The sequence below is a fragment of the Mya arenaria genome, chromosome 5 (assembly GCF_026914265.1).
Source record: "Mya arenaria isolate MELC-2E11 chromosome 5, ASM2691426v1".
Lineage (NCBI taxonomy): Eukaryota > Metazoa > Mollusca > Bivalvia > Myida > Myidae > Mya > Mya arenaria.
Genome location: NC_069126.1, coordinates 29,730,813 through 29,874,991, shown reverse-complemented (window position 1 = coordinate 29,874,991; position 144,179 = coordinate 29,730,813). Strand labels below are relative to the sequence as shown.

The 144,179-nt window shown below is 37.0% G+C and overlaps 5 protein-coding genes across 12 annotated transcripts in view; 4 read left to right on the top strand and 1 right to left on the bottom strand.

Annotated features, from left to right (window-relative positions):
* Positions 1-13,152, bottom strand: part of LOC128236149 (GTP-binding protein 4-like) — a 19,668-nt gene extending 6,516 nt beyond the window's left edge. Inside the window, exons 1-10 of the mRNA XM_052951019.1 lie at positions 12,988-13,152; positions 11,345-11,515; positions 9,444-9,547; positions 8,599-8,682; positions 7,873-8,026; positions 7,187-7,279; positions 6,502-6,651; positions 2,997-3,104; positions 2,259-2,348; positions 987-1,097 (exon numbers count right to left, since the gene is read on the bottom strand). Coding sequence (XP_052806979.1) covers positions 987-1,097; positions 2,259-2,348; positions 2,997-3,104; positions 6,502-6,651; positions 7,187-7,279; positions 7,873-8,026; positions 8,599-8,682; positions 9,444-9,547; positions 11,345-11,515; positions 12,988-13,035 — 1,113 coding nt within the window. The 5' untranslated portion in view covers positions 13,036-13,152. The remainder of the gene's footprint in view (positions 1-986; positions 1,098-2,258; positions 2,349-2,996; positions 3,105-6,501; positions 6,652-7,186; positions 7,280-7,872; positions 8,027-8,598; positions 8,683-9,443; positions 9,548-11,344; positions 11,516-12,987) is intronic.
* Positions 13,153-13,335: 183 nt separating this feature from the next.
* On the top strand, positions 13,336-22,368 carry LOC128235031 (glucose-6-phosphatase 3-like). 2 transcript variants are annotated; one of them, XM_052949720.1, is made up of 8 exons: positions 13,336-13,419; positions 14,721-14,815; positions 15,731-15,888; positions 16,689-16,795; positions 18,403-18,484; positions 19,843-19,961; positions 21,036-21,278; positions 21,908-22,368. In XM_052949720.1, the coding sequence occupies exons 2-8, from the start codon at positions 14,756-14,758 to the stop codon at positions 22,222-22,224; spliced, it is 1,086 nt and encodes a 361-aa protein (XP_052805680.1). In that variant the 5' UTR covers positions 13,336-13,419; positions 14,721-14,755; the 3' UTR covers positions 22,225-22,368. The 2 variants fall into 2 exon arrangements, with proteins under 2 accessions (XP_052805680.1, XP_052805681.1); XM_052949721.1 differs by lacking the exon at positions 13,336-13,419 and adding an exon at positions 13,597-13,615.
* Positions 22,369-28,392: 6,024 nt separating this feature from the next.
* Positions 28,393-51,817, top strand: LOC128234317 (neural cell adhesion molecule 1-like). Of its 3 annotated transcripts, none has more exons than XM_052948492.1 (15): positions 28,393-28,479; positions 31,049-31,402; positions 39,098-39,430; positions 41,379-41,669; positions 42,376-42,675; positions 42,870-43,148; positions 46,156-46,446; positions 46,683-47,000; positions 47,194-47,412; positions 47,523-47,669; positions 47,876-47,897; positions 48,292-48,380; positions 48,751-48,766; positions 49,134-49,213; positions 50,707-51,817. In XM_052948492.1, exons 1-15 carry the CDS (start codon positions 28,404-28,406, stop codon positions 50,760-50,762), a joined length of 2,871 nt encoding a protein of 956 aa, XP_052804452.1. In that variant the 5' UTR covers positions 28,393-28,403; the 3' UTR covers positions 50,763-51,817. The 3 variants fall into 3 exon arrangements, with proteins under 3 accessions (XP_052804452.1, XP_052804451.1, XP_052804453.1); XM_052948491.1 differs by having other exon boundaries at positions 47,113-47,412; XM_052948493.1 differs by lacking the exon at positions 47,523-47,669 and having other exon boundaries at positions 47,113-47,412.
* A 5,366-nt stretch (positions 51,818-57,183) lies between these two features.
* On the top strand, positions 57,184-83,086 carry LOC128234316 (hemicentin-1-like). 4 transcript variants are annotated; one of them, XM_052948487.1, is made up of 15 exons: positions 57,208-57,316; positions 68,926-69,279; positions 70,525-70,857; positions 72,721-73,017; positions 74,396-74,695; positions 75,644-75,922; positions 76,437-76,727; positions 76,953-77,270; positions 77,401-77,700; positions 77,811-77,951; positions 78,295-78,316; positions 78,718-78,806; positions 79,170-79,185; positions 79,513-79,592; positions 81,699-83,086. In XM_052948487.1, the coding sequence occupies exons 1-15, from the start codon at positions 57,274-57,276 to the stop codon at positions 81,752-81,754; spliced, it is 2,919 nt and encodes a 972-aa protein (XP_052804447.1). In that variant the 5' UTR covers positions 57,208-57,273; the 3' UTR covers positions 81,755-83,086. The 4 variants fall into 4 exon arrangements, with proteins under 4 accessions (XP_052804450.1, XP_052804447.1, XP_052804448.1 ...); XM_052948488.1 differs by lacking the exon at positions 81,699-83,086 and having other exon boundaries at positions 76,953-77,198; positions 79,513-79,692; XM_052948486.1 differs by lacking the exon at positions 81,699-83,086 and having other exon boundaries at positions 79,513-79,692.
* A 23,842-nt stretch (positions 83,087-106,928) lies between these two features.
* On the top strand, positions 106,929-138,606 carry LOC128234314 (uncharacterized). Of its 2 annotated transcripts, XM_052948484.1 has the most exons (14): positions 106,929-107,138; positions 111,100-111,239; positions 112,531-112,732; positions 115,563-115,642; positions 116,836-117,046; positions 118,035-118,212; positions 123,347-123,492; positions 125,053-125,178; positions 127,818-127,943; positions 130,827-130,841; positions 134,680-134,820; positions 135,218-135,239; positions 135,631-135,704; positions 137,611-138,606. In XM_052948484.1, exons 1-14 carry the CDS (start codon positions 107,108-107,110, stop codon positions 137,640-137,642), a joined length of 1,524 nt encoding a protein of 507 aa, XP_052804444.1. In that variant the 5' UTR covers positions 106,929-107,107; the 3' UTR covers positions 137,643-138,606. The 2 variants fall into 2 exon arrangements, with proteins under 2 accessions (XP_052804444.1, XP_052804445.1); XM_052948485.1 differs by lacking the exon at positions 130,827-130,841.
* The last annotated feature ends 5,573 nt before the right edge of the window (positions 138,607-144,179 follow it).

Sequence of the window (144,179 nt, the reverse complement as noted above, 5' to 3'; positions counted from 1 at the left end):
AGATGTTCTTAAGCATTACATTGATAGTTTTGGGTCACAGAAAAACCCAAAGAAACAATTAGCCAAATAAAAATGGAAGACAAACCTATTAACCCTACTTTGGGTGGCATGAAACCGGAAACAAACATGACTTTTTTATGCCTGATGTCTTACATACAGCATAAAAGAAATAAACTGCTGTCAAAACTCCATTTGTCTTTACTTTAACAACAAGAGAGCTTCAGGGTTTTGGTATTAAAAAAGGTATGACTTGATATTTATCAAAGCCAGAGTTATATGTTTTCCTAAACATGTGCACATTGTATCCGGTAATACATACATTTAATATGAATACCTTAACTGTTTTTGAGTTAAGGCAATGATTAAAGATTTTGCACAAGTAGCACAACGCTGTCACTAGACGTGATTGAACAAAGTAATATTTCAGCTGTTTGAACAGTGTGAGCATACATTTAACCACAATAAAACATTTCACCAATCTAAAGCATCGTTTTGGTAGGATCTGAGACATTACAAAGATGCTGCTTTTATTGAACTATGAATGCAGTTGAAAAAATACGTGTTCATCTGAGGAAGTGCAATAGAAACAATATGATATTTATCTAGGGTTTTTGCTTAAGAGTTATGGAAGGTAGCTGCACCCTGTACTTTTTTGGTAGCACCCTTCTGGCCTCTTAGAATTAAATGCTTAAGATAATCCAAAATTTCTTTTGTTTTAATTAAAACTTTAAATATTAATATTACAAATTCATACAAACATGGACCTATTTGGCAGTTGAAACCTACTATTACTTCAATTAAGCACAATTCCTACTATTTTGGGGGAAATTCACAATTTTCAAATTCTTCACTGCCAGACCTAATGTGCCTGCCCTTTCTTTACTTAGCAAACGGTCCTTACATAGCACCCGGTCCTTGTTTTATAACTCCCCTGTCCATCTGAAAACCTGGCTAAAACCTTATTATAAATCAAACCCTTTTCTAACCTTCTGATCTCGTTTCTGAGGCATGGCAACGTGAAGTCTATTGCTGATGTCTTGAACCTTTCTATTTTTAATTTTCGCCTCCACTCTGTGGGCTAACAACCGGTCACACGCCTGTAAATGGAGAGGAAAAATATTTACGGTTCAATTTTTACAGTATATTTTTAGCTAATCTTTCTGCTGATCACTAGTAGAAATCACTCTTGAGTAAGTTTCCTTGGTAGAAACCAGTACAGCAGACATCATGACAACTGTCTGGCACCGCTGTTTTTTTTTATTCAGTCTGCATAAATCTGAGAAGGGTCCAAGAACTTTAGACAGACATAAAATGCTTATCATAGATGTAATGTTTTTCAGACTTTTTTGTCAGGGTAATTCTATAGATCTATGCACCTTTTTGTGTGTGACTAATTGTACTAGGATTTGTTATTTCCAGTTCTATTGTTTTCCGAAAAAAGAAAATTGTGCATGTTAAAATAAGCAACAAAAGCAATGGTATATATCATCAGAAACAAACAGTTCACAATCAATTTTGTCACTTATTCCTACATACACTATTTTTCTTTTTTTGAAATTCAATAAAAAAAAAATTTGGTCCAATATTTTTTTTTTTGGTCCAACAGAATAAACCCTATTGAATGTGAAATTAAAATGGGTTGATATGACATGTGTCAGCATCTTTTGCACTAAAAAAATAATATTCTTAACTTTTTTCATATCAAACTTTGCTTGCATAACAAAATACACAGAAGTATTTCAAACATCATTTTGTCAGTCAGTTACTATTTATTCTAACTCAAACATAATAATCAGTACTAGTATTAATTTGAATGTATACCTATTCTAGATTGTACCCTTTGGAAATCGTGAAATTAATTTTTGATCCTGAATGTCCTGCACATTTTTATTTAATATTTCGCAAAGACTCCAGCATGGGTCTAATACCTTTACATTCACATAAGCTATCTATCAGGGCTTCTAAAAACCAGCAATTTGCCAGTCTGGACTTTTGACTTTGCCAGACCGATTGCAGTTACAGAAAATGGCGAAAAAAAAAGTCCGAAAATTTTGTTTTTTCAATTTTGGTCAATGTCGCCGGGTGCAGACCGGTTGAGGTTCCAAACTTTAAGAAGCCCTGCAACCTATACACCAAGTTTCATCACTTTTCATTAATGCTAACTGAATTTTTTTGGTGGAAACCAATGTTTGATGGCCGTCAACTAACAGCATCCTGATTCTTTCAAAACCTGGTTGAAAAACCGTCATGCTAAGTACCTCATTCCGTAGCTCAATAACACCAACATCTGTCAGGGTGCTCATGTTCATGACAGGGATATCATCTTCCTCAAATCCCTTGAACAAATCCTGCAATGATAAAAACACAATGGTATAGATACATTTGTAAACATGAAGGTAGCCATGCATAATTACAGAATGAGCAATCAATTTAAAGTTCATATCAAGACATACTGTTAAATAATTAAACTTTCGACAATATTTTTCAAGATTGATTATTTACGAATGAATAATTTCACAAATTTATTGTTGCTTTCAATAGTTACATTGTGAAATTGCCAATATTAAACAGGCATCCAAATTACACATTTCCATTGACATGCTCGAATCCTTATACTGGTGCTTGGCATCAACATTGTTCAACAAGCCCTTCTATATAAAGTTAAGAATTCAAGTGAGCCGCGAAAGCTTTTTACCAGTGCATGGCTTGCGGGCTTTTACTTATTTTGAACACTGTATTAAACCCACCAGATTATTAGATTTTATCACTTTTGACATGAAATAAAGGACAGAATTTGCCTTTTGGATCTTTACTTTTCAGCTTGATTAATTAAGTCTTGTAATAATTGTGCATACTGGTAACATTTTCGGTATATTTTACGCACTGCAACTATAAGCATCAAGATTTAAGTAGATAATGAACATTTTTGGCCGATAGCCTTTTTTAACTTAAGGGAGTAACGAGTATTTAAGAGAAGCGCTGAAACACCTGCCCACCTGTTTATCTTGTGGAAGGTCCTCTATTTTCAGCACGTCTATTTTGTTGACTGCCACCATCAGCGGCTTGTTGGCAAACAGAGGCTTAATGTTGTTGAATAACGACACCTAAAATAAACAAGAAAAATGTTAATGACATCGTACATGAAAAGTCATAACCCTTTACAGGCATCTTAAATGGACAAAACTTGGAAAAGTATATGAAATGAATTGAAATGTTTTATGAATACGGGGCCAGGATGGCAGCTCCACAAACCACCTCTAGTTCTGTAATTGTCCAGATAGACATAGAGTTTCCTTTGCGCAGACCATGAACGGATCCATCACATACAGAAAAGTAGCTTTAATATACCCCTAGGGGACGATTTTTTTTATTAAAATATAAATGTACTTGAACCTTCCTCCAAAAAATACGCTATTTACCAAAAAAATGTGCCTTTAATGCAGAAAATGCACTTAAAATGCAGAAATATTGCACTTAAGTGAATTAATGTGCTTTTTACGCAGATGAAAAGGCTAACGAGAAGAAAAATTGGGCTTCAGTGCATTAATGCATGGTCATTCCATAATTACTGTGAAATCATTAATGTTCGTGGGCATGAAATTTCGTGGTTTGCCGAAAAAAAACAATTTCGTGGGTACTTAAATTCGTGGATTTTCATTTTTGAAAAAAAAAACAAAACGAAGATGCGATCGTCCTAGATCGTCTGCATAATATCCACGCGCTGGCCCGTGATTTCCGTCTTCTACGTCACTCGATTTATGACACTCGCTAATGTGGTACGACATGCAAATTAGTGCATATACCCATGTCACTTATCGATTTAATTGGGAATAAAGGTAATAAAAGAAGATGTACCCTGATCATAAGTACAGATAGGGGAAGCCATTTAATGCCAATTAAGAATTTTGCAAACTGTGAAAACACCGAAAAGGTGCGTATATTGTCACGTTCGGTGCTTAGTAACCTTCAATGTACTAGTAATCGATTAATTATTTCATTAAATAAAAAAATCGGGTACAGACACTCATCACGCACATCTTGTAAACTTGGAGATTTTCATTAACAGCACAGGTTTAAACATGTGCTTATAACTGTCATTTGCTGCATAAAACACATTTAATTGATTTGGTTCATTATTTGTTAAAAGCAGTTATAATATGTTAACAGAATAATGATCGTAAGTTATACAGTGAGACAGGTTTTAACACTGTATACTGCGACCTCTGTAAATAATATACTAGAGTATGTACGTAACAAGGCAATTGAAAAAGTGAATAAAGGGTTTATATTTCGTGGGATCTTGAATTCGTGGATCACCCAACCCACGAAAACCACGAACATTAATGCCCCACGAACATTAATGATTTCACAGTAATACGTTTTTAGTGCAGAATAAATGCGCTTCAGGGAAAAAAAGTGCACTTTTTCTTGTATTTAATTCACTCGGTAAAAACAATATGCTTAAAATACAGTGCCAATACAGCTACATTTAATGCAGAATAAATACCCATTAAACACACAACTTACTACATTACCACTGTTGTTCTATAGAGTGGCCACATTGTTCAGAAACATCCATCACATACAGAATGGCAGCCCGGAGATGGGCCAGGGCTGTTATTGCCTGCATTCGTATTTACACGTACCTACTTATGACATAACCATACCAACCTGTTGTTCTATAGAGTGGCCACATTGTTCAGAAACATCCATCACATACAGTCAATGCGAATGTCCATCGGACAGTCGGTCATGTCCGGTAATTTGCGGTGATGACCGGCTGAAATTTCTGTTTTTGTCGGACAAAATGTCCGATGAAAATATTTCCAGTGAAAAAAAAATCAAAATCGGACATTTATTATCAGGAAATTTTATAAGTCCTGATGAAAAAAGCCACTTTTATTTCAGTGAGATTTGCATTTTACCTATTTTTATTCACTCTGACACATGTTTACGTTTGCAATAAGGCTAGCTCTGTTTGAATTACGCTCACATTCGGTTACGACTAGCTCAGCATGAAAGCGAGAGCGTCCCTGTATTTCATTGGTTTACGGACATTTTCTTAGTCAATCTTTATTTTTATTACATATGCGTTCCGCTCTGTTTGTCCTTGTCAAAAACATCGAGGTCACGTCAATCGAAGTAAAAGGTTGTATTTTTCGAGCTATTATTAGTCACTTTAGTGTGTTTGTTTTGATTTGTATTAATAAGCAAGTATTTTTTGTCATTAGCTTGTGTTATTTATTAAATTAAAAGGATCTTAATAGAAACAATCACGTTTTAGACGCAAATGACAATTTCTCCAGACAAACTTTTTGACAGTTCTGAAATAAATATATTTTAGTATTTTCTCAAACTACAATTAAGAATTCCAGATGATTTTTTTTAAATACTCTAAAGATGTTCAGCCAGGGCGTAAATTGCAAATTTCATCTGCAGAGCAAAAGAAAAGACCCTCTCTAGTTATATTTTTCAGTACAAATAAAAAGAATTGCTTTATATAATAAGTCCTAATGTTTTGTATGCGATGACCATGATAAAATAATTGTGTTTTTACATTCGACGGACATCTTCAGTAGGAGGCAGACAGCTGACCTACAAGAGGCAGAAGAAGGCTAATGCTGTCAAGGTAGTTGAGATTGATGAAGAAGAAGAATAGGAGGAAGAAGAAGAAGGAAAAGAGGAAGAAACAGATCTGTTGAAGTATGAAATCAGGGTCATGTTTGGGGAAACAGACTCAGAGGATAAGATTGTGGACTATCAAAGTGTTGAAGAAAATCTTAGGAACATTGAGTTTCTTTGTCGGGACATTTGAAATTATGTGTATATGAAATAAATGAAATAATTTAGAATAGTCTATTAGTCTTTGTCACTGTAACTGCTATAAGCAATGCATTCAGTATTGTAAGAATTATTTGTATTGGGTTGAAGTTGTCGGACCGGGTAAAAAATGTTACGATATCATAGGTTAAAAATGTTGCGACATGTAAAAAGTTGTTGCGACAGGTAAAAATTTGGTCCTTGTCTGTCGCAATGTCCTATGAGCTAGTAAAAGTTTTCGCATTGACTGCATATACAGAACAGAAGCCCTGAGATGGACCAGAGCTGTTATTGCCTGCATTCGTATTTACACGTACCTATATATAACATAACCATACCAACCTGTTGTTCTATAGAGTGGCCACATTGTTCAGAAACATTCATCACATACAGAATGGCAGCCCGGAGATGGGCCAGGGCTGTGACTGCCTGCATTTGTATTTACACGTACCTACTTATGTATAGAGCGGCCACATTGTTTAGACACATCCATCACATACAAAGCAGCAGCCCTTAGATGGGCCAGAGCTGTTATTGCCAGCATTCGTATTTACACGTACTTACTTATATATAGAGCGGCCACATTGTTTAGACACATCCATCACATACAAAACAGCTGCCCTGAGATTGGCTGCCAGCATTCTGTTTACACATGCCTACTTATGACATAACCATACCAACCTGTTGTTCTATAGAGTGGCCACATTGTTCAGAAACATCCATCACATACAGTACAGCAGCCCTCAGATGGGCCAATGCTGTGATTGCCTGCATCTCAATTGTGTTTCTGTCTTCCAACGAGTGGTCGAGGATTCCCGGTGTGTCTACTACCTGATCAAAGAGACAAAATAAAATGTGTATCAACAATGCTTGTCTGTGGTTTACATTACAACGAAAAAGGGCAAAAAAAGTCAACATTTATTGAAGCCAGATATATTGGCCTTGCAGTATATGTTCATTTTGTTGCTGGCAACATGTGTACAGTGATTGAGTTCTGTTCAAGTTTGAAGTTCTTGTATGATGCAGCCACTGACGATTCTATGGCTATTTCAATATCTTATCTGACCAATTCATACAACTATTTCTTTAAAAATAGATATTGTATTTACATATGTTATAACCACAAGCCCTGCACTGGTAAAAAGGTCACTGGATTGCTCAAACTCAAAAGATTTTATATTGCAGGACTTATTGAAATATTTTGATGCTTTGCACAAGTGTTAGACTTTGGCCTTTTTCATCTAAAATTCTTCATTCAATGACTGTAAATACACAGAAATATTAATTTGAATAAGCAATCATACAATACGCTTGTTGGTCAGATAAGGCTAAACCTCTTATATACTTGACATTTAAGAATTCTTACCTGCCAGCGTAAGTACTTGTAGTCAGTGTGTCCAACAAACAGTGATTTGGTGGTAAAGGCATAAGGCTGAACTTCTACATCTGCTCTTGTTATCTGAAATGAGAAAACATTAGAAATCCCTGCATTGAGGAAAAAAAAGCAGTAATCAGAAATGTATCTTTTGCAAATAAAACTTGAATCATTCAAGGCATAAATTCTGAGCTTTTAGCAACAATTCAACGGTGGCATGGACCACAGTTGTTACATCTGTGATACTCATGTACAGCCACCAGAAACCAGAAAAAGACATTATCTTTCTGTGATAACAGGTAAAATATAGTTCTGCGGCAGTCATTAGCAAGTACACTATCACAACAACACACATTAACCTTTTGGTTCAGAATTTGTTTATGCTTAGAAATGAGCAATTACCACTTCCCAGGTTGTTTTTTCCATAAAACATCCAAGTGAAAAATTCATAGTGATTTGACAAAAATTACTTTAAAACCTTTTTATCATACATTTAACGATATTCCTTTATAATGACTTAGTAAGACCATTTTTTTTTGCTTATTTTCATATTCTTGGTGTACAAACAAGATTTTTTATAATCAACTTAGAAAAAAGACAAACTCAATAATTTAAGTTAAGCTTTGTCACTAAGTTGCATTGTGAATACTGACCTAGAACTAGATGCTAGTTCCTACCTTGTTGATAAAGCTTGATTTGCCGACATTTGGGAACCCACAGATGAGGAGAGTACGGGTGTTGGGGTCGATGGTCGGGAGTCGGGAAAGATGCTGTCTGACCTGCTCCAGGTATTCAAGACTCTGTTTCTGGCGCTTCATAATAGTACACATTCTGCAGAGGATAAAAATACTTTTCAGGAAGAATAACAAATAAACACGCATGAAAAATTCAATATGCTGCCACCCCTCCTGGTATGATTTTTAATTCCGAGCTCTGGATGTGCCATATGGTGAAGAAATATGCCAAGCCAACAACAGGCTCACCATGGTTCCGTTGCAGTCACCAGTCCAAAAAACAACAACATTTATTTCGGGTTAACCAACCCTACCAACGAAATAGGCGCTGTTTTTATAGTCAGTTGGTTAAAAATAAAATAAATTAAAAACACAACAACTTTTTTTCAAGTTTGTGTTTTTTAATATTTAGTTTACAACCTTTAAAGCTTTATACAGAAGATAACGTTAGCACCATTCTCCAATGACGCCAATTACTTTCTTATATAAAGCCAAATATTTTTTTCTAAAGGCCTACCTACCCTGCCTGTTTTTAAAAATCATGTAACACTAACCAAACCATTTTTGTTGGCCCAATGGAAATTTGCAATGAGAAATTGGGCCTTATCACTGGATATGTTACTGTGGTTTAACATGTGAAAGTTTTTCTATGTTTGTAAACATTCATACCTTCCAAGAGAGGCTTTCTTCAGCTGTTTACATCTGTACAGGCTGTCGGCATACTTCATGAGACGGACATAATCTTTAGAAACACTGAAATAAAATACTTCCCAATTAACAGATGCTGTTACATGCAAATTTTATACAATAAAGGCTTACTCAAAACAAACTGTAGAGCATGATGCCAGAACCTTCAACCTCCCTTTATTTCTTAGTCTTTATAGTGGCTTTAGTGGTTGGACATAATCATATTTACAGTCAGTTGTCAGGGTAAACTATGAACTGCCATACAATAAAAGGAGGAAGTTTTCATAGTTAAATATTGTCGTTTGAACAGTTATGTACACCTTGATAATACAGAATCTTGAACACCAACTAAAGTGCTTCGCAGTGAATGATACTGTTTGTCAGTTTTTTAAAAAAAAGTTCAGGCTCAAAAGATGCATAACTCAGCAATTTCACAGTTATTTAAGGCAGAGTTATGGTTCATACTTTATATGTGAATGTGTATTGATTATGGCAAAACAATATCAAGTTTCATCTAAGGTCAATAACCATTTTCGAATAATGGCCAATGTTAAAAGTGTTTGCATGCATACAACACCGGAAAAGACACCAAGGCTATGACAATACATTAACCTTTTCTTTGAAAAACGGATAAGCTAAAAAGATGGCATTGATGTGCAAGTATACTAATTATGATATTCAATTCTAAATTGCAGTTTCTAATCTATTTTTACTTTTAAATGAACAAGAAATTTATTAATAATGCTAACAGATACTGTTTTTATTTTGTTTTTAAGAACCTTAGATTTGATATGACATGTAAATTGCAGCTCTTCAAAGTTACTCACTTGTCTATCAGATGTCTCGCCGTGTTGATCTGTCCAAGGGCCAGCTTGAAATGATCCTTATCATACAGCACATTCATTAAGTCAGCGTAGAATGGATGGACATCCTAGAAATAAAAGTTTACTTCAGATTTAATTACATTCTAATCATTTCATAAAGGCCATTTAAAAGGTATATGACCTAAACTCGATGTAAGTCTAAATAGTGCTTCATTTAATTGATTGTAAGGTTAATTATTACCGTAAATGACTGGGTATTAGACGCACTTTTTTCCCTCAGATTTTGATGCAAAAAATGCCTGCGTATAATACCCAGTAACAATTTTTTGAACTTTTTTTCTGAGGTCAATTTCAAGCCGAGAGTTTGTTTAGATTTATGTAGAAAGGGATGTTACTCGCGTCATATTGATCGAGTATATACGGGTTAAAACGGCAGTTGAAGATCGGGATACGGTATATCGTAAGACGTTTATAATTTCAACAAAAATATTTTTCGATTAAAGTTACCGTAATTCACCTAAGAGTTCGGACACTCTAAATATTTAGACACTCATAATTATTTCCCAAAATAATTTATTTTGCGTACCTAATTTTCGGACACCCAAAGGACATCAATCATAACTTTTACAGTTACCAAGTTTCACAGACGAAGATTATTGATTTTTATCTTTACAATGCCTGGCTAGATTACCTAACCGTATACACCACTGTGACAATTTAATTAGTTACTACCCATCCTAAACGATTTATTGCCTGTTGAAAAGGAAGTGTGATATATTTATTGGAGGATTAAAGAAACAACAAGGGCAATCAAGGGATTAAGAAAACATTGACATGGAATGTTTGTAAAACGATCTGCCAATAAGCTTTCAAACTTGTACCACACTTATAGACTATATGAAGCAATAATCGTACAGTTATACATTAATCCTGCATAGCAATCTCCATGCTCTCCACGTGATCCTCGTGGGTATAACTGTAAGTTATGTGACGTCACACAGTGTGACTCTTTGATCTGAAGCCGATAGAACGTGTTTATTCAGTTCAATGCATGTATAAAATGGTGTTTTAATTAACTTCATGAAGGATTTACACTTATAGGCGTAATAAATAAGTTTATGACCATTGATTACTACGGATAAATTAATAAGTGGTAAAAAGCAAACATGAAGAAAAAAGGCAGGTTAAACAAACATGTAAATAAAATGTAAAAATGATAATTTTCTATGTATTCGGAGAGCGAAAAAAATAAATAATTTATGGTGTCCAAACTCTTGTGAATTACGGTATTCAATATTATTTTAAATAATAAATTGAATTAAACAATAATCAAACTTACATATAAAAAAGCAAAGTTGGGCACTGTCAAAATATTTTTTGCATAACATAACTTTTCATTCTCGACAGTATGGTTGTATGGTTTTAAAGATAACCATCGCCATTTTCACGAAAAACTTTTTTTTGTCACTATCAACAAACATGGTGGCTGAAAATGCCGGACGATTTTGACATTTTTTCTATGCGTCTTTTAACCAAAAACATAGATTAAAAGTTTTTTTCTCGTTTTTTTCACAGATTTTTTTCTGTGTCTAATACCCCCTATCGTCTTATACCCAGTCATTTACGGTAGTGAATTTGCCAAGCTGATGCTAAATCAAGAAGTTTATTGTTTGAATCAAATTTTGGGTCAAAAAATTTTCCTCATCCTGTTGTGATTTTGGCTAGGGCACTTTGCATTGGAAAAAACAACAACATGAATTTCATGGTATTAAAACTGATTTGATTTTTAAGTTTTAAGTGCTCAATTTATAATGTATCATATGTCACAATCTGACATCATGAATGAAATGTTATATTTATTATATAGCCTAAAGTTCTTAACTCTTAATCATATTATAACATACCTCAAGTTTCGGGAAGTCTGTAATGATCATTGTAAGTTTGTCATGAAATGACTGTTGTGCAAACTTGATTTTCCTGGTGTAAAACTGGCGGATTCTTGATATCTTGTAGTGCCGATGGATGACAGTTGGTGTTTTCCTTTGTGTTTTTGACAAAACAATGTCCACAAAGTCCTAAAAATAAGAGTTTTTGTTAACATCGTGTACAAGTCTTTACAATATAAATTTACTAATGCACCAGTCAATTGTAACCACAGCCCCCAATCCGCCCTGCGGGGATAAAATTCTGGTATAATCCCCACAAAAGTTTTGGCCCCGCTATTTCCGGCGTGACAACAAAACAACCACATTCATTTAGCACTGTGGGGCCACCTGGAAGGTAAAAACACAGCCAGTTTCCCCCGCTAAACCCTGGATCTGGAGCAGTCATGTGGGGTTTTTCAATCCAGACAGGAACTCTTAATTCATAATTTTTCTTACATACAATTTTTTTAGTTGATTAAATATTAAAGTAGAAATTGTAGAATTTGTACATTTCATCAAAAAGCGCATTTGACGTTGATTATTGAAATAATGCTGTGCAGTTGATTTGGATGTCGGCATGAAATTTTTGTATCGCTACAGTATATCATGATGATTTAATTACATTTTTTGCAATACATGTGTATTAAGTAGCACTAGAGTGAATGCAATAATTCAAGATTCATAACTATATATATATATATAAAGAAAAAAGAAGTGGCACATTGTTGCGCTTGGAATGGTTGTAACACGATATTTTCCTAATAATGTACTCTATGGGATATTATTATATATTCATCATAAATAAAATTAATTTTTATCATAACTTAACAAAAATAATAAATATCTGCAGTTTTCTAGATATCTTACACACGAAATCGACTATGATTTACCAAAAAGTGCTAAAAAAACCATCGTGACAAAAATGAGAATGAAAAGTAAGGAGACATGATTAAGTTTGAATGTAGGACGAAGTGAACCACTTCCCAAGTGAACCAGGACTAAGTGAACCACTCGGTGAGACGAAGTGAACCATCTATATGTTATATAGGGAATATTCTCTTAATGTAATATTATGTTTCAGAGTTTATTTTCCTGAGTATAAATGATTTAATAGATTATATGAATAAATTGTTAATCATATCAAAGTGTTTATTTATTAGAATTATGTATTTTGATATAACAATGTTTTGAAAAAAGGAAAAGAAAAATGAAAAACAAAATACCTTTTTATTTAATCCTTATAATGAATATATTATCAATACATCCTACTTTGTTGAATTTTATTTCATATATGTTCAAAACATTATCTATGTTTGTTATTTACACCTCAATCATATCCCAAAAACAAATAAGTGTGTGTAATCAATGGATAATTGTACTTTAATTTTAATTGACCTTATTAATTGGTAATTACTCTTGAGTCTTGCATTCAAATGGCGATAATTACTAGTTATTATCACCTTTCAGACAGTGTGCCATCACACAATAGCCACTATATAATACATATGTGGTTCACTTGGTCCTGAAATGGTACACTTAGGAACTGGTTCACTTCGTCTTGCACCCATTAAGTTTCATTTGACACATCGCGAACATATATGACAAAATAAGAAGAATCTTACCTTTGCCGTTGGAACGACCGTGATCTTTTTAAAGTTATAGTGGGACATACTTATTTTTTATGTCGACAGTAAGTTCTAGAAAATATATAAAATTAAGTTACTGAAACATTGTAATCTTAAATATAAGTTACGAGAAATCGACGGTCTGTTTTTCCCGGAAGTAGAAATACACGTGTGTTCTGTATCGGAGCAAATATTGATATCATTAATGAAAAAAATCCGTTGAGCAAATTATCGGTGTATTAGTTATGAAAATCTCTTTAAGACATTATTAATTTAATTGATTTTTATTATACTTTATATATTTATATTTAAATTTTCTGCATGAGCCCAAAGTGAAAGTGAAAGCGAAAACGGAAGTCTGTGTACGGTCGTCTGTAGCTGTATTTTATGTTTGTGGTTTATCGTAATTTTAAGGGCATCATTTCAACGGTAAAGGGATTTCTTAATCACAATGACCACCTTGTGTTTAAATGTCATATAAGCGACATGAGAAAGAATTTCCCAGGAAACTCGAGTTTATAGAGAACTTTGAAGCAACGTACATAAATTATGTATACATGTCATAAAATATACATGTAGTGGGATACAAGGAAGTCCTGCCTCGACGCTAGCTCTTTGCAAACTAGTTATGAGAACACCATTTTGCAATAAATGTCGACTTATTTAGACAATCATCAAGCCATTTTCAGCCAACATTATGTGTATTATATATATGCATTAGTCTAAAATAATAGACGTTCAATATTGGATTCTTAAATGCATGTGCACGTGGTTGATCGTTGCATGAAGTTTAAGTTACAGAAACAGTTTGGAATTTAATTGATTGGGATTGACCGAAATGTTTCGCATAAGTATACATAATAAATTTAGATGAGAGTGGTCAATCTGTAGTGTGTGCCTCTCCTAATTAAGGGGTTGTGGTTTTAATCCCAGCCACACAAGGGCGATTCAGTCCATCTGGGCTCTAAAAAACGACTCCGATACTGGTTTTTACTCAAGTAAACACAAGAGTAATTCAATATCAACCTAATGCTTTCTTTGATCCAGCTTAAATGCACATGTACATGTATAATAATAGAAAAACATCAGTGTTAAGTACCAAGAGATAATTGTTGTGTAACAGACTGAACAAATTGCTATATGTGCTCCTGTCGGGGTTCAAACCCACGACCTCTCGCTATGCAGGTGGACACTACGGTGTGGCTATAAAAGCTAGCTCTATAGCAAGACAGTATAAGTGCTGCTATATGCATATCGTTTACCCGGTTAGACATTCCCCCTCCATTTTGAAATTTGTCCTCGAATTTTGCAGACAAGGGTCAATTTGCAATGACCTTGCGGCTTATTGTGCAACACTGATCCCTCGTTGGGTGCCAAATGTAGCAAACTGCACTTATTGCTATATGCACCTGTCGGGGTTTGAACCCACGACCTCTGGCTATGCAGGCGGACACTCTATGGCGTCGCTATAAAAGCTAGCTCTATAGCAAGACAGTATAAGTGACGCTATATACATATCAGGTTACCGGTTACAGTTGTTTTTACAAAATGGGGTTAGCCTTGGGCATTCAATAATGTTGGTTTCTATGGAAATGAAAAGAGATAGTCTCGATATAGTTCAAACTCCTTTTATTACAAGCTTGTAACGATTTTGTAAAATATAAACTATATGGGCATTTATCAATATTATTACATACATGTTTGGAAACTAGTATTTATATGTATTACAGAACATCACTTGTGGACAGTTATATCTGATACAGCGATGGATTTCATTCACAAACATGGAATTGAGGTCATCCAGTTTCTTCAAAATGAGTTTCCGGTCAGTAGTTTAACTTTGAATTTCTGCAGCTTTATAAGAATGTCTCTTTAAAGACATTGAAGTGTAAAACTCGTCCATATACTGTACACTTTATCACAACTTCAGCGTTACAAATAAGTTGTTTTTGATAACGTGTTAATATTCAAATCCATTTTAATACATGTAATCGTCTACTGTACGGTATTGACAAGTTTTGTTTTATTTTAGCTGTTCTGTTTTTCAAAGAACATTAAAAATATCTAGGTCATTGGCTTTGTCAGCATTTAAAAACAAATATTGGCCATATCTAATACAAGATAAATATATATTATATATATTTAATGCAATTACCAGGGTAAGTTAACGTGTTGCCAAAGAGAATATGCTGATTTGTACCAAAAATATCAATTTTCATGACTCAGACAATAATAATTGTTGAGTTAACATCAAGTTATCTCACACAATTAATTTTTTATTTTTGCCTTTCAATGAGCCAATTTTCGTGTCAATGTCTGGAAATTAGTGAAACAAGAATGGTGACAAAGGATCAGTTCACATTTAATTAATGTTGGAAGATTGATGTTTTAAGTCAGAGCGTTTCTAACGCTTTGATAAAATGATATTTTTGGCAGTTTTACAAACAAATGTTCTATTTTGAGTTAGCTTATATTACTGAATTAAAGGCTTTGATGCCGAAAACAGCTGATTGGCATTTAGGCCTAAAATTTATTTTGGTTTGTGTTACCAGACCCTTCCTATGAAATAAGTGCCAATCGTATTGTTTTCATAGTCAGTTGGTAAAAAAATAATGCCCACCCTATTTTTGAAAAGGATGTAATCTAAACCAAACAATTTTTTTGGCCTGGTTGGCATTTACCATTCAAGTTTGCATTGTTGAGCCATTCTTCATCAAGTTTGTTTATTAATACATTGTAGGAACACAGTGGCCTGATGCAGACCATGTCCCGCATGGGGGATCCCCGGGCCGCCTTCCTGATTTACTTCCCTGTGGCATACTGTCTACACAAGCGTACTGGCATACAAGTCCTCTGGTTGGCGTGCCTATCGGAATGGATGAATAACCTACTGAAATGGTACTCTGTTTCTTGCAAAATTAAGTGTAGGGGGTGGGGTCTAAGCTTTACTTGTACTCGGGCAAGGACCCTCATTTAACGTCCCTCCCGGAAGACGATTGGTATTTCTAAGGTGGTGCGGCGGGGAATCAAACCTGCGATTCCTGGGTTGACAGTCAAGTGTGGTACAACTGGATCGCGTATCAACCACTTAACACTTATCATTTCCTTTATAGGTACTTGTACATGTTTGAGAGGGCCAAAAAAATGGTTTCGTTATGTAACCTCCTTTCCAAAAACATGTATGGTAGGTAGGCTTTTTTATTTGATTTTTTTTATATAAGAACATTATTGAAATCATTGGTGAATTGTATAAAGTAAACTTCTGTATAAAGCTTTAAAGGTTGTAAACTTCATATATTAAGACACACTTAATAAAATAATATTTTTTTTACCATCTGACTATTAAAATGGTAGGGGCAGTGCCTATTTCGTTGGGTGGGTCGGGTTTATTTTTTATTAGGTATAGTTTTGTAGGCCTAGGGTCAGACATCGAAAAATAAATAGTTTTATGAGAAATGTGACCCAAACGCTTGTAACATCCAAAGGGTAATAGATGAGGACTAAACCATGATGGGAAGAGAGTACGGCTACTCCACCGACATGCAGCGCTCCCTCCACCCTCACACACACACAAACACACACACACACACACACGCACGCACGCACACACACATACCTAGGCTATTTGTATATGCACATGATTGTTATCCATTGTACATTTGAATAACAGTTCTGTTATTTGTTCTCTAATACACCAGGGTGATGCATGGAGAGCGGCCATATTGGTGGGTGAGGGAGTGCGGTCATTATCCTTCCAACTCTACAATCGTACAACAGTTTCCCTTAACTTGTGAAACTGGACCTGGTAATTTACTTACTAAGCAGCTTCGTTTCTTCAAAGAAAAAGAGTCAAGGGTTTGCCATAGTTTTTGTGTTGTTGGCTTTGCCAAAAGCATGGTCACTATTAAAGGGACTAGATACCATATGATACTATTGCAAGAAAAATGGTCGAAAAAACTGACATAAAATTGATTTGGTTGTGTACAATGAAATGAATATTACTGTATACAACGATATCAATTTTATGTAAGTTTTTGACTTTTTATGCCCCCCTTCGAAGAAGAGAGGGTATATTGCCTTGCACATCTTGGTTGGTCGGTCAGTCGGTCGGTTGGTCTGTAGGTTGGTCAGTCAGTCAGTTGGTTGGTTCTTCTGTAGACCAAAGCTTGTCCGAGTGATAACTCGACACTTCCTGGAGGTATGGTCATCAAACTTAACATGAAGGTTGGGCCTGACCAGTACATGACCTCTATTGATTTTAGGGGTCATCGGATTAAAGGTCAAGCTTGTCCGAGTGATAACTCGACAATGCTTAACCCATGGCCCTCAAACTTAACTTGGAGGTCGGGCCTGACCAGTAGATGACCCATATTGATTTATGAGGTCATCAGGTCAAGGTCACAGTGACCTTGAATGCAAACTTGACAATTTCTTGACTTCTGGTCATCAAACTTGACATAAAGGTTGGGCCTTACCAGTAGATGACCCATAATGATTTTAGGGGTTATCGGGTCAAAGGTCAAGGTCACAGTGACCTTTAACGCAAAAAGGTTAACAAAGCTTCTCCGAGTGATATCTCAACAATGCCAAAAATTTTGATCATCAAACTTGACATGGAGGCTAGGCATGACCAGTAGATGACCCCTTTTGATTAAAAAGGTCATCGGGCCAAGGTAAGAGTGACCTTGAATGCGAAAAGATTGTTGAGTGATAACTCGACAATGCCTGCACCCATGGCCCTCAATCTTGACTTGCGGGTTGGGCCTGACCTTTATCTGACCTCTTTTGATTTTAGGGGTCATTGGGTCAAAGGTCAAGGTCACAGTGACACAGTGTGATAACTGACAATGCCTGCACCCATGGCCCTCATACTTGACTTTGGGTTTGGGCCTGACCAGTAGATGACCCCTTTAGATTTTAGGGGTCATCGGGTTAAAGGTCAAGGTCACAGTGATCTTGAACGCAAAAAGCTTGTCTGTGTGATTAAAAACTGTACCTACTTTCCTCACACTTTGAATGGTCATAATCTTAAAACTGCCGCAAAGGCATCCAATGTCAATGGCAAATCAGCTGTCATTTCGGTCCATGCACATTTCATTCAATTGTCCAAATAATCCTGACAACATGGCACTCCGGAGGGCATAATGTTTGACAAACATCGCTTGTTCTTGTTTTCTTACAATGGTATCACCTGGTGTCTAGTCCCTTTAATACATCTTAAATTCGCCTTAAGATTACATCAGTTACAGTGCTGTGATGCAACCTAACCTTTATTTTAATCAAATGGTTAAACTTTGAACATTTTCATGAGACTTTAAAGACATGAAAGATCACTACATTTAATGAGACCATTAAGACCCTTCTACCTATAAAAACGATGTGTTAATTTAACAAATAAGTATCTTTGTTCAGGTAGTCCATCCGGCCATGGCATGGTGACTGCCTCTGTTGTGTACTACATTGTCTTGGCTGTTATACGGATCCACAAACCAAGGTTGGTAGATAATCTGATTAATATAGTCTGCATACATAATATATGTTATATATGTTATATTCTCATAAGGTAGAAATACCGTGTTTTCTGCACCTTTCTTTCAAATTAGACATGGTATCCTTCATAAGAACCATTGTTTTTGATATTTATTTCAACCTTTTTGGTAAATTAAAGATCCACTCTTACTCCCAAATAAGATTTACCACAATTGATAATATTGTTTTAATATTCCGAACAGGATGAATAAATGTTGATAACAATGGTTCTTATAAAGTTTATTGAGTTTAATTTGAAAGAAAATGAGCATAAAACAAGGAATTTTTACCTTATAAGACTATAGTAGACCACAGTAAATCTTTTAGCATTCACCAATCATTTAACATTTTTGCGCTCTCTGCTATTAAATACACGGTTACAATCTTGTTATCAGTAATAAATATTTTCCATAAATGCATTATTTAGTAAGTAGTTAAAAGGTTTATCAGTCAAAAGCTATGTTTGATATACATGTGTATGTAATGATTTTGAATAAGAGTGTCATTTTAACACAATTGTATTAATTGTGTTACTGCTTATTTGGGAGTAAGATTGCATCTTTAAACCTTTTATTCAACAGTCCTATCCAAATATTTATGATTGTTACTATATAGCTACATTTGCTAATAATTTAGTGGTCAATGCATGTAAAACATATCTTTTTAGCTGGGAAGGAGGATATATTTTTCCGGATTGAAATAGAGCCAAATTTAAAAAAAAAGAATTTAAAAAAACACACTGAAATTGTATTTGCTTGGCGCAGTGGTTTACGAAGTCTCTATTTCATGCTGATGTTGGAATGATACACATTGAAGAGATAACATGTAGAAGCAAGTTGACATACTTTGAAGAAAGGATAGCACTGTCACTGTATGTCTGTTGTTATCAGATTTCAGCCGCAACTTACTCAATACCGTTTATATGTTTATCAAACATCACAGAAATGTACATAAATGTAGCATTGTTCAAAGTTTGATATAACTTTACAGAAATGTACATAGCATTATTATTTTTTTATCAAACTTCACAGAAATGTATTTAGCGCTATTCAAAGTTTAATCGAACATCACAGAAGTGTACATAGCGTTATTCAAAATTTGATCGAACTTCACAGAAATGCACATAGCATTATTCAAAGTTTGATCAAGTTTCACATAAATGCAAATTGCATTATTTAAAGTTTGATCAAACTTCACAACAGTATACATACCACGGGAAGGTGTGTCGCGCATATCATTCATGCTCTTGCCTCAAAGTCAAGGTCACACTTCAAGTTGAGGGACATATGTCACTTTCATTAAACAGCTCTTTTTATTTTTCAGGTTGTGGGTACAAGCCATTATTTGGTCCGTTTTTGTCTGGTTCCTAATTGCAGTGAATGTTTCGCGGCTTTATATCGCCACCCATTTCCCACATCAGGTTATTTTCGGAACCTTCATAGGTAAACACTTGTTCTACACTTCTCGATCTTATCAGGAGACGAAATTTTATATATGATACAAATATGTTGTAGTAATGTTTATCTTATTTAGCATATTATAACTAATTTATCATTGCATTTTTACATTGTAAATTACATGGACAAGCATAGTACTTAGCCAGAAATATTCGAGAATTTAACATATGCATGTATTAATCAAACTTCATCTTCTGATTTCAATAAGTATCTCTTTCATATATAGCGATGGCCTCATCACTTTAAAATGCTGAAGTTGCATTTTTTTGGCATCGGAATGTTAACATCACTAAAATCATAAAGGCGAACCGAACTGCAAAATGCCGTATATAGTCCAATGAGAAAATTGTGTTGTATCATGTGATCAAAATGTCAATCAATGATTGGACCTCTCACAGAGAAACAGAAATGCAAAACCATCACAAATTGTTTTTTTGGTAAAAGTAAAACTTAAAATCGCATTATATATCTAGGATAATTGTTTGTTTCAGTTTATTAAGATCGTTACATATTCGGTGAGAACCCAAATGCTATATGGAGTAGCAACGAGTGAAATATTTACTTTTGGTGCTTACGAGATGATATACAGTCGAACCTCGTTGGGTCGAACTCGCTTGGCTCGAATTCCTCGTTGGCTCGATCTGGATTTTAAGGACCAATTTCTAGATACTGAATGTATGCAGTTCCGAGGCTCTTAGTATTTTCGCCTGTCCCTGGGAGTTCGAGCCAACGAGTTTCGACTGTATATTGTAATCTTACATTTTCTTTTTATTATATATGCCAAAAAAATAAAGATGTAAAATGACAGTAAATTGTTGTTAAAAAGCGAGCCAAAATGAATGCGAACGTAACGTCATTTCGGAAATGACGTCGTTGAATTTGTGTCCAAACCCTCACGTTTGATTTAGAATTGAGAGCGGGCTAAACTTCAAAACAATGAGAAATATCAGACAATATGTTATTTCGCTGTTTGAAACAGTGAAATAGCATTTTTATTTTACTAAAAGTCTTTATATAAACTGGCATCGTAAAGCATATGATAAATATTTGTCTTTACAGGAATTGCTATAACAGTGTTCACGGAACAGTTCAAACTTCCAGACGCTCGTTATAACATTCCCATAGCGACCTCGGTAATAATACCGTTGTCTTGTATTTTGACCTTCTACGTCTTCAAGATGATCGGCCTTGACCCTCAGTGGTCTATCACCTTGGCAACCAAACACTGCGCCGACCCAAGCTGGATTCACCTTGACACGACTCTTTTCAACGCCGTGTATAGAGACGCAGGCGGTATTTTAGGTATTTATTGTGCTCAATTAGTTCTTGTGAAAGAAAACATATACAAGGTGCATTCACTTCGTAACCATTGTATTTAAACTCAAACTTGTTGAATGAACGGGTAATTCAATTAATTTCCGACGCGCATGCAATGTGATATAGCAGTATTGGAATATAAGTAATATGATTAAATAAGGTATGGATGGACAGAAATGACTATTAACTTCTAGTTAGATCTACATTCAACGTTGTTCGACGTAAACACAAAGCTTCTTTAACGCATACTTTTATACTGTTATTTTTACTGTTTACTGTTATATATATGTCTATTTTTAAGTGCAGCAAGTCTATGAACTCGAACACAGACCGATGCTTAAACTAATGTCATTTATTCTATTTACTTTGAATTATATTAAAACAAAATCAAACATATATAGAATAGAATTCATCATTGATCTCTTTTGGATTACAAGATAATTACATTTATTATCAAAAAGGAGATTTCTCCTGGTTCAAACCATTTACAACAAGTTTACTTGTGTCGTGCGTTGACTTGCGTGGAAATGTATATAAATGTCGTACCGTCATTTTGTTTGTGAACCCTAAGCATTTCATTGGGGTATTTGAGTACATCTATAACATTATTTCAGGACTTGGACTGTTCCACTACGTCATCTCCGAAATGAGCATACCCAGATTTCACGCGTCAGAGAATATGACGTCACTTCCGTATTTCAACAGACTCATTCACGTTGGGCTGACATTATTTCTTTGTCAAATGGCAGAAAATGTGAAACCGGGCCAATATAGTGCGATCTTTTACTATTTTTTCACGTGTCTCAAGTTTGCAGTTCTTACGTTTACGACGATGAGCGTTACAAATGTGTTTTCTACGGGGAAAATACCACCTGGAAGTGAAACCATCATAGCTGAGGAGCGCGATGATGATTGTGATAAACCAAATTAAACAAAAAATGTGATTTTGAGTGACAGAATCTGATCTGGTCAAAACTGTATTATTTTCAATTTGATTGAAAACTGTATGTAGTTATGTTTTATCATGTTTTTATGCTAATGAAGGTTGGAATATTAAAATCGCATTTTCTCTCTAGAGGTTCGTCCTGTCTGGTTTTTTTTTGTGTCCGAGCTCTACCTTTGTCATGCCGGTTGGGATTCTTAAGTTAATTTGCTCCGTTGTTAAGTATATAATGGGGATGTGTTGCGTGCAGGACCCATGACCCTTCCTCATAGCTCTAGGACACACTTGGAGTTTTATCATTATGGAATGCTGAAAATATTTGCATAAATAAAGTTGGTCGTGTCCGTGCTGTAAATTTTTTATACACGAAGGGATTTTCAAAGTACTTAGCACATGTCTTAGGTACACAAAGACGACGTGTCGCGGGCAAAACCCATGTCCCTACCTCAAAAACTCAAGGTCACACTTACAGATGTATCATTATTGAAAGCTGCATAATTGCAGATATATTTTGTATAGTTGGTCGTGTCCAGGCTGTAACTTTGTCATGAGTGGAGGGATTTTAAAATAAATTTGCTTATGTGTTTGATAAATAATCGAGCAAGGCCCACAGCCCTACTTCAAAGTTCAAGGTCACACTTGGAGTTTAATCATTATGGAATGCTGCATATATTCACATAAATACAGTTGTTCGTGTCCGGGCTTTACCGTTGTCATACACGGAGGTATTTTGAAATTACTTAGCACATGTGTTCGGTAAATAAGGACATGTCATGTGAAAGACCCACGACCCTACCTCAAAGGTCAAGGTCACACAAGTGTATCATAATGGAATGCTGCATATATACAGATCGAGTATAGTTGATCATGTCTGGGCTGTAACTTTATCATGCACGGACGGATTTTAAAATGTGTTCGATAAATAAGGGCGAGGTGTCTTGTGCAATGTCCACGACCTTACTTCAAAGATTAAGACTACACTAAGAGTTTAATCATTATGGCATAATTTATATATGCATATAAACAGAGTACAGTTGGTCGTATCGGGCTGCAACTTTGACATACTTGAAAGGATTTTAAAACTACTTGGCACATTTGATCACTTCATAAGGGCAATGCATGTCAACCAATATCCCTTCCAAGGTCAAGGTTACACAAAAGGCTAATCGTTATGGCTTGATGCATATATGCACATAGAGGGAAAGGCGTTCGTTTAATTTTGTCATGCATAGGTAAATGTAATGCCTCTGAGTGCGATGAGAGGGCCCCTTGGTATCAGACAACAATGGCGAGGTTCGCATAAAACTTCGGTCGACTGTGTTGTCTGGTGTCAACAGGATGCACTCTTCTACTCAAGGGAAGCAATAATTCTAAATTATTTCTCCATGATCAACTTCATAGTAGTTTGACCCTTGATTGATGATATTTAACTGAGGAGGAAACTTTCCCAGATACAGACAATGCAACAATTGATGGAATATTTATATAAGACTGCGCGCATGATGATACTTGTCCATCAGCGGCCTATCAGAAATCCGGCGCTGTAAATGTTCATGTTACCGCTCAGCCCTGAATATCCCCGACAAGTGAAGTACAAGGCCTTTCACTAACATCATGCTTCAACCAATGCCGTTAGTCCTCTGTAAAAGAAATTAAAGCTTACCTAAATGAATGTTAATTTTAATCAAGAAATAGCGAATCGACAAAGATGCATGAAGCAATTCTAAAAATACTTAAATTATAATGAAAGTTGTTTGAATAACACACAATCATCTTTATCAGCGACTGAAACGCAGTTTTCTCCTTGCACGTATGATAGTGATAACCATGGTGAAAATAATAACACAGCGTTCATTTTGCTGTCATATTGCCGACTGTCTACTGTCACTGCAAACAACAAATTCACAATAACACAATGCTATAACTGAACAATTCGTTATAGAATCAGATCCAGTGATAAACTTGACTTGACAGAAAAATGACTTAAGATGTTTATGAACACCACCGACTCTGATTTCAATAGCTTAACACGGTATTAGGCACGCAAGCATGTTAATATATATATAGCCCGGAATTCGCGTAACTGGGTTTTCCCATGCCGGTACAAATAAAAAGTATATTTCGAGCTATTGAAATTCTTGTAACAGCCCAATGACACTATCGTTTCCGAAGTAACGTGTGTATATTAAAACGGTATAATTTATTCTTTGTACCGGAGGATTAGCTTTGGAAAACCAGAATATTTATAATTCCGGTCTTAAATTATTTACTTCGTATAGATTATTATTCGATTATTTATACAATGAAAACCGCCTTGGAACCTTTAGCGAAACGCGAGTTCAAGTTTATATGGTTTAACCCTCAGACTTGTCCCAACATTTATCAAATGATTAGAAATATGAGCCTCATAGTTAACCATTCAAATGTAAGCAAGGAACAAAGCAAACACACATATACAAACACCACATACTCATCCAAATATGATAAATGGTGGAAATACCGCATTGGAACGGTCATCAGAAATCTAGTTCACTGAAACACGAGTCTGCTGGAGGCTTGAATAAGTTTATATGGTTATAATCTCACACATGTCCCAACATTTATCAATGATAATAATTAAAAAGCTTCATCAAAGCCAGCATCAACTTCAAATCAATGAAGAATAAAGTAAACAATAAAATATAAACTAATAAAGTTATTTGAATTTCTCAACGACCGGGTACAGATATCAACTATAAACGAAGGAATCAAGCCGGAGCAAAAGTGCTAGCTCTTAAAAGGTACGATAAAGTCATTCAAAGACAATTTTCAGACATGGCTCGCCTTAATAAGGTTCAAAAGCTAGGAGGAAGAACACAATGAACATATAATAAAACAACAAACATATTGATGAATAAAATTCAAGTTCTCAACGACCGGATACCAACATCACCTGTAGACGAAGGAATCGAGCCGGAGCAAAATGCTGGCTCTTAAAAGTACGATTAAGATATTTCAAAGACAGCAATCATATATAGCTCGCCTAAATAAGGTTTAAAACTATCTTTTCATATAGTCTAATATTGAAAGTGTCCTGACCAAACCAGGTGGAAAGGCACAATGAAAATACAATAAAACTATAGAAAATATAGAAATGATGTCGAATATCCTTCGAGACATAAACACAGATTGAACATTTTACGATTACTCTCTTATTAAGGAGGCAATTCAGCTAGCAGAAAACTTATTTAAAGATAAAAAAATCAACCGCGGACCGATACAATTTGGGTCAAAAGGTTTAAAATTTAAACCTTCGGAACGACTTAAGGATTAAAGTATTCAATTAAGAAGATATTTGTATGATTTTCTAAATAAACATTTATAAAGTGGCTGTTCAATGATTGTAGTTTGTTTCGTTACAAACAAAGACGACACTCTGTTTTTCTTTTGCATTTTTACGGCAAATGATAAATGCATACAACAGTATCCAAATGTTTTGGATACCTAAACGTATGGAATTATGCATGGACCATTTTATGCTAAAAAATGGATTGCCAAAATCATCAGAGACGAGGGGCTTATGTTTCAGATATGTTTATTATACATAGTATCGTATACATGTAGTTCATCAAATAAACAGAAACAGGTATAATGTTCTTTCAATATACTTTTTGCTTTTATATTAAAGTGTTTCATTTCTAAAATGGTTTTTGGTGTATTTTTTATTGAAAAAGAATCGAAAATAACAACACTTAAATTTATATTAATGGTATATTTTAGATTTTCTAAAACAACAGTAGTTTGTTCAAAACATTTTACCAAAGATGATTCTAACGGTTGGACTCCAAACATAAGACGTTTAAAGACAGATACTGTTCCCAGTATTTTTGACTTGCAGAATAAGACACCAAAGAGGAGAGAGCTTAAGAGGAAGATACTAGCAACACATGAGACAACATCAACACAGTAAGAACTTCACTAACGTATTCTAAAAATATATTTAATAGTTTTCATTAAACCTTAAAATGAAAGTTTTACCTTAAGAATAGTGCAGTATTAAACATATGCCTTTTTCTTTGCAGATAAAAGAGCAGCAGCAATGACGTATTTGAAGAACAACCATCAAACAGTGAAATGTTAATAGCTGTTCCATTGCATGTCGCCTACGAAGGGGAAATTGAAAAGAGCAATAACAAAACAAAAAACAAGAGTGTGTCCATTTAAAAATTCAAAACAAATATGAACGATTTCTTGTTTAGTTAAGATGACAGCTTGATTAAATTCTACACAGGTTTTGTACGTATAGTTTATTCCTTTCTTTTTCAAATATATTGAACCTTCTGCTAGCAACATGTTGGGTAAATATCACGAAGGATCTGAAACAATAAGTCTCTTGGTAGAAAAAGAAGTATGTTCTTTATTAATGAACTGTTCTTGTTTCTCTGTAGTTTAAAGGTAGGTTTGCTAGAGCAAGTTTTGGCAGAACAGTTCCATTGCCCAATAGCCACAGTCAGCAGAAAAATTGTCACATGGGCAAAGTTTTTATATTTAACATTAGGTAGAATTTCAATCTGGCTGCCAAAAGACATACTACAAGAAAATATGTCCGACTGTTTCAAATATCTGTATCCTAAAACAAGAGTATTCATTGACTGCACAGAAGTAAAAACGCAACAACCATTTTCACTTTTTCTAAATGCACAGGTTTATTCAAATCAGTTAAGTTACTGCACATTTAAATGTCTCATAGATATTGCACTAAACGGAATGACGACATTTTTTCACCTTTGTATACAGGTTGTATGTCAGATGTAGAAATTACAAAGCTATCAGGACTCTTGGACGATGTTATGTCTGACAAAGGTTTCACAATAAAGAAAATATTAAGTGAGAAACATATTACCCTAAATACTTCACCATTTTCAAGTTGTAAACAAAAAAATACAAAATCTGAAATTAAAGAAAAGAAACAAATTGCAAAATTACGAATCCATATTGAAAGTGTAAAGAGAAGACTAAAAGAATATCATCTATTTGATGTGCCAATGCCGTTGTCTTAAGCAGGCTCAGTAAACCAGTTGTGGGAAAAAAAAGTAATTGATAGTTTATTTTAGCAATTATGAAACCAAACAATTTTGCTGTAAAATATTGTTTGTATAGATAATATATCATATCATGCAACTACATACAATTTGTTCCGTATACTTAACGCAGTCAGTTTTAAATTATTAACGTTCACACGTATTTAAATCAAAGAATGTGTCCTCTTTGTCTTTCACAGTATCCCAAATATCTCGGCTAAGGTATATGATTTACTTATCATTCTCATTCTCACACCATAAAAACATTCACCAAGTCCTGTCACTGCCAACTGAGAAAGGACTTGATAGAAGTAATTATGTGTTTTTTTTCAGTTTTAAGCTTCCTGTGGCATCTTTCTTGAGGCAAGATGCCTCAAGTACACTACTCACATAAGGACGTTTTATTTCTAACAGACCAAAAGGGGTATATCTTGTCGGAGTATATACCTTTCGACTTGGGCTTGCGACTAGCCATGGTGCCCATGGGTTGATAACAACACCACAAGGGTACACATATTTACTTGTTCGCCAAAGGCAATGGCTGTTGTACGTTGGTTAATTCCTCTTATAATGGCTTCAGTTTCAACTCAGCTGTTTTAATTAGTTTTCATTATCTTTCGTCGCTTAAAAATTCAGCCTATTTTTGAGGCAGTTAACTATGTTCTCGTATAGCGGTAATTTATACATTTCATGTGGTATACGAGCATTACTGTAGCACATTGAAATTAAAAAGCAGCCATCAAACCCCAATCAAAGTTTCAGTTTTTAAGTTAAAGTTTAAATACACAAAATGCAGAATTTCAAAACAATACCTCCATTATGAACATATGAATATAATTATAAAAGAAAAGTTGAATATATACCAATTATTATCAAAGAAGTAATTCATTATGTTTAAGCAAACCTGTCAACATTCTAGGAAGTACAAACGGTCCATAATGGCCAATCTGGTCCAGCCAATTTCAGTTCATTTTTATCATTTAACTTAAAACCAAGTATTGTGTGATAAATATAAGCGCTGTAGCAAAAACATAAATGTTAAAAAGCACTTAACCTCCGTTTTTACTTCCTTAAAGGAATACAACTTTGTTTTAGTTTCCTTATTTAATGTGTGTGGAGAATTATACATGTGGTTACAATATGGAGCTATTTCTATTATTTGGAACTATTCTTTGCAGCCAAGGTATCGGCTATCTTTTATAAATTATATATATATTAGTTGAATTAATGATGCGTTTTAGTGACATTGATGCAATGATTATATGCTTTATTTGCGCAATGCTAATCAGACAATAGTGTAGTTATAAGAGATTATGCATTTTTAAACATGATTTTGATTTAATAAAACTTTGTTTATTTTTATGATGAATTATGTGGATTTCTCCTTATGTGGACCTAAATAATATGGTTATAAAACCTAATAAAACAAAAATAACACTTACAGTGGATGAATGCATGTAAACTCCATTATTATGCTAAAGCGACATTCTTATTCAAAATCAATACATACACATGTACAACAAACATCAATGTTAGCTGATAAACCTTTAACTACTTCTCAAATAATGCATTTATTGACAATATTACTTACTGATAAAAAGATTGTAACCGTGTATTAAATAGCAGAAAGCGGATTGGTGAATGCTAAAATATTTACTATGGTCTACTATTGTCTCTTAAGGTAGAAACACCGTGTTTTATGCTTATTTCTTTCAAATTAAATTCGGTATCCTTTATAAGAACCATTGTTTTCGACATGTATTCATCCTTTTTGGAATATCAAAACAATATGATTAATTGTGGTAAATCTTATTTGAAAGTAATAGTGCATCTTTAATCTTTTGCTCTGCGTGAGCCATCTTGTTGTTTACATATATGCACTTCCTTTTTACTCAAGGTCACAAAAGTACATTCACGCATAATTTCACAGTTAGTGATTTGTAGCTAGCACTGTATAATTGTATAAAGCTGGCTCATTCATGCTACATTCCAGTCTTGTATATCGGCTAAAAGCCATTTGAGAATTAACACCGTAGAGAGTGTCAAAAACGATCGCATTTTCGATCGATCGAGTTGATCGAAAATGTTCGATCCACTTTTCGATTCATTTCGAACAAGTATTTGATGGACACATTTTTCTCAGTATAAAGAAGCTGGGATTTTTCAGGCCAGGGTTAAGACATTGTTTGGCATTATTATGTGCAGTCGCATTACTGATATTTTTTATTTCAAAGTTTGACGCAAACAAACGTACGATAACGCAGCATTATTTGAATAAGTTAAACGGCTAGAAATTGTTTTACACAATTTTATACGAACTTATATTAAATTTATTGAAATAAGACATTTACTCGAACTAACATAGTCTGTATTAACTTTCGTTTATGGTATTGTTGAATGCGAAAGTGAAGACTGACCATAATTTATTTCTACTGTATAATATATACTAGACGCAGCGACACATACTATGGGCGTTTTTGTTGATACCAAACCAGTTTCAGTTTTAGTTTCAATGGTTTCAGCAGTTTCGAAACCGGTTTTGATAGTGTTGCTTGAGGTTACAAATGCATGGTTTTGTGTACAGTTTCAACAATATGGCGGAGATACTGCGTAGCCATTATTTCTAATTGTTAATATTACCTTTTGCATTTGCAGGTCATTATGTTGTGTTCGCTATATGCATATACAGTATAGTTGGTCGTGTCTAGGCTGTGAATTTGCCATGCGGGGAGGGAATTAAAACAGATTGGCACATACGTTCGATATACAAAGACAATGTTTCTCGTGCAAGACACATGGCCCTTCCTAAAAGTCCAAGGTCACATTTAGAGTCGAATCATTGTGAAATACTGTATATATGCAAATATAGTATAAATGGTCGAGTCCGGGCTGCAACATTATTATGCATGAAGTCATTTTGAAATTATTCGGTAAAAAAGGCGACGATTTGCCTGCAATAACGACCCACCTACCTTAAAGGTCAAATGTCATTCATGTTTGTCATCATGGAATGCTGCATTTATGCATATACAGTATAGTTGTTCGTGTCCAGTGCACGGTGGAATTTTGAAAAATAATTGGCACACGTATTTGGTACATAAAGGACATGGATCGGGTGCAAGACCCACAATCCTACCATAAAATGCAAGGTCACACTTAAAGTTAAAACATTTTGAAATTCTACATGTATGCACTTAGAGCATCTGTCTACGTTCTGCAACTTTGTCATGCACATAGGGATTCTAAAATAAATCATCGTGTGTGTCAAACATTCAGGCAATGTTTCTTTTCATACCCTACCTAAAAGTTCAAGATCCAACTTAGAGTTTAACAATTATGGAATGCTGCATATACCCATATAAATAGGAAATAGTTGGTAATGTCCGGGTGTGAACGGGAATGGTCTAGCATTACTATGCACATGATATATAACAATACGGATGCAAGACCCACGTCCAAACCTCTTACTGCATCCCTTCTCCACACTTTAAATCAACCTCATATTGTCCTGCAAGTAACATTCTCTCTCCATTTGCGTCTTGTACGTTAAATGGATATTTACCTACACATTGCAGCATCCTTCAAAATAAGGCCTAAATCCCTGCATTCAGTATATCACTTATTTCAGTACCTTTATTTATTAGATCATCAGGAGTGTTGCGGAAAGTTCTTTTAAATAAAATTGCCTTTGCTTTGATTTGCAGGTTGATGAACAAACGAATATTAAGTAACGTTTCTATACTATTTTACAGTTCTCAGCATAAACTTGTCGGGGAATGGCACGTTTGGAGGTTTTACAGTCCAAGAAAACGCAACTCTTGAATTGACGTGTTCCACCTCTACCGATGTCCACTATGTTACCTATTATAAAAGATATTCGGACAAAAGTCCTTATACAATAACTGCAGTTGGCTACGGCTCATCGACAAAATGTGGCACGGATCCCGCACCACCGTCCTACCTCAGCTGCTTATGTGTCAGTAGAAGGGAATACGTCTGTGTAATCGGAACCGTCACCAGAGCCATGAACGGGGACGTTTGGTTTTGTCTAGCCGAAGGAGGAGATATTAGAAACGGAAATGGGGATAGAACAATCGTCGTTACAAGTATGTATTATCGTCGTAGAAAGAGTGTATTATAGTCTTACAAAGTATGTATTATAGTCGTAACAAGTATGTACATGTGTCTAGGGAGGGAAGGATCTCAAACTAATCTGTCTCTGGAGTATGTCCCATGTATGCTCTATGTGGTATTGGTCGGGCGATGACTGGCCAGTTTTTACGCTCAATACCCTCTCTTTCAGTGTAAGTGTTGACAAGCAGAGCTTAGTGTTGGCGAGCTTTATCGAGTTATAGAGTAGAATCGACGGCGAATATAAACATTTATTTTGTAGAGAATATTTTGTCGGTCTTTATGATTGTACAGTCGTCTAGTTTTCATAGATCGCTCTGCCCTCTTCACATACGCGAAGTGACTATGATTGACAGTTAAGGTGCCGTTGTATGAAGCAGTCGAAGCTAACTTCATGAACCCGAATTGATGATCGCACATATATGTGGGCCAATGACAATCGAGGATATATCCTATTTACTGCAGCCCCATATCATGTAGAGCCGATTTGACGTTGAATATAAACATGTATTGTCATAGAAGGCATTTTGTGTCGACCTATTTGGTAAAGTCGTCTCTTTTCATAGATCGCTCTGCCCTCTGCGCATGCGTGAATAAACTATGATTGACAGTTTAGGGTGCCGTTTTCTAGAGACATTTGAAGCTTACGAAGTCATCGCCAATTACTCATTTAATGAAACTAACGCGTGGTTTAACTTTCACGCCCAAATACCACGTGTCTACGAAAAGGTCGGAATTAGTGGGTCAAATAAGTGCAAACACCAAATAAGTTTGAGTTCATTTTCAAAAATTACATTAACAAAGTTGTTGCCTATAGCACCAGCATATGGCCTCACATATTCATCGTATATTTCGTCGCGATAACGAACACCATTTAAAGAACCGTTACGGATTACATACAAGTATACGAGTCTGTAGATCCATCATAGGACACCTCATCCCAGACCACCACAGATGGACCACCGTACATATCATGTTCAATGACACAAAACTCCTTTAACTGATCATTTACTGCCTTCATACACGTCTAAGACTGTCATTGAAATCAACTCAAAATTAGATCGATCTGTTAAAAGGTTCTGGAAAGCGTAAATGTTTTGTAATCCTTGTAAAATTCTAACCTCAGTCTTCGGTGATTGGAGTCTAAGGTGGACGAACAGCAGGCCTGCGGGCTTGAAAATAAGCCGCATGAAGTCTATGCCTAAGGGTTTGCTTACAAATGCAACCCAAGACACTTCTCAAAAGTGTTCGTTCACATCTGATGTGGATTTGAACCTGCTTCTTTGTATGATAGTACACATGTATTCACAATATAAACGGCCAGTCTCTGTATGGATAACGTTATGTTGATGTGCGAAATGACGTTGGATCAGTCCAGCCAAAAGCCTTCTAATCATTTGTTCCATTCAACCCACTGTTAAATGTCTTCGTACAGGAATTATTAGTCTAGAGCTCTTGTAAATGTAAGATGTACATTTCGTTCAAATGTTCGCGCTAACATAAATGAACATGTAATAATTTACAAAAGTCCGAAACAAAAATGACGCTGTTAATCCTGGGTTATTTTTCTTGACATTACAGGTGTGTGTTCGCACACCGCTAAAACCAACATAAGGTTTCATACTATAATTGTTTTTTCCCTACAATTTTGATATCATAGAGTAAAATAATGATAAATAAGTTTTTACAGATGCATTATTGGGAAAACGATTTAAACGAAACACATTTTTGTATAGCAACATAAAGTTTTAAGTGTTCAGAAAGTCACGTAATGTGCAAATTTCGTAATGACGTTGTGCGCGCTAAATTCAGATTATACTTTTGGTTTTGTTGAATTTTGAAATAGCGAGAAATGTATTTTTTTTTTATCATTCTGGTGGTTAAAAATGTCTCAAAGGTTAAAAGATGTCACTTGGATACACAAACAAAAATTAAGCTTACATCACTAAAAACATAATGGGTCTTCAATACTTATACTTACATTTCTTTTAATGTTAAGTGCTGCTGAATGTTTTTTTTATTTAAGATATTTTTTTCTCTTGTTGTTCTCAACTGTGGGTAAATTCGAGTAGCTACGGTAACCTAAATCTTTTAAACAATGAATGCGCAGAAAGCAATAGTTGCTTATTCATATGTTTAATTTCTTTAATTTCCAGGACACGTATATTCAAATAATGAATTAAAACTGCATAACAGCTAGAAAAATGCAACTGGAGCTATAAAAAATAACTATTACCAAAAACATAAAAATAGTGACACCTGCAAAGTTCTCATTATATCTCGCGACAATACGCGATACTAGCATTTGTTAATCACGAGTTGTCAAATTGGAGTGAAATTCCAGCCAAATTACTTGTTGGGCGTTACGTTGAAGGAGCAGTTCGTGTATGAACAATGTTGGAATACTGGGTTGGACAAAACAACAAGTACATTGTCATTTCTTTTGCACCAGGATATTGACTACCTCGGCCAACTCTACACTTCACTTACGTCATGTATCACTACGCTCTGCAGTTTGATTGCTTTTTGATTGTATGTTCGTTTGCGAATTTGATTATCAAACTGGTACCAGGACTGATAATCATGTACAACATGAAATAAAAATAGTTTCCTTGGCCAGGTATTCTGAAAATGATAACAGGCATATTGTCGTTGGATGATACGAAAACAACAAAATAAAAATGCCAACAAGCCTATCAGAATGTATGACATACTCAAGTAATATTTATTAAAAAAATGAATTTAATCGATGAAATGCTAGAACAACGGTCAATCGATTCTGCAACAAATTGATAAAGTCGATACTACTTCTGGATTACGTGAATTTTATACAAGTTCGAGTGAAATTAATACACAGTAACTGTAAGGCCGCCCATGCAATGCTTTCCATAATCATACGGATTTGTTTACAACTTACCGTAATTAGCCTGGAAAATATGACACAAAAAATACGTGCATTGCAACTTCGTTGTATCCCGGTCAAAAACGGGGTCAACAACAGGTCAAATCAAAGTCGTTGCATTTATTTTTGCAAACGGAATGAGATTAGAAACTAAACTTCAAACTAGGGATGCAAACGAATGGCAAAATTGATATTCGAATATTCGGTAATTCTTTCGATCGAATATTCGAATATTCGATAACCAAAATACATCTTTTCGAAGTTGTATTAAACTATTATTATCATTCGCTTAAGTAATAGCCAATTCATTTTGATCCTTCTTTGTCGTAGCAACTACGCGCGGCGGACCCTGATTTCCCCATATGAGCCTCTGAAATTCCCCATTTTTATATAGAAAACGGTAATTCATTATGAACAATCAAAAATCAAAATCGAATAATTCCGCTGCCTTCATATTGTGAAACAATGTGAAATTAGATGGATTCCTAATCATATGGCGTAATGAGCCAATGGAGGGTCTTTCCGTAGGACGAGCAGTCTCGTTCTGGGATAGACCTCTACCTTATATACCAAACCAACTCGGGAACTAGTAAAATGATAAAACGAAACAATAATGAATTTGATTCTTCTACATCAATAGAGGCAATATATCCTAAAACGCTATACTATACAGTAACATTTCAAAGCAAGAACAGTGCATCGATACATGGAAAACAGTTAACAGCACATACATCTGCATTATTGTAGCAAATGCCATACATAGTATCACGGCAATTTGAGCAATGTTGCATAGCTTAATCTGCAACCAAGACAGCACATTAGTGTGAAGGCCGTTTCCTTAAATCCTTAATTGGCAAAGGCATTGGTGTCACTTGTCCAATAGCAAGTTGTAAAATTACGGGGACTTTTTATAGTACCCGGCGATATGTCCCTAAATGACATATGACGCGTGTTTAGTGTATTGTCATCACATTCACACCTCTGGCATTAGGGGCCAATCATTGTAAAAACATGACAAAAGAACTTAATACACAATTGCAGCCTTGTAGGTCAAAGGTTTTTTTATTTTATTTATTCAACTTTTTTTTTCGAATTTTCGAATACCGATTTTGCCATTCGAATACCAAACGTTTGATCGAATATTCGAATATTCGAATATTCGTTTGCATCCCTACTTCAAACATATTTAAAATGTGCGCATAAATTTTCAGAGTGTATCTTTCTCAATGAAGCCAAATTGTGAATATGTGCAAAACACATAGATCATGCAAATGATTGCAGTTTCCTGCACCTTGGTGAAAGTCTTTGGAAATATTTTCAGGGGAAATACTTATTTACTTCATACATTGTATACATACATTGCGATAAACCATCACCATCGGTCCGACCGTCTTGACTGTTAATTTTGGATTCAATCTGATTAAAATTGTAAGTCGTTATGTCCGTCTGACTGACAGATTTCATGTTCAAATGTAGTGAAATAATGAATATTCAATGTTTGTCAATCACTAAACACCTAATAGGCCTGAAATATTGATTTTGTTTAAAAATAAAAATGAATCACAATCATATTGTCAAAGAACTAATCGTTTACTATCTCGATGATATTGCAAAATGTTTGTAATCATTGTTAAATTAATGTTAAGCATATGCTGACTGCATGCGAATTAATTGTATAGCTAATAGACCTTAATCTGCCAGTTGACCTATGCTCCCCCATGGGAAATTTTAATGGTTATGACTTTCCAATAGCTTAAGCAAAACGCCAAAAATAAGATATGTTTACCATGAGGCAGGGGGTATAAGTGAGTAGCGGACGTTTAAATTACGTTACCCTAATTAGTTATTTTTAAGTTTCAACTATATTGGTCCTTCCATGTATAATGCTCGTATATGAGATAAAAAGTTGGTAAATCATCTTAAGTTCTATGAAAGTTTAAAACAAATTGAAACCGCACAAATTGGTGTAAATTACGTTACTTTTAAAATGTTATTTAAAAACCAACGTTTTTACCCAAAAAAATAATGTTACACAGAGAGCTTAAACAAATAAAGTCACATCAGTTTGCTTGATAAAAGAGGTAAGCCATATTTCAAATACGTTTAAGACGATATCATCAATAAACCCCTAAACTTTATTATGATTGTGCAGATAATGCGTTTGTAATTTATGTTACTTTCAGTTTATATTTTGCTCAATAACGATTCATTCTAGTAAATGATTAATTCTTTTTACAAAATTAAACACTTCAGTTATGCAAACTTTATATTCTGGCTTTAATTTATTTCTCATTTCAACAAGTAATGTAACCTACGTTACCATAATTTCTTTTCTTAGACAAATGTTTCAAGTGTTCAAAGTTGCCGCAATTCCAGTCACATAATTATCATAGATATCAGAAATATTGAAACACTGTTCTTGTAAGATACAAGGATAAACTGTTGCGAAACTTAAGCTCTCTTTAATTGATATGTGCCGGATGTGAAGTTGCTGCCAAATGTAAAGTAACGACATAGGTGATACATGTGCCATTGGTTTTTAACAAATACTTAGCTCTAAAGATTTCACGGTACTATTTATTCTGAGTGCCAGGAAAGTAAGCTACTTATGTATCAATTGACAGCATCTTATTTAGGTGGATCTTGACATGTGAACTTACGCATTCGAAGAGGTTATGATCTATTGGTGCGGTTACAGAAGACAATGCGAGTTTGAATGACAAAGGATGTGTATTTAATAAATACACAACCTATTTATGATCTATAAGATAAATACAAATTAAGACGGCGGAAAGAATTCGTTTCCTTACCACAGCCGCTCACATTTTTAAAGCTTTGAAATATACTTCTCCCAAATCGCAAGCGAGGACTTTTGATATTTGGTTTGTACATGTAGTCTCATCTAGTGGCTGTTTTCCACGATACTTCAAATCCTGTCCATAAGGGTTCTTAGTTTTTAAATACTGATATAGTAAAGTCTTTGAAAATCTTCTTCACTGAAACCACAAGGCGTCTACCCTTGATATTTGGTATGTAGCCTCATGTAGTGGCCCTTTACCAACATTTGTAAATTATGTCCCTTGCGTCAAACTGGCCCCACTCCTGGGGTTAACTGGGGTTTAATGAGTTTCTATAACATTATACTTGAGCAACCATGTCTTCCGTAAAAACTCCCTTTATTTATAGAAACCATTGATTTACTTTGGAAACTTTATTGTCTATGTCAACCTTTCAGTTCTTATTTCAACACAATACTTATTAATTTTATTCATCAGATGGGCAGTATAATCCAGGCATTGCCGCATTTATTTCACTCAGTGCTTTGATATATGAATGTGTTTACACATATGTAAAACTAATGCACTAGCAATAATAGTCATAATGATAAAAAAATTTTGGTTAAATACAATATGATATCAGAAGTCAGACGTTTAAAGTAATTGGTATAAGTCTGTATTTACGGCGTAAAGGAATTCAAAAGATCTTTAAAGATGGTAACCTTAACATTTTGAAAATGTCCATGACATTTTAGCAACTAAAAGTGTTCAATTTGTCTTTTTTTTTAATTCTAACATTTTAACACAATTTACGCTTGAACATTGAATATTTCGACAATGTATAATTTGAGAACGCCTTTTCGGGCGGATTCACAATTCACTTTTCCTAAAGAATTTATTTGGCTATTCATGAAGGCGTGGAGTAATATATTCATTTTAATATGCGCATAACTAGAACATTTTAGTTTGAAAAAATAACATTCACTATTAATTTATGGCAAACACTGCTGATAAAAAATAAACAAGAACAACTATTATTTATGTTCACAAACTGCATCGGCTGGAGAACTACTTGACCTTGAATTGAGAATCTCTGAGATGAGTTATGCGGAGATTTTAGCCAGCTCAAAATTCGATATAGTCATTACAAAAGCGGCATAGCCGAAATAAGCGTTGTATACAATAAATGGGCGACTTGTTAGTAATAGTTTTCATAATGCTTCTTGTGTAGAAACAGCCGTGCTGAAAGTACCCTATATGTTTTGTACCGGAAATTCACAAATTAAGTGGAAAGGCAATAACAAATAAATGTGTTAGAATTGAAAAATGATATTTTTGAGACGATATAAATTACTTTTCTCGCGCATCTAGTGTGAACGATGCGGGTTCGTGTTTGTCAAATAATTATGAATATAATTGATACTGTTCGTAGCCGAACAAGTTTAAAAATTAATGTGTAAACACTCCAGCGATCGCACTTTAACCGGCATTGTTTTCACCAACGCCACTACTGTAAATGTTTTCAATGGCATATCTATGTGGTTGCCATTTGTTAAGTATTGTTTTAATATCTGATATTGATAACTCTTAAGTAGCTTATTGAACATGTTATACCTACACTTTAATGGTAGCGCTTTTTACCAGTAACCAAGTTCAGGCACAAACATTTTCGCCAAAAGATGTACATTTTACGTTTGTCACAGATTGCATTTATCCTAACCAAGTTAACGATATTTTCTCCACTTTATTTTCTTTAGATTGCTGATGTCTCGTTTCGCTCTTAAAATACATTTTACGTCGATACCTAACACGTCAATACAATACAAATAATATTCATTCCCTTTCAGTAGAGGCTACTAGGCTTTTAACAAATGTACTTCAAATATAATTATTTAAACAAATATAAACATGCTGAATATTATATTCCCTAATAACGGGCACTAGTTTTTACAGTTAGATTTTACAGTTAAGTGTTACGTGTTTGTTTATAGTCGGCATAACATCGGTGTCTATGGTATTCCCGGCGGTCCGCTCCGTCACTGTCATAGAACACACCGCCCGGCATTTCCGGTGTGAGACATCTGCCGGGAACCCCCAGGCCACAGTGAAATGGTACAAGGATAACGGTACACCGGACAGAGCGGATGACATTGAGATTACAACCGGGAAAGAGACAGACTTGAGCGCAAGTGGTAATCTGATTGTGACTATCGGTAACCTGACGTTGACTGTGCAGAGAAACGATCATGATGTGGGCGTGTACTGCAGGGCAAAGAACGGCGGGGCTTGGCTGTATTCCTTCAGTGTGGTTTTAGATGTTCAATGTAAGTATCTATTAATGTACGTGTAGAAACTTCCTTGTTTTTTTCGCATTACAGACAGGACATATATTGCAAGGCCAATAACGGCTGTGATTGACTTTAAACATTTGTTGTTGTCTTTGATGTTCGTTGTAAGTATATTTTGTAGTACTTGGAGTCGCTTTTGTATTCAAGTGATATATAATACAAGTATTGCAGAGAAAACAACGGGGGGATTGGCTGTTTTCTTCCAATTCGTCTAAGATGTATTAGAATGTACGCGAATAAATACAGGGCGTGTAGTAGTACAAAGGAACGGCGGTGCCTTGCTTTATTCATTATTGTTTTTCTTAAATGTTCTGTGCAAGTATGTATTATTGTACATTTGTACTTGTAGCCACACTAATTGTAAATAGGCGTAGAAGACAGGGTGTGTATTGCAGGGTTAACAACGCCAAAATACAAATTAGAAGAGTAAGATTAAAAAAAACAATTGTGTGTTTTATCATTATGTTTTCATCCGATTATTTTCTGATAAAACAGTTAAATTGTATACACATTTGGGTTCTAGGAAACTGTTTACCATTGTTTAAACACACTCTTCAAAGAAAGTGCAGATCAGAGCTCTTTTTCATATTTCAAAAAGATAAATAAGGCCAGGGGTGAAAACGGCCTAAATATGGATATGATTTCCCATGATCTCCGACAAATACTGTCACTTTTGTATTAACGCTTAAAAGAACAACGTTTTCTACTGCGTAGAAACTGCCTGACGACCTTTCTTTATCAGGCATATGCGAATGTTCATTGGGATCCTTTGTGTTTCGAAATTATTTTATCTATTTCATTAATTAAACAAAAGAAAGCGAAATGTTTACGAAACAAAACACTTAAATCACACACTTTGAAATCATCAATATAATTACTTATGATGACACATCTGATGCTTTACCGCTAGGCTGCAACCTATTTGATTAGTAACACCATAAACTATTATTTGTATTATATATGGTTTAATCTTTTTCAAATAAACGAAGGTGTTTAATTGTTTCAAGCATTGAACCATTAAAGTAGTTTCATACGTTTGATATTAATAATTAAATCGTTGATTAGTTCGGTAAAGAATAAACAAACACATTTATAATATTGTTAATAACTTGTGTGGCAACCGCGCTTGAACTGGTAGTATCCGTACGAGGACCTCATAAATCTTGCTGATATTTTGACATCTTTACCATACATTGATAACATCACATGATAACGCCAATCAACCAATCACGCAAAAACAAAGCTGTTGACGCTTATTTGAAAACTATGGTATTCAAAAAAACAAAAAGAATTTGAGCAAATATCAACATTTGCTGAAGGGTTCCAGCCTTTAGTATCTCAGTAATAACAATCGTAATGATTTGCAACACTTCATTTCATCATACACAAAAAAATGCATTTTACAAAAACATGAGCGAGTATTTATCTGCAATTTTTCAATAAATAACATTGATAAGTTTTCATTCGAAAATACTTTCAACACATTTCTTTTAGAAACAGGAGCTTAATTTTCTTTATGTGAAATTTCATTTGAAAATATATCGTATTTCTCTAGTGTTCTCCAGTCTAATCCGGCACTCAGGCACTGTTTGCATAGCGCTATGCTCCGCCCACTTACCTACCTCATTATCATATAGTGATTCCGAAGACCAGTTTGGAATTTCTTTGATATTTCAATTAAATTCTCTTTAATACAGCATCATGTGGACTCCGGAATTTACCAGACATTATATGAGACTCTATCATAGTTATATACATGTACTCACTTTATTTTTTTCTCTAAATATTTAATTCTAAGTGGCACTGGGACTTAGGTTAGGGTCGAGTTGATATCATTCTTATTAATTTATTATCACGTGACCTAGTAACGTAACCCAACACTTACAATATTATATTAACTGTATTTCGTTTCCTCTTCATAAAGATGAGCCCTCAGTTCCGATAGTATCCTACAAGGGTTCCGTGGTTACTACTGTACGGGTAATATCCGGACGTTCCATGACGCTTACATGCAGCAGCACGGGAAACCCGAGCCCTACTTACACCTGGACATACCCTGATGGAGGCTCACAAAGTGGCCCCACCTTTACATTGGTCAGCGTACAGACAACACACGCCGGAGGTGTTACGTGTACAGCAAGGAACACGTTGTCGCCTACTGGGGGTTCAGCGGTTGATAAATATCGAAAAACAACCATCAATCTTCAGGTTCTGTGTAAGTGGTGTCAAAAAAGGATAGTGCATTAATCCATTAAGTTTAAGATTAAAGGCTTACCGGAATTAGCAATATAACAGCAAATGTTTCCACCATTCACCAGTAGTTCCGCCATTTGGTACATATAATGTTTCTGAAAGTGACAAATACTAAATGAAATTATACATAAAATTGTAACGGCTTTATTCATTGTAAAGTGTTTACTAGTAGAACAACAGTGATATGCCTGGCCCAAATCATAGAAAATATATATCATTTTACCTAAAGACACATGAATACATTCAGCGTCATGAATATCTCGGGACTTTCTATCGGAGGACAAATACCGCATTACAACCTGTACCAGTTTCACTGACTATTTCCGGATCATATCAATACATAATGGTGTATTCTTACTGTATTCTGCATGTAGCTTCTGTACGTTCACAAGTTTGTGCCATCGACTGCTGCTTTACTAGTCGACAACAGAGAACTCACTATCAGCTGCACCAGTTCCAACAACACGCCCAGACCACGCCAATTAATTATGAAGAATTGTAACTTCATTCGATCCGTATATCTTCTGCCAATACCAACATGCACGACAAGCGGAACAACTATCTCGACCACTGCTATACAAGTCAAGTGCAAGCCGTACCAATTCAGCCAACCCATCCCATAACACAAGAGTACACAACACAATAATCGTACTTTTATTCTTCTGCAGATCCCCCGCGTACACCCTCTTGTACCATCAGTGGAACTTCTATCTCGAGCACTGCCATACTTGTGGAGGGCACAGACCGCATTATCAGCTGCACTAGTTACGCCAACCCGCCTCTAGTCACGTACACGTGGTCAACTCCGGATCGTGAACAAGTGCCGGGAGCCAATTTGTCCCTCACAAATGTCAAGCACCCAGCTGACCACGGCCAGTACACCCTTACAGTCACCAATACAATGGACCAAACAGGAGTAAATACGGAAAAGGGAACCAACAACACATCGTTCTCGGTAGATATTCAGTGTAAGTTGTTTTATATATAATTGATATGATATCTTTTAAATAGAAATAATTATGCTGCAATAATCGATTTAGACTGATATAACAAAGGAATACTGTTAAAAATGCTGACAAATCTATCTCCATCAACTCCAAAATTATCAGTCGCTTACAAAGCTTCATGATAGTACTAATTAATGCCATGTTTACTCCTTTAGTTGGACCTAAAGTGCAACTTACTCAGACTTATGACATTTTGGAGGGCAGTGTCGTAAACTATTCATGTTCTTTTATCCTTGGGAACCCTTCTCAAACATCCATTGTCTGGACGAGGTCAATTGACAGCAGGCAATGGTACAGACAATTTCTCAATATTACCTCTGTGCAGAAATCAGACGACGGCATGTACACATGCACCGCGACAAACCAGATGACGCCTACTGGATCTCCCACCCAGACTGGGAGACATAGCGGAACCATGCACCTTAATGTTCAGTGTATGTATATTTTTATACAATAACTTAATTATAAGATGTGAAAAAACTGTCTATGAACCATAAACTCATTATTAAAATAGAGGGAGGTCCAGGTCAGTAATGATTTTGCGGTTTATATGAACAGCAACTTGAACAGCTAATGAGTTCATTACCTTTTCATTACGTGATAATATTAGACCTGGCAAATTGTTTGGGAAGGAAGTCATAGAACTCTCTTGTATTAGTAGTGATAGTTAATTTAGACAAGTTGATTTTCAAAGTGATATGCAACCTAACATATATGTTCACAAGGTTACTATAATATCACCGTGGCTTGATGACAAAGGCTCATTAAGATCACAATAAAAAAATTCAACTAGCCAAAATTATATTTTATACATACTTGAACATGTATATCATCAATATAATACATTGCCATAAATATAAAATGAGATTTGACAAAATTCAAAAATACCCTATACTGTAATATGAAACAAGTGAAGAATGTTCGCCCGGCGAAAATGTAAACAAAGACCAATTCTCGTTAAAAATTAAAATTGTCAAAATGACGTGGTACCCGGCTCCCCTTCATCGATTTGCGAAAGCGGTCGAAGGGCGGGAACCACCGGAACACTCAATCCTTTTCCGATGGTTCCCGTCCTTCGGCCGCTTTCGCTTATCGATTAAGGCGAACCGGGTATTACGTCATTTTGACAGAACAATGTCTGGCTAGCACTTGTGATAATTCGCATTTTGAAGCATTTTCATAGTATACTGTTTCTCTCGACAAAAATACCGGTTTTAACGTGTATATAATGGGCCACTGCATCTATGACCCAGGTATTTTGTTTGTAGCTTACGAAGAAGTTATAGTTTTCAACAAGAATTGGTCTTTGTTTACATTTTCGCCGGGCGAACATTCTTCACTTGTTTCATATTACAGTATAGGGTATTTTTAAATTTTGTCAAATCTCATTTTATGTTTATGGCAATGTATTATATTGATGATATACATGTTGAAGTATGTATAAAATATAATTTTGGCTAGTTGAAATTATTTAATGTGATCTTAATGAGCCTTTGTCATCAAGCCACTGTGTAAATTATAATGAAAAGCAAAACAAATAATGCTGTAAATCCCATTGAATTAACAAAGTTGATTGGGTGGTGTTATGGTTTTGTTGGATTAACAATATTTAATAAATGTTAAATTGCAGTTTTAGAAACAGAATCATAAACTTTTGTTCAGGCTATATGCATACTAAAATTAAATTCCTGTGACATGTCAATATTGACATATAAATGTATAGAGGATATTTGTTTATTTCAGTGTAAGATCGTATTTTATTTCACGAGTGTCATAGAAAAACATATTTTCACGAGTGGCGAAGCCACGAGTGAAAATATAGTTTTTTTATGATCACGAAATAAACAAATTTTCTGTTTCTTTTATGCTTTTTTTCGGAGTTTTTTTTTTATTTATTTATTTCTGAATTGCCCCCTTTTATTTGAAAAGGGTGGGCTTTACGCCGCTACCCGTGGGGCGCCCCTCATGCATAATTATAGCTGTCAACTTTTCTATTTACGGTTTGCTGAGAAATAGTTCTCTGCTATTCATTGTTATAGCGTAATATTCGCTCGTTTTTTTATTGCAAAGCTTTATAAACAGTAAACAATAAAGTATTATTAGTGCACATATGTTCCAAAAAATAATGAAAACACTTTTTATTTTAAGATGGGCATGAATACATAACCAAATTACTAAGCCGCGATTTAAAGAATGAAAATTTGGAAGGTCAAATGTGTTAGCAAAACAAATGTGGATACTCATTGGATTTTAACCATTTTTCTTAGTTTAAGACTGCATGTACGCGTGTTTTTATAGTAAGTTAATATTCAGTCATCTTATTGTCAGAGACCAGTCTGTTTCGTTTTTAAATGTTTGTTTTCCAGATAAAGAGTAAATGTCAGGCTAGTTTGTTGAAACATTTTGAGGTGTGGGTGGGGTAAAAAATATCTGATCTATCTGTAAATTGTTGTGTGAATTCTCCAGAAAGCTCATTTTACGTACTACAACGGTTAACAGTTCAAAATACATTTGAACGATGATATACAATTTTATTTATGTTCGAACAGTTGCTTTTGTCTGTAATTTGTTTGGTATGAAAGCAAATGTTCGAACATTCAGCTTCAAAGATCAGTAAAATATTTGATAAACGGGATAACCGGTAATAAACGGTAAGTTGTTAATTTCCAATTATATATTTATTTAAATTTTTCTTTATTTTCTTTTAACATTTTTTGACATAATTTACTGAAGTACAGTGTTCTGTTTTTATCAAGGCAAGTACATGTAACAACAAAGGAATTTAAAAGTAGTTCTGAAAGTTAATATTTTCACTCCTTATTTTGCAGTGAAAATACCAAATTGATATTTTCACTGTTGTTATTTCACTGTTAAAACCCCATATTTCATCGTAAAGCATGAACTAATTTTTTTTATTTAGGGAAATTGCCCTCTGTCCAAATATGGATTTTATATTTACAAGGCATATGATTTTGCTTATTGCATCTTTAACTCACAAACTGATCATGGTGAGTTATAATATTGATGTTGTTCATCTTACGCCGTGTGTAGACAGGACAACAATGCATACACTTTGTGAAATGTTTTTCATCTTCGTGAAATATTGCCGTAATGTTTGTCTTAATTACCCTTAGGTCTAGTTTGAATTTGGTTCTTGTCTATTTATACATTCAACGTTAGTTACTGGGTCAAACATGCGTAGGTTTGACACATTCAAACGCTATTCAAATGTAATGTGATAGTATGATTTCATCTAGAATAATCTGCTAAACGACAGTGCATATATGAAGGTATACTCGTATTGTGTGTTTATACAAAGTTTAGAGTTGTTAATCACATCTCTGGAATACGCTTGGTAAGGAGAAAGAGTACATTATACGCTTGCATACAATATTATGTTATAAAAATATGTACTTACACTGTGTCAATATTGTGTTCTAGATAAGTCAAGCGTAACAGAGTTTCGTGTGACTGGAAGCAGACACGAAGCAAACGTAACACAAACAGAGAAAATCAGTACGACGTTTACCTGCATGGTGGATAGCAATCCTCCATCAACCATCAATATTAAAAAGGACGGTGAACTGAGAAAATCCGTCGATCACTCCAAACAGCTGGAGTACACGATTACATATCTGTCATGCACGGATGCTGGGCTTTACACTTGTGACGGTAGCAACCAGTTTAATTTCGACAAGCCCTCAGCAAAGGAGTTGCATTTGTTTGTTACATGTACGTTTACCAATGCATTTTCGTTGTCCGCATTTCATGCTAATATGATCTACTTGATCTATATGACCCTGCATTTCTGAAATATATTTTGTTAATATTTTATTAAGATTCATTCACAAAACATAATTATTCCGTTATTTCTATATAGTTATGTCTTTTCTATATGAATATTTGTGAAATCAATGTATTTATCAGAGCAGTTTTATATTCTCTGGAGATATAAATTCGTCTTTCAGGTTCACCACGGCGTCCTTCTGGCCAGGATATCAAGTTGAACTTTACAGCTCGTTTACATGATAATGTAACACTACAGTACACTGTGGTTGCGTACCCAGTCCCGATCTCTTCACAGTTCGTCTGGAAAAGATGTTTTGGCAGAAATATTTGCGCACAACTATCAAATATTACCGCAAAGTTTGAAATTACAATCCTGGACTTATCGAGTAACTTGACCATTGTTAATACTGATAATGATGATTTCGGCGTATACAGTCTTTCAGTTAAAAATGGAATTGGCGAGGAACTAGTCGAGGATATGTTTCTGCAATCAGTCGGTACCAGTATAATGCAAACATTTAAAGAACATTTATTAAGGTTTTATGTCCTATTGAGATTTATTTTAATCTACAATTTTTAAATTTTATTTTTACATTTTTTACGATTTAGGTCCACCTGATACTCCAAGCTGGCTAATAGTGATTTCAAATACAGTGACAAGTTCAAGCGCTGTTTTATCATGGATTGCAGGATCTAATAATGGATCTCCACAAACATTCCACATATCATATCGAGTATTAGATACTTTGGCGGATTGGATGGATGTTAGTGTTCAACATAACGGAGAAACTGAGATGAACGTAACCCTTCATAGATTAGAACCAGGGAGATCTTATTTTGTCAAATGTTATGCTATGAATATAGCAGGTGATTCTGGGAAACACATATTAACATTCAGCACATTGAAAGGTATAGCACTAGGAAATGTGTTAAGCGCATGCAATTGAATTATATGGCAATTAAACCACTAATTTATTTTAACGTAATGGACTAGAAATATTGTAGTAAACATCTTACAGAAGTTGCCGATGCTAAACCACAAGTCGCTGCAATAGCTGGTGGTGTTACAGTTGTGGTTATAACGATGGTTGTCATTGTCGTCGTCTTCTGTATAATTCGTAATCATTATTCTGTATCGTGTGCGTTCAAGGTCACTCGTAAAGAAGGTACGATAATTTGTTTGCTTCGCTTTGTATAAAATCAATTCACTTTTCTAAAACATGTACCATATCATGTCCTGGTATAACATAAAGAAGCTCGCACAAGTTTGTGGAAATTGTGGGGTTTCACTACAAAAAATACTGTTGCTTAAGTATACATGAACTGTCACGTTTTTCAATCCGTAAATACATTTCATACATCTTATTTACAGGTTCACGTTCAAGACCTACCGTGTAAGTTTAAAGAGATTGGGAATTGACATCTCGGTAATGTTTTATATAAAGTAGTTATATAGTGACATCTCTAATTATATAAAGTTATATATTGTGCATTTATATGAACTATTATGTGGTTATATTGATATCTAGGACAAAAAGTTTTATTTTGTTTTCGTTTATTAATTTTACATCGACGTAGTAACTGGGAAATCTTGGTACGTAATTAACGTCAATCATATGATGGACCACCACACTCTCAATTTGACGGTTTTTATTGTCCTTCATGCTCATATATCCATAGCAACGAAATAAAGTTCTTTTGACATGTTTTTTTTATAAGTAAATTATTTTCCCACGTCCACCTTCCATGTACTATATCTGTATGTTTGACAACATTAAACCAATTCAGACCTTTTGCTGAGATTTCTGGTGATAACGATGCCGTAACTTACGAAACTGTATCAGCAAAAAACAACACGCCTGTTTACGACATTTTGAGTAAGTTTCATATTTCATTATTTGGAAAATTATGTATTGCTGTTGTTGTTTACAGTTATGTACTTATTTTTAGAAATTGCTAATTTATTTTCTGCATACTATGATGTTTGATTGCATGTAATTCAGCAAAAACAAAATCTTTAAAATTAACTGGGGTATACATTTGCCTTGTAATGGGCAATACATTGAACCTCTCTTATTAACATTTCGCCCATAAATTAGCACGACTCATTGTTTTAGGTATTTTGTTATGACCGGCCTTAATAATGAATTTATTCTTGTTGATTTATATCATAGAGCATATGTTACAATATCAAGTCATATAATGCTTAAACTTTGACTAAATATTTGTCAATTCTTGATGTTTCAGGTGTTGGAAATGAAGGGTAGGAATTCATCTCATTTTAAGTAACGTAAAGGGATGATATTTAACAAATATCTCGTTATCTGTCATTGTACTATATGTTAGTGTATGTTTATCTACGTGTATGAATGCATTAATTCCAGTATTTGAGTGGTAACAGATAATCGTACAATAAACAGGTTGTTGTTAAAAAAATCCGCATGACAGTTATTGCACCGTTAGAATGACAACACAGAATAAATTGATTACGCCAAACGCATGTTACTGAAATGAAGCATAGCTCGCGTTTCACTCTCAATACCTCGGGATGTTGGTACAATAACTATTACATATATATACAATTTGTAAAGGTTTGATATTTATCGTTGATATTAAGCTCCTTCTTATAGACCGGATACCCCACACGTGTACATGCCGCTAGATGAGTCCATGTCAAGTTCCGATCCAAACAAGGCGAAATCAAAGACAGGTACATCTTTTTTAACCTATCAACTACGGTTAATGCTGTCTGTGATCGCTTCATGAGAGTAGCCTTTATTTCGTTGTACAACAAACAATTGCATATTTTTATTAAAAGCCTAAAGGGGATTAAATGGCATTTAATAGGAAAATGTCCAAAATACGCGTCTGACCAATTAGCCATGTCTGAAAACATTTACAAAGAAGAACAAAAAATATATATATAAAAATTAATTTTAGTCGGGTAAAACCTTTGTTAAAAAATCGGTGTAAGTTATCAAATTATTTTACAAGTGACTAGAACAAACACGTCCAAGATATCTTGTTTGAGGTAAAAAATTAGTGCAAAAAGGAACGCATTATTTTATCTTTCGATCGATTTATTGGTCACCATTCATGTTTGCATAGTTTCCAAGAACACTTCGATACCAGTAGTGTCCAGGAATAAAAACGCACGTAGCTAGTGTTACAATGTCATAGCTTTTCAAATGTATTCCTTTTTATTGCTATGTCACTTTAAAGAACTCTCGCGTATAACAAAACTATCTATAAGAAACTTACCTAGATTGATGATCAATCGAGCCAAAGTACTACTTGCGTTTGCATTTGTGGTCACGTGACGTTTTTTGTTCATCACCGGTGATAACTAACTGATGACTGAACGGAATTATGGATTTGTTGGGTAAGATACTGACAAAACACCACAAACCACATCCAAGCATGTAATAAAAAAGTCAATAAAATGATGTCCATGTTAAAAGACACTTTGATGTCAAATAGTAACGTTGCTTCGATGTTGCGAAAACTGCCTGTGCCCTCGTGTTGCCTTACCATATCCTTAATAGATTGTTTGCATTGATTTAATGTTACGCTCCTTCACTTTCATAACAATGGCGCATAAGTGCTTTTCAATTTCTTTTCAATGGTGGGTAAGTTACCCCCGCTTCCCTAACATTTCATTATTGTCAGTCGCTTTGCCCGTAAATGGCCGATGATACCCTTACAGTGGCACATATTTACATTGGCTTTCCTTTATTTGGATCGCTAAAGGCCGTCGCTATCCTTATGGAAGTGCGTTAGTTATCGTCAGTTCCTTTACATTGGTGCTAAATTGCCTTTGCTATCCATATAATGGCGCATATGTTGGCTTTGTTTCCCATGTGCACATCGATTCCCTCGCCAGGGTTCATTAGTAGTTTTGCTTTCATCTCAGTGGCGCATTACTAGCCTTTGCTTGCCTCAGCTTCATCTAGTCTGTAACAAATCGAACTTAACGCCACGTAATTTACATGTTGAGGCAATATTTTCTTTTTCATTATACGAATATTGTTTCATTCACAAATTGAAAGGATTAAATATCAATATTGATATTATTGTTTGAATAAACTATTGAATGAGTGATTCAAAGTATATCTCAATCCGCGGAGTCTGTGCCTTAATTCATATAAAACCTTTTTTATAAGATGACTCAAAATATTTTATTATTTTTTCTGTCATATGCAGAGGTGCCCGTTTACCACAACACGATGGCGAAAAACCAAGTGCAGACAGTGCTTTAAGTGGGACATCCGAATTCCATGTATGATAAGCTCACGAGCTTATGAGCTAATATGATTAGCTGTTGTTGATAACTCCGCAATGTTATTTGTTGATTGTAAAATATTGATATATATACTGATAAGAAAATGAGATTATGCTGCGAATTGTATACGAAATAACTATCCATCCTTAAACTGTAAATCTATCTTATATAAAAGCTAATAATAACATACAACTAGACTCTTAATTACTAAGATCTAACGTGCATGTCCCTTTAGGTTTTTTTCAACTCATTCCCAGAAAAAAACATAATTATGGATGAACTTATTTGTTTACGGAGAATTCTTCTGACCTGATCTCCTCTTCATCGATAAGCTTTTGAGTGACCTAGAGGCTTCAGATGAACTAACGCTGAAGTTTATGAAGATCGTCACTACCATTCCAAGATTAACGCTGGGACGAGTTATGCCAATACTGTAAAGAACGCAAAAGTAAAGACGATGCTGTGCTAATAAATTCAACTATCGTTCAATCAACAGAATTGGCAACTCTCTTTTTAGAATAGGCCTTCATAAATCGTTCCGATAAAACCGTGCTTAAAGCTAGAGAAATGAATGATATTTGTATGGTTTGTGCAATAAACGTGAATAAATATAATACTTGTGCAGCATTATGAAATTTATGTTTGTTATTAATATCTCTCTGTAAGGACTATTACTCGGCGTATATTACTCACGTATATGACATGATGCTACGATTAATTAGCTTGTTACATTATTTGAAATCAGCATTTTAATTTCAATGTTTTTTGTTCATTTTATTGTTGTCTGACATTAATGCTTTATTAACAGGTACAGGTTACTCTTAATACTGGTACATATTTTGCTTTACATTATAATCAATATAAACCACCTTAGATTACTTGTGTTTCTTTTTCGTCAAGTTATTGGAACAGGTGCGATGACTGAAACCTAATTACTTGTGTTTTGGTAGTGTAATAAGGACAGTAACTTGGCGTTGGTGTGGTATTCGCAGTAGGGAGGATTTGTTTTGCAAAACAATAAATTTATTCTCTTGTGCCTTACTATATACATGTTTACCAACTACAACATGATATATAATTTATTGCTTAAATAAATTGTTTTACAATGGCTTCACATTATACAAACATTCCTTGGAGTTGTGGTGATGCCATGGTAAAAAATAGCATATCTTAAGAACATGACGGAGTGATGGTAAGAAATACCACGTCTCTGGAGCATTCAATTGTGATTACCTTTTGTCTCTTTATGTTAATTAGGTATTTAATAAATATCTTTTTACCCAACTTTTTACATAAGCAAACACTAAACAAGAACAGTTATTGGTACTACAATCAGTAATGCTCGACATGTTCAAAATCTAGCTCCGAGCCTCCTCTTCTCCCTTTCTTGGTACCATTCTATGCTCATTCATAGCTGTTATGCTATCCAGCATTACCATATTTATAATCCAGAAGCATTTTCGGTGAAACCTCCCAACAAATAGACTATTTTTGTCTCTTTTTGTAGAAACTTGACAATACATAATATACTTTTTATCGATGATGTCAAATCTTGGCTTGCCGTCAAATACGTCATTTAACAGTGACCTTGAAGTACTAAATTCCTCTTCAAACAATTAATTTTCCCTGACACGGGAATCAGTTAGTCCTTCCCGTTAGTGCACACTTGTATAACCTTCCTGATATGGCGTTTTGAGATTGCCCCTCCAAATCACCTCAGTAGTTCCCTAAAACCCTTTACACCTGAGTGCCTTCCCGAATGTCGAAAGCCTGTTTTATCTCTCTGGTGCCTTTAAACAGAAGTTCCTTCGCTATTACCGCCAGAAATTCCGTCTGAACAATTAGCCTTCAGGTCTGCAACTGCGCATGACCTTTTTGTTCTCTCTTCGACATTAGCTGCTGCTTCATATTTGCTTCTGTAGTTACCTTCACAGCGTTTTTTCGTCAACCTTGAAAACTGACCCCAGCATTTATCAACTAACACTGTAAAGCAGTGCCATTTTCATCCTGCTGTACAAAACCTTTTACTTCCTCAGCAGATACTCTATCAACAGTATTATGCGTTATGGCCACTTTTTTGCAAAGTTTACTCTTGCAATTCTAAATACTGATGTTAACCTTAACTCATGCAGACTTGCAGACTTTTCTTCTTCCAGGTTTTGTACAACTGCATCCGCATCTCTGCTTACACTTTCGTTCACATTCATTCTTTTTCTCCTTCTGCACTGTGGTGTTAAGGCCTATGTTTTTAATATGGGTCAGACATGAAGGTACTGAATAAAGTATCTGTTGACCCTGGCCCTTTCTTCGTTTAACTCCGTTTCAGACCATCTTTTTTGGAACAACAAAATAACAAGTAATTGAACCCCGTACTTTGTTTTAATTTGCAGACGTCATTGCATCTAGACGTTGGGTTAGACTTTCAATCATATTTTCTAACTTTTACTGCGTTGACTCATCCACTGCCTTGACTTGCTCCGATTCTTTCTAACGACTACAGTCCATGACCTGTGTTGTATAATGAAAATCTTTAATTAGATTCAAGGAATCTTCATTTTGGCAAGCGTTTTTAAACTTTGCTATCGCCAAAACGTTTATCCAGTTATTTTGTCAAACGACAAAACGTTAATCTGTAACCTGATTAAATCCATTAAAGAATAATGATCCAAATATCTACCCTGCAAACTCCAAGCAGGATAATCATAACTCTCATCGTCTGACTAATTCATAACCCGCAGGTAACTTTGAAATTTGACCTTTAACTATGTCAATTTGAGAACCCGTCAAAACTCAAACTATGGGGCAATTTTCTTGCATCCCCTCTTGCACCCCCTTATGGGTTTTCATTCCCATTAGAGGAACTTGACCTTGTCCGATGCCGCTTACTATAACGAGACCTTGTCCGGATTCCAGAAGATGAACTGAAACTTCGGCGCCACTTTTCTATGTCGGTTTCATTAGAAAGCGGGGCGAGGCTGGGACCAGTTTTGCCATTTAGGGACCCTATACTCTATACCCTAAAAGATGCACTCGTCGGGGCGCCTGGGACGTTATTTGGTCACAAGTTTCTAACGCGTCAAAATATACCCAAATTCGCGACTTTTCGTACTTTCCGAAGGGCTCCGACAAAGCATGTATTGGGACTTTAATGTCAAACATATCTCCGGAACCACAGCTGCCATGAGGCTGGGACCGGTCTTCTTGTTTAGGCTTCTCAATTACCTACGTAATGCAATCGTCGGTGCATCTATGACGTTATGGCCTCACCGTTTCTATTCGTATCCAAGGTTCTCGTAGGCGCAAAAATACCTTAGAAGGGGTTAGTTAATGTCGAAAATATCTCAGCATCCCTGCACGTGCAACAACTGGGACCAATTTTGCCATTTAGGGAAAAAAATACCCTACAAGATGCACTCATCGTGGTGCCTGGGACGTAATTTGGTTACTGGTTTCTAACGCGTCAAAGTATCCCCAAATTCGCGACTTTTCCTACTTTTCGAAGGGCTCCGACAGAGCTTGTAATGGACCGTTAATGTCGAAGATATCTCCAGAACCACAGGTGCCAGGGGTTGAGACCCTTCTTCATGTTTAGGTCTCTCAATTCCCTACGTTACGCGAACGTCGGCACATCTCTGACGTATTGGCGTCACCGTTTCTATTCGCGTCCAAGGTTCTCTTAGACGTTAAAAATGGCGCCAAAAAACTTTAAAATGGTGTAGTTAATGTCAAAAATATCTCAGCATCCCTGCACGTGCTGAGGTTGGGACTAGTCTTGCCATTTAGGGGACCCTATCCCCTACAAGATGCACCCAAGCCTAAAAAAAATAATTTTGTGGTAAGGGTAACATGGCCCCCAAGAATGGGTAGGGAAGTTAGGGATTTTTTTTATTGATTTTTTTTAGGTTTTTAGTTTGGTACAGGTTTTTTGTTTTGTTTTTGACCCTTTTAAACAGTATTTCAGTTACATTAGGACATTGCTGGGGCTAAACATTCGGTAACATGGATTTTCCTGGATAAACAAACCTTTAGATTGATGGACCGGCGCTCTCCCAATTGAGCTAGCCGAGTTTCGTTGTCATTCGTTACACAACTTCCGAAAACAAATCATATTGATAATTTAATGACAATACTGACCTGCTTCAGCATCTCAAAAACATTTCTCCGCCATTCTCCAAGAAGTTAAGTTAGGAATATTTTATAAACTGTACAAATGGCAACATACCCAGGATACAGTCCCAGTTTAAAATAAAGTCACACTTTGTCAGGCACCAGCCTATGTCAGAACTCTCAGAATTTTATATTTCCTTTCTATACTAGTAGTATGTTTACCCTGCTGCTATTTTATTTAAACTATTTTTTATGATTGCATCATTGGATAAAAACGTGACAAGTGAAAAGGGTCATGTCTTGTCCTGCAGTGGTGTGTGGGGTATATTAAAATTAGACGACATTTAATGGACAGGAAAGTCGTACAGCTGTTCTTCACACAAACGGGTCCATTGCCCCGGCCCTTGTCGGATGTTAACATATTAATCTCGAATATAGACCCCGGCTCGCACAAAAACATTATCTCTACATCTTCGAAACTCATCTTCGGTGTTATGGGCTTAAACTCCCGACGTTCTGGAGAGTTATGGTGATTACACGCCGTTATAACGATGTTCATGACGGCGGAATTGGTCGCCATGTTTTTGTTGTGTAGCGATTAGCACAACTTATTTTTCTTTTTGCTGTAGCGATTCGCACAACTCATTTGTTTGCGACGCGCCGAGCATAACGCCCGTACAGTACCGTTCACTTCCGTACCGGGCACAAAATGGCGGTTTTATTTTTACGCAAGTCCCACCAAAAAAAAAAAAACAGTAGGGTCGGTGGTATTTTCCAGGTAGGGTCGGGTGACCCGAACCACACAATTTATTTTTTTCGGCCTCATTGGGATGCCTGTGATGTTATTTGGTCACCGGTTTCTAACTAGTCAAAGTATCCCCCAAACCACGACTTTTCCTACTTTTCGAAGGGCTCCGACAAAGCTTGTATTTGAACCTCAATGCCGACGATATCTCCGGAACCACAGGTGCCAGGGGGTCGGGACCGGTCTTCATGTCTTGGCCTCTCAATTTCCTACAGTACGCGACCGTCGGCACATCTCTGACATATTGGCGTCACCAATTTTATTCGCGTCCAATGTATTTTAAGGCGTTAAAAATGACGCAAAGTACTTTAAAATAGGGTAGTTAATGTCGAAAATACCCCAGCATCCCTGCACGTGCCGAGGCTGCGGCCAGTTTTGCCATCTAGGGGACCATATACCCTACGAGATGCACACGTCGGAGTGCCTGGAACGTTATTTGGTCACCAGTTTCTAACGCGTCAAAGTACCCCAAATTCGCAAATACTTTTCAACGCGCTCCTGAGAAACTAAAACTTTTTTACCTAGATGTTTTTTTTTGTAACATGTACACACTATTCTTAGAATACAACCTACAATTCAACCTACAAGTCAACGAAATTGCAGATAGGTAATCATAAAGCACAAGGCTTTAGGGTCGGCAGTGGATTTGACATTAGAGGGGGCGTAATCAAAGCGAGTAACTCATCGACTTGCGCACCACCCTCAAAAAGGAAGTTTATTTGATTTAAACTTTAAAGTGTTGGCAGGTGGTTTGAGGGTAATCCCCAAAGAACAGTTTAACATTTTACATTACATTCTGAAACAGTCTGGTGCAGTTTTGGTGTATTTTTTCAATTTATGTTTCCTATGTTGAAATAAAAAGTATACATGACTAATTTTAAGGGGTAGGGGCGCCGATTGCTCCCCTTGAATCGGCTTTTGGGCATGATCATTAAAATAAATCAACTTTCGCGGTTGTTTTAGGGTCTGCCTACTGCCACTTCCCGATACGCACAAACTGTTTCAGAATTTGCGTTGACAATGTGTCAGCCAATGAGGTTGTATTTGATGTCAGTAAGATGACTTGAAGGAATTTTTTAATGATTAAGAAGGCTCGTTCGCTATACTCAATCCGCCCTTTCTCAATCATTAAACCAAACAAAGTTGCATAATTGAATTTCAGTTTTCAAAACATGCAATTCAGCCTTTCAAAACAATATCTCATTTATCAACATATGAATACACTAATATAAGAGAAATGTTGAAAATATACCAACTGTCATCAAAGAAGGGACTCATTACGATTTAGCAAAACTCAGGACATACCGGGAAGTACAAAGGGTCCATACTGGTTAATCTGCCAGCCGATTTCAGTTCATCTTTAATCAGGCATCTTTAGCTATTTAAATTGATCTTGTGGTGAATATGAGTGCTCTAGCGAAAACATGTAAGCGATATAGAGTTTAAGCGTAACCTAACAGATAGAGAAATGTTGAATAGCATTGCACTCAACCTCAATATTTACTTCCTAATTGAATACAATTTTGTGTTATTTTCCTAATGTGTGTGGAGAATCATACTTGAATGTGGTTGTATAATGGAGCTTATCATTTTATTTGGAATTATTCTTTGCAGCCAAGGTATCAACTTTGATCACTTATGTATAGAAGACATGGATGCTGATCTGTTAAAGAAATGATTATATGCTTAATTTGCGTAGTCATAAGCATACGTAATAAGAGATTATACATTTTTTAAACATGATTTGGTTTTAATAACAATTTCTTTACTTTTATTGATGAATTATCTGGATCTCTCCTTACGTAAACCTAAATAATAGGGTTATAAAACTTAATAAAACAAAAAGACTTACAGTTGCTGAATTCAAGTATATTAAAGCATATTATCAAAATTTCCGGAAGAGAATGTATAAATACCATACCAAGTATATATGCTTGGATAATTATTCTTCTATAAAATGATAAATGATATACGTTAACATAATAAACAGTTTTTAACAGAAAGGGCTAGGTGATTTTAAAATACATATTGAAATATTTCTGAATTAAATTTTATTCGTATCCGTAAATAGGTTCGGGTATTTATTATAATATTGTAACATGGAATACAGTTTTTATTAATGTTTTTCTTTGATTTAAAACATCAGGGCTTTCTATTATATAGAAGTAATGTTTACATGATATAAGTATGTACTAACATCCTACGCTAGACAACAACCTACCTGGTTTTAGTGGGGAACGAATGCTGCCGGAACAGTTAAGACAAAAAATAGAAAAAGGAAACGTTATACAATTTGTCATCCATAAATCTTTTCCGTGACCTACTTACATGTGCTCTTGTGTGAATTATCCACTAAATGAACCAGTCACTGTTTATATCTTCCGGTTCACCTGATTTAAATCAATAACGGCGGTCTGCTGATTTACTGAAATACATGCATAGGAGAGTTTTTAATACCACTGTAAATCGTTTAACGCGTGTTAATAGTATCGATAGGCCCTTATGCCAGGACATTAATTTGCGTTCTTGAATTAAATGATTTTTTATAGTTACATTTTAAAAATTATTCATTTTATGAAGTGAAATCGGACTTACCTGGTGACATATTTTATATCCTTGATAACTGTGAAACACAGGTGGGAAAGTGCAAACTTGACAGACATGGAAACATCTTTTTGCATTACCCCACCCGATGACATTTTATGTAAGTTTCACAGAAGTTCTACTTCTCCCGTGTGTTAACTGACTAATAAGTATAATCATCATACTACGCATCAACAGTTATACTCACAAGTTAACTTCACTTCAATCACTATTCGTTTTACAGTCGATTAATCGTTTATTGTATGTAAACTCCATTATGTTCATCTTTCGCACTGCGTCAACCATCTTGTTGTTTACATTTATGCACTTCCTGTTCGCTCTAGGTCACAGAAGTACATTGAAGCATACTTTCACGGTTAGTGAGTTGTAGCTGGCTCTGTAGAAATACATAAGCTGGCTCATTCATGCTACATTCTTCTATATATCGGATAAAAGCCATTTGTAAATTAAATCTGCACTCTCACAGATTGAATGTTTTGACAACTTTTTCATTTTTAGTCTTGGAACGAGCCATTTTTTTTGCGAAAGTTCACGGAAACCAGTTATATTAGACTGCTGACAAATTATCAGATCGCAGATTAACGCGATAATCGAGGGGTTTATTGATTCGACGTTATATGAAATACATAAAATATCCGTCCATGAAAAAACAACAAAAAACTTGTACACTTTTAAGATTTTTTTCTTTGTGTTTCACGCATGAAAATATAAAATGAAAGAAAGTGATACAGCCTATTTAAGGTGTCAAGGCATGGACATATTTTAAAGCAATATAAGTAAGTCAGGTGAAAGCCTATAGACGTAAACTGTTTCACACGTATCACAGTTTTCCGAGTGGTTCCGAGTTTGTTTGATGCAAATATTTGCCAAACTGTCGGCAAAAATTAGGTTGTGTAATCATGCACATCTTATAGACAGACAGACGGACGGACGGACGGACGGACGGACGGACGGACAGACAGACAGACAGACAGACAGACAGACATTTTATTTCGACTTGTACAATGTACATCGTAAACAACACATACATATATAATTATCAATATCAACGTGAATGCATAGTAACAAACAATATGGTACAGACGAGTATATACAAAAAATAACAAAAAGTTACAATGAATAGGTTAAACATTTAATATTAAAATCTATCTAAATCAGAGGATGAACAATTTTTACCATATTAAGTTCTTACATTTATTAATGAGGATCTTACTTTAAGAGAGTTTTTAACAAACATGCATGATAGTTTAATAAACTCAGTTCTATTATTTGATTGCAGCAATTGTAAATATTTAAATACAGACGGTTTTATATAATAACATTTCTTAATATATAGCGTTCTCATATCATTAAAAGACAGGCACAAACAGACAAAATGAAATTCATCTTCAATATCGTTGGAATTACATAAACAACATATTTTTGTTTACTACCAACCCTACTGTTCAAATCACCACATACAAGTACACATCCAAGACTATCATATAAAAACAGATCATTTTCTAAAATATCAAATAAATCAACATTTACAGTATTGTATATGGGCGAGTCCTCGCCCCAAATATAGGTTCCACATAAATAATTGTCTTCGAGGATAATAAAAAAGGTGTGATCAAGTTTTAACCAAATGATTGTATCGAAATGATTTTTAATTATTTCAATTCAATCGCTTAAGTTCTTTTTGTAATATAAAACTATTCCACCACTATTTCGAAATTAACGATAAAAATTATGTGATTTATATCCCTTTAAATCAATATTACTAGAATAATCACACCATGACTCATAAAGGAAACACATATCATATTTATCTAAAATATTTACAAAGTCTATACTCTCTTTTTTTGTCCCTATTTAGTCCATGAACATTCCATGAAAGAACCGAGAGTTCACCTCCGTCGTGCCCCTAGCTCCTCACCGGCTTGCCGTCTACGTACAGGTTGTCGTACACTATCAATGAACGTTTGCCCTCCTTCCTGGCGTCCTTCATCTTGGGCACTAGCCTACGGCGTTTGACCAGTACTTCCGGTGGAAACTGGTTGTACATCTGACGGCCCGTCCCCGCCAAATGCTTCCACTGTCTCCTAACTACCTCCCGGTCCTTAAAAAACGTGAACTTTGCAACGATGTTGCGGATCCTGCCCGGCACTGGTTGACCTGGAGTCCGGTGAACACGTTCAAAGCCAATGGACTCGATCGTCTCCTTCGTCGCCAGCGAGCTTTAGGGTATCGTGAAGCTGTTGGCGGAGCTTGTCTTCGGTGACCTCAGCGGACTCGTTGCCGGTGGATTTATCTTCGGGGATATTAGTAAAAATAAGATTGTTTTCATAGATTGCGACTTCAAGTACGCAATATCGTCCCGAAGATCCTCCCGCTGTTTTTCCAAAGTGGCCATCCTGTCCGCCTTCTGCGCCGCCTCAACGTCGACCGAATCCACTTTGTCCTCCAGCTTGCCTACCCGCTCATCGGTACGCTTAACTCGGTCTTCAAGAGCTACCCATATCTTTTTTATATCTTTTTCAAAGTCCATAACCTCGCGTTCAAGTGTTTCAATTTTGTTCAATTTCTTTTCCATTACTGATAATTTTTCTCCCATATTTTCATACAATCCATCAGGTCTTTGTTGGTGGGTTCGCGGCCCCCTTCCGCCATTTTGCCTCTGCCTGAAATCACCCCAGGAGTGTTGTTGAAAACTTCACTGTTACTGTCTTTACTCACAGAATCATCCAGACTCGGAAACAACACAGCGCTAGCTTTTCCCAGAATCTCACTTACAGAAATGTTTGAATCTAAGTCATCAGATGGTCTCTATCCACAACGTTGTAAATAAATCCTGACTCTATTTATAAAAATATTACTAAATAAATCCCATTTTTTCACTCTCCGATTTAAACACGTCCACTACGCGCCATATCACGTGACAAAAAAAACCTTTCACTTTTTTTAATTAGCCATAACATGTATTTATTGCTGCATTGTTTATGTATTTATGATGATTTAAAGTGACTCTCTTATTCAAAATCAAAACATCAATTTTGACTGATAAACATTTAATTACTTCCTAAATAATGAAAAATATAGTTATTACTTATAAAATGATTGTAACCGTGCATTTAATTGAAAACTGCTGAAATTGCAAATATATTAAATGATTGGTGAATGCTAAAATATTTACTGTGGTCTCATAAGGTAGAAATACCGTGTTTTATGCTCATTTTTTTCAAATTAAACTCGGTATCCTTTATAAGAACCATTGTTTTCGACATTAAATTATCCTTTTTTTGAATACTAAAAGTGTATTTTAGGTTTAAATTGTGTGGTAAACAACCTACTTCACCGCAAAGATCAGAAGTCGAGGTCAAATAATATAATGTAATACTATGTACTGCATATTTTTGGATTGTAGTTTTATTGAGTACAAACGATCAACCACTGGGAATTCTTTGCGTCGTGCCTTTTTACTGTAAGTTCGAAATAACCACCACAACTGCGATTTGGTGTATGTGCGTCCGTACTTCAATGCGTGCGTCCGTCAGGTTTTGGCTTGTCCGGACTGTAGCTACGTCATGCATTGAGGGATTTAAGATAGCTTAGTACGAGTGTTCAGCATAAGAAGACGGCGTGTCGCGTACACAACAATATTGGTGGCAATTATAACGTAAAACGCTTTCTTTAGAATGGTATTGTCATGTGATAAAGATTGTGAACATTAACGTCATTACAAACTCAAATATGCAAAAAATGATCTTACATTTTTTGACAGAGATAATGCACTCTAAATTATTTTGTATGCTCCTGAAGATGGGTGTTATATTCACACCGTCCGTCCGGTTTTCTGTGCCAGGCCTGCAACTTTGTCGCGTAGGGAGGGAATTTAGAAATAACTTGACAAATGCGATCTGCACATAAAGATGACGTGACGAATGCAACACATTTGTCATAACCTCAAAGATGAAGGCAACACTTGAATGTCATTATTTTATCTTGCATATATGCATATACAGTTAAGCTGATCGTGTCTGGGCTGTAACTTTGTCATACTGGGAGTGGTTTCAAATATATTGGAAATGTCCATCGTGCAAGACCCATGACCCTACCTCCAAATCCAAGGGTACACTTAGATTTGAATCATTATGAACTGCTGCATATATGCACGTATAAAATAGTTGGTCGTGTCCGGGCTTTAACTTTGTTATGTAGTGAGGGAATTAAAACATAGTTGCACATGCGTTCGATACATAAAGGAAATGTGTCTCGTGCAAGACCCATTTACCCTACCTCAAAGTCCAAAGTCACACTTAGAGTTGAATCATTATATATGCACATAAATAATAGTTGGTCGTGTACGGGCTAACATCCGTATGCACGGAGTTATTTTAAAAATACTTGGCACATGTGTTCGTTAATTTAAGACGACGATTCGCGTGCAAGAACCACATAAAAAGTCAATGCCATACGTACATGTTTATCATAATGTAATGCTGCATGTATTTATATACAGAATCGTTGGTCATTTTCTGGATGTAACTGTGTCATGCACAGTTGGATTTTAAAATAAATTGGCACATATGTTTGGTGTATAAAGGTCATGCTTCGGGTGCAGTACCCACGATCCTACCTCAAATTTCATGGACACGCTTGAATTCTGCATGTATGCACATAGATAGAATATCCGTCTACGGTCTGTAACTTTATCATGCACGTAGAGATTCTTAAATAAATAAGCACTTGTGTTCTGTACATAACGGCAATGTGTCTTGTGCAAGACTCATGACTCTACCTTAAAGTTCAAGGTCACACTAAGAGTTTAATCAATATGGAACGCTGCATATAACCACATAGATAGAAAGTTGCTGGTAATGTATGGATTGAAACTTTGTCAGTTACGGGACAGTTTAACGTTACTTTGCACATGTTTTTATAACAATACGACGTGTCGGATCCAAGACCCACGTCCCAACCCTGTACTGCATAACTCTCCACACTCTTGACGTCAAACATCATTGGGCCTTGCTTATCCTATGATAGATTTTCCTGAATGTAAACATATTAGAAATTTCACAATATATTTGACTCGATGGCACTTCGGGGGCATTTGTCACTTACTATAACAGCTTTTGTTTTCTTATTTTTTTAGCCATACTACTTTTCATTCCAAACCTTTGAATTAAAATGAAATTTATAATATATAAAACAACATAGATTTGTACATTTGAGTGAAAATTCTTAGTATAAGAGTTATTTCTTGTTAAGGCTTTTGGTGAAAGAATAACTTGTTAGCTATGATGTTAGCTATTTTGTATTAAGTTGTTGCATCTTTTTACCGACGGCTTGTGCACTTCAAATGGGGACTTTATGGCCAATGTGTGTATGTTTAAACACCTTTCATTGCTGGCGTTGATGTTGTATGCAGTTTTCTTTGGATGCAGACTCAGAATAAACGTGCGTTAATACTTGTCTTTTTATGACATGTTGTAATACAACATTTGAATGTATTGAATGTCTCTTACCCTTTTGGTTAACATAGGAATATAATTATAATCTATATTAAAATCAACGAACGAATTTTCATAACCAATTATGGTTAACAAATCAGATATAGCGGAGTACCACACATGTTTTTGAATGACGAATATAATTATTATGATAAATATCATAATATTTTGTAGACAAACAGTGCATTAATGAATTTGGATTCTTATCAATGTTATCCAATACTGAGAAATTACTGGCAAAAGGAAGCGTCCTAGCTCGCCTCAAACGGCGGCAACACCAAGACTTTGATTGCAAAATTTTAAATGGAGTTTATCTAGCTCGCTATGAACATATGGTCCCCAAGTCTCCGATCCATATAAAATAGTTGAGACAACTAGAGCATCAAACAATGGTAATTTAGTTTTACTATCTTGGTATATCTACTAAAACATATACTAGATGGTTTATAAAGCTTGTTTATTCGGCATTTTTACTGCAGTATTATTTCCAGTATATGAAAGGTTACCCCCCCCCCCCCCAAAAAAAAAAACAACAACAAAATAAACAACAAAAACACACACACACAAAAGTTATCCACCACTTCAACACTTTCGTCATTAATTGTCAATTTTAAATTACATTAGCGTTTCCTGCTTTCAAACACACATGTATTAATTGATTATGTTTTTTTTTCAAAACATAAGTTGCATGAGTAGATATAAAGAGACTTTCGCTGATGTTGTAAACTGTTAAACTGTAAAAGTCAATAGAGTCGTTAACATCATTTATTAAGAGAACTGAATGAAATGGAAAATACTGGTTCCCATTGTTTTCCACCAAGTAATATATATAACATTATTTCATATAACTAGCATTTTTAATACATACCTTAACACTTCTGCAAACATTTTTGATCATATTTATCCTGTAAGAGCTATCGCCAGATTCTACTTATTTTATCCACACTGCAGCATGAATAACAGTATCGAATGCTTTTTCGTAATCAGCAAATGCACAATATAGTTTGTTTTTTGCTCAGAATAGTATTCTGAAATAATGCATGCAGGATAAAAATGCAATCAGAAGTACTATTACTACTTCTAGATACAAACTGTGATTCATTTTATACATAATTACTATTTTGAATTAGTTATCAATTCTATTTCTAAGAACCGATGAAATTATCAGTTATATTAACCACTGTTATTTACTCTATGATTTGAGGAATGTGAACGATCTTCTTTTTTGAACATTGTGAAAATACCCCTTTATTACATGCCTCAGGATGGACACCCTTCTGAAATATGTGAATATTTTTTATCAAATATGGAGCTATACATTCTCTGGAATCTATGCAAAAATAAGCAACAACATAAGTTATACCACAGCTGTTATAACGTTTCAGACTTGAAATAATTTTACATATCTCATCAACAGTGAAGTATCAATCCAATTTTTAAATTCAATAGTATTCACAGAACCAGGATGACCGTTAACATCGAAAATGCTGGAATGGGGTGTATTTGACATAATTTATAAATGTTGAACGAATTCATCGATATTTATGTTATTTGTTTTTGTATTTCTTTATGATATATTTCCAAAATTATCTAGCATTTGTCTTGCTAAGTGCAGCTTATGTACATTTTATGGGCGTCCAACACCATATCTAGAAAGCTAGCTAAATTTGTGATTTCAACATTAAACAACGTTACAAAAAAGTAACGTTTCTCCGAGAAAAATAAATAAAATTCGTTAACATAACCCCTGTGTATTCGGTAATGAAAGAATTCGGTTAAGGAGGACAAAAGATGCGGTGAAAATGTAAACAATAAAAAAATATCAAGTTAATCCGGCATGTTCAGCCTTTTTTTGAAATCGCAAACCATTCACCACCAAAACTATACCATGTGACAATGAGTAGACACTTTCGAACCGGTGTAATTTGTCCTATTTCGGATTGCTCTTATTAGGCCACACCAAATTATGTTTCGTTCTTCGGATTTTTATCTAAAACAAATTGGATCGAGCTAGCAAAAGAACACTATTTGGTCAAATTTCATAAAACCTGAAACGATCGAATAGGAACAAATATTTTGTTCTTATAATCAATGTTTATAAGAAAGATTTTTCAATAAATTTGCCCTTAAACCCATTTGAATGCAATCTTAAACTGAACCTCTAACGGACATTGGGAACATATATATGCAAAAGCTACAAAAACATGCTCAGTAGCAAAATGTTTAAACATAAACCCGATTTAGTGGCAATGGGCAAACGCCAAAGATATAGAACACAAAATCACAAACACTATATATATATATATATATATATATATATATATATATATATATATATATATATATATATATATATATATATAGTGTTTGTGATTTTGTGTTCTATATCTTTGGCGTTATATATATATATATAATTGGTATGTTTATCAAGAATTGTTAGTCTTGGAACGGTCAGTTAAATGTAAATTTCAAAATGTCCGGATACATACTATTTATTCATCCATTTTTACTACACACATATTGATATACCAAATTTATAAATAAAAGAATAAAGAATACCTTAAGGCGGTCAATCATAATAAAATAAAAATAACGCTTGTTTTAGGAAAAGTTTGAAACGAATAATATAAATATACCAGAATAACTTTAACATCACTTGCAAATGTATTTGGACATTCATTAGTATTGATTTCGGATGAATAAAAATGATGTGTTACACTGGCATCATCAAACATCAGACTTCATACACATTTAAATTTCATGACTTAATTTCGATTTGATTATCAAAGTAAATGCAATGACATAAGCTTTTTGAAATGAAATGTACAAGGTATGTTCAGAGTACTTTTATGGTCAGTGAGATGTATCTATAATCGCGGATTATGCTGTAAAAAAAAATAATACGGTGATAAACCTGGGTTAGACTTACCCTCTTTTTAAGTCTATCAGAACCAGTGTTAATTTTGTTTTTTTTTATGAAAAGATATTTGTTAAAAACTGTTGTTTTGTCAGAATTTGGTCAAAAATTACTTTGCTACATCAATTTGGACCAAACAATGAACCATATTCCTTTTAAGTGATGTTGTCTTCTTCAGCATCAACGACATTTATAAAGCAAACTTCTGGTCACTTGAATAAAATTATATTTTATTGAGTCATTGTTCATCATTCCGATTTCCAGCCAAAAGAAATCACTAAATATGCAATATTATAGCTACCAGTATCAGATACACATGTTTTATTTGATTTATATTGATTCAATTAATGATCCTTTAGTGCATGAAACGATAAACAATGACTTCAAGCATGGTCAAAACACATTTATTGTAATAAATAAGATTAAATTTCCAAAATTCGAGCCACAAAGTCAATGTTTTACCGGAAGCCGCCATTTTGATTGAAATTATTAAAACCGATGCTAAACCGATCGATATACAGTATAAAACACCATGCATCGGTTACCTCCCTTAACAAAACACTTAAACTAGCGTTAAAACATAATAATTAATTATTTTTTCAGCCTTTCAAAAATATTTCCCCAAAAATCTGGTTGGCGATTGAAATGTTGACGCGGGCGCACAAAACATTTTTTTTTTACATTTTCAAAATTATAGGAGCGATAAATCCGCGGTTTTGGGGTGGCTTTATACACGCTTAATAAATAACTTTTTTAATAGAATACAACTTTCAGATGGTTAAACTGGACAAGTGTTAAGTATCATTGTTCACCTAGACCTTGACAATTTATTTAATATATTGTTGATCCCAATAACAAAATATGTAATCTTCTGTCCCAGGTCAAACTGTTCTAGACTTATGCGGAATATGTTATTAGAATGTTATTTGACCTTGATCTGAACTTTTAACCTACTGACCTAAACTATTTTTACAACTGTTTAAGAGCAAATAACCATTGAAACTTAACATTGCCTGGTCAAACAGTTTTTGAGTGGACAGAAGAGATTTTACTTACATTTGCTGGCCTTTTTTCAATATGGGGCATACAAAAAGCCGGCAAAAGGACCATTTCGTACAAAAGTTGGATTGCTAATATTAAAGACCTTTCAACCACATCAAAGCTACAAGGGTAGCATTTGATATGGTTTAATGAAATTTATTATCTGTGGACGCTTCCGCATTTCAAATACAGCGTTCCATTTCACACTACCTGCTCTCAACTGGGCTTAAAAGAAAATCGATTTTTCTGTAAACTATCCTTAAAACAAAAGTAGTTTTATATTTATTCCGTTTTAATTGTTCTATGTCGTGCAAGCAATACATTTGTTAAACAGGTCTTAAATATTCAAGCTCCATCATCAGCGGTTGTATTATCTTGGTTTCCTTTCATTGGCGTTGTATGATGGCAATGCAATTGCTGCAAATATACTAAATGGGCAATCTAGAAAACCCACTCTTTCTGCTTGGTGACTATCCACCAAATATCACATTCTCCTGCATATTCCCCGTAGAATGCCGTATTGGATAAAACACAGCAATGCCGTACAACAATCCTGCATTATATACAATGTACACGTTGGATACAGTCTCCGTTAGACATAGACGTACGAAGCTCATTTAGTTCTTCAAACGGAGAGCTACGATCTGTACCTACATTCTTCAAGTTATAACAGAACTTGGATTATTAGTTCGTCAGGAATCTTATTGTCAGTTCTTTAAATGTTCTTTAAAGATGCACTCTTACTCCCAAATAAGTTTTACCACAATTTATAATTTTGTTTTAATATTCCAAAAATGATGAATAAATGCCGAAAGCAATGGTTCTTATGGAGGATACCGAGTTGAATTTAAAAGAAATGAGCATGAAACACGGTATTTCTACCTTATAAAACTATAGCAAACCACAGTAAATATTTTAGCAGTCACTAATCATTTAATATTTTGGCGCTTTCTGCTATTAAATACAAGGTTACAATCGTGTTAGCAGTAATTAATATTTTCCATAAAGGCATTTCTTAGTAAGTAGTTTAAGATGTATAAGTCGAAATGTATGTTAGTTACACATGTGTATGTATTGATTTTAAATAAGAATGCCACAAAATTATAGGTTTGTTTCAATAGCAAATTGATGTGCAAACGAACATTGCATTACTTTGTCATTCTATTAACAGTGCTTAGCATAACGCTGTCGGGGAACGGTACGTCTGGGGGTTTCACAGTCCAAGAGAACGCTCCCCTTGAACTGACGTGCTCTACGTCTAACGATGTACAATATGTAGTATTCAACAGAAGAATAATGGGATTAACTTATCAGACAATCACCGCAGTAGGGTACGCCGTATCAGGTTGTGTAGCATCGGACCCTGAACCGCCATCCTACCTCAGCTGCTCCTGTGTTAGTAGAAAGCAGTTCGCCTGTGTCATCCGGAACGTTACACGTAACATAAATGGCCATGTTTGGTTTTGTTTACCTCCGGGAGGGGATCCAAATGTCGTCACTGGGGATAAACCAATCGTCGTTACAAGTATGCAATATCTGCGTATAAAGTTTGAACTATCGACGTATCAAGTATGTTTTGTATTTGTAACGCTGATGTATTATCGTCGTAACAAATATGTATGTATGCATTATCACCGTACAAAGTTTTATTATAGTCGTAACAAGTATTTATTATCGCATGCACAAGTATACTTTGAAGGAAAATGATTATCTTCGTAAGAAGTATGTATTAAGTATTATTATGTATTAAGTTTGCACTATCGACGTTGGAAGTATTAATAATCATCGATAGAATTCTGTATTAACATCGTACATATTATGTATAATCGTCGTACAAAATATACTGAATGTATTATCGTCGTAAAAAGTTTGTTATTATATTCGTTACGAGTACGGATTATAGTATTTACATGTGTGTTATTCGTCGTAATAGGAAAGTTTTATAGTCATTTAAATGCGATTCTTTTAACAAAAAGGCAGTATTGCCCTTTTTTCATTTCCTTTGTTTTCCTACAGTATTTAAGGTTAAGATAAGATTAGCATAAAATTAAATGGGAGACTTGTGAATGATAGTTAACATTATGCTTCTTGTGTAGAAACAATCCTGCTAAATATATCTCTTTAATTTTTGCACCAGGAATTTATAAAGTTACTAGAAAGGTTATAACATATGAATAAGATCATTTTGAAAAAAAATGTTTTATACGATATTATTTTCTTTTCATGTGCATCTTATGCATATGAAGCTACATGTTCGTCAAGTAATTCTGAATAAAATTAATCCTGTCCTTGGCAAAACATGTTTTATAGGTTTTTTATATAAAATTGGTGTGAAGTATATGACTAACTATATGACATCATAATTCAAGGTAGTTTTAAAATATATATTGTAAACACTCCACAGAACGCAATCTTACCTTTATTGCACTACCGTCACTGGTGTTTAAGTCTTCAATGGCGTGTCTATGTAGGTCCCATTTGTTTAGTATTCATTCAATATATTATTTTAGTATACCTCACGTGATTTTCACATATTAAATTAGCTAATTAAACTTGCTATACCTATTATTTTTAGTTTGCTGGTATTTAGTATGCATCTTAAAATATATTTTACATCAATAACTAAAACGGGAACACTATTAACATAACATTTATTCCTTTAAGGTAAACGGAATGACGTTTGAACAACTGCACTTCAAGAATAAACATATAAACACATATAAGCATGCTGATTTTTATAGTCTATAATGTTTAAAGTGTTTGTTTACAGTCGGCATAACAGCGGTGTCTATGGTATTACCGGCGGTCAGCACCGTCTCTGTCATAGAAAACACCACCCGGCAGTTCTGGTGTGAGACATCTGCCGGGAACCCACAGGCCATCGTGGAGTGGTACAAGGATAACGGTACACCGGACAGGGCGGATGATACGGAAATAACTACCGGGAAAGAGACAGACTCGAAAGCAAATGGTACTCTGATTGTGACTATCGGTAAACTGACGTTGACTGTACAGAGAAACGATCATGAAGAGGGCGTGTACTGCAGGGCAAACAACGGCGGGTTTTGGCTGTATTCCTTCAGTGTGGTTTTAGATGTTCAATGTAAGTATATATTGTTGTACGTTTAGAAACTTTTTTTTTCGCATTACAGACAAGACATAAATTGCAAGGCCAATAACGGTTGCGATTGACTTTTAACATTTGTTGTCGTCTAAGATGTTCGTTGTAAGTATATTTTGTAGTACTTGGAGTCACTTTTGTATTCAAGTGATATATAATACAAGTATTGCACAGAAAACAACGGAGGGGATTGGCTGTTTTCTTTCAATTTGTCAAGGATGTATTAGATTGTAAGAGAATAAATACAGGGCGTGTATTAGTGCAATGTATTAATGCAACGGAACGTCGTTGTCTTGCTTTTTTCATTATTTATTTCCTTAAATGTTCAGTGATAGTATGTATTATTGTACTTGAAGTCACACTGATTGTAAATAGGCGTATCATACAGGGTGTGTATAGCTGGGTTTACAGCGCCAAAATACAAGTATAAAATTTAAAAAAAAACATTTGTTCTGTGTTTTATCATTATGATTTCATCTGATTATTTTTACCTTTGTTTAAACACACTCTTCAAAGCAAGTGCAGATCAGCACTCGTTTTCATTTCTTAAAAAGTAAAATTAGGCAAGGGGTGAAAACGACCTAACTACGGATATGATTTCCCATGATCTCCGACAAATAATGTCATTTTTGTATTAATGCTTAAAAGAACAACGTTTTCTACTGCGTAGAAACTGCTTGACGACCTTTCTTGATAAGGCATATGGAAATGATGTCCATTGGGATTCTGTGTGTTGCGATATCATCCTATCTGTTTTATTTATTAAACAACAGAAAGCGAAATGTTTACGAAAAAAACACTTTAAGTCACACAATTCGAAATTACAAATATGATTACTTATGAGGACACATCTGATGCTCTATCGCTGTGCTGCAACCTATCGAATTAGTTAGTAACACCACAAACTATTATTTGTATTATATATGGGTGTTTTTTTTAAAAAAAACGATGGTGCTTTAAGCATTGAACCATTAATGTAGTTCCATCAGTGATTTGTCCGGTAAAGAATAAACAAACACATTCATAATATTGTTAACTTGTTTGGCAACCGCGCTTGAACGGGTAGTATCCGTACGAGGTCCTCATAAAGCTTGCTGATATTTTGACATCTTTACCATACATTGCTAACATCACAGGATAACGCCAATCAACCAATCATGCAACAACAAAGCTGTTGACGCCTAAATGAAAAATGTGGTATTCAAAAAAGAAATTGAGCAAATATCAACATTTGCTGAATGGTTCCAGGTTTTGATATCTCATTGTTAACAATCGTAATGATTTGCAACACGTCATTTCGTCATACACGAAAAAGTGCATGCTACAAAAACATGAGCGAGTTTCTATCTGCGATAATTTAAGAAACAACATTTATAAATTTTGATTCGAAAATACTTGCATCACATATATTTTAGAAACAGGAGCTTAATTTTCTTTATGTGAAATTTCATTTGAAAATATTTCGTATTTCTCTAGTTTGTTTTCTTCAGTCTTATCCGGCACTCAGGAGCTGTTTGCATATCGCTATGCTTCGCCCACTTATTTACCTCATAAGCATATAGTGAGTCAGTAGACCAGTTTAGAATTTCGCTGATATTCCCATTATATTCTCTTTAATACAGCATCGTTTCAGCCTCGGGAATTTACCAGACATTATATGACACTCTATCATAGTTATATACTCACTTTTATTTTTTTCCTCTAATTATTTAATTCTAAGTGGCACTGTTAGGGTCGAGTTTAAAACAGTCTAATTAAACCTATTATCATATATATAGTGTGTCTAGTAACTTAACCCAAAACTACAATGATATATTAACTGTATTTCTTTTTTTCTTCATAAAGATGAACCCTCAGTTCCGATAGTGTCCTACAAGGGTTACGAAGTTACCACTGTACGGGTAATATCCGAACGTTCCATGACGCTTATATGCAGCAGCATGGGAAACCCAAGCCCCACTTACACCTGGACATACCCTGATGGAGGCTCACAAAGTGGCCCCACCTTCACACTGGCCAGCGTGCAGCCAACACACGCCGGAGATGTCACGTGTGCAGCAATGAACACATTGTCACCTACTGAAGGTTTAGCGGTTACCGTTGATAAAAGTCAACCAACAACCATCAACCTTCAGGTTTTGTGTAAGTAGGGTCAAATAAAAAGGATAGTGCATTAATTCATTTTGTTTAAGATAAAGGGCTTTCTGGAAACAGCAATATAACAGCAAATGTAGCTGTATTATCCCTCTCGAACCTCGATAGTTCTTAAATTCATCACCCTTAGACGATATTGTTCTGCTATGCGAATCAAGTATCACTAGGTTTTGTACATAAAATGTGTTGGTACTATTTTTATAAATGGTTTTACTTATATAAACTATTTAGGTTTGAGTAGATTTACGATTCATTCATGACAACATATAAGTATGTTTAGATATTATAATTATATAACAGAGAAATTTTTTCCGATACTTACTGTGAACGACGTAAAGTTAATCTTACTCGCAATGCGAAACGCATACTGTAGACAGCAGATATTAACTTGTTTTCATTTTTAATTGAAAAACCTATATAAATTATGGGCCAATGAAATAGCTTATTAGTTCTATCAGGCAGAATTGATAATGCTTATGATTTCACTGAAACGTCATAAAAATACTGATTTAGGGATGTCATTCATATTTCTGTTATCTAATATTAATCACAGAGACTAAAGACAAATATCCTTATTACAAACAAATTATTGTGGAGTCTTTATTTTTTATAACAGTAACGGCGTTATCAAATCAAAGGAGAGGAACGAACGACGGAGGCTATTGCTCTAAATCGCAAATGTATAGTTAAAAAAGATAAATGATACAATAATTCCGAGTATTATCATAGAGTCATGCGAATTTAAAGAAGAAGTTCCACCATTTGGTACATAGCAGAATTTTTCTGAAAGTATAAATACTTACTTAAATAATACATAAGATTGTTACGGTTTTATGCAGAGTATAATGTATAGTAGTGGAAAAACAACTGATACGCCCGGGCCAGATCATAAAATAATTATATATCATTTTAATCATTTTACCTAAAAACATAAAGTACAATCAGCGTCATATATATCTCGGCCTTTTCTATCGGAGGACAATTACCAGAGTATAACTTGTACCTGTTCCACTAACGTTTTCCGGATCATATCATAACATTATGTTGTAATCTTACTGTATTCTACATGTAGCTTCTCTACGTTCACAAGTTTGTGCCATCGACTGCTGCTATATTAGTCGACAACAAAAAATCCACTATCAGCTGCAACAGATCCAACAACACGCCCAGACCACGACAATTAATTGAGAAGAATTGTTACTTCATTCGATCCGTATATCTTCTGCTTACACCAACATGCACGTCAAGCGGAACAACTATCTCGATCACTGCTATACAAGTAAAGTGCAAGCCTTACCAATTCAGCCAACCCATCACAAAACACAAGAGTACACAACAAAATAATCGTACTTTTATTGTTCTGTAGATCCCCCGAGTACACCCTCTTGTTCCATCAGTGGAACTTCTATCTCGACCACGGCCATACTAGTGGAGGGCACAGACCGCATTATCAGCTGCACCAGTTACGCAAACCCACCCCTGGTCACGTACATTTGGTCAACCCTGAGTCGTGGACAATTGTCCGGAGCTAATTTGTCCCTGACAAATGTCGAGCACCCAGCTGACCACGGCCAGTACACCCTTACGGTCACAAACACAATGGATCCAACAGGAGAAAACACAGAAACGGGAACTAACAGCAGAGCGTTCTCGGTAGATGTTCAGTGTAAGTTGTTTTTGAATAAAACAGATAATTTATGTTTTCTTTTAAATAGATCTAAATATAATTATGAAACAATCAATTTTGACTGTTATAACAAAGGCAAACTCTTTCAAATACTGTCAAATCTATCTTCATCAACTCGCATATTGTCAGTCGCATACAGCGCTGCATAAATGTACTTATTAAATAATTATTACGTATTTGACATGATACTGGAACAATCATAGTACTTATACTTTAAAATTGACGACAATGTATGCCAAATCTTGTTCAATGCGGACTTCAGTCGGGCAATACTAGTTTTTGCTGTTGATTGGGTACTAACCTCGCAAAATACGGGATTCGAAGAATGGACCATTGGCTGCCGAAACTCGCCCTAATATGAGCATGCTGTAAATTATTTAATTCGGCAATCATTTTATTTTTCGTTTAACCGACTGTTTTAAAAAATATGTGCCTTGTTCTAAACATATTTGTAATAACAAACCTATCGACTACTTGAACCACTTTGTACGGTTTGCTATTTCAGTTGTGTTTAACCTGTTAGTGAATTTTATGACAATTAATATTTTGGAAACTGACAAAATAGATGACGAGAGTGAAAACAATTTTGAACTTTCGGCGAACGATTTACGAAATAATCTCAAAAAAATGGCATTAGGCTATATTAATAAGTATGTGCAATGTCACTATAATGGATGCATGTCAAATTCATCAAAGTCAAGTCTAAAAAGCAGAATCAATGAATGAAAAAGGGAAATCAGCTTCAATAATAATGTAAGATATTACAGCGTATCTAATCAAGCTATCGTAGCATACGTAATAGTTATTTAATAAGATACTCATTAAAAATGTGATTTCATATTGATCGAGTCAACAGTATTGGTCTTTGCCCTTCATTATCACCTAATTAATAACGTTTTATTATTAACAACATATTTACTCCTGTAGTTGGACCTAAAGTGCAACTTCCACAGACTTATACCGTTTTGGAGGGCAGGGTCGTGAACTATTCATGTTCTATCATCCCTGGGAACCCTTCTCAGACATCCTTTGTCTGGACGAGGTCAATTGACAGCAGGAAATGGAACAGCCAGATTTTCAGTATCAGCTCTGTGCAGAAAGAAGACGACGGCATGTACGCATGCACGGCGACAAACCGGCTGACGCCTACTGGATTTCCCCCCCACATTGGAAATCATAGCGGGACCATGCATCTTAATGTTCAGTGTATGCATATAATTGCCCAATTATTTACTTAATAGATTTGTAAGTACTGTCTATAAACCATAAAAACATTAATTAAAAAAAAACGTCCAGATCATTAATGTTATTGCGGTCCATGTTAGCAACAATTTACCTTTATCTTACATAATTTTGTTTGCTTTGGTAATTGGTTAGGGAAGAAAAGTCCGAGTACACTCTCAATTGGTAGTGGCAGTTAATCCAGACAAGTTGTTTTAAAGTGATATACATCCATGCATATCGTATGTTCATCAGGATACTATGTTTTTATGATCACCCTTATGAAATATAATGTGATGGTATGGTTTCAAATAGAATAATCTTGTAAACGATATTACATATATGTAGGCATTTATTTGTACTGTAATATATAGATCTTGGAGTTCGATCAATTGGAGTAAATTGCACCTTTGTAACAGGCTTTGTGGAGAGAAAACGTACACTATATGCCTGCATACAATATTATTCTGTAACAAATATGCACAATATATTTTTCTAGATAAGTCAAGCGTAACAGAGTTTCGTGTCACTAGGATTAGACACGAAGCAAACGTAACACAAGCCGAGAAAAAAAGTACGACGTTTACCTGCATGGTGGATAGCAATCCTCCATCAACCATCAATATTAGAAAGGACGGTGAATTGAGGAGATCCCTAAACCATGCAACACAGCTAGAGTACACCATTGCAAACCTGGCATGCACGGATGCAGGGCTTTACACTTGTGATGCCAGCAACCAATTTAATTTTGACAAACCTTCAGCAAAGGATTTACATATGTTTGTAACATGTAAGTTTACACAGCCTTTTCATTACCAGCAATTCATGCTAATATATATTCTTACACATGCCACTTTAAAAGACATTTTGTCAATATTTTATAAAGATTTATTCGTAAAACATTATTGTTCAGTTATTTCTTTAAAGTTATTCCTTATGTATTTGATACTTTGTGAAATACATGTATTCATAAGAGTAGTTATATATACTCGGGAAATATGGATTCGTCTTTCAGGTTCACCAAGACGCCCTCCTGGCCAAGATATCAAGTTGAACTTTACAGCTCAATTACACGATAATGCCACACTGCAGTACAATGTGGTTGCGTACCCAGTCCCGATCGCCTCACAGTTCGTCTGGAAAAGATGTTTGAGGAGAAATATGTGCATACAATTGTCAAACATCGCCGCAAAATATGAAATTACAACACTGTACTTGTCGAGTAAATTGACCGTTTTCGATGCTGATATTGATGATTTCGGTGCGTACAGTCTTTCAATTAAAAATGGCATTGGCGAGGAAATAGTCGAGGATATGTTTCTGCAATCAGTCGGTACTAGTGTAATGCAAATATTTAAAGTAAATCCATTTGAGATATTTTGTGCTATTTGCGAGATATTTTTGAACTACCCTCTTTTTATAGGCAGGGTTTAAGTTTCATATAAACATTATATACGTTTCAGGTCCACCTGATACTCCAGCCTGTTTCATGGTGATTTCAAATACAGTCACGAGTTCAAGCGCTGTTTTATCATGGATTCCTGGACCTAACAATGGGTCTCCACAAACATTCCACATATCATATCGAGTATTAGATGCTTTGGGGGATTGGCTTAATTTTAGTTTTCAAGATAACGGAGAGACTGAGATGAACGTAACCCTTCATAGTTTAGCACCAGGGAGATCTTATTTTGTCAAATGCTATGCTCTGAATACGGCAGGTGATTCAGGAAAACAAATACTAAGATTCAGCACATTAAAAGGTAAAGCATTAGGGAATGTGCTACGCTCATGCATTTGATTTATATAGCAATTAAACTACTAATTCATTTTAACGTACCGAACTAAAGATAGTGTTGTTATCATCTTACAGAAGTTGCCCCTATTGAATCACGTGGCGCTGTTATTGCTGGTGTTTTAATTACTGGGTTTATAACGATGGTAGTCATTGTCGTCGTTTTCTGTTTTCTTCGAAATAAATACTCGTGTGCGTTCAAGGTCACCCGTAAAGAAGGTACGCTGTTTTGTTCTCTTTGCCTTGTAAAAAGTGCATTTACTGATCTCAAACATGTACAATATAATTTCCTGGTATAACTATCGAAGGTAGCTCGAGCAAGTTTGTGGAAATTATTAGATTTCGAAACATTGATGTAAATAGCAATACACCCCAAGTCGATTAAAATTTCGATTGCTTATAATGAACAAACTTATTATTTCAAAGTCCCTAAATGTGCAATAATTCCAAGTTCACATTGTGTTGCACAGTCATTCGTTCGGGATTGGAATTGGCACAATCCTTTATTGCTTACAATATGTCCTTATTTATTAATGGGGTTTCACTACTTTCTTATTTACAGGTTCACGCTCAAGACCTACCGTGTAAGTTTAAATTGATAAGGGACATCTTAGTAATGTATTTTAGAAAGCAGTTATATAGTGACATCCATAGTTTTTAAGTTTTTTACTTTGCATTTCTATGAACTATGAAAGTGTGGTAATATTGATGTTTTCGACAACAAATTTTATTTTGTTTTCATTTATTAATTTTACATTGACCTAATAACCGAGAAACCTCGGAACGTAATCAACGTCAATCATATGACCACCAAACTCTAAATTTGACGGTTTTGATTGTTCTTCTTGATCATGTATCCAAAGCAACGAAATAAAGTTATTTGTATTTATTTATTTATATGTCATTTTTGGATAAGTTAATTATTTTCTCACGTCCACCTTCCATGTACTATATCTGTATGTTTGTCAACGTTAAACAAATTCAGACCTTTTGCTGAGATTCCTGGTGATAACGATGCCGTAACTTATGAAACTGTATCAGAGAAAAACAACACGCCTGTTTACGACGTTTTGAGTAAGTATCATATTTCATTGTTTGAAAAATTATGTATTTTGTTCATTTAAGTACTGTTTTTAAAGATTGCTAGTTAATTTCCTGTATACTATGATGTTTGAATGCATGTAATTCAACAAGACTATATCCTCAAAATCAACTTGTGTATACAGTTAATTTGAAATGAGCAATACATAAAACCTCTCTTATTAACATATTGTCCATACATTAGCCCGACTCATTGTTTCCGGTAATAAAAATATAACTGGCCTTCATAATGAACCTTTTCTTGTTATTGATTACAATCATAACGTATTTAATAAATTATTATGTAGTATAATGCTTATAATTGGAGTAAATTGTTCCAAATTATTGTTGTTTCAGGTGTTGGAAATGAAGGGTAGGAACTTATCTCATTTTAAATAACGTAAAGCGATGCTATTATAAACATACGTTCTATATGTAAGTGCATTTTATCTACGTGTATAAATGCATTAATGCCCGTATTTAAATGGTAACAGATAACCATGCAATAAATGGGGTGTTATTAAAATACATGCGCATGACAGTTATTGCACCGTAAGAATGACAACACAGAACAAATTGATTACACCCAACGTTCGTGACTGAAATAAATCATAGCTCACAATCTCAAACATTGGGCTGAGATTTTAGTTAGTAAGTTTGTTATGTTTCCGTTTATCGTTGACATGAAATTTCTTTATAGACCGGATAAGCCACACGTGTACATGCCGCTAGATGAGTCCATGGCAACTCCCGATCCAAACAAGGAGGAATCAAAGACAAGTACATCTTTTTTACCTCTCAACGGCATCAAAATGGCATTTAATTGTAATGTGTCCAAAATACACGTCTGACCAATTAACCAAGTCTGAAAACATTTACAAATAAGAACAATCTATATATATATATATATATATATATATATATATATATATATATATATATATATATATATATATATATATATATATATATATATATATATATATATATATAAACGAATTTTTAGTCTGGTGAAACCTTAGTGTAGGTTATAAAATTACTTTACAAGTGACTAGAAAATATCGCGTCCAGAGATAACATGGTAGACTTAGGTAAAAACTATCTCGATTAACACTGTTCAAAACAAATAATTGCTCTTTTAAGGCGTATTTTTAATGAGAATGACCATACAAAGATACCTGGACGTCTCCTGACGCAATAGGTTAAAGCTTTAATGTAAAAATGTAATGTAAAAATGTATTTAGTTTTCTCGTAGTTTTTGCAAAATCTAAAATTGGTGATAACTTATCTTGAATTACATGTCCAATTTATGTCAGATTGTGCTCAAAGTAAAAGTATTAGAACCTATAATGCATAAAACAATAAAATGTAATGGTATTAAGCAGGAAGTAATGTTTGACAAAGTAAACATCTCAACATCTGTAAAACGTTAAAAACGAAAGCTGACATTGAGGACGGTTTACGTTTACCATTGTTTGTAATATGTTTAGATATCTCTTTATTAGGGTTTGCACATGCGTTTGGATTAAGTTGGTTCAAATGTTTTATAATATTCAGATTATCTCTGAACACATATGTTTACTAATGACTCAGACGGATGCTCATGAAGATATCGTGTACAAATATCATATGCATTTTGTCTCTACTTCTCCCAGAAACATCTGGTAGTAAAAATAAAGATATGAACACAGAGTCACAGACTGACTTTAACATTTACATATTTGTCACTGTGTGTCAAAGAAACGGGTTACCAATTTAATTTGGCTAGCTAGAGTGGACTTTGCGGGGCTGGTCAAAATATATCAACGTGCTCTAGATATTTGCAATGGAAGTTCCATCAATTAAAAAAAACTAACTTATAGTAATGCCATTTGCTTAAGTTATTGATTATGCTTGCTTTAACCAAATACTTTTAAGCAACAGGACTGATCCCGGCTCCCTAATTAATTGTTTAGTAAAGCAAAAAAGAGAACCAAATTGGTGTTAATGTTTTAGCCAACCAGGATGTTTGCCTGAACAGCTTAATAACCAACTGATGACTAAATGGAATATTATGCAAGATTTGTTGGATTAGATACTGACAAAACTCCATAAACCACAAGAAAGCATGAAATAAACTATCTCCCATGTTCTAAAACACTTTAATGCCAAATATAACGATGCTTCGATGATGCAAAAACTTGCTGTGGCTTGTTGCATTATCGTACCCTAAATAGATGTTTTGCATTGGTTGGGTGGAACCACTAGTTCACAGAAAAGTCATTGATTTAATGTATTACTGTCCTTCGCTTTCCTTACAATATCGCGTTAGTGCTTTTCAATTTCTTCTAAGTAGTGGATTCCTAACAGTTGTGTATTATCACTTTTCCTACAATGACCCGTAAGTGGCCGTTGGTTTCCATACACTGACACCTATTTGCATTGGTTTCCCTTCCTTTGGCTCGCTACAGGCCTTCACTGATGGAAGTGCGTTAGTTATGCGTCGATTCCTTAACAGTGTTGGTTAGTTGCCTCTGCCGTCCATATAATGTCGCCTAAGTTGGTCTCCTTTATGAGTACAACGGATTGAAAGTGCACATCGCTACACTCGCGATGGTTGATTAATAGTTGTGCTTTCCTCTTAGTGATGCATTACTAGCCTTCGCTTGCCTCAGCTTCATATAGTCTTTCACAGTTGAACTTAACCATGCTATTGGCATGTGGATGCAATATTTACTTTTGGATTATACAAATAATGTTTCATTAATACATTGATAAGATTTAATATTATTCATGGCATTATTGTTTGAATAAACTATTGAGTGAATGTATATCTCAATCCGCGGAGGTCTTTTTTATAAGATGACTCAATATATCATAGTATTTATATTTTTCTTTCATATGCAGAGGTTCCCATTTACCACAAAACGATGGCGAAGAACCAAGTGCAGACAGTGCTTTAAGTTAGAAATCCGAGTTCCATGTATGATGAGCTCACGATCTCATGAGCTATGATGATTAATTGTTGTCGATACTGAGTAACTCCGCATTGCTATTTATTAATTGTAAAATATTGTTATATACACTTAAGAAAATGAGATTATGCTGCGAATTGTGTACGAAATAACTATTCATCCTAAAACTGCAAATCTGTTCTATTAAAAGTAAAAAATAACATACAACTGGACACTTAATTAAGATCTAACTTGCATGTCTCTTCAGTTTTCTTTCAACTCATTCCCAGAAAAAAAACATAATTATGGATGAACTTATTTGTTTACGGAGAATACTTTCGACTTGATTAATATCTCCTAATCATCGATAAGCTTCTGAGTGACCTAGAGGCTTCAGTTGAACTAACGTTGAAGTTTACGAAGATCGTCACTACCATGCCAAGATTTTCGCTGGGACGTGTTATGCCAATACTGTTTAGATCGCATAAGTGAAGATGATACTGTGCTAATCCTCTCAACTATCGTTCATTCAACAGAATCGGCAAATCTCTTTGGAAAAGTCCTTCATAAATCGTTCTAATAAAACCGTGCTGTTAAAGCTAGAGAAATGAATGGTGTTTGTATGATTTGAGCAATAAACGTGAATAAATGTAAAAATTGTGCAACATTATGAAATTCATGTCTGTTATTTATATTCCTCTGTAAGAACTATTTCTCGGCGAATAATACTCACGTTTATGACATGATACTGCGATCAATTAGCTTGTTACATTTCTTGAAATCATTATTTTAATTGTAATAATTTTTGTTTAAGATATTATTGTCTGTCATAAATGTTTCATTAACTGGTACAGGTTGCTCTTAATACAAGCACATGTTTTGCCTTACATTATAATTAATATAAACCACCTAAGATTACTTGTATTTCTTTTTCGGCAAGTTATTACAACAGGTGCGGTGACTGAAACCTAATTGCTTGTGTTTTCCTAGTGTAATTAGGGCAGTAACATGGCGTTGATGTGGTATTCGCAGTAGATAGGGTTTATTTTGCACAACAAAACATTTTATTCTCTTGTGCCTTACTATATACATGTTAACCAACTACAACATGATATATAATTTATTGCTTAAACTTGTGTACATAGTCTTTCCCATTTATGTTGTTTTTGTATATAGCTGTTTTATATTGCATGTGTATTTATAATGTTTGATGAATATTGGAGGAAATGTGGATAAGTAATGACTTTAAAATGAATCATGTGAATTTTGGGTTTGACTCCTTATATTACGAAAAAAAAATTCGTATTTCAAATATTAATATTGAAATCACTCGATGCTGGAAATAAAGATAATATTTAAGAGGGTATTTTGTTTATATCTAATAATCATGTTTCGCTAAAGAAAATACAGTAAACCCCCCCCCCCATTATATTCCGCACTGAATACACAAACATGTGACAAAATACATAGAAAATAAACTGTTTTACAGTGGCTTTACATTCTACTCTGTCACAACCATGGAGCCTTTTGACGTATTTTAACGTCAAAATACGTCACATCACATTGTTTCTCCCATGTAGCTCAGGCACTTGTTGTGTATTGTAAATGTGACTGTACCAGTACTTCATATACAGTTAACACATTATTTACCTAGTAGGTCGTACGACCAGCGCCAGTTCGTGTGTATAAGTGTATCCTTGTTCACGTTAATACCCTTCAGGCGTGGAAAAACAGCAAAGTCCATCGGGGCGCAATACCGACGATTGAGAGCGTGCTCCAAACGTCCAAAATCAAGGAAAGTAAAAGTCATCTGTATATTGGTTACTCTCTGGGAAATGCGTTGTCTTGTTGATATATGGTAGCACCAATGTCTGCAAGAAGCCGCTTCTTACGGTAGGTGTCACTGCGTATTAACTGGAACAAAATGCATGGCAGCATAATTGAAAGTTATAACCAAGTGCCAACAAGGTGCATATTTGGCTAAAATCGGACTTAAGCTTAGAATATCCATCTTAAACTATAACCGGCATTAACCTGGTGACTAAACTGTGGTGACCACTTAAATAATTATTAAGCAGTGGTACCACTATTTACTGAGTCATGGTTAAAAACATTCCTTGAAGATGTAGAGATGCCATGGTAATAAATAGCATATCTTAGGAACATGATGGAGTAATGGTAAGAAATACCACATCTCTGAAACATTCAATTGTGATTACCTATTGTCTCTTTATGTTAATAAGATATTTAATAAATATCTCTTTATCCTCCTTTTTACATTATAAACACACTAAACAAAAACAGTTATTGGTACTGCAATCAGTAATGTTCGACATGTTCATAATCGAACTCTGAGCCTTTTCTTCTCTCTTTCTTGGTACCATATGCTCAAGCATATCTGTTATGCTATACAGCAGTATCATCTTTATAATCCAAAAGATTTTTCGGTGAAATCTCCCAACAAACCTCCCAACAAATGGACTAGTTGTGTCTCCTCTTGTGGAAACTTAACAATACATGTAGAAATCATAATATATTTTCCATCGATAATGATGTCAAATATTGGCTTGCCGTCAAATACGTCGTTTAACCCTGACCCTGAAGTACTAAATTCTTGTTCAAATAATTAATTTTACCTGACACGCGAATCAGTTAGACCTTCCCGGTAGTGCACACCGGTATTACATTTTTGATATGGCGTTTTGAAAATGCCTCTCCAAAATACCTCAGTAGTTTCCTAATACCCTTCACCCCTAAGTGCCTTCCCGACTAACAAATCGGTTTTATCTCCCTATTGTCTTTGATCAGTATTTTCCTGATCTCCTTCACCCCTGAGTGCCTTCCCGAATGTCAAGTCTGTTTTATCTCTCTGGCGCCTTTGAACAGAAGTTCCTTGGCTATTACCGCCAGAAATTCCGTCTGAACAATTAGCCTTTAGGTCTGCAACTGCGCCTGACCTTCTTGTTATCTCTTCGACATTAGCTGCTGCTTCATATCTGCTTCCGTAATTACTTTTACAGCTTTTTTCTTTGTCAACCTTAAAATCTCACACCAGCATTCATCAGCTAACACTGTAAAAACAGTGCCATTTTAATCCTGCTGTACTAAACCTTTAACTTCATCGGCAAATACATCAGTATGCTTTATGGTCACTCCTTTTGCAAAGGTTACTATTGCAATTCTAAATACTGATGTTACACTGAACCTTGACTAATGCAGATATTTGGACTCTTCTTCCACCTGGTTTTGTACAAGTGCATCCTCATCACTGCTTACACTTTCGTTCACATTCATTCTTCTCCTCCCTCTGCACTGAGGTGTTAAGGCCTATGTTTTCAATATGGGCCAGGCATGAAGGAACTGAATAAAGCACCTGTTGACCCTCGCCCTTTCTTCGTTTAACACGGTTTCAGACAGTCTCCTTTGGAACAACGAAGTAACAAGTAATTGAACCCCGTACTTTGTTTTTATTTGCACAAGCGTCATTGAATCCAGACGTTGGGTTAGACTTTCAATCATATTTTCTAACTTTCTCTGTCTTGTCTCATCCACTGCATTGACTTGTACTTGCTCCGATTCTTTCTAACGACTACAGTCCATGACCGGTGTTGTATAATGAAAATCTTTTATTAGATTTAAGGAATCTTTCATGGTTTCAGGACGTTGTAAACATGCATATTGAACTACTTCTGAGGCTTCATAGCTAAAGAAAGGACTCAGTCTGCCCAATCATTTAAACACTCACTCTCATTTTGGCAAGCTTGTTTAAACTTTGCTATCGCAGTTTCTGCAAATTCTGAAGTGCCAAAATGTTTATCCAGTTTTTTCATCAAACGACAAAACGTTAATCTGTAACCTGATTAAGCCCATTAAAGAATAATGATCCAAATATCTACCCTTCAAACTCCAATCAGGATAATCATAAATCTCATCATCTGACTAATACATAACCCGCCGGTAACTTTGAAATTTGACCTTTAACTATGTCAATTTGAAAACCCGTCAAACCTCATACTATGGGGGAATTTCCATGTCTCCCCTCTTGCACCCCCTTATGAGTTTTCACTCCCATTAGAAGAACTTGATCTTGTCCGATGCCGCTCCCAATAACGAGACCTTGTCCGTAATCCAGAAGATGAACTGAAACTTCGACGACTATTTGAACGTCTCTACATTGACCTTGAGCGCTTTGATTTTTTATGTTACTGAGATGGAGATTTCGATTTTCTCTTCCTTTTGACTGATTGGTCGTCCTTACATTTCGAGAAGGAGATCTGGAAGAGAACTTTTTTTTAGTCTACTTTTTTTGACATACGACTAGTCGAACTTGACCAACATTTTGATGTTTACAAACTGTTTCTTACCATTTTGGTTTTGCAATTTAATTTTTAAGAATTAGCCAACCAAAACCACACTCTTCCCAACTTTATAAATAAAGACCTTTGAGCATGCTACAGCGTGAAAAAACACAAACAAAACTACCTCACAAACCATTCTATCGATCTCCGTCGTCTGATGAAACCTTTCTTGTCTGCACTCCCTATAATCACTTAATTTTCACAGGCTAGTACAAGTTACAAACACAATGAAATGTCCTATAGCACCACTGATATTTTAAATCAAATTCCAGAAAACAACAACAACAGGAATATTATTTAGTTAGTCCGAAACTTTTTCCGGAAGACGCGGATTTCCAACCAAGTTTGAAGCTTGTTTCTTTAATATTCTGACACCATTGACTTGTTTATTGTGTGTTCTGGTTCCCTTAGCCCTAAATAACCTTTAATACGTAATACTAAAGCAGAACCATTTAAACCCCACATTGGCACTCTTTATTTGCTCTTAAAATTATCTTATTTCCAGAACACGACCATTGTGTTCAAAGGCACACATCCAAGAGAGAGCATGTACATCTCTCAAAACCCTACCTACTAACAGTCGGCTGGGTTACATACTTCTAGTGTCAAATGCAGTGTTGCAATGCACATACAAACGAGTCGGTTCTTAAGGTATGTGCGATTTCAATTCTGTTGGCTACGACATACAAAGGTCCAAAGTCCACACCAACGTACGTAAACGGAGGCATCTGCTGTTTCCGGTTTTTTTTTCTGAAAGCGCTGTTTACACTTCATGCCTGCACTGACTACATGTTTCACTGTCAGTGAAATATCCAATACATTCGTGTAGGTGCCTTTGCTTTCAGATGTATGTCAAAAAAGAAAGTATCATCTCGGATGTTCCACTGAAGACCGAGTGTTCTCTCTAAACTCGCTGTCCACTTCTAGGTCGACAGTAACAGACGGTTTTGCCTGCTCTTCCGGTGGGATTGAATCAACAACTCCTTGGCAGTTCGACATCCACTTTGTAAATCTGAAGCCACCTCGACCGAACATTTCTCGGAGATCCTTAAAAGGCAATACTGCTGTTTCCTTGTTGTTAGTTGACTGTAATAGATGTTTAACATAGAATTTCCTCTCCAGTGTTGAGCTTTCAATCGGCGCATACATTTCTGCATTGTCAGTCGCCGTTCTCTGTAATGCATACGCTCCGCAGCTCGGCGAGGAAGTTGCGTCAAACGAATGTTCTTGCATCCGATGGCATTCACGCTGTCAAGTTAAGTCCCCTTCGGGCCACCACAGGAAGCGGCATGTTTTCGTTATGTGGAAGACTTTTATCACTGCACCAAGGTAGTCCGATTTTGTAATGTCCATCATCTTAAGTTGTTGTCTGCATCATTATTCCTAATGCTCGTCGGTCGTGTTTTGATATCTCCCGTTTAGCGTCAGCTGCGTATTCAAGAAAGACTGTAGACCAGAGTCTGTTCACTTGCTGTAATAAATCGGCTTGTTGATCATGCACATTGACATTCAAGTTGGTGGACACCTTACCTGTTGGCCTAATGATCGTCCAATCTAAAATTGATCTGATAGCATATGGTTTGCTGCGCTAACCACTTCTTTCTTCTTCCACCAAGAAGGCTTCCGGTGTGTCACTGCAAATCAATAGCCCAACCTTATCTGCGTCTATATTAGGAAACTCATTGCCGGCGAAGTGATCCCACTTAGCCAATTCCGAACACTGACGCGGAACACTGATTCGCACCAAAGTCTGTTGCCCCCGCTTACCCCATCCGCTAATGTTGTTTGGCTCCGGATAACACTGCTAATGCATCCAGGGTTGCATTCTAAAGCAACGAGGACAGTCCAATGGACAGTTTACGCACAGCACTGACGAGCAGCACCGATTTACACCCCAGTACGCTGACCCCGTTTACCCCACCCACCCATATTTGTTTTCCCGATTACAATGCTAATGCAAACAGAGCTGCATTTTAAAGTAACAAGTACAGTCCATTGGATAGTTTACGCTCTGCACTGACGAGCAGCACCGATCTACACCCCAGTAAGCTGACCCCGCTTACCTCACACGCCAATATTTTTTTCCCGATTACACTGCTAATGCATCCAGGGTTGCATTCTAAAGCAACGAGGACAGTCCACTGGACAGTTTACGCACAACACTGACGAGCAGCACCGATTTACACCCCAGTACGCTGACCCCGCTTACCCCACCCACAAATATATTTTTTTCCCGATTACACTGCTAATGCACACAGAGCTGCATTCTAAAGTAACAAGTACAGTCCACTGGACACTTTACGTACAGCAATGACGAGCACCACCGATCTACACCCAAGTAAGCTGACCCCGCTTACCCCATACGCCAATATTTGTTTTTTTCCCGATTACACTGCTAACGCACCCAGAGTTGCATTCTAATGCAACGAGGACAGTCCACTTGACAGTTTACGCACAGCACTGATGAAAATCACGTATTTACACCCCAGTACGCTGACCCCACTTACCCCACCCGCCAATTTTTTTCCCGATTACACTGCTAATGCACCCAGAGTTGCATTCTAAAGCAACTAGGACAGTCCACTGGACAGTTTATGCACAGCACTGACGAGGAGCACCGATTTACAGCCCAGTACGCTGACCCCGCTTACCCAAACCGCCAATATATTTTTTCCCAATTACACTGCTAATGCACCCAGAGTTGCATTCTAAAGCAACAAGGAAAGTTCACTGGACAGTTTAAGCATAGCACTGACGAGCAGCACCGATCTACACCCCAGTACGCTGACCCCGATTTCCCCACCCGCAAATATTATTTTTCCCGATTACACTGCTAGTGCACCCAGAGTTGCATTCTAAAGCAACGAGGACAGTCCACTGGACAGTTTACGCACAGCACTGACGAGCAGCACCTATTTACACCCCAGTACGCTGCCCCGCTTAAACCACACGCCAATATTTTTTTCCCGATTACACTGCTAATGCATCTAGAGTTGCATTCAAAAGCAACGAGGACAGTCCACTGGACAGTTTACGCACAGCACAGACGAGCAGCACCTATTTACACCCCAGAAAGCCGACCCCGCTTACCCCTCAATCCAATATTTTTTTCCCGATTACACTGCTAATGCACCCAGTGTTGCGTTCTAAGGAAACGTGGACAGTCCACTGGACAGTTTACGCACAGCACTGACGAGCAGCACCGAATTATACCCCAATACGCTGACGCGGCTTACCCAAACCGCCAATATTGTTTTTCCCGATTACACCGCTAACGCACCCTGAGTTGCATTCTAATGCAACGAAGAAAATCCACTTGACAGTTAACGCACAGCACTGATGAAAAGCACCGATTAACACCCTAGTACGCTGACCCCGCTTACCTCACACACCAATATTTGTTTTTCCCGATTACACTGCTAATGCAATATGAGGTGCATTCTAAAGCAACGAGGGCAGTCCACTGGACAGTTTACGCACAGCTCTGACGAGCAGCACCGATTTACACCCCAGTACGCTGACCCCTCTTACCACGCACGCCAATCTATTTTTTTCCCGATTACACTGCTAATCCACACAGAGTTGCATTCTTAACAAACGAGGACAGTCCACTGGACAGTTTACAAACAGCACTGACAAGCAGCACAGATTTACTACCCAGTACGCTGACCCCGCTTACCCCACCCGCCAATAATTGTTTTGACCGATTACACTGCCAATGCACCAAGAGTTGCATTCTAAAGCAACGAGGACAGTCCACTGGACAGTTTACGCGCAGCACTGACGAGCAGCACTGATTTACAACCCAGTACGCTGACCCCGCTTACCACGCCAGCCAATATATTTTTTCCCGATTACACTGCTAGTGCACCCAGAGTTGCATTCTAAAGCAACGAGGACAGTACACTGGACAGTTTACGCACAGCACTGACGAGCAGCAACGATTTACATTCAAGTATGCTGACCCCGCTTACCCCATCCGCCAATATTTTTTCCCTATTACACTGCTTATGTATTCAGAGTTGCATTCTAAAGCAACGAGGACAGTCCACTGGATAGTTTACGTACAGCACTGACGAGCAGCTCCGATTTACAACCAAGTATAATGACCCCGCTTACCCCACCCGCCAATGCTTGTTTTTCCCGATTACACTGCTAATGCACCATGAGTTGCATTCTAAAGGAACGAGGACAGTCCACTGGACAGTTTACGAAAATCTCTGATGAGCTGCACCGATTTACACCCCAGTACGCTGACCCCTCTTACCCCGCACGCCAATATATTTTTTCCCGATTACACTGCTAATCCACACAGAGTTGCATTCTTAAGAAACGAGGACAATCCACTGGACAGTTTACAAACAGCACTGACAAGCAGCACAGATTTACTACCCAGTACGCTGACCCCGCTTACCCCACCCGCCAATAATTGTTTTGACCGATTACACTGCCAATGCACCAAGAGTTGCATTCTAAAGCAACGAGGACAGTCCACTGGACAGTTTACGCGCAGCACTGACGAGCAGCACTGATTTACAACCCAGTACGCTGACCCCGCTTACCACGCCAGCCAATATATTTTTTCCCGATTACACTGCTAGTGCACCCAGAGTTGCATTCTAAAGCAACGAGGACAGTACACTGGACAGTTTACGCACAGCACTGACGAGCAGCAACGATTTACATTCAAGTATGCTGACCCCGCTTACCCCATCCGCCAATATTTTTTTCCCCATTACACTGCTTATGTATTCAGAGTTGCATTCTAAAGCAACGAGGACAGTCCACTGGATAGTTTACGTACAGCACTGACGATCAGCTCCGATTTACAACCAAGTACAATGACCCCGCTTACCCCACCCGCCAATGCTTGTTTTTCCCGATTACACTGCTAATGCACCATGAGTTGCATTCTAAAGGAACGAGGACAGTCCACTGGACAGTTTACGAACAGCTCTGATGAGCTGCACCGATTTACACCCCAGTACGCTGACCCCTCTTACCCCGCACGCCAATATATTTTTTCCCGATTACACTGCTAATCCACACAGAGTTGCATTCTTAAGAAACGAGGACAATCCACTGGACAGTTCACGCACAGCACTAACGAGCAGCACCGATTTACTACCCAGTACGCTGACCCCGCTTACCCCACCCGCCAATAATTGTTTTGACCGATTACACTGCCAATGCACCACGAGTTGCATTCTAAAGCAACGAGGACAGTCCACTGGACAGTTTACGCGCAGCACTGACGAGCAGCACTGATTTATAACCCAGTACGCTGATCCCGCTTACCACACCAGCCAATATATTTTTCCCAATTACACTGCTAGTGCACCCAGAGTTGCATTCTAAAGCAACGAGGACAGTCCACTGGACAGTTTACGCACAGCATTGACGAGCAGCAACGAATTACATTGAAGTATGCTGACCCCGCTTACCCCATCCGCCAATATATTTTTCCCGATTTCACTGCTAATGTACTCAGAGTTGCATTCTAAAGCAACGAGGAGAGTCCACTGGATAGTTTACGTACAGCACTGACGAGCAGCACCGAATTACACCCAAGTACGATGACCCCGCTTACCCCACCCGCCAAAGCTTGTTTTTCCTGATTACACTGCTAATGCACCCAGAGTTGCATTCTAAAGCAACGAAGACAGTCCACTGGACTGTTTACGCACAGCACTGACGAGCATCACCGATAACACCCCAGTACGCTGACCCCGTTTACCCCACCTGCCAATATTTTTTTCACTGACGAGCAGCACTGATTTACACCCCAGTACGCTGACCCCGCTTACCACACCAGCCAATATATTTATTTCCCGATTACACTGCTAATGCACCCAGAGTTGCTTTCTAAAGCAACGAGGACAGTCCACTGGACTGTTTACGCACAGCACTGACGAGCATCACCGATAACACCCCAGTACGCTGACCCCTCTTACCCAAACCGCCAATATTTTTTCCCGATTACACTGCTTATGCACCCGGAGTTGCATTCTAAAGCAACGAGGACAGTCCACTGGACAGTTTACGCACAGCACTGACGAGCAGCTCCGATTTACACCCCAGTACGCTCACCCCGCTTACCCCAGCCGCTAATATTAATTTTTCTTCATTTAACTGCTAATGCACGCAGAGTTGAATTCTTAAGCAATGAGGACAGTCCACTGGACAATTTACTCACAGCACTGATGAGCAGCACCGATTTACCCCCCAGAACGCTGACCCCGCTTATATCACACGCCAATATTTGTTTATCCCGATTACACTGCTAATGCACACAGAGTTGCATTCTAAAGCAACGAGGACAGTCCACTGGACAGTTTATTCACAGCAATGACGTGCAGCACCGAATTACACCCCAGTACGCTGACCCCGCTAACCCAACCCGCCAATATATTTTTCCCCGATTACACTGCTAATGCACCCAGAGTTGCATTCTGAAGCAACGAGGACAGTCCACTGGACAGTTCACGCACACCACTGACGAACAGCATTTATTTACAACACTGACGAGCAGCACCGATTTACACCCCAGTACACTGACCCGCTTACCCCACCCGCCAATATTTTTTTCCCGATTTCACTGCTAATGCACTCAGAGTTGAATTTTAATGCAACGAGGACAGCCCACTGGACAGTTTACAAACATCACTGACGAGCAGCACCGATTTACACCCCAGTATGCTGACCTCTATTACCCCACCCGCCAATATCTATTTTTCCCGATTACACTGCTAATGCACCCAGAGTTGCATTCTAAAGCAACGACGACAGTCCACTGGACAGTTTACGCACAGCACTGACGAGCAGCACCGATTTACACCCCAGTACGCTGACCCCGCTTACCCCACCCGCCAATACGTTTGTTTCCCGATTACACTGATAATGCACCAAGAGTTGCATTCTAAAGCAACGAGGACAGTCCACTGTACAGTTTACGCACAGCACTGACGAGCAGCACCGATTTACACCCCAGTACGCCGACCCCGCTTACCCCACCCGCCAATATTAATTTTTCCCGATTACACTGCTAATGCACCCAGAGTTGCATTCTAAAGCAACGACGCCAGTCCACTGTACATTTTACGCACAGCACTGACGAGCAGCACCGATTTACACCCCAGTACGGTGACCTCTCTTACCCCGCATGCCAAAATATTTTTTCACGATTACACTGCTAATGCAGACAGAGTTGCATTCTTAAGAAACGAGGACAGTCCACTGGACAGTTCACGCACAGCACTGACAAGCAGCACCGATTTACTACCCAGTACGCTGACCCCGCTTTCCCCACCCGCCAATAATAGTTTTGACCGTTTACACTGCCAATGCACCAAGAGTTGCATTCTAAAGCAACGAGGACAGTCCACTGGACAGTTTACGCGCAGCACTGACGAGCAGCACTGATTTACACCCCAGTACCCTGACCCCGCTTACCACACCAGCCAATATATTTTTTCCCGATTACACTGCTAGTGCACCCAGAGTTGCATTCTAAAGCAACGAGGACAGTCCACTGGACAGTTTACGTACAGCACTGACGAGCAGCTCCGATTTACACCCCAGTACGCTGACCCCGCTTACCCCAGCCGCTAATATTAATTTTTCTTGATTAAACTGCTCATGCACGCAGAGCTGAATTCTAAAGCAAAGAGGACAGTCCACTGGACACTTTATTCACAGCAATGACGTGCAGCACCGAGTTACACCCCAGTACGCTGACCCCGCTAACCTAACCCGCCAATATTTTTTTCCCCGATTACACTGCTAATGCACCCAGAGTTGCATTCTGAAGCAACGAGGACAGTCCACTGGACAGTTCACGCACAACACTGACGAACAGCATTTATTTACAACACTGACGAGCTGCACCGATTTACAACCCCAGTACGCTGACCCCGCTTACCCCACCCGCCAATATTTTTTCCCGATTACACCGCTAATGCACCCAGAGTTGAATTCTTAAGCAACGAGGACAGCCCACTGGACAGTTTACAAAAAGCAATGACGAGCAGCACCGATCTAAACCCCAGTACTCTGACCCCGATTACCCGAAACGCCAATATATGTTTTCCCGATTACACTGCCAGACGAGCAGCATTTATTTACACCCCAGTACGCCGACCCCGCTTACCCCACCCGCCAATATTAATTTTTCCCGATTACACTGCTAATGCACCCAGAGTTGCATTCTAAAGCAACGACGACAGTCCACTGGACAGTTTACGCATAGCACTGACGAGCAGCACCGATTTACACCCCAGTACGCCGACCCCGCTTACCCCACCCGCCAATATATGTTTTTCCAGATTACACTGCTAATGCACTCAAAGTTGAATTCTAAAGCAACGCGGGCAGTCCTCTGGACAGTTTACGCACAGCAATGACGATCAGCACCGATTTACACCCAAGTACGATGACCCCGCTTTACCCACCGCCAATATATTTTTTTCCCGTTTACACTGCTAATGCTCCCAGAGTTGCATTCTAAAGCAACGAGGACAGTCCACTGTACAGTTTACGCACAGCACTGACGAGCAGCACCGATTTACACCCCAGTACGCTGACCTCTCTTACCCCGCACGCCAAAATATTTTTTTCCCGATTACACTGCTAATCCACACAGAGTTGCATTCTTAAGAAACGAGGACAGTCCACTGGACAGTTCACGCATAGCACTGACAAGCAGCACTGATTTACACCCCAGTACGCTGACCCCGCTTACCACACCAGCCAATATATTTTTTTTCACGATTACACTGCTAGTGCACCCAGAGTTGCATTCTAAAGCAACGAGGACAGTCCACTGGACAATTTACGCACAGCACTGACGAGCAGCAACGAATTATATTTAAGTATGCTGACCCCGCTAACCCCATCCGCCAATATATTTTTCCCGATTACACTGCTAATGTACTCAGAGTTGCATTCTAAAGCAACGAGGAGAGTCCACTGGAAAGTTTACGTACAGCACTGACGAGCAGCACCGATTTACACCCAAGTACGATGACCCCGCTAACTCAACCCGCCAAAGCTTGTTTTTCCCGATTACACTGCTAATGCACCCAGAGTTGCATTCTAAAGCAACGAAGACAGTCCACTGTACAGTTTATGCACAACACTGACGAACAGCACCGATTTACACCCCTATACGCTGACCCCGCTTACCCCACCTGCCAATATTTTTTCCCGATTACACTGCTAATATACCCAGAGTTGCATTCTAAAGCAACGAGGACAGTCCACTGGACTGTTTACGCACAGCACTGACGAGCATCACCGATAACACCCCAGTACGCTGACCCCGCTTACCCAAACCGCCAATATTTTTTCCCGATTACACTGCTTATGCACCCAGAGTTACATTCTAAAGCAACAAGGACAGTCCACTGGACAGTTTACGCACAGCACTGACGAGCTGCTCCGATTTACACCCCAGTACGCTGACCCCGCTTACCCCAGCAGCTAATATTATTTTTTCTTGATTAAACTGCTAATGCACGCAGAGTTGAATTCTAAAGCAAAGAGGACAGTCCACTGGACAGTTTATTCACAGCAATGACGAGCAGCACCGAATTACACCCCAGTACGTTGACCCCGCTAACCCAACCCGCCAATATTTTTTTCCCCGATTACACTGCTAATGCACCCAGAGTTGCATTCTGAAGCAACGAGGACAGTCCACTGGACAGCTCACGCACAACACTGACGAACAGCATTTATTGACAACACTGACGAGCTGCACCGATTTACACCCTAGTACGCTGACCCCGCTTACCCCAGCCGCCAATATTTTTTCCCGATTACACTGCTAATGCACCCAGAGTTGAATTCTAAAGCAACGAAGACAGCCCACTGGACAGTTTACAAACAGCACTGACGAGCAGCACCGATTTACACCCCAGTACGCTGACCTCTATTACCCCACCCGCCAATATTTATTTTTCCCGATTACACTGCTAATGCACTCAGAGTTGCATTCTAAAGCGACGAGGACAGCCCACTGGACAGTTTACAAACAACAATGACGAGCAGCACCGATTTACACCCCAGTACTCTGACCCCGCTTACCCCAACCGCCAACATATGTTTTCCCGATTACACTGCCAGACGAGCAGCATTTATTTACACCCCAGTACGCCGACCCCGCTTACCCCACCCGCCAATATTAATTTTTCCCGATTACACTGCTAATGCACCCAGAGTTGCATTCTAAAGCAACGACGACAGTCCACTGGACAGTTTACGCATAGCACTGACGAGCAGCACCGATTTACACCCCAGTACGCTGACCCCGCTTACCCCACCCGCCAATATATGTTTTTCCAGATTACAAAGCTAATGCACTCAGAGTTGCATTCTAAAGCAACGAAGAGAGTCCACTGGATAGTTTACGTACAGCACTGACGAGCAGCACCGATTTACACCCAAGTACGATGACCCCGCTTTCCCCACCCGCCAATATATTTTTTCCCGTTTACACTGCTAATGCACTATGAGTTGCATTCTAAAGCAACGAGGACAGTCCACTGGACAGTTTACGCACAGTACTGACGAGCAGCTCCGATTTACACCCAAGTACGCTGACCCCGCTTACCCCACCCGCCAATGCTTGTTTTTCCCGATTACACTGCTAATGCACCAAGAGTTGCATTCTAAAGCAACGAAAACAGTCCACTGGACAGTTTACGAACAGCTCTGACGAGCAGCACCGATTTACACCCCAGTACGCTGACCCCTCTTACCCCGCACGCCAATATATTTTTTCCGATTACACTGCTAATCCACACAGAGTTGCATTCTTAAGAAACGAGGACAGTCCACTGGACAGTTTACGCACAACACTGACGAGCAGCACAGATTTACTTCCCAGTACGCTGACCCCGCTTACCCCACCCGCCAATAATTGTTTTGACCGATTACACTGCCAATGCACCAAGAGTTGCATTCTAAAGCAACGAGGACAGTCCACTGGACAGGTTACGCGCAGCACTGACGAGCAGCACCTATTTACACTACAGTACGCTGACCCCGCTTACCCCTCCCGCCAATATATTTTTCCCGATTACACTGCTAATGCACCAAGAGTTGCATTCTAAAGCAACGAAGACAGTCCACTGGACAGTTTACGCACACCACTGACGAGCAGCACCGATTTACACCCCAGTACGCTGACCCCGCTTACCCCACCTGCCAATATTTTTATCCCGATAACACTGCTAATGCACCCAGAGTTGCATTGTTAAGAAACGAAGACAGTCCACTGGACAGTTTACGCACAAACTGACTAGCAGCACCGATGTACACCCCAGTACGCTGACCCCGCTTACCCCACCCGCCAATATTTTTGTTTCCCGATTACACTGCTAATGCACCAAGAGTTGCATTATTAAGCAACGAGGACAGTCCACTGGACAGTTTACGCACAGCACTGACGAGCAGCACTGATTTACACCCCAGTACGCTGACCTCTATTACCCCACCCGCCAATATTTATTTTTCCCGATTACACTGCTAATGCACTCAGAGTTGCATTCTAAAGCAACGAAGACAGCCCACTAGACAGTTTTCAAACAGCAACGACGAGCAGCACCGATTTACACCCCAGTACTCTGACCCCGCTTACCCCAACCGCCAATATATGTTTTCCCGATTACACTGCCAGACGAGCAGCATTTATTTACACCCCAGTACGCCGACCCCGCTTACCCCACCCGACAATATTAATTTTTCCCGATTACACTGCTAATGTACCTAGAGTTGCATTCTAAAGCAACGAGAACAGTCCACTGGACAGTTTACGCACAGCACTGACGGGCAGCACTGATTTACACCCCAGTACGCTGACCCCGCTTACCCCACCCGCCAATATATGTTTTTCCAGATTACAAAGCTAATGCACTCAGAGTTGAATTCTACAGCAACGAGGACAGTCCACTGGACAGTTTACGCACAGCACTGACTAGCAGCAACGAATTACATTTAAGTATGATGATCCCGCTTACCCCATCCGCCAATATATTTTTCCCGATTACACTGCTAATGTACTCAGAGTTGCATTCTAAAGCAACAAAGAGAGTCCACTGGATAGTTTACGTACAGCACTGACGAGCAGCACCGAATTACACCCAAGTACGATGACCCCGCTTACCCCAGCCGCCAAAGCTTGTTGTTCCCGATTACACTGCTAATGCACCCAGAGTTGCATTCTAAAGCAACGAAGACAGTCCACTGGACAGTTTATGCACAACACTGACGAGCAGCACCGATTTACACCCCAGTACGCTGACCCCGCTTACCCCACCTACCAATATTTTTTTCCCGATTACACTGCTAATGCACCCAGAGTTGCATTCTAAAGCAACGAGGACAGTCCACTGGACTGTTTACGCACAGCACTGACGAGCAGCTCAGATATTCACCACAGTACGCTGACCCCGCTTACCCCAGCCGCTAATATTAATTTTTCTTGATTAAACTGCTAATGCACCCAGAGTTGAATTCTTAAGCAACGAGGACATTTCACTGGACAATTTACTCACAACACTATCGAGCAGCACCGATTTACACCCCAGTACGCTGACCCCGCTTACATCACACGCCAATATTTGTTTATCCCGATTACACTGCTAATGCACCCAGAGTTGCATTCTAAAGCAACGAGGACAGTCCACTGGACAGTTTATTCACAGCACTGACGTGCAGCACCGAATTACACACCAGTACGCTGACCCCGATAACCCAACCCGCCAATATTTTTTTCCCCGATTATACTGCTAATGCACCCAGAGTTGCATTCTAAAGCAACGAGGACAGCCCACTGGACAGGTTACAAACAGCACTGACGAGCAGCACCGATTTACACCCCAGTACGCTGACCTCTATTACCCCACCCGCCAATATTTATTTTTCCCGATTACACTGCTAATGCACTCAGAGTTGCATTCTAAAGCAACGAAGACAGCCCACTGGACAGTTTACAAACAGCAATGACGAGCAGCACCGATTTACACCCCAGTACTCTGACCCCGCTTACCCCAACCGCCAATATATGTTTTCCCGATTACACTGCCAGACGAGCAGCATTTATTTACACCCCAGTACGCCGACCCCGATTACCCCACCCGCCAATATCAATTTTTCCCGATTACACTGCTAATGCACCAAGAGTTGCATTCTAAAGCAACGACGACAGTCCACTGGACAGTTTACGCACAGCACTGACGATCAGCACCGATTTACACCCAAGTACGATGACCCCGCTTTCCCCATCCGCCAATATATTTTTTCCCGTTTACACTGCTAATGCACTATGAGTTGCATTCTAAAGCAACGAGGACAGTCCACTGGACAGTTTACGCACAGTACTGACGAGCAGCACCGATTTACACCCAAGTACGCTGACCCCGCTTACCCCACCTACCAATATTTTTTCCCGATTACACTGCTAATGCACCCAGAGTTGCATTCTAAAGCAACGAGGACAGTCCACTGGACTGTTTACGCACAACACTGACGAGCAACTCCGATTTACAACCCAGTACGCTGACCCCGCTTACCCCAGCCGCTAATATTAATTTTTCTTGATTAAACTGCTAATGCCCCCAGAGTTGAATTCTTAAGCAACGAGGACAGACCACTGGACAATTTACTCACAACACTGACGAGCAGCACCGATTTACACCCCAGTACGCTGACCCCGCTTACATCACACGCCAATATTTGTTTATCCCGATTACACTGCTAATGCACCAAAAGTTGCATTCTAAAGCAATGAGGACAGTCCACTGGACAGTTTATTCACAGCAATAACGTGCAGCACCGAATTACACCCCAGTACGCTGACCCCGCTAACCCAACCCGCCAATATTTTTTTCCCCGATTACACTGCTAATACAACCAGAGTTGCATTCTGAAGCAACGAGGACAGTCCACTGGACAGTTCACGCACAACACTGACGAACTGCATTTATTTACAACACTGACGAGCAGCACCGATTTACACCCCAGTACGCTGACCCCGCTTACCCCACCCGCCAATATTTTTTTCCCGATTACACTGCTAATGCACCCAGAGTTGCATTGTTAAGAAACGAAGACAGTCCACTGGACAGTTTACGCACAAACTGACGAGCAGCACCGATTTACACCCCAGTACGCTGACCCCTCTTACCCCACCCGCCAATATTTTTGCTTCCCGATTACACTGCTAATGCACCAAGAGTTGCATTCTTAAGCAACGAGGACAGTCCACTGGACAGTTTACGCACAGCACTGATGGGCAGCACCGATTTACACCACATTACGCTGACCTCTCTTACCCCACACGCCAAAATATTTTTCCCGATTACACTGCTAATGCACCCAGAGTTACATTGTTAAGAAACGAAGACAGTCCACTGGACAGTTTACGCAAAACACTGACAAGCAGCACCGATTTACTCCGCAGTACGCTGACCCCGCTTACCCCACCTGCGAATAATTGTTTTGACCGATTACACTGCTAATGCACCAAGAGTTGCGTTCTAAAGCAACGAGGACAGTCCACTGGACAGTTTACGCGCAGCACTGACGAGCAGCACCGATTTACACCCCAGTACGCTGACCTCTATTACCCCACCCGCCAATATTTATTTTTCCCGATTACACTGCTAATGCACTCAGAATTGCATTTTAAAGCAACGAAGACAGCCCACTAGACAGTTTACAAACAGCAATGACGAGCAGCACCGATTTACACCCCAGTACTCTGACCCCGCTTACCCCAACCGCCAATATATGTTTTCCCGATTACACTGCCAGACGAGCAGCATTTATTTACACCCCAGTACGCCGACCCCGATTACCCCACCCGCCAATATTAATTTTTCCCGATTACACTGCTAATGCACCAAGGGTTGCATTCTAAAGCAACGACGACAGTCCACTGGACAGTTTACGCACAACACTGACGAGCAGCACAGATTTACTTCCCAGTACGCTGACCCCGCTTACCTCACCCGCCAATAATTGTTTTGACCGATTACACTGCCAATGCACCAAAAGTTGCATTCTAAAGCAACGAGGACAGTCCACTGGACAGTTTACGCGCAGTACTGACGAGCAGCACTGATTTACACCCCAGTACGATGACCCCGCTTACCCCACCCGCCAATGCTTGTTTTTCCCGATTACACTGCTAATGCACCCAGAGTTGCATTCTAAAGCAACGAAGACAGTCCACTGGACAGTTTACGCACAACACTGACGAGCAGCACCGATTTACACCCAAGTACGCTGACCCCGCTTATCCCACCTGTCAATATTTTTATCCCGATTACACTGCTAATGCACCCAGAGTTGCATTGTTAAGAAACGAAGACAGTCCACTGGACAGTTTACGCACAAACTGACGAGCAGCACCGATTTACACCCCAGTACGCTGACCCCTCTTACCCCACCCGCCAATATTTTTGCTTCCCGATTACACTGCTAATGCACCAAGAGTTGCATTCTTAAGCAACGAGGACAGTCCACTGGACAGTTTACGCACAGCACTGATGGGCAGCACCGATTTACACCACATTACGCTGACCTCTCTTACCCCACTCGCCAAAACATTTTTCCCGATTACACTGCTAATGCACCCAGAGTTACATTGTTAAGAAACGAAGACAGTCCACTGGACAGTTTACGCAAAACACTGACAAGCAGCACCGATTTACTCCGCAGTACGCTGACCCCGCTTACCCCACCTGCGAATAATTGTTTTGACCGATTACACTGCTAATGCACCAAGAGTTGCGTTCTAAAGCAACGAGGACAGTCCACTGGACAGTTTACGCGCAGCACTGACGAGCAGCACCGATTTACACCCCAGTACGCTGACCTCTATTACCCCACCCGCCAATATTTATTTTTCCCGATTACACTGCTAATGCACTCAGAATTGCATTTTAAAGCAACGAAGACAGCCCACTAGACAGTTTACAAACAGCAATGACGAGCAGCACCGATTTACACCCCAGTACTCTGACCCCGCTTACCCCAACCGCCAATATATGTTTTCCCGATTACACTGCCAGACGAGCAGCATTTATTTACACCCCAGTACGCCGACCCCGCTTACCCCACCCGCCAATATTAATTTTTCCCGATTACACTGCTAATGCACCCAGAGTTGCATTCTAAAGCAACGAGAACAGTCCTCTGGAGAGTTTACGCACAGCACTGACGAGCAGCACTGATTTACACCACAGTACGCTGACCCCGCTTACCCCACCCGCCAATATTTTTTTCCCGATTACACTGCTAATGCCCCCAGAGTTGCATTCAAAAGCAACGAAGACAGTCCACTGGACAGTTTACGCACAACACTGACGAGCAGCACCGATATACACCCCAGTACGCTGACCCCGCTTACACCACCTGCCAATATGTTTTTCCAGATTACACTGCTAATGCACCCAGAGTTGCATTCTAAAGCAACGAGGACAGTCCACTGGACTGTTTACGCACAGCACTGACGAGCAGCACCGATAACTCCCCAGTACGCTGACCCCGCTTACCCAAACCGCCAATATTTTTTTCCCGATTACACTGCTTATGCACCCAGAGTTGCATTCTAAAGCAACGAGGACAGTCCACTGGACAGTTTACGCACAGCACTGACGAGCAGCTCCGATTTACACCCCAGTACGCTGACCCCACTTACCCCAGCCGCCAATATTAATTTTCTTGATTAAACTGCTAATGCACGCAGAGTTGAATTCTTAAGCAACGAGGACAATCAACTGGACAATTTACTCACAGCACTGACGAGCAGCACCGATTTACACCCCAGTACGCTGACCCCGCTAACCCAACCCACCAATATTTGTTTCCCGATTACACTGCTAATGCACCCAGAGTTGCATTCTGAAGCAACGAGGACAGTCCACTGGACAGTTTACGCACAGCACTGACGAGCAGCACAGATTTACTACCCCGTACGCTGACCCCGCTTACCCCAACCGCCAATAATTGTTTTGACCGATTACACTGCCAATGCACCCAGAGTTGAATTCTAAAGCAACGAGGACAGTCCACTTGATAGTTTACGCACAGCACTGACGAGCAGCACAGATTTACACCCCAGTATGCCGACCCCGCTTACCCCACCCGCCAATATATATTTTTTTCCCGATTACATTGCTAATGCACCCACAATTGCATTCTAAAGCAACGAGGACAGTCCACTGGACAATTTACGCACAGCACTGACGCGCAGAACCGATTTACATCCCAGTACGCTGACCCGCTTACCTCACACACCAATATTTGTTTTTCCCGATTACACTTCTAATGCACCATGAGTTGCATTCTAAAGCAACGAGGACAGTCCACTGGACAGTTTACGCACAGCTCTGACGAGCAGCACCGATTTACACCCCAGTACGCTGACCCCTCTTACCCCGCACGCAAATATAGTTTTTTCCCGATTACACTGCTAATCCACACAGAGTTGCATTCTTAAGAAATGAGGACAGTTCACTCGACAGTTAACGCACAGCACTGACGAGCAGCACAGATTTACATCCCAGTACGCTGGCCCCGCTTACCCCACCCGCCAATATTTTTTTTCCCGATTACACTGCTAATGCACCAAGAGTTGCATCCTTAAGCAACGAGGACGGTCCACTGGAATGTTTACGCATAGCACTGACGAGCAGCACAGATTTACACCCAAGTACGTTGGCCGCGCTTAACCCACCCGCCAGTATTTTTTCCCGAATACACTGCTAATGCACCAGAGTTGCATTCTAAAGCAACTAGGACAGTCCACTGGACAGTATACGCACAACACTGACGAGCAGCACCGATTTACACCCCAATACGCTGACCCCGCTTACCCCACCCGCAAATGTATTTTTTATCAAAGTAAACTGCTTATGTACCCCGAGTTGCATTCTAAAGCAACGAGGACAGTCCACTGAACAGTTTACGCACAACACTGACGAGCAGCACTGATTTACACCCCAATACGATGACCCCGCTTACCATACACGCAAATATACGTTTTTTTTCCGATTACACTGCTAATGCACCCAGAGTTGCATTCTAAAGCAACGAGGATAATCCACTTGACAGTTTACGCACAACACTGACGAGCAGCACCGATTTACACCCCAGTACGCTGACCCAGCTTACTCCAACCGCCAATATTTGTTTTTTCCGATAAGACTGCTAATGCACCCAGAGTTGCATTCTAAAGCAACGAGGACAGTCCACTGGACAGTTTACGCACAGCACTGACGAGCAGCTCCGATTTACACCCCATTATGCTGACCCCACTTACCCCACCCGCCAATATATTGTTTTTCCAGATTACATTGCAAATCACCCAGAGTTGCAATCTAAAGCAACGAGAACAGTCCACTGGACAGTTAACGCACAACACTGACGAGCAGCACCGATTTACACCCCAGTACGCTGACCCCGCTTTCCCCACCCGCCAATATATGTTTTTTTTCCCGATTACACTGCTAGTGCACCCAGAGTTGCATTCCTCAGCAACGAGGACAGTCCACTAGACAGTTTACGGCAGTATTAGATACACAATGGCAGTATTATAAACACAATAGCAGTATTATATACACAATGGTTGTATTAGATTTACAGTGTCAGTTAAAGATACACAATGGCAGCATTAGATACACAGTGGCAGTATTAGATACACAGTGGCAGTATTGCATACACAATAGCAGTATTAAATACACAATGGCAGTAAAAGATACACACAGGCAGTATCAGATACACAATTGCAGTATTAGATTCACAGTGGCAGTATTAGATAAGATACACAATGACAATATTAGGTACACAGTGGCAGTATTAGATGCACAATAGAAGTATTTGATATAAAATGACAGTATTAGATACACAATGACAGTATTATATACACAATGGCAGTATGAGATACACAACGGCAGTATTAGATACACAGTGGGAGTATTACATACACAATAGAAGTATTAGATACACAATGGCAGTATAAGATTCACAGTGTCATTATTGGATATGCAATGGCATTATTAGATACACAGTGGCAGTATTACATACACAATAGCATTATTAGATACACAATGGCAATATAAGATATATAATGGCAGTATTAGATACACAGTGGCAGTATTGCACACACAATAGCAGTATAAGATACACAATGGCAGTATTAGATTCATATTGGCAGTATTAGATCACAATAGCAGTATTAGATACACAATGGCAGTATTAGATTCACAATGGCAGTTTTAGATACACAAAAACAGTATAATATTAAAAATGACGGTATTTGATATTCAATTGCAGTATTAGATTCATAATGCAGTATTAGATACACAATGGCATTATTAGATGCACAGTGGCAGTATTAGATACACAATGGCGTTATTAGATTCATAATGGCAGTATTAGATACACAACGGCAGTATTAGATGCACAATGGCAGTATTAGATACACAATGAATGTATAAGATACACTATGGCAGTATTAGATACGCAATGGCAGTATTAGATACACAATGTCAGTATTAGATGCACAATGGATGTATAAGATGCACTATGGCAGTATTAGACACACAATGGAAGTATTAGATACACAGTGGCAGTATTATATATACAATGGTAGTATTAGATGCACAATGGCAGTTTTATACAGGTGTTCCTATCAAACTGTAGAAAATAAACACTGTTTTCAGCTTTGGTTCATCTCAAAATCTCAAATTATCAAACTTTCTATCAAAACCTTTAATTTTACCATGATACCCAATCAACACAACGTCTTTGCCTTTAAATAAACGTTTTTTTTTCTGAAAGTAATGTGTGTTTAGTAATTGAAATCCACGTATTGTATATATTACAATAGTTCTTGAATTATCCCATCTTAGACTCATGTACTGATTAAAAATCAACCCTTATAATAAAAAAGTATACGTTCAGTTACTTTGCTCAGTTGAGTAGTGTATGCACGTGAGTGCGTGGGTGAGATATATATAAAATTAACAACAATACTATTATATATCATATATATAATTATCTTGCACTGCAACGGCTAACACACCGTAAACAATTGGCTGATACCTAGTATTGTATTTGTCAATTTAATGCTGATGTATGTAATCGGCATTAGATTATTTTATTATATAAATACACTTACTTTGGCAAGTAAAATGGGAAACTGTAAATGCATTCAAATCAGATGAAATTTGCACACGACATAACATTGGGCTACGGAGGTTTATATTATCATTTCGAAAGATGTCGATGCAGTTCGGAAGTAAAATGACTAAACTCTTACGGAAACACTCGACACTTATCGAAGATCTACGAAGGCGACATGAAAGTCGTTAGACGGAAGGTATCTATCCAGTTGCTAAATCTGACAATTTATTTACTTTTTACTAATAGCCATATAAATGTATACTGTCTCCAACTTGCATCTCATTTATATGTAAATGGTTTAAATGTAAGCGTGTTTGTGTTTATTTCAATATTATAATGTGTTAAAGGTGATAATGTGAAAGAAAACTTTTTTCAAATTTGCTAATGTTGTTTTTACGAAATATTAGTTTATTTTTTGTTTTACTTATTAAAAAAAAAAAATACATTTTAATTAAATATAATAGTCCTATTGAAATGAAACAGAGTATAATAGATATAATACCGGCTTCATATTTGCTAGCAAAATCGATCACCTCATGTTTAAGAGACTCTAAACATACATTTTGATAACATAATACATATCCAATTCGTACCCGGATAGCTTAAGCAGTCGTGACTGTTTGGATAATTGAATTTCTATTTTAAGGCTTTAGGCAAAAACGGAATACACCGATCAGCTTACCGAATATAGTTTCACAAATATTCTAGTGTAAATTGCGATAAAAGAGATATTAATTTCCGTGGTTAACAATTTCGGAATAATGAGTTTCTGGAGTTAAGGAAAAAACAAATATTTTTCGGATTTATAATGGATCGAAGTCATCGATATCACTTGAAAGGTATGTACAGATTCATCGTCACATGACTGTTTGTCCTAGAAATTGGCATGGATAAGCCTTAACCGACAAACGCTTAAATTAAATACTTGAAGACACAAAATACAAATTAAACCGATTTTATTTATTATTTAATGCACGAATAGATATATTCAGTGTAAATATATTCAGTACAAACATAAGCATTGATTTTACATTCGATAATGTTGTGGAAAAAGTAACCACTTTAAGTTGTTTAATCAAAGTATTTAATTGAAAAATATGTTTCAACATAACAAACAATTATGGTAAGTGTACTTAAAGCTATAACTGTTTTCGCATAGGTGATTTTAACAACAAATCAACATTCAATAAACATTACATACTTCAAACTATTTGTAAACTTATTTTCTGCTGTCACTGTTTGGAAACCATTGGCGGATATCATAACTTAATTAAAGGACAAGGGGATAGGTTATATAGAGAGTACTTGGTTAGTGCCGTTGATGGAGGAAGTTTTTCTGGCAAGGCGGAGGAATTTATCGGGTGAACTGTTTTTCCCTGGTGACGTCAGCATACTAGGTATCCATGTTTAGATCGCCCCAAAAATAGTTCTCAAAACTGTTCAACTTTTTTTCAATACGCTTATAGTAAAAGCCATTGTATTTCAATATGTAAATTTCAATTTAAAACATAAAAAGCTTTTAAAAGTGAACAAACATGGATCAGTCGCCAAACATTATCTGATAATGTAACAATTATTCCGCAAGTCACTGAGTACAGTACACAGGTCACGGTTCAAGATAACCCGAGTTTACAAACACTCGCCACATATTAAATGGATTTAATTTATGGTGATAGTGTTGGATGTTCAGAACTGCACCAGCAAAGAGATAATTCATTTCTGTTGTAAGTGAGATTTTGTCATCCACCACAGAAATGGAATTAACTATTGTCGAATGCTGCACAGTTTCCAGCATTTGCGGGTGGGGTAAGATTTTCACCTCACATGTAGATTTTCTGGTCGATTTATTGATTATTTTACCAGTGTCATTATTATACAGAGTGATGGTCGAGTGATTGTTGAGGTCGGTTGTTGGCGGACTATTGATAAGATACTAGAACATTATTTGTGTTTTTCCTCTGACATTTCAGAATAGAAAATAGTCCCCTTTCGCGGTAACATGACCAACTGACTGTAGATAGACTTCACGTGGTCAACTAACCTTATAAATTAAAATTTACACGGCACCTTGTTATTGGACCGATTTCTATGCAAGTGGCAGGATAAATCATATTCTTATGCAGATATCCAATAGAAAATATAGAATAAATTGTTCTTAATATTTTTTTCCAGGTCGCCATATAGTCGGATTTGATGTTTGTTTACATGTGTTTTGTGAAGATATTGTTATTTTACGCTGCTAATAAACCAATTTATTTATTTAGATAATATTTCCTATTTGAGTGGTCATGAGAAATCACCCCTGGTGGAATCGATCCCCAACCTTATGGGTGAGATGGTGCCCTATACTCGGTTGTGTAGTTCCCTTCCTACCTTGTTTTCAATTTACATTCATCTCTGTCTGTTTGGTAGATCTGGGGTGGTATTCAATATTATACTTAAATCATTCATATCGTCATGCTTCATTGACTTCATTCACTGTACAGGTCCTTTATTTATATCACACAATCCGATTAGCTACATCGTTCTTAGATCCAATTAAGACAAATGTTGAATACCACCCCAGATGATGGTGTAACTCCCTTCTCTCCATACGGAACTCCTCGGCGATTTTTTATCGAAAACAACCCCGAGTGTATGTAGGTACACCAGTACAAGTAATTCGTGTTTTTAATGTATCATTAATTATAAGTAGTGTTTTAGCTTATAATTGTTGATCTAAGTTTAAATTGATTGCCAGTGAAGTGTATTTTTGCAACATTATGAAGATTCCCAAGAGTAAAGTCATTAAGTTGAACTGCTTAATTAAATTACAACGCGATCTTCTTCAAGCGGACTTAAAACGACCCGATTCCTGACATGGTAAACCATCCATATACATCCAAGGTTGTTTTCGATAAAAATGTCACGAGGAGTTCCGAACGCTAATGTTTTCGATAAAAAAGGCAAAATGCCTTTCCTCCTGAGTACAGAATAATTCAACGTTTTCAACCAGAATACTGCATACCGAATAGTATTTCACCACTTTTTCTGGTCTGCATATAAAACAATACCATTTTTTTGCGTTCCTCGTATCACTCTCTTGAGTCCCGTGCTCTCAATAAAGGCTCTAAATATTACGAACCTAAAAAAAAGAAGCTTTTATCCAATCTCTCAATCGGAGCACTTCTGCTTGGATGTATATAGAGGGTTTACAGTAATTTCAATTTAGCGTTAAAGTCTTTGGAATTTACTCATAAGAATCGTTATGTTTGTTGCATTAATAATTATGAATAACAGGGGAAAAACTCAGCTAAGTAATAAACATTACATGTTAAAACAGAACGATTAATTAATTAATACCATTACTATTGCTTTTATAACTGCTTTTACTAATGGACCGGCACGTATCCCAAATGTGTCACTGCTTTTACTAATGCACCGGCATTTATCCCAGTTTTGTCACTGCTTTTACTAATGTTCCGGCATGTATCCTAATTTTGTCACTGCTTCTATTTATGCACCGGCATGTCCCCAGTTTTGTCACTGCTTTTACTTATGCAACGTCATGTATCCCAGTTTTGTCACTGCTTTTACTGATGCACAGGCATGAGTCCCAGTTTTGTTACTGGTTTTACTAATGCACCAGTACGTATTTAAGTTTAGTAAAAGCTTTTACTAATGCACCAGCAAATCCCGGTTTTGTAACTGTTTTTACTATTGCACCGGCATATCCAAGTTTTGTAACTGTAATTGCTTTAACTAATGCTCCGGCCTGTATCTCAGTTTTGCTACTGCTTTTACTTATGCATAGTTATGTATCCCAGTTTTGTAATTGCTTGTACTAATGCACTGGCATGTATCCCAGTTTTGCAGTTGCTTTTACTTATGTAACGGCATGTATCTTAGTTTTGTCACCGCTTTTACTTATGCACCGGCATGTATTCCAGTCTTGTCACCGCCTTTACTTATGCACGAGCATGTATCCCAGTTTCGTCACCGCTTTTACTTATGCATCGACATATATCAGAGTCTAGTCACCGCTTTTACTAATGCACATGCACGTATCCCAGATTTGTTACTGCTTCGTCTTATGCACCGGCATGTATACCAGTTTTGTCACTGCTTTTATTAATGCACCGGCACAATCCCAGTTTTGTCACCGTTTTTATTCAAGCACCGGCATGTATCCAACGTGTGTAACTGCTTTTACTATTGTATATTGCTTTTATATGTAGTTTTGTCACCGCTCTTATTAATACACCTGCACGTACCCCAGTTTTGTCACTGCTTTTACTAATGTACCGGCACGTTTCCCAGTTTTGTCACCGCTTTTACTCTTGCATCGGCATGTAGCCCTCTTGTGTAACTGCTGTTACTAATGCACAAAAACGTATCGCAGTTTTGTCACCGCTTTTACTAATGCAACGGCATGTATCCCCGTTGTGTTAATGCTTTTACTTAGGCACTTGCACGTATTCAAGTTTTGTAACTTCTTTTACTAATGCACCGGCATGTATCCCAGTTCTGTAACTTCTTTTTCTAATGCACCGACACGTATCGCAGTTTTGTTACCGCTTTTACTTATGCACCGGCATGTATCCGAGTTTTGACAAGGCTTTTACGAATGCACCGGCATGTATCCCAGTTTTGTCATTGCATTTACTAATGCATCGTCACATATTCCTCATAGTATGACGTAGATGACCGTTGTGTTGTGTGTTCCGATTGCCTCCCTCCATCCCACCCGGATCTCGTCAACGATATGCCTTAAATCATATCTATATTCGTATATTATTTGTTATTTAACTCCCCTTTCAGGCGTGCTTCTGGTTGTCATGCTCGGCACCTCGACTGCATCACCTCCTTCGGTGTCGGTACACCTGGACAGCGACCCAAACCCGCTACTCGGAAACAGTGTCGTTATTGAGTGTGAAGCTGATGACTTCGATGGAAACGATGTAAATACAATTAAAGACTTATTACATAAATAGTATTTTGATAGGATATTCTAAACTTTGAACAATGGTTTCATCAGTAAAATATCTTATTTATTGCTTAAAAATAATGTATGCAGCATTTTGAAATTCTACAGTTCAAGACACTTAATAGGCAAACTTGTTGTCAAGTTGATGCCCTAGCTACTAAACGAAGCAACCGGGACTCGATTTCCGGACTGGGCATGGGTAAATGTGGTTCGTGGTCACTAAGCCGGACAAGTGGGTTTACTCCGGTTATTTCTTTATCACAATGCTAGATCTCACTCGCTCGAAAACTCGTTATGTACAAATTTGTTCCCAATAAAAGGTTCATATTCGTTGTGATTAAACAGGTTTAAATTAAACCTTATGATCATTAAGACGTCTTCCATGTATCGTTGCTATACACCGAGCACGTTAAAGAGCCAAGAAATCAAGACAAGGCAATATTGTGATTTGAAAAAAGTCTTCAAACAAAGATAACTTCACTATTTATTCACCATTTTAAATGAAACAAAGCGCAATATACGCCGCTTACGGAGCCCCACCTTCGGTCTTTTACCAGGGTTTGATTGCGAGTTTAGTTTCTTTAAACACTTCGACAACCTTTTTCACAATACGGCCGTCTGACGGAGCACTGTCAAAATATTATTTTGGAAACAGGTTTGTCGAAGTGTTTGATGAAACTAATGACTTCATCAAATATCGGAAATAAAAAAATGCAGGGATCTTTAAGCGGCATAGACTACCCTTTGTTTCATTTAAAATGGTGTAAAAAAATTATATTTGATTTAAGTCTTCATTTAAAGCAAATTGTTACGTTCCGACGTAGCATATATGACGTAATTTATCACGTGGTATACACACGCTGCCATAGGGCGCTAACGCTTAATTTAGAGCTGACAGCGGGCATAAATGTAAAAACTGTGAAACATATCAATTCGATATTTTCAAAGTTTCAAACAGTGAAATATCAATTTAAGTTCACTGATAAATCTCTGTAACACCAGAAAGTATATAATAATTAGCTGCAGTTGTATATTTTAGTCAAAGACCCTGCTATTCCCCGGACCAGGGGTGTGTGGTTACAATTGACTTGTGCATAACAATACTCAAATAATTAAATACAATACGAACTTTACGTTATAACTATGACAAGGATTTACATCTGTTTGACCAACTACATTGTATTTAAATACATCTCGTCTAGCTTTAGGATAGGCGTCCACATGCAGACGCGAAAGGCAAAACATTGGTGCATTTTGTGTTGCAGGTCGTCTTTAAATGGACGTTTAGGAACATGCAAATTGAAAATATGTCCTCCCGGGGGAAATACATGGAAGAGCTGGATAGTTATTACTCACACCTGACTATTCATGACATAGGCCATGCTGACCTGGGACAATATGAATGTTTTGCAAGTAGTAGCGCAAATGGACAGCTGTCGGACAAGTACAACCTAAATTTTGATTTTAGTAAGTAACAATACCATGTTAACTACAAGTCAGGCCCAGTAGTACACCGCCTACGAAGCCTCAGATCTTCAGCCAAATGTTAACTTAAACGAGAGACACACAATAAACAAAACAGCGCAGATTGACCCAAGGGCGGGAACCAGGATTGGACGTCAGAGGGGCGTGACTTAGGGCGTGACTTAGGGGCATAACCTTTTGACTTGCGTTTCTCTCTCAGAACCGTTATTTGTTTAGTTTAAAATGTTGGCAATGGGGTGACTCGCTCATGTTTTTGGACCAAAAAACAATTCCCGATAATGCATCTGAAAATACTTATTTTATCATTATATTACTCTATGACATCGAAATTTCAGAACAAAATACCGTTATAGCATAAAAAGGTGTTTGGGTTTAACCCTCGCCGGTAAAGTCAAGAAAAAATTAGAAAAGAGCCGGCTAGTCCACATGGCCACCGGGACTTTAACAATAGTGGTGGGGATGTTGACCTGTCAAGGATAGATTGATAACATCACGCGATAATGTCAATCAAACAATCACGCAACACCGCTGCCGTAATTAATTTTCAATCGCGTTACTAACGCTAATGAAATCGTGGTCTTCAAAGACGATATTTGACCAAATATCAAAATTTGCTGAAGGGTTCCAGCTTTTGGTATTTTTGTTTTAACACTCCTTATGATCTGCCATACTTTATTTCGTAATTAAAAAAAAGTGCTTTTTACAAACCATGAGCGAGTCACTTTAAAGATGCACTCTCACAGATATACCATTTTTACAACTTTTTTTTGGTCTTGGAAAGAGCAAGTTTTTGCGTAAATATCTGCAAACCAATGACAAAGTATTGCTGACAAAAGATCAAATCGCAGATTTTCACATTTCCGTTCGAAAATTATTGTTTTATGGCTTAAACCGTTACTCACGTTTTAACTTAAACCGTTTCTAATTGTTGAAGAAAAATGCATAAAACATCATTTTTTGAACATAAATATAAAAATCTGCGATCTAACTTCTGTCAGCAGTCTTATATAACTGGTTTCCATGGATTCTCGCAAAAATCGGCTGGTTCCAGGACCAAAAATAAAAACAAATATGTCAAAACGTTCAATCTGTGAGAGTGCAGCTTTAAGGTACCCCTCCAAGAAAAAAATATTTCTAGCCTGCAATGGTGCATTTTGGGAGTATGCTATTACTTTTTTTCTCCTATACTTAAAAAAGTTAACTTTAACAGTTTTAGGGGACTAGATCACTGGCACCGGATTTTCAAACTTAATCATTTTTTTTTAAAAAATCAAAAAAATCTTATAATTTCTTACTAAAAATTATAATACCGAATATGTGAAAAAATATGCACTTTGTATACTTATACTTATACTTATTTTTTCACTTATTCGGTATTATAATTTTTAGTAAGGAATTATAAGATTTTTTTTTATTTTTAAAACAAATGATTAAGTTCAACATATCATTGATCTCACTGAGACCAATAACAATATAGTCCCTTTACTTGAAATCGTTGTATGAACAAATCTATACTCGGTTTGATGGAGAATGTTCTTCGACAGTAATGAAATGTGCAAACAAAATTAAGGTTCCCTAGAAACGGCTCAAAGGCTTAGTGTAACAATTCTGACGGTGAATAAACATTCCCACAATACCCCAAAATATGGGTTATTACACATTTATTGGTCCATATCTTAAGGGCCTAGTTTAAGGAATGTTTGGCATGATGATCCCCTGCTGTGCATCCCCTGTGTATTTGTTTATTGGCCCAGGGCCATAAAAGGTTGACTATATCTATGATAAAACTTTAACTGCACAGCAGGGTACCCAGATCCATGATATGACAGACAACACAAGGCAATAAAGATATAGATCAATACACAGAAGTTGTGTACTATACACAGTTCTAGGGGGGGGGGTCACTTATAGAAGGCTTAAACTAGGCCTTAAAATGCCATCTGTGTCTGTTACTGTCGATCAGGTCACAGACCAATGGCTTTTGATCATAACTGACGCAGCCCATTTTCTTTGAAAACGGCCCAAACTGAAATTATCCAATACACGATGCACATGAAATTTGGCACCTGACTGTGACACCGGAGTAATTAACAAGAATTACTGGGCATTTATGCTCATTCTAAAGAATAAGATTGATGATTGTGTTATTTATAAGGGTAAACTAAAAACCTGCTAGAAATGATGTCTTGTTCATTTCAATATAAAATTCTCCAGAACTGCACAACAGGACACTCAGATCTGAGATCTGATAGCCATAAGGATTAAGATCAAAACACAGAAGTTGTGTGCTATACAGAGATGGGGGGCGGTCACTTATAGAAAGCTTAAACTAAGGTCTAGTTTAAGGAATGTTTGGCATGCCAATCTCCCGCTGTGCATGTCCTGCACTGGTGTCATAGTAGAGGCTAATTTCCTGTTTATTTGTTTATTGGCTCAGTGCCATTCAGGGTCCATTTCTATAATAAAACTGCCAAAATTGCCCAGCAGGATACTCAGATTGGTGATCTGATAAGACAATAAGGCAATTAGATTAAGATCAATACACAGAGGTTGTGTAAAATAAGCGTTTATTGTTTGTTTTTTTCTTTAGGATGGGGGGGGGGTGTCACTTACAAAAGGATTAAACTAGGCCTTTAAGCAGTATTATGTTGTCTTTAATCGATAATTCATATTCATTGAGCACGATGATTCTGGCGTTAGGATTTCATTATTACTCGATATATCGATAAGCAGATAGTGATATTATGACATATAAATGGAAGTTATGCATACAATGTACGTAGAGCTTATATCTTTGATTTCTTCTTAATAGATCCATCACTTTACATGAGCAAACGCCAAGCAAAAATCGGTGATGACGTAACCATGGTATGCAGACACAATCCGAATCAGGTACCTGTTCACACGTTCACTGTTTGAAATTGATTATGGTCCATCTAAAATTATACTTTTTGATTTTATATTTGTCTCTAAAAAAAATAATGAGTTTGTGTTTCCTATTAAATATATTAGATTTGCATGTATTTTTATGGTGCAAACCATGGCCAAAGTTTTAGCGTTGCATCATACTACAAAATTCCGTTAATTTGAAATTTGGGTTGCACCATTTAAATACAAGCAAATCTAAAATATTTAATAGGTGTACAAGCAAACATAGTGAAGTAGTGCATAGCCCTAGAAATATTTCCATATCTTTTCTGTCAAAAGGTGATTTAGAAATTAATGTCACTTACTACTTTGTTTACATCGGTTGTGACCCGTGGCGATCCATGTGAGAACGCCTTTAAGTCACGTGATTCCTCACCCTGCATTTGTATGATATGAAACAGACATGGGTAAGCATATAGTACTTGGATGAACGAAACCGTTTTAATATGGCTTTCAGTGTGTTATGCGTAGTTTATGTTCAATAGTTGTTGTTTTTTTGGAATGAGATTGCAAAAGGGTTGTATCGGCTTTTTGGCTGTATTGGATTCATGATTGATTCAAATTTATAAATTAAGAGAGAAACTACAGCGCATTTCCCTGCAGCCACCTTATAATTTTCATTTCATTTTCAAAACGCACATGTATAGGTTGACAACATAGGTCAATTCCACTTGCTTAATACTAGTCCAGTTATGCCACTTTGCAGACGAGACCTTGCGTCGCATTCGGAACTCCTCGGCTATTTTATCGAAAACAACCTCGGATGTATTTGAACGGTTTATATACTCAGAAATTAGTATGTTTAAGTCCACTGCAAGTAGGTCGCGAAGTTATTTAATTAAGCAGTTAAACTTAATGACTTAAATCCTGGGAATCGGCTTTATTATATTTGCAAAAATACACTTCACTCGCAATCAATGTAAACGATCAATAAATACAAGCTAATACACTACATTTAATAAATGATATAAATAAAACTACTTCAACTGATGTACCGGCATACATCAGAGGTTGTTTTTGATAAAAATGGCCGAGGACTTCCGAATGCTTGCGTCGTACTCAAAGCTCATGTTTTACGTTATGGCCATATATCGTACAATATTATTACGTATTTGACTTTATGCTTTTATTATTTTGTGTGACGAATTTTGTTCTAGGGGGATTGGAAATTCGAGAACAGAAGGGGAAATGTTATTTCGTCGGCTGAATACTTTAAGCGATTTGTAAACCATGTGACAAGCTTTGTCGCACCTGTATATATGAAGAACATTACGCTGCACAATGTTACTCTGGAGCAAAGTGGAAACTACATTTGTTTCAATACAAGAGGCCAGCCGAAGGAAGATACAACTACATTAGAAGTCAATGGTAAACTCAACTTTACGATTAGTGCAAGGGAAAGAACTCTTCCCGCTCTTGTTTAATCTTTCATTCGAAAAGGGTTTTAAAACTGACAGATTGATAGTGTTGACATATTTTTTTATCTTTTTTTTTGTCTTGGAATGAGCCAATTTTTGCGTAAATGTCTGGAAACTTGTGATATAAGACTGCTGACAATATTTTTTAAAGCAGATCCTAGTTTTCATGCTTACGTTTGGAAATTGATGTTTTACGGGTGAAAGCGTTACTAACGCATTAAAAAATAACATGTTCTTTGTGAGTTATCTTATTTGAGACAAACATATCAAAACTGTCAATTTGTGGGAGTGCAGCTTTAAATGTGAATAGAAAGTTTGAACGATGACTATCAGTACCTTTATTATCTACAGGCAGTTCTCAATGTTCAACTTTCCGACTCTAGAACACGAATGTAAACAACATGATTTATACTTTGTATAAGGATTCGTGATAAAATGATATCAGAAAATGATGCTTTCCGTGTGATTCCATGATCAACACACTTAAGTACAAGTTTTATTTGAACTCATTGTGCAGTGGAAATCTATCTAAGATTTAAGAATGGTCCTAAAAGAGATTCCGCAGCTAAGTTTATAAAACTGATTAATTCTTTGGTTTAGTAAGCCGCAACGTATTTTGATTTGCCAATATTTATCCAATAATAACCACTGACCAATGAAATCACTGAAATGAGAAAAGTTACCAAATGACAATCATGTGGACATGTTAATCAAGCTTTATACAATTAACTGTAGTGATGTCTATATTGTACACTGGTATAGGGTATCACTCATAAGTATTCGTTTTTGTTTTTTCTGGGGCTCGTTTTTCGGGATAGCTAGATGGGTTTTGAACTAAAGATAGACGCTAAAAATAAAGAACTATTTGTTATGGTCTAATAAAAAAAATATCAAAAATTATGACATAAATGTATTCAGTCTTTTTGTTGATACTGCAGGAATGACGATCAATTGCCATAGCCAGAATAATGAGGATATGATTTTAACTGAGGGTGTTGATGATACAATTGTTTGCACTGTCCAAGCCAATCCGGCTATTGAAAGAGACGCTGATGTCGGCTTGTGGTGGTCACCTACCGTTGGCAGTGCCGAATTTGAGAAAATACCTAACGATGTGTAAGTAATTTTCGGTGGCACAGAGGTGACATCCGCAATACTTTGTGGCATCAACTTAGTAAGCTGTGGCCACGATTTTATAATGGCCTCAAGTTACTTAGTTGTGGCCACGATTTAATAAGTAGTGGCCTCAACTTAGTTAGTTGTGGCCACGATTTTGTAAGTTGTGGCCTCAAGTTACTGAGTTGTGACCACGATTTAATAAGTCGTAGCCTCAACTTAGTTAGCTGTGGCCACGATTTAATAAGTTGTAGCCTCAACTTAGTTAGATGTGGCCACGATTTAATAAGTTGTAGCCTCAACTTAGTTAGCTGTGGCCACGATTTAATAAGTTGTGGCCTCAACTTAGTTAGCAGTGGCCACGATTTAATTTTAATAAGTTGTGGCCTCAAGTTACTGGGTTGTGTCCACGTTTTAATAATTTGTGGCCTCAAGTTAGTTAGTTGTGGCCACGATTTTTTAAGTTGTGGCCACGATTTATTTAGTTGTGGCCTCAACGTAGTTAGCTGTGACCAGGATTTAATAAGTTGTGGCCTCAAGTTACTGAGTTGTTGCCACGTTTAAATTATTTGTGGCCTCAAGTTACTGAGTTGTGACCACGATTTAACAAGTTGTGGCCTCAAGTTACTGAGTTGTGACCACGATTTAATAAGTTGTGGCCTCAAGTTACTGAGTTGTGGCCACGATTTAATAAGTTGTGGTCTCAAGTTACTGAGTTGTGAATACGATTCAATAAGTTGTGACCTCAAGTTACTGAGTTGTGAATACGATTTAATAAGTTGTGGTCTCAAGTTACTGAGTTGTGAATACGATTCAATAAGTTGTGGTCTCAAGTTACTGAGTTGTGAATACGATTCAATAAGTTGTGACCTCAAGTTACTGAGTTGTGAATACGATTCAATAAGTTGTGGTCTCAAGTTACTGAGTTGTGAATACGATTTAATAAGTTGTGGTCTCAAGTTACTGAGTTGTGAATACGATTCAATAAGTTGTGACCTCAAGTTACTGAGTTGTGAATACGATTCAATAAGTTGTGACCTCAAGTTACTGAGTTGTGAATACGATTCAATAAGTTGTGGTCTCAAGTTACTGAGTTGTGAATACGATTCAATAAGTTGTGGTCTCAAGTTACTGAGTTGTGAATACGATTCAATAAGTTGTGGCCACGATTTAATAAGTGGTGACCTCAAAGTACTGACTTGTGGCCACGATTTAATTAGTTGTGACCTCAAAGTACTGAGTTGTGGCCACGATTTCATTAGTTGTGACCTCAAAGTACTGAGTTGTGGCCACGATTTAATAAGTTGTGACCTCAAAGTACTGAGTTGTGGCCACGATTTAATTAGTTGTGACCTCAAAGTACTTAGTTGTGGCCACGATTTAATTAGTTGTGACCTCAAAGTTTTGAGTTGTGGCCACGATTTAATAAGTTGTGGCCTCAAGTTACTGAGTTGTGGCCACGATTTAATTAGTTGTGACCTCAAAGTACTGAGTTGTGGCCACGATTTAATAAGTTGTGGTCTCAAGTTACTGAGTTGTGAATACGATTTAATAAGTTGTGGTCTCAAGTTACTGAGTTGTGAATACGATTTAATAAGTTGTGGCCTCAAGTTACTGAGTTGTGACCACGAGTTACTAAGTTGTGACCTCAAAGTACTGACTTGTGGCCACGATTTAATTAGTTGTGACCTCAAAGTACTGAATTGTGTCCACGATTTAATAAGTTGTGGCCACAGTTAAAGTTAAAGCCACAATATAAATACAGTGTTGCGGATGTCTGTTACAATGTAGTAATTAGAGTTTAAAGAAATTCACAGTGGCATCAACTTAGTAAGCTGTGGCCACGATTTTATAATGGCCTCAAGTTACTTAGTTGTGGCCACGATTTAATAAGTAGTGGCCTCAACTTAGTTAGTTGTGGCCACGATTTTGTAAGTTGTGGCCTCAAGTTACTGAGTTGTGACCACGATTTAATAAGTCGTAGCCTCAACTTAGTTAGCTGTGGCCACGATTTAATAAGTTGTAGCCTCAACTTAGTTAGATGTGGCCACGATTTAATAAGTTGTAGCCTCAACTTAGTTAGCTGTGGCCACGATTTAATAAGTTGTGGCCTCAACGTAGTTAGCAGTGGCCACGATTTAATTTTAATAAGTTGTGGCCTCAAGTTACTGGGTTGTGTCCACGTTTTAATAATTTGTGGCCTCAAGTTAGTTAGTTGTGGCCACGATTTTTTAAGTTGTGGCCACGATTTATTTAGTTGTGGCCTCAACGTAGTTAGCTGTGACCAGGATTTAATAAGTTGTGGCCTCAAGTTACTGAGTTGTTGCCACGTTTAAATTATTTGTGGCCTCAAGTTACTGAGTTGTGACCACGATTTAACAAGTTGTGGCCTCAAGTTACTGAGTTGTGACCACGATTTAATAAGTTGTGGCCTCAAGTTACTGAGTTGTGGCCACGATTTAATAAGTTGTGGTCTCAAGTTACTGAGTTGTGAATACGATTCAATAAGTTGTGACCTCAAGTTACTGAGTTGTGAATACGATTCAATAAGTTGTGGTCTCAAGTTACTGAGTTGTGAATACGATTCAATAAGTTGTGGTCTCAAGTTACTGAGTTGTGAATACGATTCAATAAGTTGTGACCTCAAGTTACTGAGTTGTGAATACGATTCAATAAGTTGTGGTCTCAAGTTACTGAGTTGTGAATACGATTTAATAAGTTGTGGTCTCAAGTTACTGAGTTGTGAATACGATTCAATAAGTTGTGACCTCAAGTTACTGAGTTGTGAATACGATTCAATAAGTTGTGACCTCAAGTTACTGAGTTGTGAATACGATTCAATAAGTTGTGGTCTCAAGTTACTGAGTTGTGAATACGATTCAATAAGTTGTGGTCTCAAGTTACTGAGTTGTGAATACGATTCAATAAGTTGTGGCCACGATTTAATAAGTGGTGACCTCAAAGTACTGACTTGTGGCCACGATTTAATTAGTTGTGACCTCACAGTACTGAGTTGTGGCCACGATTTAATAAGTTGTGACCTCAAAGTACTGAGTTGTGGCCACGATTTCATTAGTTGTGACCTCAAAGTACTGAGTTGTGGCCACGATTTAATAAGTCGTAGCCTCAACTTAGTTAGCTGTGGCCACGATTTAATAAGTTGTAGCCTCAACTTAGTTAGATGTGGCCACGATTTAATAAGTTGTAGCCTCAACTTAGTTAGCTGTGGCCACGATTTAATAAGTTGTGGCCTCAACTTAGTTAGCAGTGGCCACGATTTAATTTTAATAAGTTGTGGCCTCAAGTTACTGGGTTGTGTCCACGTTTTAATAATTTGTGGCCTCAAGTTAGTTAGTTGTGGCCACGATTTTTTAAGTTGTGGCCACGATTTATTTAGTTGTGGCCTCAACGTAGTTAGCTGTGACCAGGATTTAATAAGTTGTGGCCTCAAGTTACTGAGTTGTTGCCACGTTTAAATTATTTGTGGCCTCAAGTTACTGAGTTGTGACCACGATTTAACAAGTTGTGGCCTCAAGTTACTGAGTTGTGACCACGATTTAATAAGTTGTGGCCTCAAGTTACTGAGTTGTGGCCACGATTTAATAAGTTGTGGTCTCAAGTTACTGAGTTGTGAATACGATTCAATAAGTTGTGACCTCAAGTTACTGAGTTGTGAATACGATTCAATAAGTTGTGGTCTCAAGTTACTGAGTTGTGAATACGATTCAATAAGTTGTGGTCTCAAGTTACTGAGTTGTGAATACGATTCAATAAGTTGTGACCTCAAGTTACTGAGTTGTGAATACGATTCAATAAGTTGTGGTCTCAAGTTACTGAGTTGTGAATACGATTTAATAAGTTGTGGTCTCAAGTTACTGAGTTGTGAATACGATTCAATAAGTTGTGACCTCAAGTTACTGAGTTGTGAATACGATTCAATAAGTTGTGACCTCAAGTTACTGAGTTGTGAATACGATTCAATAAGTTGTGGTCTCAAGTTACTGAGTTGTGAATACGATTCAATAAGTTGTGGTCTCAAGTTACTGAGTTGTGAATACGATTCAATAAGTTGTGGCCACGATTTAATAAGTGGTGACCTCAAAGTACTGACTTGTGGCCACGATTTAATTAGTTGTGACCTCACAGTACTGAGTTGTGGCCACGATTTAATAAGTTGTGACCTCAAAGTACTGAGTTGTGGCCACGATTTCATTAGTTGTGACCTCAAAGTACTGAGTTGTGGCCACGATTTAATAAGTTGTGACCTCAAAGTACTGAGTTGTGGCCACGATTTAATTAGTTGTGACCTCAAAGTACTTAGTTGTGGCCACGATTTAATTAGTTGTGACCTCAAAGTTTTGAGTTGTGGCCACGATTTAATAAGTTGTGGCCTCAAGTTACTGAGTTGTGGCCACGATTTAATTAGTTGTGACCTCAAAGTACTGAGTTGTGGCCACGATTTAATAAGTTGTGGTCTCAAGTTACTGAGTTGTGAATACGATTTAATAAGTTGTGGCCTCAAGTTACTGAGTTGTGACCACGAGTTACTAAGTTGTGACCTCAAAGTACTGACTTGTGGCCACGATTTAATTAGTTGTGACCTCAAAGTACTGAATTGTGTCCACGATTTAATAAGTTGTGGCCACAGTTAAAGTTAAAGCCACAATATAAATACAGTGTTGCGGATGTCTGTTACAATGTAGTAATTAGAGTTTAAAGAAATTCACAGAAACAGTTTGGTAGTGTTATCTTTTTCGGAAGAGTTAAATAAAAAAACACATAAAATAATATCTCGTTTTTTTTGTTATGACAAATACGGCTTGCTTAAATGTGTTTTTGATTTATCAAGAGCTTTTTTATATCATTTATATTTAATACAGGATTTTTTAATTGAACCTTACTGATACAATGCCTATACAGTCGAACCCCTTTGGCTCGAATACTCAGGGACCAGCGAAAATACCTCGAGCATTGGAAAATTCGAGCAAACAGGGAATGCTTACATTAAGTTTAAAGAAATCGTTTCTTAACTTCCATTTCGAGCCAAGAATTCGAGCAAAGCGATTTCGAGCTAACGGGTTTCGACTGTATACGGCGAATGCACATACGCAAACTATAGCATTTTGGTTTCCAGTTGTAATGTCGGTATGGAGCCAGGACCCCCTTTAACTACTTGGACCCTAACAATAGATGTAAAAGGGAAATATGTGTATCGGCTAATCAACAAACGCATTAAAATCCAAATCAAGGACCAATACGTATATATCAATATACAAATACGTAAGTACTTGTTATGTTCTGGTCTGCCGCAGACATCGTACTATGCTGTTCTTCATAAAACATCTTAGGTTTGTCCTATCTTTAAGCTGCATTCTCACAGATTGACGACATTTTTTAATCTTTTTTTCAAAGTTTTTGTCTCAGAATCAGCTGATTTTGGTATCAATGCCTTCGATACAGTCATAGACGATAACTCACAACAGAAATTATCTAAATTGCTTTGAATACTGCCGATAATTTCAATTTTCTCAACGCCTTAGTAACGTTTTGAGCCATAAAACTGCAATTTTCGAATATAAATATGAAAAACTACAATCTCACCTGATGTCTGCAAACTTGTATTATTGGTTTCAAGACATTAACACAAAAAATTGCAAAATTCCAAGATTAAATAAAAAAGAAATTGTCGAAACTTTGAATCTATGAGATTGCAGCTTTAAATCGATTCCCTAATATAAGAAAAATTCACTGTTCATATGCTATAAAACATAATACTATCTGAAATACTTATTCTCATTATTTTATTATTTTTATAAGCGTTAGTAACGCGATCAAACATTATTACGGCTGTGGTGTTGCGTAATTGGTTGAATGGCATTATCACGTGATGATATCAATATATCCTTAACGGTCAGCCTTTCAAATATTTTTGTTAAATAATGATAAAATAAGTGTTTACAGATGCATAACTGTGAAAACTCATATTTTTTCCAAAAACTAGGCTAGTTTCTTGATAAAGCATGTTTAAGTTTATCAACTTATGGCCAGTTGTTCAGCTGTAACTTATCGATCTACGTTTATACTTCAATAGTAAATGCAATCGTAATGTTTAAATGGGTTTAATCCTTTTTAATTTTTTGAACTCGGCTTTAAAAGTAGAACAACAAGCCATAATTGTTATCAATACCAAATAATCCGATTAGCTACATCGATCTTACATCGATTTAAATACTAATATTTTATACCAGCCCTGGTCCCAGTTTATATAATTGTACTATCATCATTGCAAGTGAAAAATAAGATTTTCTTGGGCACCAACCAAGCATAAAGTATACCAGGTTCTGCTGTAAGTGTGTCCTGCGTGTTCGTAAAAGGCATGCAGGTAGTTTTAGGCCAAAGGATGAACAGCTTTAATATCAAAGATGCACGCTTACTCCCAAATAAGATGTACCACAATTAATACGATTGCTTTAATTTACCCAAAAGGATGAATAAATATCGAAAACAGTGGTTATTATGAAGAAAACTGTGTTCAATCTAAAAGAAAGGTGCAAACACACGTTTTTTTTCTACCTTATGAGAGGAAAGTTGATCACGGTAAATCTTTAAGCACCCACCAGTCATTTAATTTGTGTCCCGTTTCAGCCATTAAATGCACGGCTACAATCTTGTTATCAGTGATTAGTATTTTCCATCAATGCATTATTTAGTAAGTCGTTACAGGTTTATCACTCAACATCAATATTTGTTAAACATGTGTATGTATTGATTTTAAATAAGAGTGTCTCTTTAAGATACAAAGCTACAGTTAGTTCAAATTCTATGTGTGTGCACTTTCAGAGCAACCATGTCAACCGCCGTGTGGGCCAAATATGAAGTGTGACATGAAAGGGCAATGCTCGTGTACGCCCGGATATCGCCTCAACCCTGTTGGTATCGGCACAGGATGTGTTCCAGAAGAAAATGGTTAGATACATATAAGTGAATATATACCTTAGTGACTAGAATTTTTTTCTATTGAATTAATATAATTGAATATCGCAATGAAAAGACATAAAGGAATGATTTGTGTATTACATATTGTTTTTATTTCTTTTTAAATACGGGTTATCTTTGGTGCCTTTTTATCAGTTGTATATCTGTTTTTCTGATCCGTCAAAATTTCCTCTCCGTATATGGAGTATAATGTTCAAAGTTTTATTTTTTATTTTTATACACTATGCAAATTACTTTACATACGTACGCTATTATTGTTTCAAAGAAATCATAACCTTAAATTGTTTATTTCTTATGCTTGAAAATAAGGTAGTAATATGATAATAATAATCCATTTTAACTTGTGACAATCGTTTAAAAACATAATATCGAACAATACCATTTACAAATGTATATTTAACAATAAAAAACACCATTTTCTTTTTATTGTAGCATTTTGTTGACACTGTTGGTCCTTATGTTTATTCTGTTGCTCGAGATCTAGGTATAGATTATAATGTCACAAGTCTATAGGGTGAGGAATCATATGACTTCAATCGGTTCTCACATGGGTCACAACGAGTAAAACCCGATTTAAAGAAACAATGAAATGAGGTTAATTTCTAAATACCTTTTTTGACAAAAATGAAAATGTTACTTATCCTATAAGATATATTGCTATGCTTTTACACGTGTGAAATATTTTAGATTTGCATGTTTTCTAACGATGCAAGCATTGGTAGAAATTTCATTTTGATATAATTTTGTAGGACAATGTGGCCACGCTGTGTGGGCCGTGAAATTTTGGCCAAAGATTACATCGTTAAAATACAAGCAAATCTTAAATATTCCAAACGTATAGAATCATAATGAAACATAGTTTTGAGGGTTAAATTGTTTATAACTTTTCCGTACAAAAAAGTTAGTTATAAATAAATGTCTTGTATTTATTTGGTTATATCGGTTTTGACCCGTGTTGACATATGTGAGAACCCCATTGAAGTCACGTGATTCTTAATCCAGTAATATATACTAGCAAATTTATCATCTACAAAAGTGTTGATGACTGTCAATTTATTTATGTTAATAATGTTTACGATCCACCTTGTATTGTTTCGTGTTTTTATTTTATTTTTTGTTCATATTAATGTTGTTGTGTCGGTGGCCTTTATCAGATAAAGAATTTGAAATTATCAAATAACATAAATTTACGTCTTATATATAGGACGATAGCCTCCAGGTGTGTGGGTTAGTTTAAAATCACCCGGAATAAAATTAGTTGCTCACATCATGTTGTTAAAATATTTGTATTATCTATACTGCAAACTGTAGGAAAAGAACTTGTTTTTATAAACTACTCACTTAATGTCTGAACAACAAGTACGTGTTGTATTACGTTATAATGTCTGAACAACGAGTATTTGTTGAAGTCCGACGTAATGTATGAATAACTAGTAATAGTTGTATTCTGATGAGAAAACGGAGGGTTGTTTTGTGCACTCGTCCGGTCTACGTCAGATAACAGTAACTTTTACCTATCAAAGTGTTCGTTAGGGCCTGTAGAATATGGAACAAAATTTCATTTTTACCGAAAGTATTGGATTGTCCGTTAATCCAAGATGGCTTCAAAAGTGGCCGCTAAAATACCCCTGCCAACAAAGTCCACGCCCACATTTAACATTGGTTGCGTACAGATAAAAATATAGTTTAAATAGTTTAAACATCAATTGAGTTCCCTGTTTTACTGACCGTTTCAAGTCGTCAGTCGTATCATGTAGTTATAACGATTTAGGCATGAATATTCCTGCCTGAGGGGTATTTTTTACGTTACTGTGGTGCAAGTGTCTGTATGGCCATGAATATGATGCCTCTAAACACGGTTTAGGCTACTGACATTGGGTGGTATTCAATTTTCAACTTAAGTTAATCTTATGGTCATACATCATTGACTTCATTCATTCTATTTATCAGTTATAAATAACAAATAATCCGATTAGCTTTATCGTTCTTACACCCAATTAAGACTAATATTGAATACCAGCCCTGGTCCCAATTTCTATTGTACTATTATCAATGCAAGTGAAAAATGAGACGTTTTTGGGCATCAAACTTATATGTAGTATTAGGTTCTGCTGAAAGTGTGTCCTGCGTGTTCGTAAAAGGCATCTATGTAGATAAAGGCCAAAGTGTGGACAGCTTTAATATAAAAGATGCACGCTTACTTTAAAATATTAACATACAAAATGTACCACATTTAATACCATTGCTTTAATTTATCAAAAAGGATGAATAAATATCGAAAACAGTGGTTCTTGAGAAGGATACTGAGTTTAATTTGAAAGAAAGGTGCAGAAAACACGGTATTTCTACCTTATGAGAGAATAGTTGATCACTGTAAATCTTTAATCACTCACCAGTCATTTAATTTGTTTGCGTTTCAGCTATTAAATACAAGGTTACAATCTTGTAATCAGTAATTAATATTTCCATGCATTATTTAGTAAGTAGTTACAGGTTTATCACTCAACATCAGTGTTTGTTAGACACGTGTATGTATGATTTTAAATAAGCGTGTCTCTTTAAGATACAAAGCTACAGTTGCTTCAAATTCAATGTGTGTGCACTTTCAGAGCAACCCTGTCAACCGCCGTGTTGGCCAAATATGAAGTGTGACATGAAAAAACAATGTTCGTGTACGCCTGGATTTCGTCCCAACCCTGTCGGTATCGGCACAGGGTGTATTCCAGAAGGAAATGGTAAGATACATATAAGTAAATATATACTTTAGTGACCAGTTTAAGTATAAGTATGCTAATATATTTGCTATTGAATTTAAAAAATTGAATATTGCAATGAAAAGACATAAAGAATTATTAAGTTATTATATTTTGTTTTTATTTCTTTGTAAATACGAGTTATCTATGGTGCTTTTCTAGCAGTCGTATATTTAATTTTCTAATTCGTCCAAATTTCCTCCCAGTATATGGAGTTTAATTTTCAAAGTTTTATTTTGTATTTTTATACACTACGCACATAACTATACATACATATGCTAGTATTGTTTTTAAGAAATCATAACCTTACATTGTTTATTTCTTATGCTTTAAAATACGGCAGTAATGTGAAAATAATAATCCATAATATATTATGACAATTGTTTTAAAAACATTATATCGAATAATACCATACACAAATGTAAATATAGCAATAAAAAACCATTTTGTTTTGATTGTAGTATTCTGTTGACACTGTTTGTCCTTATGTTTATTCTGTTGCTCAAGATCTAGGTATAGATTTTGATGTCACTAGTATATAGGGTGATTAATCACATGACTTCAATGGGCCTCACATTGGTCACAACGGGTAAAATCCGATGTAAACAAACAAAACAACGCGGTTAATTTCTAAAGAATTTGTTTAACAAAATAGATGTGAAAATATTTCTTAGCCTATAAGAGACTTTTTATGCTTCTACACGTGTGAAATATTTTAGATTTCTATGTATTCCTACCATGCAACTTTTTGCCAAAATTTCACTTTGATAGCATTTTGTAGAACGATGTTCCCATGCTGTGTGGGCCGTGAATTTTTGGCCAAGGATTGCATCGATAAAATACAAGCAAATCTAAAATATTCCACACGTGTAGAAGCAGAATAAAACATAGTTTTAAGGGCTAAGTTTCTATAACTTTTCAGTCATAAAAGTTATTTATAAATTAACGTCACGTATTTATTTGTTTACATCGGTTTTGATCCGTGTTGACATATCTGAGAACATAGTAATATATACTAGCAAATTCATCATCGACAGACGTGTTGATGATGTCAATTAAGTTTGATATGTTAGTAATGTTCACAATTCACCTTGTATTGTATTGTGTTTTTATTTTCTAATTTGTTATCAAATAACCTTAATTTACGTCTTATACATAGGACGAAAGCCTCAAGGTTTGTGAGTTAGTTTAAAATCACCAGGAATAAAATTAGTTGCTAACATTCTGTTGTTAAAAATATTGGGACTATCTATACGGCAAACTGTAGGAAAGGAACTTGTATTTGTTAATTACTCACTTAATGTCTGAACAAAATGTACGTGTTCTATTACTTTATAATGTTTGAACTGCGAGATTTTTTGTATTCTGACGTATTGTCTGGATAACGAGTATCAGTTGTATTCTGACGTAATGTCTGAACAACGAGTATTTGTTATATTCTGACGTTATGTCTGAACAACGAGTAATTGATGTATCCTGTCGTAATGTCTGGACAACGAGTATTTGTTGTATTCTGACGTTATGTCTGAACAACGAGTATTTGTTATATATCGACGTAATGACTAAACAACGAGAACGTTTTGTATTCTGACGAATTGTCTTAACAACAAGTACTTGTCAGATGTAGTTTTCACATATTCACGTGAATTCATGCAAAAAAAAATTGGTCATATAGTTTTATTCTTGGTAGGAATTTGCTGGAAAATAATTTATAATGTATTATCTTAAAAATATCTTGACCTTGACCTTGACCTTTATGTGGACTGAATATTTTAAACACCAAGAAGTACTTGTGAAGAGCTTGAGGTATATTCATAATTTGATTTTTTTAAATTGTTAGCATCAAAGTCACTAATTATTAAATTTTAAAAACATGGGATTTAAGGCGGTAACAGTCTTTTTCTTCGTTGTGATACTGATTTACTCCATCTACTTTTAAACAAATTCTTGTGTAAGACAGGTTGCTCTCAACAATCAAACCCTAAGCAATCAATTCTTTGGTCTTGCCTGTCTATGTCTGACTATTTTTTCTTACATATTTGCTAGCATTTGGTTTGTGACGATATGGCTATTCTAATGCATTTATAGCATATTTTTCACATAATTTTGTAGAAAGGATGTTGAAATGTTCAAATCAGCATATGGTTTACACAACTTTGCATACGTGGATGTATATCAACCTCCAAAATTGTTTTTTATGATATAAATTGCATTCAGTAGCACATCAAAAGCTACTGGGACATTTTCGGAGAATCAAGCACTTTTGGTCAAAACAAAATATTGTTCCATATTCTGCAGGCCCTAACGATTAATTTGATGTATAAAATTTACTTTTATCTGATGTAGACCGCTTGACCCAACAAATCAGCAAGATATTGATGTCCATTTGCTAATATTTTTATTATTGTTTTTGTCTGTACATTTTCAATTCATTTGTTTGGGGTTTCTCTAGATGATAATGGAACGTTCAATTATATTTCATGAATTTCATTTTAATGTTATTATGTTAATTATACATACTATATATAAATGTTAACGCGAATGCCCTCGCGCCGATTGAATCACCGATAAGATACACATTTAATCATTTAGAAAGCCTCTGACATCAACAACAAACTGGTTTTATCATAAGAGGTTAGTTAGAAGCTGGCGCATGCGGAATGGCTAGTGTAGAGACATTTGCGGTCACACTAAGACAGTATCTATTCATATTGCAAGTAATTGGTCATTTTAACTTTACTAAACGATTCATTCGACATAACACGGGCGCAGCCCGGCTGCCGAATTAGTTGTTTTGTAACGCAAAAAAAAATCTAAGTGCTCACAAATTTAAAAAGGTTGTACTTTGTTATATTACGATAACAGATATTACGACAACAGGTAAGATTTTAGTGCCACTATACCTGAAGTTTAACAATGCTTGTTCGTAATTGATTTGATTTAACAAAACCTTACTTAGATGGATGAAAGTTTCTATTTGATAATAATTACAGATATATGTGTTTGCTTACGAAAGTAACGGTTAACAAAAGGCTTCGAATGTATACTTTCTAAGTAATGCCCTCTCCCACAAGTACGCTCCTTTAGATGTCGATCATGAAACCGCCCCAGAATCTTCTTAAGAGGGATACAGTAATACACGTACATACGCACCCCCGTTTGCTCAAACTCACAGGGACCCGCGAAAATACTTCGAGTCACGGGATAGTCGAGACAAGCGGGAATTTTTACCTTCAGTAGAAGGAAATCGAGCCAAGCGTGTTCGACCCAACAGGGTTCGTCTGTACATTCACTCATCGGAAACAACTAGATTATTTAAAAAATGTCAAAAATAATTTACACATTTTTGTTTTATTAAACAATTGAAGGTATATTTTTATTTAGTAGTTAAAATAATACGTTAAATGTTCTTTCATATTGTGCAAAAACACATCCATAGTTTGGTTACCGCTTTCTTGGACTTTTTGCGGCTACCATTCTGCTGTTTGGTTCCCCGCTTGCAGTGAATACGGTACGATGTAATAGGGATACAACCAAACAGTTGTTTGTGAATAATCACACAGTCAGAAGGGATAGAACTCCTGCTTGGTGTCATATGACCTGTAAATTATAGTGGCATTTAACATAAATGTTTTTTTTTTCTTTAAATGTATCAAAGGGGTTAATCCTACCAACGAATTCATAGTTTTGTTTATGCTAGATCATTGGTTGAAGTAACTTATTTGATAACTCGGATGAAAAAATAAATACATTTAGGTTAAATGTCATTAATTCTTTACAGGTCATATGGTACGAAAGCAGGAGTTCATTCCCTTCAAACGGATGTGGACAATCATAGTAAACAATTGTTATCAGTCGTCCAACAAAAAATACAAACGTTGCCTTTCTTTGGTGTTCTCCAATTGACTTTGCATCGACTGTTGGTACCAAAAAAACCCGTATAGTTCAGGTCTCACTTTCCTTTTTTGTCTAATGAACAACGGTGCTGGTTATTCATTTGCATCAAGAATCATTTTAAAACATAATTATTAATGAGATATTAGTTGACTTCACAAAAAACGTAATGGTTAAAGATTATTTATATGCGTCAATTAAAATAAATTGGCCTTGAGTGTCGCAGCCTTTGACCAACATAGTGTTTAAGATTATATTTTGTCTACCGACCAAGCCACTTTTAAAATTTACCGATGTAACTGATTGAAATAAAAAAACGGTTGAATGCTGATTAAACAAACCTAATGTAAGACATATTCAGAAATAACTGCTATAAATATTAATGATAATAATAATAATAATAATAATAATAATAATAATAATAATAATAATAATAATAATAATAATAATTAATGATAATGTAATGTATATACAGTCAAAACCAGTTGGCTCGAACTCGCTTTGCTCGACCTCCTCGTTGGCTCGAACTAGATGTAAAGGACCGATAACTTTATACTGTTGGTACGAATTTCCCAAGGCTCGAGGTATTTTCGCCGGTACCTTGGAGTTCGAGCGAACGGGGTTCGACTGTATGTCTTAATTGCATAAGGGAAGCATTAATTCATTATACTGGCATTCTTGTTCAAATCATTGTGTACAAAATGGTTTGCCTTGGCATCCTGCATTAGAACATAATAACATGGTTAAGCAATGAGGTCTAACAATTTTTAGAATATGGCCTCACTTGATAAGAGAATTGAGCATTTTTGGATCTCGCATAGAACTTTGGATCGCTGAGTATATTTTGTAGAGCAAGTTGACAGTGAAATGTTTCGTTATTAAGAAAATTTTAGTAAGTGAGTGATGGTATGATTTCGGACTTTTTATTTTGACATTATATATACGCACATCGTTCACTTATTCAAATATATTTTCTCATCTCTAGCACGGTCATGTTTTCCCTTTTCGGTTTCATATTAGCCACTGCTTGCTCTGCTTTTCTTTTTTCTTTGCTTGGTCGAAGATATAACAAAAAAATATTTTTTGCATTTATTATGTCAATATGTAACAAGAACTATTATACGTAACATGCATGTTAAGCATGTAGTTTCAGAGTGTAATATTTCTCATAAAAACAATAGTGTGAAAGCTTTCAGTTTATTATTTGTAGTTTTGCTATAGTAAGTTCTAACACATTGTTATTAACTTTGTCTGGCATAAACCTATATTTGTAGTGATAATTTTACCAAAAACGTTTGAATTGTATCAAGGGATGCGGCATGTATGAACATATCATTATCATTTAAACTGAACTCTCACAGACTGACCCTTTGACAACTTGTTTTATTTTGTCTTACAATCAGAAAATGTCTGCGTAAATGGCTGGAAACCAGTGATGTAAGACTGCTGACAAAACATAAGATCGCTGGTTTTTATGATTTAAGTTTTAAATTGTTTTTATGCAAATAAACACACAAGTGGTAGTAACAGTTTAAGCAATAAAACATAAATATGACAATTACGATCTGATTTTTTGTCAGCAGTCCGATATTTCTAGTTTCAAGACATTACTCGAAAATTCGTTCATTACAAGATAAAAAAGTTGTCAAAACGGTCAATCGGTGATAGTGAAGCCCTAACACAGAGCATCAAATATTATATTGTTTCAATGCAATAAATTCGTATTATTTCTCTAGAACAGGATAGGTATTCTTATAATGTAATCACATCGCCTTGGGTATTCCATGTCAGCATGCAATAAAGTCATGTACGATATAACCTAATGAAAAAAGAAGCTGTATAATACAAACTGTGTCTTAAATAACTGCCAAATACTTCGATCGTAAAATAAATAACTGTGTTTCAGAAAGGTACTTCTTGGAAGAGTCATCTTTAAAATGCCTATTTCTTTGATTATTTTAGAAGCTTTATATGTGTGGCCGCACAATTTGTTTGTTTGTTTTTTGTCGAAATTTATTGACATTGTAAAGAAAACTTTTTTTATTTTAAAAATGTTTTACAGGTATGAAATAAATGATATACGATGTTTGTCGGGTGATATTCGGGAATGTATCACTTCTCGTTGCTTGCCTTTGGTCTCGTGCGATATGGATTTTACGCAAGCAATTCAAAGTGATAAACTCCACAGATCAACCGAAGATCTACATTAAGATACAGCATACGGGTTGATTGTTACAGCAAATCACAGTCGTTGCTGTTTGCAAATAACGTATGCATTAATTAAGTAATTAGGGCACGATCTAAAATGCTATTTCGCACCGATTGTTGAACCTCAACAACGGCTGCCTCGGGCAGTTAGTTTAAAAAAATTAAAAATGTTCGTTTGTCACCGCGGTGTTCTTAGGCAAATATTTAAGTGGCAGGTTGAAGCCTTTCAAAATTAAACAGTCACAAGTTCAAGCGCTGTTTTATCATGAATTCCAGGGCCTAACAATGGGTCTCCACAAACGTTCCGCATATCATATGGAGTATTAGATACTTTGGCGGATTGGCTGGTTGTTCGTGTTTAAGATAACGGAGAAACTGAGATGAACGTTACCCTTTATAGTTTAAAACCAGGGATGTTTTATTTTTTGTCAAATGCTATGCTCTGAATCTAGCAGGTTAATCTGCGAAAGAAACACTAACATTCAGCACATTAATAGGTATATTTTTGGTATTTTGAACGTCTTTTTAACGCCTTAAAAGAATTGATATGACAATCAAAATATATATACCATTTTTAACGTACCGAATTAGAGATACTGTTGTAAACATCTTACAGAAATCGCCTATGCTAAACCACAAATCGCTGCAATTGCTGGTGGTGTAACAGCTGGTGTTATAACGATGGTAGTCTGTGTCGTCGTCTTCTGTGTTCTTCGAAATCAATATTCGTGTGCGTTCAAGGTCACCCGTAAAGAAGGTATGATGTTTTGTTATCTTCGCTTTGTATAAAGTCTATTTACTGATCTAAAACATGCACCATGTCATGTCCTGGTAGGTAGCTCGAACAAGTTTGTGGAAATTATTAGTTTTCAAAATATTGATGTAATTAGCAATACACCCCAAGGCGATTGAACTTACGATTGCTTATAATGAACAAACTATTTATTTCACAGTCCCCAAATGAGCAATGATACCAATTTTACAATATGTTGCAGAGTCATTCGTTCGAAATTGAAATTGGTACAATCCTTGATTGCTTCCAATCTGTCCTATTTTATTAAGGGGGTTTCCCTTCACAAAATGCTGTTGTTTAAGTATACATAAACTGTCCCGTTTTTCAATCCATGAATACTCTTTATAAATCTTATTTACAGGTTCACGTTCAAGGCCTACCGTGTAAGTTTAAAGAGATTGGAAAGGCATATAGTAATGTATTATATAACGTTGTTATATAGTGACATCTCTACTTTTGAAGTTTTAAATTTTGCATTCCTATGAACAATTTAAGTGTTGTTATATTAATGTCTACGATAGCAAAGTTTTATTTTGTTTTCATTTTATTATTTCTACATTGACCTAGTAGCCGGAAAATCTTGGAACGTAATCAACGTCAATCATATGTTCACCACACCCTTAATTTGACGGGTTTTATTATTATTATTCTCATATATCCGAAGCAACGAAATTACATGCTGTGGATATGTTTAGTTTTTATAAGTAACTTATTTTCCCACGGCCAGCTGCCGTGTAATATATCTGTATATTTGTCAACGTTGAAACAATTCAGACCTTTTGATGAGAATCCTGGTTATAACGCTGCCGTAAGGAGCGAAACTAACACACCTTTTTACGACGAGTTGAGTAAGTATCACATTTCATTGTATGAAAATATATGTATTGTTGTTGTTTTTTCCATACAATTAAAACAAACAATTGCTCATTGTAATAAAATGGCTAAAGGGGATTAAAATGGCATTTAATTGTTATTTATCCAAAAAACGTGTCTGACTAGCCAATCAAGGCTGAAAACATGAAAAACATAAAATAATTAAAAATGAATTTTTAGTAAGGTAAAACCTTTGATAAACATCAGTGTAAGTTATACAGTTATTTCACAATTGGTTAGAAAACATTGCTCCCTGAGTTATCTTCGTGGGGCTAAAAACTCGATTAACACAGTAACAAATAATTGCTCTTTTAGGCGTATGGAAATTACAACTAAACGTCTTATTTTTCGCTTTCTTTATCTGCTTTATGTTCAACCACCACTAAGTCCAATTGATATTTATTCCGCAAACATTTATAGACACTGCCGAAAAAAGTATCAAAGCACCGGAACAAGCAAAATATCACAAGCATATTTTGTAATCATTTTAAACGCTTTGACTAACATTTTATACTTCCGTTTGCGGTCATTTAAAACTTTGTATTTCATTGAGAATGACTTTATAAAGGTATATGGACGTCTCCTGCCTCTCTGGGTATACCTTTTAGGAAAATCTATGTACTTTTCTTGTATTTTTGCAAAAACTAAAATAGGTGATAACTAATTGTTGAACTAAATGTCCAATTCATGTCAAAGTGTGTTATGTAAAACAGTATTACGACCTATAATGCATGTGACAATAAAATGCAATGTTATCGGAATTAAGCAGGAACTAATGTTTGACAACTAATACAAATGCTTTTTGCTTAAGTATTTAATTATGTTTGCCTTTACTCAATCTTTAAGGCAACTGGAGAAAGCAGTTCTGCTGCGAAATAAGTTTAGTAAAACAATAAATAAAGAACTGACTTGGTGTGAATGCTTTTAAGCTTACCAGGATGTGTGCCTGAACCGCTTAATAACTAACTGATGACTAAATGGAATTATATGCACGATTTGAAGGGTAAGATACTGACAATACTCCATAAACGACACGCAAGCATGTTATAAAATATGTCAATTAAAATGAGCTCCATGTTTTAAGATACTTTAATGTCAAATAGTTACGTTCCTTCGATGATGCACAAACTTGCTATGGCGTGCATCTTGCCTTACCATACCCTTTATAGATGATTTACATTGGTGGGTTTGAGCAACTAGGTCACACAAAAGCCATTGTTTTATTGTGTTACGGTCCTTTGCATTCCTTACAATGGCGCGTTAGTGTTTTTTCAATTCCTTATCAGTGGTGGGTAAGTTGCACCCGCTCCCCTAACAGTGGTGCATTATTGACAGTCTCTTTTCTTACAATTGCCCGTACGTGGCCGATGATTCCCTAACAGTTGCAAATATTTGCATTGGCTTCCCTTAATTTCGCTATCCTTATTGAAGTGCATTAGTTATCGTCACTTTCTATACAGTGGTGCTAAATTGCCTTTGATGTCCATATTATGGCGCATAAGTTGACTTCGTTTCCCAATAAAATGGCATGAAAGTGCACATCGCTTCCCTCACGAGGGTTCGTTAGTAGTTTCTCTTTCCCTAAATTGATGCTTTACTTGCCATCGCTTGCCTCAACTTCATCTAGTCTGTAACAAGTAGATCTGAACCGTTCCATTGCCATGTAGAGGCAATATTTTCTTTTTATTATATAAATAATGTTTCATTAAGAAATTGATAAATTTGAAAATAAATAAATAAATTGATACGATTACATATAAATATTCGCATTAGTGATTGAACAAACTGTGAGTGAATGTATATCTTAATCCGTGGAGGCAGTGCTTTAATTTATTTTTATAAGATGACTTAAAATATCTTCTTTTTTTCTTTCATATGCAGAGGTTCCCGTATACCACAACACGATTGTGTAGAACCAAGTGCAGACAGTGTTTTAAATGAGACAACTGAATTCCATGTATGGTGTGCTCACGATCCCATGAGCTATGATGATCAATTATTGTTGTCGATACTGAGTAACTCCGCAATGCTCTTTGTTGATTATAAACTATTGATACATATATTGAAAAGAAAATGAGATAATGCTGCGAATTGTGTACGAAATAACTATCCATCCTAAAACTGTAAATCTATTTTATATAAAAGCAAATAATAACATACAACTGGACACTTAATTATTAAGATCTAACTTGCATGTCTCTTAAGTTTTCTTTCAACTAATTCCCAGAAAAAATAATTATGAATGGACCTATTTGTTTACGGAGAAATCATTCGACCTGACTCTATATCCTGTTCATCGTTGTCTTCTGAGTGACAAAGATAAGATGAACTAACGCTGTAGTTATTATCATGCCAAGATTAACGCTGTGACGATTTATGCCAATAATGTTAAGAAAGCAAAAGTAAAGATGATTATGTGCTTATAAACACAGCTATTTTTCATCTAGCAGAATCTGTAACTCACTTTGGAATATTCCTACATAAACCGTTAATATATTACCATGCTGTTAAAGCTCGAAAAAGAAACGGTATGTATACGATTTGAGCAATACATCTTTGTGAATATTGCGCAAAATTATAAAATTTACGTCTGTCATTAATATCTCTCTGTAATAACAATTACTCGGCGCAAAATACTCACGTTTATGACATGATAATACGTTCAATGAGCTTGTATCATTACTTTACAACAGCATTTTAATTGTAATGGTCTTTTTGTTCAATATATTATTGTCTGACAATAATGCTTCATTAACTGGTACATGCTTCTCTAAATACTGGTACATGTTTTCCCTAACATAATAAAGGATACTTTTATTCCGCACTGAATACACAAACTTGTAACGAAATACATAGAAAATAAACTGTTTTACAGTGGGTTTACATAATACCCTATGACAGCCACGGAGTACTTTGACGAATTAAAACGTCGGAATATAACGTAACGTCAATTTTTTTCTCCCATGTAGATCATGCACTTGTTGTGTCTTAAAAATGTGACGGTACCATTGCTTAAGCATTTAACACTGTATTTACACAGTACGACCAGCGCCACTTTCTGCATTTCAATGAATCCTTGTCCACGTAAATTTCCCTTCAGACGTGGAAAATAAGCAAAGTCCATGGGAGCGCAATACCGACGATAGGGCGCATGCTCCAAACGTTCAAAGTCAAAGAAACCAATAGTCATCAGTGTATCAGTGGCACACTGGGAAGATACATTGCAATTTTGATATATAGTAGCACCAATGTCCGTCAGAGGCTGCTTCTTCCGGTAGGCGTTCAAGTCACTGCGTATTAACTGGAAATAAACAAATGCATGGCAACACATTTCAACGTTTTAACAAAGTGCCGACAAGTTGCCAGTTTGACCTAAATCGGACTTAAGCTTAGAATAACCACCTTTAACGATAACCGGCCTTAATCTGGTGACTGAACTGTGTTGACCCCTTAAATAAGATTAGGCTTAGGTGATGTTGTAACCCCTTAAATCATAATGTACTAGAGAAATTAAAGTTTGCAAAGCATCCCAACAAATGGACTATTTGTTGTCTCTTCTTCCCACCTGCCAATATGATTTTATTCCGATTACACTTCTAATGCACCCAGAGCTGCATTCAAAAGCAACGAGGACAGTCCATTGAACAGTTTACGCACAGGACTGACGAGCAGCATAGGTTAACACCCCAGTACGCTGACCCCGCTTACCCATCCCGCCAATATGTTTTTTCCGATTACACTTTTAATGCACCCAGGGTTGCATTCTAAAGCAACGAGGACAATCCATTGGACAGTTTACGCACAGCACTGACGAGCAGCACAGGTTTACACCCCAGTACACTGACCCCGCTTACCCCAACCGCAATATGTTTTTTTTCCGATTACACTTTTAATGCACCCAGAGTTGCATCCTAAAGCAACGAGGACAGTCCATTGGACAGTTTACGCACAGCACTGAAGAGCAGCACCGGGTTACATCCCAGTACGCTGACCCCGCTTACCATACCCGCCAATGTGTTTTTTTACCGATTACACTTTTAATGCACCCAGAGTTGCATTCTAAAGCAACGAGGACAGTCCATTGGACAGTTTAAGCACAGCACTGACGAGCAGCACCGGTTTACACCCCAGTACGATGACCCCGCTTACCCCACACGCCAATATGTTTTTTTCCGATTACACTTTTAATGCACCCAGAGTTGCATTCTAAAGCAACGAGGACAGTCCATTGGACAGTTTACGCACAGCACTGACGAGCATCACCGGTTTACACTCCAGTACGCTGACCCCACTTATCCCACCCGCCAATATGATTCTTTTTCCGATTACACTTTTAATGCACCCCGAGTTGCATTCTAAAGCAACGAGGAAATTCCATTGGACAGTTTACGCACAGCACTGACGAGCAGCACCGGTTTACACCCCAGTACGCTGACCCCGCTTACCCCACCCGCCAATATAATTTTTTTCCGATTACACTTTTAATGCACCCAGAGTTGCATTCTAAAGCAACGAGGACAGTCCATTGGGCAGTTTACGCACAGCACTGACGAGCAGCACCGGTTTACACCCCAGCACGCTGACCCCGCTTACCCCAACCGCCAATATGTTTTTTTTTTCCGATTACACTTTTAATGCACCCAGAGTTGTATTCTAAAGCAACGAGGACAGTCCATTGGACAGTTTACGCACAGCACTGACGAGCAGCACCGGTTTACACCCCAGTACGCTGACCCCGCTTACCCCGCTTACCCCACCCGCCAATATGTTTTTTTTCCGATTACACTTTTAATGCACCCAGAGTTGCATTCTAAAGCAACGATGACAGTCCATTGGACAGTTTACGCACAGCACTGACGAGCTGCACCAGTATACACCCCAGTATGCTGACACCGTTTACCTCACCCGCCAATATGTTTTTTTTTTCCGATTACACTTTTAATGCACCCAGAGTTGCATTCTAAAGCAACGATGACAGTCCATTGGACAGTTTACGCACAGCACTGACGAGCAGCAGCGGTTTACACCCCAGTACGCTGACCCCGCTTACCCCACCTGCCAATATGTATTTATTCCGGTTACACTTTTAATGCACCCAGAGTTGCATTCTAATGAAACGAGGACAGTCCATTGGACAGTTTACGCACAGCACTGACGAGCAGCACCGGTTTACACCCCAGTACGCTGACCCCGCTTACCCCACCCGCCAATATGTTTTTTTTCGATTTAACTTTTTAATGCACCCAGAATTGCATTCTAAAGCAACGAGGACAGTCCATTGGACAGTTTACGCACAGCACTGACGAGCAGCACCGGTTAACACCCCAGTACGCTGACCCCGCTTACCCCACCCGCCAATATGTTTTTTTGTCCGATAACACTTTTAATGCACCCAGAACTGCATTCTAAAGCAACGAGAACAGTCCATTGGACACTTTACGCACAGCTCTGACGAGCAGCACCAGTTTACACCCCTGTACGCTGACCCCGCTTACCCCACCCGCCAATATGTTTTTTTTCCGATTACACTTTTAATGCACCCAGAGTTGCATTATAAAGCAACGAGGACAGTCCATTGGACAGCTTACCCACAGCACTGACGAGCAGCACCGGTTTACACCCCAGTACGCTGACCCCGCTTACTCAACCCGCCAATACGTTTTTTTTTTATTTTCCGATTACACGTTTAATGCACCCAGAGATGCATTCTAAAGCAACGAGGACAGTCCATTGGACAGTTTACGCACAGCACTGACGAGCAGCACCGGTTTACATCCCAGTACGCTGACCGCGCTTACCCCACCAGCCAATAAGTTGTTTTTTTCCGATTACACTTTTAGTGCACACAGAGTTGCATTCTAAAGCAACGAGGACAGTCCATTGGACAGTTTACGCAGAGCACTGACGAGCTGCACCGGTTTACACCCCAGTACGCTGACCCCGCTTTCCCCACCCGCCGATATGGTTTTTTTTCCGATTACACTTTTAATGCACCCAGAGTTGCATTCTAAAGCAACGAAGACAGTCCATTGGACAGTTTACGCACAGCACTGACGAGCAGCACCGGTTAACATCCCAGTACGCTGACCCCGCTTACCCCACCCGCCAATATGTTTTTTTTTTCCAATTACACTTTTAATGCACCCAGAGTTGCATTCTTAAGCAACGAGGACAGTCCATTGGACAGTTTACGCACATCACTGACGAGCAGCACCGGTTTACACCCCAGTACGATGACAATGCTTACCCCACCAACCAATATGTTTTTTTTTTCCGATTACACTTTTAATGCACCCAGAGTTACATTCTAAAGAAACGAGGACAGTCAATTGGACAGTTTACGCACAGCACTGACGAGCAGCACCGGTTTACACCCCAGTAAGCTGACCCCGCTTACCCCACCCACCAATATGTTTTTTTTTCCGATTACACTTTTAATGCACCCACAGTTGCATTCTAAAGCAACGAGGACAGTCCATCGGACAGTTTACGCACAGCACTGATGAGCAGCACCGGTTTACACCCCAGTACGCTGACCCCGCTTACCCCGCTTACCCCACACGCCAATATGTTTTTATTCTGATTACACTTTTAATGCACCCAGAGTTGCATTCTAAAGCAACGAGGACAGTCCATTGGACAGTTTACGCATAGCACTGACGAGCAGCACCGGTTTACACCCCCTTACGCTGACCCCGCTTTCCCCGCTTACCCCACACGCCAATATGTTTTTATTTTGATTACACTTTTAATGCACCCAGAGTTGCATTCTAAAGCAACGAGGAAATTCCATTGGACAGTTTACGCACAGCACTGACGAGCAGCATCGGCTTACACTCCAGTACGCTGACCCCCGCTTACCTCACCCGCAATATGTTATTTTTTTCCGATCACACTGTTAATGCACCCAGAGTTGCATCCTAAAGCAACGAGGACAATCCATTGGACAGTTTACGCACAGCACTGACGAGCTGCACCGGTTTACACCCCAGTACGCTGACCCCGCTTACGGCTCCCGCCAAAATGTTTTTTTCCGATTACACTTTTAATGCACCCAGAGTTGCATTCTAAAGCAACGAAGACAGTCCATTGGACAGTTTACGCACAACATTGACGAGCTGCACAGGTTTACACCCCAGTACGCTGACCCCGCTTACCCCACCTGCCAATATGTTTTTTTCCGATTACACTTTTAATGCACCCAGAGTTGCATTCTAAAGCAACGAGGACAATCCATTTGACAGCTTATGCACAGCACTGACGAGCAGCACCGGTTTACACCCCAGTACGCTGAACCCGCTTACCCCACCCGCCAATATGGTTTTTTTCCGATTACACTTTTAATGCACCCAGAGTTGCATTCTAAAGCAACGAGGACAGCCCATTGGACACTTTACGCAAAGCACTGACGAGCAGCACCGGCTTACACCCCAGTACGCTGACCCCGCTTACCTCACACGCCAATTTGTTTTTTCCGCTTACACTTTTAATGCACCCAGAGTTGCATTCTAAAGCAACGAGGACAGTCCATTGGACAGTTTACTCACAGCACTGACAAGCAACACCGGTTTACACCACAGTACGCTGACCCCCGCTTACTTCACCCGCAATATGTTATATTTTTCCGATTACACTTTTAATGCACCCAGAGTTGCATCCTAAAGCAACGAGGACAATCCATTGGACAGTTTACGCACAGCACTGACGAGCTGCACCGGTTTACACCCCAGTACGCTGACCCCGCTTACGGCTCCCGCCAAAATGTTTTTTTCCGATTACACTTTTAATGCACCCAGAGTTGCATTCTAAAGCAACGAGGACAGTCCATTGGACAGTTTACGCACAGCACCGACGAGCAGCACCGGTTTACACCCCAGTACGCTGACCTAGCTTACCCCACACGCCAATATGGTTTATTGTCCGATAACACTTTTAATGCACACAGAGTTGCATTCTAAAGCAACGAGGACAGTCCATTGGACAATTTACGCACAGCTCTGACGAACAGCACCTGTTTACACCCCAGTACGCTGACCCCGCTTACCCCGCTTACCCCACCTGCCAATATGTATTTATTCCGATTACACTTTTGATGCACCCAGAGTTGCATTCTAATGAAACTAGGACAGTCCATTGGACAGTTTACGCACAGCACTGACGAGCAGCACCGGCTTACACCCCAGTACGTTGACCCCGCTTACCCCACCCGCCAATACGTTTGTTTTTTATTACACTTTTAATGCACCCAAAATTGCATTCTAAAGCAACGAGGACAGTCCATTGGACAGTTTACGCAAAGCACTGACGAGCAGCACCGGTTTACACCCCAGTACGCTGACCCCGCTTACCCCACCAGCCAATATGTTTTTTGTCCGATTACTCTTTTAATGCACCCAGAGTTGCATTCTAAAGCAACGAGGACATTCCATTGGACAGCTTATGCACAGCAC

Coding starts and splice junctions, on each gene's coding strand:
- LOC128234317 (XM_052948491.1), top strand. CDS start 28,404: ATGTGTGTGGAGAATTATACATGTGGTTACAATATGGAGCTATTTCTA. Junction 47,001..47,112: donor TATGTTTCTGCAATCAGTCG/GTACCAGTATAA, acceptor TTTACGATTTAG/GTCCACCTGATACTCCAAGC. Junction 47,898..48,291: donor TCACGTTCAAGACCTACCGT/GTAAGTTTAAAG, acceptor AAACCAATTCAG/ACCTTTTGCTGAGATTTCTG.
- LOC128234316 (XM_052948486.1), top strand. CDS start 57,274: ATGGAGCTTATCATTTTATTTGGAATTATTCTTTGCAGCCAAG. Junction 77,952..78,294: donor CAAGGTCACCCGTAAAGAAG/GTACGCTGTTTT, acceptor TCTTATTTACAG/GTTCACGCTCAAGACCTACC. Junction 78,317..78,717: donor TCACGCTCAAGACCTACCGT/GTAAGTTTAAAT, acceptor AAACAAATTCAG/ACCTTTTGCTGAGATTCCTG.
- LOC128234314 (XM_052948484.1), top strand. CDS start 107,108: ATGGATCGAAGTCATCGATATCACTTGAAAG. Junction 117,047..118,034: donor AACTACATTAGAAGTCAATG/GTAAACTCAACT, acceptor TTGATACTGCAG/GAATGACGATCAATTGCCAT. Junction 135,240..135,630: donor TCACGTTCAAGGCCTACCGT/GTAAGTTTAAAG, acceptor GAAACAATTCAG/ACCTTTTGATGAGAATCCTG.
- LOC128235031 (XM_052949720.1), top strand. CDS start 14,756: ATGGATTTCATTCACAAACATGGAATTGAGGTCATCCAGTTTCTTCAA. Junction 15,889..16,688: donor ATGAATAACCTACTGAAATG/GTACTCTGTTTC, acceptor CTAATACACCAG/GGTGATGCATGGAGAGCGGC. Junction 21,279..21,907: donor AGACGCAGGCGGTATTTTAG/GTATTTATTGTG, acceptor ACATTATTTCAG/GACTTGGACTGTTCCACTAC.